This window comes from Pinus tabuliformis, chromosome J (genome assembly GCF_031772625.1).
Source record: "Pinus tabuliformis cultivar Carrire ecotype Pingquan chromosome J, CPIR1, whole genome shotgun sequence".
Taxonomy (NCBI): domain Eukaryota; kingdom Viridiplantae; phylum Streptophyta; class Pinopsida; order Pinales; family Pinaceae; genus Pinus; species Pinus tabuliformis.
In genome coordinates, this window is record NC_142295.1 from 476,333,150 (window position 1) to 476,477,328 (window position 144,179).

Below are 144,179 nucleotides of genomic sequence, written 5' to 3' on the forward strand. Positions count from 1 at the left end.
TCAGAACCCTGTTACTTCTATCAATAAAGTTTTGCATGTTCTCCTATATACTTGTATTGCATTGATGTATTGTATTTACTTGTATATTTGATTCACTCTAATCCATGCATCAGTTATGAGTACATGTATCTTGTAGTTTACTCTCTTGTTTTGTGTAGGATCTGTGTGTAGCTAGACCGGCAAAGAGAGCAAGGAGCTGGGAACAAGAGACAAAGAGAGAGGATAAGGATCGACTAAGCGAAAGACACCAGGTTGGTTAATCTTTTCTTCCTTCTCTCTGTACTTTCATAAAGGAAAACATCAAAGCTTTACTTTCAGTTGTTGCTAAAGACTGTCACCTTTAGAGTAGGGATAGGGTCATCCGCATCAGATACTTTTCCCCACAACAACGCTGTGGATGACAATAAATTTATAGGAGAAGGATGGTAGTTTAGGATTTATCATTATGGGCTTGAGATCCACATAAAATGGGAGGACGGGCTTAATGGATAAGAGGTGAATTATCCAAGGTAGGATCAGATAGGATTCGAGCTCTTATCCATGGTAAATAGTTAAAACAACCCTTGGAGGCTTCTGGAAGAGGAAACTTCAAAATATTTTTTAATTTTCTTGAATTTATAGAATCAGTGCACTTGTAGAAAGAAGCAACAATTGCTGACTAATGATGGTGGAGAAGGGAGAAACTAGTTCTGAACGCAGGTGGCTAAAGGGACATAGTGCACTAGGGAAAAAAACATTGATTTTGAGCAATTAATCCCAGAAACTTAAGATTTTTTTGTAAGTTCATGCTTAGGGATTTGAGAAGGGATGATTATAATGTGTTCAAAGATGTTGATTGATCTAGTTTGCAGGCTTATTGACCAGATGTTAAAAAATGGCCTATAACACACCTATTATGCCAACTCAAAAGATCAATTAGACTAAGAATCTATTTGGTCAAATGTTTAGGTCAACATTATCCTATTCATTTGAAAGGCTTTCAAGAAATGGTTTCAACATCAAGCTAGCATGGAAAAGATGACATCAAGTGAGTGAGTCTCATGATAACTAATAGATGATGTGTAGAAGAAGATGATCTGCATGATTTTCTATGATAGAGAAAATCATGCCAAATCCATTTTGTAACAACTCCTGGTTAATTTAGCATGTAAACAAAATGAAACCAAGGTCATGGGACACATATTCCAAGCTAAATGGAAGGAAAACATTATAGTGAGAATCGCTTATGGTTTATTAATGGCTATGAGAATTACAAAAGGCATTGGAAAAGACAAAGAGGAAATAAATGATAATTTAATATTAGAAGTAAAGGAAAATAGGAGAAAAGGATGGTGAAGAGACACAAATATGCATGTAAGGGAAATTAGAGAGAAAATGAGGAAAATGGAAGAAAAAGGATACATCAATGATAGAAGTGCATTTGAGAAACAACTCATAGCTTTTTGTCAGTTTTGGATTTGTTGCAATTTCAGAGAGAGCTCTAAGAGAAGAGATCAAGAAAGTAAGAAAAGGAATGAAAAGGGAACACAAATGAAAGCAAGGGAGCGTAAGGAGAAAATTGGATGAATAGGTACACCAGGATTACATTGTAGGTAATAGGTTGCATGTATGATTTCCTTTCTGAGATTTGGATGCATGATACATGCATATGGTTCTCTAGTTATTTATTATCATTGGCATGGAGATTTTCCTAGATGGACAACAGTTTCACCCTTTCCTTTCCATTTTCTCTATAGCCATGATGTAGTGGTTTCCCCATTTGTATTTCTAATTTTTTCTTAGGTTCCCTATGGCTGTGGGTTGGGATAGAATCTTTGGGGCCTTGGAACAACTTGGGTTCCATGGAGGCTATGGGTTGAGATGGGAGATCTCTAAAGCCCTGTATCAACTTGGGTTCCCTAGAGGTTGTGGACTGAGATAGAATCCTTGGAGCCCTAGATGACTTGGGAAGAGACAAATTCGGTTGGTACTAGTGAATTCTAGACTAGTTAGGTGAAATCACTGTGGTTGACGGTTGAGGTGGTTTGGCCTATGGAATCCATGTTTGATTCTATTTTGGTTTAACCCATATGATCCCACATTCATGCTTGGAATATTTCATCGGGGTGATTGGCTGAAAGAGAGATTATGTTTAACCATATGATCCCACATTCATGCTTGTAATATGGCATGGGGGTGATTGGCTGAAAGAGAGATTTGGTTCAACCCGATCTATGGTCAGGTAGTACAATGAAGTCCTTGACCTGGGTGGAGTTTTCATATGTTAATATGAGTTGTTTCTCCATTATGACTTATGAGTGCTTGTACTAATCATTTTTTTTTGTTTTTATGGATGATTTTCATGGACTTCATTCTAGTTATATGCTTGGTTAGATGTTGTTCTCTTACTATGGATTCTATTCATGATTTGATAAGTTATTGAATGATTGATAAATGCATTGGATAACAAGTGTTGTTGTTGCTATCCTAAGAGGGATTGGAGCCTTCTTAATGATTCTCTTATTAAGTTAAGACAATCATGATCAAATTTGCCTTCATGACCTATAACTACTATGTTTACTACATGTTTGATGAAATGTTTATCATGAGACTGACATGTTTTGAGTGAGTTCTAGCATTATAATTCATTGGTTATAATTGTTAGCATCTTAGACTCGATTATGGAGAGTTCTATGCATTTTTGGGCAGTGGCCTATAGGCCATCCCTAAAAAAGTGGCACAAACCTCACAACTGCATTCTCAGAACTGGAATATTTAAGTCGTAACTGCATGCAGGAAGGCTTATGGGTGCAACTGGAGCCTCATAACTACATTTAAAGTGTGTCATAGGTGTGTTTGGGGGTTTCAAGCTTGTGAAAATGAGTTCCAACTCAGATATTAATCACCAAAGTGGTTATCAGTCTATAGAGTGATCTAGTGTCCCTGACGGGTGGTAGTATGTGTTTCGGTTTGTAGGCCCCACTTCCATAACTAGAACTTGGAGGTTGAGTCATGTCATAGTAGAAATAAACTCATGTTTACTCTAGAGAGCTTGTAAAATTGGGTAAATGTGGGAGGAGGTGGTTACAGAGTGGTATTAGTGCAACATTGCAACACTGGACCTCAGGGTAGATGTGATTGTTTTTCATGCATGATAGTTGTCTATGTGTTTTCTATGCATGTGTTTTTATGGTTATGGTTATGATATTCATGCATGATTTTGATAGGTTGATGTCATTACATATTTATATATATCGTACTAATTTTAATTGATTTGTGCAGATGTGATAGCCTTCTTTGAGATACGTCGAGGTATGATTTTGATTATGTCTTGTATTTGGTTCATCTAACATGGTATATATGCAGGAAATAAAGATAAAATATTAAGAGAAAAATGGTGGATTAAAGTTCACATGACTCCCCTTATAGACATGATGTGAATTCTATGGAATGGAAAAGGTAAATTGTGGAAAAAGGAGAAGAGTATTCTCCCGCTCTATCAAATACATTGAGGAGTCTAAGGGAAAATATTCAAAGTTACAAAGAAGATAATAACAGGTTTATTGAGACATACGAAATACTTGCAAGAGCTCAGGAAAATCAAGTAGAGGCCAATATAGTGATTCTTTAAAGCCTTTCAGATTTGCACAAGTAGGGACAAAGGGGGATTAGTCATGGAGATAGGAAAGAGGAGAATACTAATGAGGCATATGATAGTAGGTATCAGATAAGACACATGATTGACATAATTGAAACAATTAGAGGTGGCAAATATTTGGATACACTTGACAGGAGGGCTTGTACTCATAGATTATATTCTAGCTCTGGTTCTAGGAGAAATCATAACCATCACTACCAACATCATTGTAGGAGGTGTGAGAAGGGATATTTTCTAGAGGATTTCAAGAAATGCAAGCCTCTTACATCTGATGGAGAGATGTCAAAATTAGAATATTCAAAAGTGTGGCTTCTTGGAATGACGAAGTTGTTCAAATTGCATGATTACTCAGAGAACATGGAAGCCAAGATAACTACCTTCAGTGTCAAAGGAAAATAAAATTTCGGGTGGGAATATGTGAAGCATGTGAGAGGCATTAGAGAAGAGGAGCTAATTTGGGATGAGTTTGAGAGACTCTTCAACATGAATTACATGCTCGAAAGATACTATGATGAAAGGGCCAATGAATGTATGAGCTGAAAATGGGTTCTATGTTAGATGATGAGTATACTAGCATATTACTAGTGATATTGAGGTATGTTCCTTATCTTAAGGATGAGAAATAAAAGATTCAAAGGTTCATTCATGGGTTTCTAGTAGCATTCAAAGACCACATTGAGTTTGTTGAGCATTGGTCACTAGAGGAAGCCATTAGAAAGCTAAAACATTGTTATGAGAAGTCAAAGTGCAAGTCTGAGCTCAAACATGATTCGAAAGGGAATGGAAAGACTAAATTAAAGTGGCTTTTGAAGTGAGGAAACCTTAGGATGCAAGTGAAAAGGAAAATGTGGCACCTTACAAGAAGTTAAATACAATTGAGAGAAGACATAGGTCTTAGCCTGAGGATAAAAATAAGGGCAGTGGAAGAAATCCTTTGAGGTGTTGGACTTGGGGTGGAGAGCATTTCAGGAGTGGGTTCCCATTACATAAGGGTGGAAGGCCTTATATTTACATTTCCCAGGAGGGATAAATAGTTGGATATATTGGTTAGAGTATTCCTCGGATTTATGCAACAGTGGATAGCAGGAAGGCAGATCATCATGCCTCCATTATCGAGATGGAAGGTAATATTTGTGATCAAGTTGTTTCTATTTTGATTGATCCTGGATCAAATTATAGTTATATCTATTCTAACTTAGTGGATAAGTGTTGCTTGAATAAAGAAGTGCATGCAGAATCTTGGTTGGTGTAGTTGACCACAAGGACCATGAAAAGGGTTCATCCGTGGGTGATATCTTGTGCATTTGAGTTGAATGGTATACCTACCTCAACCCATATAAATGTGCTTCCTTTGTGTTCATATAACATTCTTTTGGGCATGGACTAGATGTTCATTCATAGGACCAAGGTATACTGCTTTGACAAGGCCATTGAGTGCCTGGATGATGATGGGGAAAAGAAAGACTTGGAAAGAAGAAGCCTACATCAGTGAGAATGGTTACAACTATGCAAGAAAAAGGCATTCAGAGGAAAAAATGTTTATCGTTTGCAGTAGATATTTTCAGTGACAAAGGGAAGAATGTTGAGGATGAGGAAGTATTTAAGAGGTACCCTATCTTGCACCAATTTTAGGATGTGTTTCCTATAGAGATTCTAGAGTTGCCTCCTCATAAAGAGGTGGAATTATCCATTGAGTTGATGCTAAGAGCAACACCAACATCTAATGCACCTTAAATGATGAGCATTTCGAAGTTGGTGGAACTGAAGTTGCATCTTAAAGAAATGATTGATAAAGGATACATAAAGCCGAGTGCGTTAGCTTGTGGTGCATCGGTATTGTTTATAAGGAAGGCTAATGGTACTCTCAGGTTGTGCATTGATTATAGGCAGTTGAACAAAGTGACCATCAAGAACAAGTATCCATTATCATAGATTGATGACTTGTCTCATTAGCTAAATGGAGTAGTAGTGTTTTCAAAGATTGATTTGAGATAAGGATATCACCATGTGCACATCAAATAAGAAGACATATACAAGGCTTTTGTTGGGACAGGGTCCCCTAGGGTCAATTTTGGGGCAAAAGCCCAATTTTTGTTGTAAAGAATGTAAAGTCTCCGCAAGTTGTGTTCATGGAGCGCGTAGATAGTAAAGTGTCATAAAGGGCTTTACCCTTCTTTTATGTAAGTTGTGTTGGATTTAGTAGATCTACCCATGGTCCGCGGACCATGGGATTGTATAAAAAGGAGAGTCTTAGAGAGTCTAAGGCATGATAGATATCAATGAAGATGAATGTAATGGGTTAGTAGAAGTAAGAGCGAAGAAGTCTTAGAGTAGAAGAGAGGCTTTGCAGCTGTGTGCGCAGAGGCCTAGAGTAGAGTCCATAGCTGAGTGTGTGGACCCCTATAGTTGAGTGTGCAAGGAAGTGTTCAGTTTGTAAGAAGAATTGAAGTATTAATTAAGAGATTAGTCCATAAATTCCCATGTTTATCTATTTCCTTATGTTATGAATGAATGCGCTATTATGTTATGATGAATGATGGGTTTATGAATTAATACTATATTGATGCACGATTTTACATGATTTACATTGATATATGCACATAAGTAATAATAAATATTTACGAGAAGAATATATTATTGCATGTTAAAGTTATCGAACACTTAAGCAAATCTGGGTAAATACATAATCAAGGGTAATCACAAAGACACGTAAGTGGTGGATTCACCTGTTTTGAGTCCGCGAAAGACAGTTGTGAATGTTCGCAGAGGTATAAAATATCATTACGAGAAGTTATATTGATAAGCTGTAAGGGCTTATCGATCTATGCGAAGGCAGGTTTAGGGCATAAATGACATCACGCTCATCTCTTGGTGCGGAAACCTAGTTCCAGCATCCCCCCATACGGCTTCGGGTGATACTTCAATCGGTGCTTCCCGGGTTAATGCTGAAAGGGCCAGTATTGAAGGGATTTGTTTGGAAAACTTAAATCTAAACCTAGGTCAAGACCCACTAAGCCAACAAATGGCTCTGTTTCCAGGACCGAGATCTGCATAAAGAGATGTGTGATGTCACATCATTGGAATCCAACAAAGAAGGAAATTGAGGAGTGTATGGATAGAAAGATCCACGAATTCATGGCACAAGAAAGCAGAAATCCGCACCTGACAAAAGAACAGTGGTTGGATAGGTATCTGTATATAAAGATACACAAAACCTTCTTCTGTTCCTTCTCGGTCGAACTATACGAGTGGATCACTAAATTGGTAGATGGCTAGGGAAGGTGGAGGCTTGACGGTCCAATAGTGTGGACCTCAAAGTTGGTATGGATATTGGAAGTCGTTGAAGATAAGATCGCTTGCATTGTTAATCACTGGATTGATCATGTCATAGGAGGATTTGTGATAGAATTCACGGTCGATACTTTAGTCAACTACAATGAAGTAGAGCGATGCTTCTTCAAGGGATTGCTAGGTAAGTATTTAAGATCTTTGAATAGTTGGATTAAAATGCTCTTGTGTGAAAAGCAAGTTATGCAATTTTCTTGATGTTTGGAGCTATGAGAAGTGGAAAGATCTTTAGGGATAGAGGAATAATAGGCCCTGAATATAGCCCATTGATTGAGCCTCCTCTAAGTAACAACGAAGGAGTAGCAACGACTTCACCGCAGCTCGCTGTCCAGTTAATAAGGAAAGGGTTCCCACGAATACCCCATCTACCCACACCGCCTCCATCTTCACCTCCAAAACATACACTTCGCCCACATCATCACCACCTCCGCCACCATTCAATATTGTGAATGTAGTGAAATTTCCCGTTTTCAAGGGCTTGGGAAATGAGGACCCGGACCAGTTCTGGTTCGTTGCAAAGGCCATGTGGACAATCCAACATATTATAGACAATCAGATAAAGAAAGCAACATTGATTACTGCTTTGAAATATCACACACTAACGTGGTACATTAAGTACTGCATCGATAACCTGTTGGGAATGGGATCCCCCAAGGAAAATTTTGGGGCTAAAAGGCCATGTTCTGGGTCAAGTTTTGTAATAAAGTTGTAAAGTCTCTGCATTTTGTGGTCGTAGAGCACGAAGGTGTTATGAGTCATAAATGGTTGTCCGCCCTTATTTTGTAAAGTGGAAAGTCGACTATAAATATCTACCCATGGTCCACAGACCATGGGATTGTATAAAAAAGAGCTAAGTAAGTAAGCTCTAAGTAGCAATAAGTTTGGGAGAAGTCTTTAGTGATAAGGAGAGAAGTCTAAGTTTCGGGTCTTAGTGTAGGTAGAGGCTCTGCAGTTGAGTGCGAAAAGTGTTATTGGGAAAACTAGTGTCCATTCAGAGTTGCTAGTCCCATTAAGACGGGTAGCTATCTTAGAAACAAACAAACTAAAGTTGTGTTTTCCTTTATGAGAGATAGATGAGAGAGAAGCAGAGAGTACCAACCTTAGTCTTTTGCTAGTCTCCTTTCTTGTTTCCTCTCTCCCTTGATAGAGCTTTCGCCACTCCTTTCTTACTTGTCCCACTTCAAAGAACACCTGTAGAGTCAAAGCAACAAAATACCATCAAAGCATAGAGATCTATAACCATAAACAATGTAGGATCAAATGTACATTAACCATATAAATGCATATACAAATACAAGATTTAGAGATATACAAGCATATGGAGGGAAACTCAAATAGCTTTATTGATAGAAGCAGTAGAAGAGAGGATTACAAACAAGCTGTCTGATCCAGCATCATCCTCCCAGCATGAAATCCCTCTTCACCTCATACAAAGAAAGATCACCCAATGATACAATGTCTTCAAAGAGAAACCAACAGCACTTCCTTACAAATTACAAAATTCTAGCCTTTGGATCTCTAGGATGAGGGATCCATACATAGATGTTTGCAGGAGAGTGAGTTAGCTTCTGGGATTTTGATTAGTGTCATTTCATTGATAGTTCTTGGTTCGACTTGGAGATTTCATGATCTCTTACTCATCCCTGGGCGAATTCAGAGAGGCAAGTGTCATATGAGCAGTTTCTAGAAGATTCTTTGAATTTCCACCTAGGAAACTGCTTCTGCCATTTGTCTGCTCTCACTCATCACACCCTACAAAAGGGCTTTCCAGTATGCATCACACCCCTTATGTGTAACAAGTGAGATAAATCACACCCTCAACATGGAGCAGTCTGTATGGTCTAGTTTTGACCAGTTCTGAGTAGTTTTTTAGGGAGAACTTCTGGGAAATGATGTAATCAGCTGACATTGTTGCTTTAGGGTATGAAACAACACTTTTATGGGTTTAGAAGCCCTTGTTTTATGGAAATATGTGATTGGGGTTGTAGTGCCCAAATATGTCTATAACAGTTGCCCCCTAAAGCATGAGGTCATAGATCTTCTGATGTTGGGTGAAATACTTTATTATGAGGATCCGAGGTTTTTTGAACTGGAAGGTGACTTGTAATAAGATACAATACAATACATTATCTTCATAATATTTTCGTGATCTAGCTGAGGCGGGCATTCCCATGCTCAACATTATAAATTCATTTTCATGTACATAGGACAGACAATCGTTTGTGTGGAAGACTGATTATTCTGGTAGATCCATCATCCCGTAGTTTGGATGATTATCTATGTAGCTATGATGTACATTTGATGTCTTTATTTTCCTAAATATATCGTAGCCTAGATGGATGAAACTAGATCTGGGGTCTTGAAACTTGTTCAATCTTCACCCAAAGTACAAGTCAATCCATGTGAAAAGATGTTCTGATGTCGAACATGGAAAGACATCACTTGATTACTAGCCAATGATGTAAGCTATTAATAGGCATGAAAGGAATCACCGATAATGATAATGACCCTCAAGGTACTGCAGTACAATTCACATGGTGTGAATACATGAGTTGATGTCGAACACCACGCAAAATCTTTCAGTCGAAGGCCATTGATGTAAACCTGTTGCCGGAAGTGAGAAACTTGCCATTGAGGCATGCAAGCTTCAAAGTACTGAAAGGGTTGTTCCTAAGTCAACTTCTTGGATAATGAGCTGATGTCGACAAGAAGTGACCCATCGTAGGAGGGCCTTAATGAATCCCACATCTACGACACGGAATGGAGCAAATGATTTTGTGGAGGTGAAAACGATCTGATGATACAAGGTTCAGGGTGGTGGTCATGAAAAATGGAGAGTGAAGGTATTGCAGTGGATGAGGCATTAGCTGGGTTGGTGAATTCTCTGAGTGACTTCTCTTGAACATATCAGCGACACTGAAATGGATTGGTAGTGTTAACCCCAAAATGGATGGTACGGTGGACCAATGGTGATATGACCAGTGAACAGAATAACCCAACCCGACTTAATCATGGTGATGGAGTGAAAGTGTCATGTTCAAGAGTGACCTGCTACAAATGGAGCTATTCAAGTTTTCTTCCCTTTTTCCCCAGTCATTGTTGACCAGTACCTCTTTATTTTTGTCAATCTTGAGGAGGATAACATATGCTTGTTCTATAATTTTCCCTTCGGGCAAATCTATCACTATGTTTTAACGAGCTTAGCGACAGTGAAACTCGCTCTTGTCTGCATGGACAAGTTTGTGGCTATTGTTTTAATGAGTTTAATAACAAAGATAACTCGGTCCTTTTCAATTTTAGAGAGTCTAAAAATAGACGTAAAGGCAACTCCAGTAGTCCCTTTTCGTAATATAATCCCTTAAGTCTGAAAAAGTATAAAATAATACAAAAGGGATGAATTTTCGATAGTTTTAACGAACCGAACATGACAAGCGCTCGATCTTTTTGTGTAATTATCCCTCAGGTCCAAAAAGATTAAAATATAGAGGGATGGCACTTCTGATCGCTTTAACGAGCTGGATAGGCCAATTTCTCGGCAATCTTTTCATATTTTACAAGTCAAATGAAAAGAGCTTAAAAGAGACTCATTTTTTGAGGAACGAGTGATGTTTTCAGGTAGCAGCTGGTTCCAGGTAAGGTTTGGAACTTTTCAATCATGGCAATGTAAAGAAGGTGGCTAATAAAATCACTCGTCGCAGCTGTTCCTCAAAAGAGGTAAACAGTCAAATGGCGGGGTATGATTGGCTAAAAAAGAGTGGAGGTGATGGTAAGAACACGACCAAGGTTCAAAAGCTAATAATTATGCGATCGCAATGGTTATTTATCGAAGCTGGGTTCATTTTTTAATGAGCTTGAACTCTGGGGGAACATTTTCTCATTGCTAGGTTTATTTTTTAACGAGCTTGAACTTCGCATAAAACTGCTTGTGCTAGTCGTATAATAAGGATGTCTCATTGATATGTTCATTTTTTAGGGAGCTTGCCCCATTCAAAACTTTTCTCCGAAGCCTTTTGTATGCAAGCTAGGAATGACCAACTACTGTCCTAAGGGTTAAAGAACTATTAAGGCTAGGTAGGATAGTCTCTCGGTGGGAAACAGTCTCCTTTGCTTTGCCATTTCCATTGGTCCTGGCAAAGGTGGATGGTGGATCAGACCAATCACCTAGCTTAAGCAGTTGAAGTTAGTAAAACTATGGGGTTAGAGTTACGCTGGTCTCTTTTCACTTGCATACAAAAAGGTTTGCATGCCCCCAGGTATAAAGAAGAGTAAAGTTTCCAGGTTACCATATGTGTTGGCATTATGAGACAAGTGTTTTCCTTGATGGCAAATCACACAGATGACAGATCATAGTGCAGTAGGTCAGCAACAAGGATTTGATGATCAAACTACAAGAATGAAGAGAAAATATATATACGTAGGTTCATTGTGACCAAGACGCATATACACACGGGTTAGACGTTACAAAGGCACGTATGCATATACATGCACTTTCATGCAAGGAAAAGCGCGTATATGTTGGAGAACTTACTTTTGGTCCATGGTAGTTAGTCCTTAGTATTTGAACCTATGGTTTCGGACCATAGTATCTCGTCAGATGTGTTGACCTCAAGTATTGGGTCCATGGTATTGGTTTGTTATGGTTTTGGACCATGGTATTGAGCAAGGCCTAAGACTATAAAAGGAGAAGAAGATCATTTGGAAAAGGATGATCGAAATTATTGAATATCTGATAAAGTGCTAGATCTAGAATATTGTGATTGGGTTATGGTGCAGATATGGATCTGAGCTAAAGAGGGATCTCACCGGTTGATGGAGAACAAGATCTAAGGATAGATCGGGATCAAATGGTTTGAAATGAATTATCTATATATAGTTGATTATGCTTATTCTAGATCTGTATATTGACGCTTGTAATGATTTGAACTGGGTATATCTTAAGTTTGAAATCACTGCAAGTCATGTTTGAATATTTATAGATCTGTACGTGTGTTGGCTTTGGTGTAAGTGCGTATGTACGCAGGTTTGGTTGATTGTAGTAGCGTATACAATTTGAGCTATGATATTTGAAGTTACAGGTGGTTCTGGTTGTTGAAGGGTTCTGATGACAGTTTAAAGGTGTTAGTATTCTGCATATCTTGTTTGGTTGATTATGTTTAGCTTCAGTATTGATGGATGAGAACTAATATTGGATCAGGATCATAATGACTCATATTTATGTGATCTGATGGACTAGATCTGGGTGCTAACACATATATTATCCTTGTATATGTAATGATCTGTTTATGTCTGAAGTCAGGAAGTGCAGGGAAGTTATGAAGAAGTAATTAATGACATATACGCTGGTTCACCTTGATGAAGTTGCGTATACACGCAGGTTCAGCTCTTCCAAGTAGCGTATGCACTCTGATGCATGACTTTGATGGTACAGTTGGTTCTGATTGTTGTTGCAGAGTTCTGTTGTCTGCTCTGTGTTTTGGTGACTGTGTTGTTGACAGGGTTTCAGTGTTTCAACGATTCAGAGATTGGTGATGCTAGTATTGATTGTTTTGTGCTTCAATGATATTTATGGGTCCAGTATGAAAATTTGATGAAACGTGGCCTTCAGATTATAATGTTGTGCTTCAGGAGTATCCAGTCTGAAAATGTATGAAATGTGGTCCCTGGAGGGTGAAAGGAGATTGTAGGCCGACGCCTACGTACTAGTACATCAACTAGTACAAGAGCTAAGGGGGTTGTAGCTCCCATCCAGGAGAGTCTGGAAAACAAGAGAGGGTTGTAGCCCTCTGCAGGTAGAAGCCTGCGTACTGGTAAAGGACTGCACCAGTACAAAATATTGTAAAATAAATTATCTTGTTGAAAGAAGATAGAGACGACTTGCAGCAGGTGGTTTTCACCCACATTGGATTTCCACCTTATATCATGGTGTTCATGTGTGCTTCTTGATCTGTTCTGTTTTACTTCTCCTGCTTAGTATTCATATGGTTAATTAAGTTTTGATGCAGTAACTAGAGATCAACATTTAATGGATTAACTGAATCATAAGTATTTTGGATATACGCTAGTTTCTTTAGACACAGTTGCGTATACACACGGGTTCCCTTGAATGAAGTAGCGTATATGTATCTAAGTATGGAAATGAAAAAGTTTTATTGATTTGATAATACTGATTCACCCCCCCTCTCAGTATTATTTCCAACAATTGGTATCAGAGCAGGTCCTTTTGTAGAAGCTTGATCACTTGGAGGAGATCCGTGGAACTAGGGGAAAGAAGCTTAAGAAGAAAGCACCTAAGAAGAAGAAGACATCTCAGAAGAACTATGACAGTGGGAGAATCGATTGGGGATTAGGTGTAAGAAGCTCTTCAGATTCAGAATCGGATTCAAAATCATTTCAGAATGAAGATGAACTATCAGGTATGAATTTGCTATCCTCTGATGTTCCAACTATCTATCCATTTGGAAAAGATGAAAGTGATAGCGAAACAACTAAATTTTCTCTTATGGGTGAACAAGAAAGATATCAAATAGAGGCAGAATTTAAAAGGCTTTCAGATAAAATCAGAGATCAACAAGATCTATTGAACAAAAGGGAATGTGAATTCAAAGAAGATGCTACCAAAATAAAGGCCCAACTGGAGGAAGGAAACAAGGTAAGGAAGTTATTCAAGGACAAATGTCAAAAGTTGCAGGATGAAGTAACATCACTAAGAGATGAAGTCAATAAGAGAAGCACAACCATCAAGAAACTCAGAGATAGATCCAGTTACTATGAAAGTCTTGAAGCCACGATCCACTCGCTAAAGGAAGATCTTGAAAAATCAAAGAAGCAGAATAAAGATCTACTCCAAGCTATTGAAAAACAGGTAAACGAAGTTATCAGCTTAAAATATCAGCTGGAATGTGCCTTCAAAATTCGCTTAAATGCAGTAGGATCTGAATGAAGAACAAGAAAAGGAGATTCTCAAACTAAGGCAACAAATGGAAGAAGGAAGAAAGTCTGAAGAAATATTGAAGAAGCAATGTCTGGAAAAGGAGGAACAACTTCAGATTGAAGTAAATATCTTAAAAGGTAAATTAGAAGAAAAGGATAAACTGTTGCGATTTCAAGATAGTACTAAAGCCTTAGATGATATTCTTAGTAGTCAAAGGTCTCCTGCTATCAATACTGGTCTTGGTTTTCATGAATCTGTTGAAGATGAATCTAGTTCACAAGGTGAGGCAAGGAACTCTAAAGAGAAATCTAAAATGATCAACAAGGAGATGAAAGGTCAACCCCATCAACAAGTGAGGAAAGAGATTCTTCAAAGAAAATCTTTTGCTCCTAACTATGGAAGTAATAATCGGCCGTTTACTTAGATGAATAATATTGAATGTTATGAATGTCATAATCTTGGACATGTTGCAGCTAGATGTAGAAGAAGAATGGTTCAAGATCATCACATTCCAGATACATTAATGGATATTGCTTTGCTTGCAATATGTTTGGTCACAAAGTTACTGATTGCTATAGAAGGAATATGAAACATGTAAGATGATTTGCATGTAACAAGCTTGGACATAGAGCCAAGGAATGCAGGAACAAAGTGTGGGTACCATACCAAAAGGAGAAATCGTCATCATCACGCTTGAAGATATGGAAGGAAAAGGAAGTACAATTAGGAAGATGCGACACAACACAAAATACAGACATAACAGAATCAGAAGGAGCTGAAAATGTAAAATTTCAGTGTCCTGAATCTCATACACTAGTTTCTTAAAGGGAAGTCGCATACATACGCGAGTTGAATACTGCACAGTTGCGTATATGTTGGTCTGAAGAAATGCAGTAGGGACAGGTTCAAGAAAAGGATTTGTTATGTTTCGGTCAATTATTTGCTCTGTTTGATAATGGTTACAATCGGCTGAGGATGTGTGGAAATGTCTTGATATTTAAGTAGGGGGGTTTACGCAGTGCATTATATTAGATATAATTTTGGGATTCAACTGCGTTAAGTAAGTCATTCACATATGACCATTTCCATGAGAGGTAGTCGTAACTGACTAATTTCTCATGATTTTTTGAATAGTTCACTTAGCACTCATTGCATCGGGTGATTCTCACAGGGGTGAAGAAGTGGGATTGAAACTAGTGAAAGGAATCACATAGCATCAATCATCACTTCCGGGGCTTGCACCCGATAACCAGGACTTCCCAGGAGGTCACCCATCCCAGAACTCCTGGCTCAAGCGCGCTTAACTGTGGAGTTTTCCCCACAATCAAGCCCACTTAGCTTGCTATCCCATTTGCAAAACCTTAGCAAGTATTGTGCCTCATGAACCATTCAAGTAGAGATCCCTTGACTCTTTTTGAATTTAAGTAGGGGGGTTTACGCAGTGCATTATATTAGATATCATTTTGGGATTCAACTGCGTTAAGTAAGTCATTCACGTATGACCATTTCCATGAGAGGTAGTTGTAACTGACTAATTTCTCATGATTTTTTGAATAGTTCACTTAGTACTCATTGCATCGGGTGATGCTCACAGAGGTGAAGAAGTGGGATTGAAGCTAGTGAAATGAATCACATAGCATCAATCATCACTTCTGGGGCTTGCACCCGGTAAGTCCTGGTTACCGGGGGTGACCTCCTGGGAAGTCCTGGTTACCGGGTGCAAGCCCCAGAAGTGATGATTGATGCTATGTGATTCATTTCACTAGTTTCAATACCACTTCTTCACCCCTGTGAGCATCACCCGATGCAATGAGTGCTAAGTGAACTATTCAAAAAATCATGAGAAATTAGTCAGTTACGACTACCTCTCATGGAAATGGTCATACGTGAATGACTTACTTAACGCAGTTGAATCCCAAAATGATATCTAATGTCTTGATACTTGTAAGGTGTTTAGAAGTGTTTGGATCCTAATGATGTCTTAATGCTTATTGCTGATTTATGCATGATCAGATCTAACAGTAAATAGATGGCAGAGGTTGAGGGGGAGAAGATGCCTTTAATAATCCATTGTTGGCATTATGGTTAATAAGTCCTTGGTGATGATGATTATATGGCTAAATGATATATCTTGCTATGATGTGGTTATGAGTTGTCCATGATAAAATCTCATATGATTCTTGGGGTTACATAGTTGATGTTCAGATCATATTTATGGATTGATTCTTAGATGGTGCATATATGATGCTTACATGGTGATCTTCATAAGGATAAGGAGAAGTACAAAGCTTGAATACACATCTTCATTACTTGATGATGAGTCACTCATATGCTGTTGTCGTCATATGCATAAAGATCAACTATGATGTAGGATTCCTATAAGTTCTTGGTGCTCATATGGATGAGGATTGTTGATGTTAATGATATAAAGAAGCCTTGACAAAAGATCTTGGAACTCAAGATACATAATGCTAGATACATGAATGATTTATCAAGGTGGCATTGTTGGAGACATGATGATGATGAGTTCTTACCTATATGTTGATAGGTTGATACTTACATATGATTGATGCAAATGTTCCCATGTGATGATATTTGGATCTTGCAGATCTTGATGAGATGGCTATGGTATGATATAATGTGAATGATTATGATTTGATATCTATATGCAAACATACCTTGTTATAGGACATTTACAGGTTGCTGATCTGGAAGTGGTTGTACGCGAGTTTCATGAGGAGGATCCGTGTATATACGCTTGTTTCTGTGGATACAGTCGCATATATGTCAATATGAAGGAAATCAGTAGGCAAAACTCAGGATGAGAAGAGTCTGACAGAGACCATCTGGCACAGATGGAACTGGTATAGAGGGAGAACATGATTGCTGGTCTAGATGTTGTTGACAGATGCTTATGGAGCAGATCATGCATTGTGTATGACTATCATGGTCTTATTTAGATATTTGGTCTCATGTAAAGGTCATATCAAGACTCATGATGTAATAGTGTGTCTCTATCTATTGTATTCATTTGATGAAATCTCTTCTGGTCACATGATGTAATTTGTAACCCCTCTATGCATAAGAAGGATGATGAAATATTTCAGTCATGTATTTCTTTTATCAGGGTCATGTAACGGCCTATGTTGGTTTCCCCACTATGCCTGGGATGAATGATGTTATACTCTTGTGTAAACTTTTGGTATATCCCCATTTGGTTGGGAGATGGATGCATGTATGAGTCCTTAGTGCCAAGAAGGTCACTTATGATGTATAGAGTCATGTTCTTTATTGTAGAACATCTTTTTGCAGACCTTGCTTACAGTTAGGGGGAGCATGAACAACACACTTCAGCAGAGCAGAAACTTCAGCATGTACTCAGAGGGAGCATGGTTAGATTGGTACACCTTGGCATATACAAAGGGGGAGCTCATTCAGAGATTTTAGCAGGTACTCAGGGGGAGTATGGACATCGGAATGTTTATCTAGGGAAGAGAATATCTTGATTCGCCGTTTGCCCTTGATCTCAAAGGGGGAGAGTGATTTGGTGTTGTTGCCATCAAGTACAAAGGGGGAGGTTGTTGGCATTATGATGCATGTGTTGTACTTGATGGCAACCCAGTCATAGAAGAACATCTCACTTATTTATAACTAGTTGAATCTTCAGAAGAGATATCATATGTGACTGAATGCATGCGATGCAAGACAGCTCAAAGGAATCAGATGATAGTTCTAAGTGTGACAAGATAGATTTGCCCTCAAGTCCAAAGGGGGAGATTGTTGGAATTACGAGACAAGTGTTGTCCTTGATGGCAAATCACACAGATGACAGATCATAGTGCAGCAGGTTAGCAGCAAGGATTTGATGATCAGACTACAAGAATGAAGAGAAAATATATATACGCAGGTTCATCGTGACCAAGACGCGTATACACGTGGGTTAGATGTTACAAAGGCACGTATGCATATACACGCACTTTCATGCAAGGAAAAGCATGTATATGTTGGAGAACTTACTTTTGGTCCGTGGTAGTTAGTCCTTGGTATTTGAACCTATGGTTTTGGACCATAGTATCTCGTCAGATGTGTTGACCTCAAGTATTGGGTCCATGGTATTGGTTTGTTATGGTTTTGGACCATGATATTGAGCAAGGCCTAAGACTATAAAAGGAGAAGAAGATCATTTGGCAAAGGATGATCGGAATTATTGAATATCTGATAAAGTGCTAGATCTAGAATACTATGATTGGGTTATGGTGCAGATCTGGATCTGAGCTAAAGAGGGATCTCGCCGGTTGATGGAGAACAAGATCTAAGGATAGATCGGGATCAAATGGTTTGAAATGAACTATCTCTATATAGTTGATTATGCTTATTCTAGATCTGTATACTGACGCTTGTAATGATCTGAACTGGGTATATCTTAAGTTTGAAATCACTGCAAGTCATGTTTGAATATTTATAGATCTGTAAGCGGGTTGGATTTGTTGTAAGCGCATATGTACGCAGGTTTGGTTCATTGTAGTAGCATATACAATTTGAGCTATGATATTTGAAGTTACAGGTGGTTCTGGTTGTTGAAGGGTTCTGATGATAGTTTCAAGGTGTCAGTATTCTGCATATCTTGTTTGGTTGATTGTGTTTAGCTTCAGTATTGATGGATGAGAACTAATATTTGATCAGGATCATAATGACTGATATTTATGTGATCTGATGGACTAGATCTAGGTGCTAACACATATATTATCCTTGTATATGTAATGATCTGGTTATGTCTGAAGTCAGGAAGTGCAGGGAAGTTATGAAGAAGTAATTAATGACATATATGCTGGTTCACCTTGATGAAGTTGCGTATACATGCAGGTTTGGCTCTTCCAAGTAGCGTATGCAGTCTGATGCATGATTTTGATGGTATAGTTGGTTCTGATTGTTGTTACACAGTTCGGTTGTCTGCTCTGTGTTCTGGTGACTGTGTTGTTGACAGGGCTTCAGTGTTTCAATGATTCAGAGATTGGTGATGCTAGTATTGATTTTTTTGTGCTTCAATGATATTTATGGGTCCAGTATGAAAATTTGATGAAACGTGGCCTTCAGATTATAGTGTTGTGCTTTAGGAGTATCCAGTCTGAAAATGTATGAAATGTGGTCCCTGGAGGGTGAAAGGAGATTGTAGGCCGGTACCTACGTACTAGTACATAAGCTAGTACAAGAGCTAAGGGGGTTGTAGCTCCCATCCAGGAGAGTCTGGAAAACGAGAGAGGGTTGTATCCCTCTGCAGGTAGAAGCCTGTGTACTGGTAAAGGATTGCACCAGTACAAAATATTGTAAAATAAATTATCTTGTTGAAAGAAGATAGAGACGACTTGCAGCAGGTGGTTTTCACCCACATTGGGTTTCCACCTTATATCATGGTGTTCATGTGTGCTTCTTGATCTGTTCTATTTTACTGCTCCTGCTTACTACTCATATGGTTAATGAAGTTCTAATGCACTAACTAGAGATCAACATTTAATGGATTAACTGAATCATAAGTATTTTGGATATACGCTAGTTTCTTTAGACACAGTTGCGTATACACGTGGGTTCCCTTGAATGAAGTAGCCTATATGTATCTAAGTATGGAAATGAAAAAGTTTTATTGATTTGATAATACTGATTCACCCCCCCTCTCAGTATTATTTCCAACAATATGGAAGTTCTCGCATTAGCAAGATTGTTCCATCCGAATAGCAGGCAAAACAGTTCCTCGGCTTTGTCCATCGAAATGGACAAAGGTGAATGTTGTTAGTTCCAATCACATAACCTTTGATGAGGAAATGATATTTATAGAATGATCCCATTTTCCTAAATGGACGGGTGTGTCAGATTGGTCATATATCCTACAAGGAAACACATCTTATATCCGGGGTTTTTCCTGCCGAAGCAGGCCAGGGTGCATGCCCCCTGGGTTTAGTCACATTCACCGAATCACTAGCGATCATCAGGTGTGTTATCACAAAATCAAGCACTGAAAGGCTGCTGATCAGTTAGACTCTGTGTAACTATTTCAAACCAGACTTTTGACTAAGGCTTAGCCTCCTTAGCCTGAGAGGGCTCTCTCAAAGGGTTATTGATTTTAAATATTGATGAGATGGCTAACTCTTGCAAAGTAAATTTAACACATATGTTGGCTGGACAGACATTACAAAGACTTCCATTGGGCTCATGGAGTTAATCATCATTTCAGCAAACTATAAAACTACTCATTCATAGAAGTCAGGGCATGTAATGTTTAAACACTCAAAATACCTCTCATAGAAACCTCAACTTACAGATACACACAGGAAATCAGAGCAGCAAAGTGAATTCTGAGTGATTCTGTATCTATACAGTTGCAAAACATAAAGGATAAAACAAAACCACATATATCTTGAGCATTTGAAACACTGTGTGAATCCTGAGAAGAAAAGCAGTCATTTGTATTACTGAAAATAAGTTTTTACACAAGCCAAAATAAACTTTGTTTTCTCAAATATCCAACCCTCCTTACATCCAAGTTTGATCTATATATAGAAACATATCCTTAACTACTTTGAGCTTCCTCCTCCAGCATGAGGGGAGCTCGATGACTGCTACTAATTACCCCTATCTACTAATTAACTGACTCATTAAATACAATAAGTGTTGAACTGGAATTACAAAGAGTCCTAATTAAACTAAATCTCTAATTCTATCTTCCTCGTAGAATGACTCTTATTTGCTCTTTGACACCTGTCTCCTTTCATTTTGGCCGAGATAGCTGAGAAGAGGATGCAATGTTCCAATCTAGCTTTGGATACTGGATGCGTTAATGGTTCAATAGTATTCGGATAAAACCCCTGTTTTTCCGGTCCTTGTCTTCCACCACTCTTCGAAAATGTAGCAGCATGTCTCCAGCTCTTTAATACCCCAAAAATGATGAGCATCACTATATTCCAGATGTGTTGGAGGTTTCGTTGATGGACAGGTGTACAAGCCAGAACAATACTCCTCGTATGCACCTCCTTCCAAACCCTAATAACTGAAAATAAAGTGCCTTTATAATGAAAACTTTAACTTGAGACAAAAACACTTCACTTTACAAAAAAGGCACACCTGTCATCATTTGAATGGCTATGCTAGCTTCATGTGGTCTCCTTAATGTTCCTTAGGTGTTTCCTTTGACAATTTTCTGATCCTCCCATCAAACTGTTTGTCTTCGTTCAAAAAACAACACCTACAGCAGTTTCGTAGCGCGCTACGAAACTGCTGTGTATTTTCAAAAACACAGTCTTCAGTAAAGGTCTCAATATTCTCTGTGGATTTTCGTTCATTTTGCAGGTGTCTCTGATCTTCTACCAAAAAGTGTTTTTGGAGTTAAAGGAGAGTAACTCATGCTGCAAATTTGATATGAATTATTTCCACTTGTACAGAACAGTGGACTATTCATATTTTGCTCAACAAGAATCTCGCCTGTTTGCACATTCTCAAAACTTGATTGAATGCTCGCCTTGTGTATTTCATCTTTTCCACTTCGTCCAATGTCAGATGGATGATTACTTACAACACCAATATCCACACCACACCCCTTTTCAATATTTCCACTTGCAGTTCAAAACTAGTGACTGAGATTGAATTATTTAGCTTCAGCTGCTACGAAACTGCTGTTCTGGCTGAAAAATATGTCTTGGGACAGAGTTCATAATGTCTCACAGAAAACGTATTTAGAAAAACTGCAGGAGGTTTTTGTGAACCAATCCGTGTTTAACAAAAACCTCGTTTGGTTTTTTGAAAAACTACTCCAGCTTCCCAGAATCGATCCTTGAAGAAGATGTGTAAAACAGGAAATTAAAAACTGCATCTACAGCAGTTTCGTAGTGCAACGTTTAGTCACTCGTTTCTCCTAGATCATAATCAATTTGAAGAAACTGAAAGAGGTTTTTCTAGTCCGGTATGTTAGGAATAAAAACCTCTTTCAATTTTCGAAAATATTCTTTCAGCTGCGCTAAATACCTCCTGGAAGTTGACTGCTTAAAACAGAGAAATATGCCTGTAACAAACATCACCTTTAGCAGTTTCGTAGCACGCTACGAAACTGCTGTGTAATTTCAAAAACACAGTCTTCATCAAAAACATGTTCTTCAGATAAAAATGATTAATGGCTTCAATCGGAGAATTTCACCAGCAATGCAAGCCCATCCATCAACCATGATATAAGTGATGAAAGGTATTGAAACTCCAATAGTCTTTGGTATCTTGGTAGAAATCCTTGAAGAAATGACTTGATAATTTTCACCTCCATTATTGGTTTCAGGAAGGGAGCAACCTTCTCAATTCCATCAAGGTTGGCCAATGACTTCATTACTGTAGCTACTTGAAGTACATTCTGTGCTAACATTTGTTGGCCTTTCCGGAATAGCATTGCCATGACTGCTGGAACACCTGTTTACAAATTTCACAAGATTCTTCCCACTGCTCGAAAGAGATGCGGCCGCACCTGAACAGCAACAGGGTTTTTGCCTTGTAGAATGTGTGACATTACTCTCTTCAACATCCATGTCACCTTTATTCCATGTGATTTCTTCAAAATCTTCACTGGCAATAGGATGAGTTTTAAGAAGATAACTAAAACCACCTTGAACTAACAGCTGCTTGGAAGAGCTCCCTGTATGAATATTATTTTGCCGATGACCAGTTTATGCATATGCTTCTTGTTGCAAAGAATTAGTTTGTGAAACAGAACATGAATCAGAGATATTTGCAACACTGGGATAACCTATGCTTCCATTAGAATAATCCTTCAAGGTTGTGCTCTCCATCGGAGAATGCATAGGGGAATCCTCATACAGGAGGTTTTCTTATTGTGTCTGCCCATTCCCTATCAATATATGTTCTTTGAGCGGGGCTAATGATACTTGCTTCATCAAAATCACTAAAAAATTCTCTCTCCAACTCTTGCAGCCATTTCCCCAATTTCGTAGCGCAGCCAGTGCAAAATATGAATTATGCGCTACGAAACTACCTAAACATGTTGCGCTGCGAAACTACAAAAAGGCTTTATGCGCATCAAACTAACATGAGCAGTTTTGAAATTTTGGCATTGGAATTTTCAGTGATAACAAGGTGGATGTTCTGGATATTGATGAGACATTCCTTGTGCAAAAAGACCGGTTAGGGATGGCATTTTACTAATAGTTGGCTTTGAACCAGGGAATGAAAGCTGGTTAACTAGGTGGACCACTCTGGCTTCATGCGGAAAACACATCACTCGAAAGAGTGAGGAAACAATAGCTCCCATGCTATAAATGTAGTCATGTCCAAGGATTAGATTGTAATCTCAAGGCCCTTGGACTACCATCATGTTTAGATGAACAATTTTCCTTCTCAAAGTTATACGCAAATTTGGCAGGATCCCTAACAGTCGATTAGTTCCTTTGTTGAAGCCTGTTAGATTTCAAATCTCAGGCAGAAGCGATGGCGAACCAAGTGCTTTCCAAGCAGTTGAGGAAAGGATACTGACAGAAGCCCCTTCATCTATGATAGTACCAACCATGATCATTCTATAAGCTTGTACTATGATTCAGAATGGTACATTAGATGGTAGGCAGGGTCTCCATAGTAGATTCCAATAAAAGGAAACGACTAGATTGCTTGGAGGTGGGACCGAATAAACGGTCGAATAAATATCTGATGAAATTCCTTCCTGTGGTAAAGGAATGAGTAGATTGCACCCATGTTCATAGAATTTTGTGTTAACGAAAAGAGATTGAATGGTGTCCTTCTCATTCTCTTTGGTGACAGTATCATCTGAAGGTGGACCTTCTAAAGATAAGATTGGGTTGACTGGTGTCTTGACCTGTTGACTTTGGTCCAGTTTGGACTCAGAGGGGCTATCTTCAATGATAGGTGCTTCGACCGACAACAATAGTGTGTCAGTTGTATTTTCAACTAGCGATGGACTCGGCAAGAGTTTCTTGTATCCAGGAGGAAGTTGCTGCAGTGAAGCAGGATAGTTATCCAAGACTCTTTTAGCTTTGTCCAGAAAAGGACAATGGTGGAGGGCATGATCGCCTTCACATAGCTTACAAGGAAATCTAGATCTTCCTTTCTATCCATTGACTCCATTTTCACTAGTCGATGGTGTGATCTCAACGTGATCGTTAGAGGTTGAAGACACCAGATTGTGCAAGCGGGGAGACCAGTCCCTCAGGATCCGTGGGATGTAGGGACAATCTCAATGATAGTGGTCTCCCTTGCAAATGAAACATGGAGATTTAGGTTTGGAAGGTGCAGTGTGTGGAATTTCGCTAGACAATGCATGGTTGCCCCCTTTCCCTGTTGGCTTCTTCTTCTTCTTCTCCTTCCCTTTCTTCTTCTTCTCAGTTACTTGGTTTTTAGTGTTACTAGCTTCACCAAGCTAAGAGGAAGAAGAAGAGGGAGAAACAAATGAAGTAGAAAGTGGGGGAGCAACTTCAATATCATCTAGTTGTTGATTTGATTGTTGAGTAATTGTGGTGTTTTGAACGACAGAGGTCGAGAAAAGCCATACTGGCAGGCCAATTGTGAGTCATGGAAGGGACAATGTAGCCATGTGTGGAGCACCAACATCTCCACAAGAGGAGAGGGGACTAGTATTTCCCCCAAGGGGAAATCCTTGATTGGTAGACTCCATTTTCTCAACCTAAGACCAACTAGGGAACAGTGACGTTATTTCGATTAAAATAAGTTTTATGCCTCTTTGACACAACTGGCTTTTTCAATTTTTAAGAGTCGAGAAAAAGCTAAAAATGACTCTAGTCGCCTTCAATTTTTAATGAGCCTAAAGTGACAAGTTCTTAGATGGACCTTTTCTTTTAAGGAGTCTGAAAAGGAACGAAAGTGACTACTCTGGAAATCTAGAAAGAGGGATTACCAAACCAATCGCAAAACTGTAGAATACTTTTTATGGTATGACAGTCAAGCTTCCCGAATGCTGTGTTCAATGCATTGCAATCGATAGGGTGGCAGACATGGCTTCCTAAGGATAAAGGATGTAGCCTATTATGGTCTCCAATATATACTCAACGGTACGTGGGAGCACAAGTCCATACTGGCACTTGTCATCTCAAAGAGTAGGAATCACCCAACCTACGATGAAAGCGATAGTTACCAGGCTTTACGATGTCGGAATACGTCTCTAGCCTAGACTTCTAAATGTTGTGCATTAGGTTCCAAAGCATTTTTATGTTCATTGAGGTTTATTTTACAGTTGATCTTTCTTAAGAAGTTTGCCTTTAAGGTTCACCACATGATGTAGATATACAATTCCTAAATGTGCAATCTAAGATGATAAACAATTGTTTACTTTCTTTTTGCAATGGAAATCCTAGCTACTAAGGAAAGAGAAATGAAATTCTTTCAACATAGAGCAGAGAGAACACACTAGATGCACTTTTCCTAAATCAATTTCAACATGCAGTCTAAATGCAAATGCACATGCATGTATTGCTTTTCAGTTTCCTTAATGTGAGAATGACAAAAAGAAAACTAAGTACAGATCTGAATTATCTTCTTTCAAAGCGACAGTACCAACAATTTTCTCTTCAAAAAACGAAAGGAAGGCTAAGACAACACTTTGCGATTTCGAATTTAAAACTGTTTTCGACACTTGAAATACTATTAATTCAAATCAAATACAATGGAAAAAGTGTAATCAACTATCTAGAAGAGGAATTCTTTACGACACTCTTTTTCTTGACTGAAAACGACACTTGTGACACTTTCAAATCAAAAGACGACAGTTCGATTAAGCTACTATTTGAAAAGGAGAAATGTAAATGATGAAAAATACATAAAAGACATTCACAATTCCTTATCAGTGGAGGCTGAAATAATGCAAAGAAGATGGTTTCAATAGTGATGTACTGATCATAGACAACAAAACTACTTAATAAAGCTGCGGACAATGAAGAAAAAACCAAAATATGGAGGCAGAAACAGTCCTAGTCAATCATCGCACTTGTAACACAGGGAAACAGAGATGCATCTCACCTACAACACACGGGAGGTGAGATGCATCTAGATTGCCAATGAGAGATAGTGCGATGGTCCAGGGACGAGACTGAGCTTGGTTTTCACTCACAGTTTACTGCTAAGTTTAGGGGTTTAGGCTTAGCTAATGATAGTCAGCAAACAAAAAGTATAGGGGCTGATCTAATGAGGTTATTTGAGCTACCACCAGGGCACTTATGATGTTTGCAAGCTAGATGTTTAGTTCATAAACCAACCGAGAGATTGATTGAAGCAGCATTGATCTACTTTGCAGTTGCATAGCAAAAGAAGTTTGAAGGCTAGTTGGCTTAACTTCAGGCTCCGTCTGTGGTTTATAAAGAAAACAACAGTAACAAAACAAACAAACTATTCGGTCCCCAATGGAGTCACCATTTTGTTATCAGGAAAACTAGTGTCCATTCAGAGCTGCTAGTCCCACTAAGATGGGTAGCTATCTTAGAAACAAACAAACTAAAGTTACTTGTATTTTCCTTTATGAGAGATAGATGAGAGAGAAGAAGAGAATACCAACCTCAATCTTTCGCTAGTCTCCTTGCTTGTTTCCTCTCTCCCTTGATAGAGCTTTCACCACTCCTTTCTTACTTGTCCCACTTCAAAGAACACCTATAGAGTCAAAGCAACAAAATGCCATCATAGCATAGAGATCCATAACCATAAACAATGTAGGATCAGATGTAAATTAACCATATAAATGCATATACAAATACAAGATTCAGAGATATACAAGCATATAGAGGAAAAATCAAATAGCTTTATTGATTGAAGTAGTAGAAGAGATGATTACAACCAAGTTTTCTGATCCAGCATCATCCTCCCAGCATGAAAGCCCTCTTCACCTCATACAAACCAAGATCACCGAACAATATAATGTCTTCAAGGAGAAACCAACAACACTTCCTTACAAATTACAAAATTCCATCCTTTGGATCTCTAGGATGAGGGATCCATATATAGATGTTTGGAGGAGAGTGAGTCAGCTTCTGGGATTTTGATTAGTGTCATTTCACTGATAGTTCTTGGTTCCAGTTGGAGATTTCACGATCTCTTACTCATCCCTAGGCGAATTCAGAGAGGCAAGTTTCATATGAGCAGTTTCTAGAAGATTCTTTGAGTTTCCACCTAGCAAACTGCTTCTGCCATTTGTCTGCTCTCGTTCATCGCACCCTATAGAAGGGCTTTCCAGTATGCATCGCACCCCTCGTGTGTAACAGGTGAGATGCATCACACCCTCAGCATGGAGCAGTCTATATGGTCCAGTTTTGACTAGTTCTGAGTAATTTTTTAGGGAGAACTTCTAGGAAAAGATGTAATCAGCTGACCTTGTTCCTTTAGGGTATGAAACAACAATTTTAGGGGTTTAGAAGCCCTTGGTTTATGGACATATGTGATTGGGGTTGCAGTGCCCAAATATGTCTATAACACAAAGGCCTGGGGTGGAAGTCCGCAGCTGAGTGCGCGGACCCCTGCAGTTGTGTGCGCAGGGAGGATAGAGTTTGTAATCATCTGAAGATATCAATAAAGAGAAGAATTTTGTAAATTCTGTGTCTTTGTTTTTGGTTAATGCATCTTTTCATATTATGTATGAATTTCATTTACAATGCTTATGTGATGTGTGAATGTATGTAATTACGTTGTTTAATTGAACACAAGTAAGAATATATGTTTACGCGGTGCTAACTGTGGTTGTTTAATAAGATAAGTAAGATGCTTAAGATAATTTGGGAATCTGCACAATACACTTCCCTAGGAGTGCGAAAGTACCTGAACCACAGGTTAAGGCTGTGTGAAGGTCAAGCATACCCTTTCGTGGAGGTACTGAAGGGCGGAACAAAGGGCTAGATAGATAGAGCACTAGGACTTAACGACCTACGCGAAAGCAGGAACAAAAGGGATAAACCAACATCACAACCATCCTGGGGTGTGGAAACATGGTTCCAGCATCCCCCCATACTGCTTCAAGTGAGACTTCAGTCTGCACTCTGTGGGATGATGCCGAAAGGGCTAGTAGTGTAGGGATTTATTTGGCTAACTAACACTGAACTTGGGTCAAGCCCCATAAAGCCAACAAATGGTTCTATTGCTGGGACTAGAATTTGCATAAGAGATGTGTGATGTCGTATCACTGGAATCCAACTAAGAAAGAGATCAGAGACTGGTTGGATAGGAAGATCCATGAATTCGCGACGCAGGAAAACATAAACCCACAATTAACAAAGGAACAGTGGCTGGAAAGGTACCTATATACAAAAATCCACGAGATCTTTTTCAGTTCCTTTCCGGTTGAGCTATAAGAGTGGATCGTGAAGGTAGTGGATAGCCAAGGAAAGTGGAGACTTAACGGTCCTAATGTATGGACCCTGGAATTAGTACAGAGATTGGGAGCACCTGAGGATAATATCACCCATGTTGTCGATCATTGGCTCGATTGAATCATGCGAGGATTTGTGACTGAATTCATGATCGATACCTCAGTCAGCTACAGCCAGGTGGAGTGACACTTTTTCAAAGGTCCACCAGGTAAGTACTTGAAGTCTTTGAATACTCAGATTAATATGTTATTGTGTGAAACACGAGTTATGCAGCTACCTTGATGTTCGGAGCTACGCGAAGCAGAAAAACTTACAGGAACAAAGGAATAAAGGGTCTTGAATATAGTTCATTGATTTCACCTCCATTGGGTGAGGAAGAGGGAGTAGCACAGGCTTCTCCATGAACTATTATTCAGTTAATAAGAAAAGGATTCCCACGACTTCCACCTCCACCCACACCACCTCCAACTTCACCACCATCACCTATAACTTCATCCCGTACTACTTCCACCTCCACCACAGTTCAGCATGGCAAATTCAGTGAAGCTACATTTTCTTCAAAGGCTTGGGAAATGAGGACCTGGACAGTTTTGGTTTGTCATGAAAGTTGTATGGGAAGATCAAGGCGTCACAGATGATCGCATGAAGAAGGAAACACTGGTTAGTGCTCTGCAACATCGCGCGCTAACATGGTACATTAAATACTCTAATGATAACCCAAACGCTGGAGTGGCAAACATCCAAACCAGGCTGAATAAAGAATTCAGTAGGCCTAAATCTGAGGCACAGTCGATTGTGGGGTTCAAGGAAGTCGCGATGAAACTAGGTGAGACACCTTGGAAATTAGATCAGAGATTGAAGTATAAAATGCATGAAGCTAATATGAACTTAACAGATGGACACCACAATGAGTGCTTCGTGGATTTTCTCCTGCCATACCTAAGAGTTGTGCTGTCACAACAGAAGATAATGACTCAGGTAGAGGCCTTGGAGATTTTAATGAGACTGCATGAAACACCGATGTAATAGCCCAATCTGGGGGTTTATCAGATCCATGCGCAGTTGCAAAATCTTTGCCTTGAGATGTAAAGTTTGAAGTAGGACAGAATAGTTCAACCAGAGGTGCGCGAATAGGTACGGTGCCTGAAATGCAAGGGTCAGGGGCATGACAAAGACCATTTCCTAGTCTTTGCGAACTACATTGCAGGAGGGGGACCAATGCCTTTGAGGTCAAAATCTCAAGCAAGACCAAGCGCGGGGCCTGTGTTGTGGTGCGCTATATGTTAGGTAGCAGGAAAACATACGACAAATAACTATCATTTGGTGCAGAAGTTTGTATAAACACCACAATAACTATTCTGCAACTTCTGTAGGTCGGTAGGGCATGATGAGTGTAACTGCAGAAGCTATGAATTGATGATGGATAGAACACCCGCCTATAGGGTTCAGGCAGACATGCGGCCCCCTGACAAGAGTGAGGGGATGGCATGAACATGCTTTCAAGGGCGTTGATGAGGCCGAGGTGGAGGAGGACCTGGCAAAGGTCAGGGATAGCTAATCTGCTACAATTGCAAAGGACCAGGACACTATGCTTGCCATTGCACTAACCCACATGTCCGTCGTGAAAATATTGCACTCTGTTTGATCATGAAATGGAGGACTGTCCTACACTGATAGAGAGGATACACGACAAAGGGGTGCTACCACCTCAGCTGACATAGAACCTATAGATGATGAGGTCTGAGCCTCACGAAGAGGATCTGAATGTGAATATATTTCTCTGAAGTGGAATTGCAATAGGGGATGATAAAGGGAAATAGTATGAAGATAGCACATGGGTTCACAAAGCTCTGACGAAGGAGGCTAAATTTTATTTGGAGTGCGCCCACAAAACATTCATGGAACCAAAGAAGAGCTTCGCTGATACCTCCACCTTAGGGAGCAAGGATAATCCTGATTAGGAAATGGACCCTTCTATGCTTACAACCTTCCTATAGACCTACATGAAGTTACTACGTGATAGCAAGGTTGTGAAGGGATTACAGGAGCTTATAAATAGATGTGTAGGAAACACTCCCGGTGAACCGCACGTGGTACGGTAGATTGGTAAGCATAAAACAAGGACATGATGGGAGATGAGATTGACCGCCTAGATAGGAGAGTATGAAGTGAATTAGGTTATTTTGGATCTGGGGTCAGACGGGAACTTCATACCAAAGTAGACTTGGGAACGGATGGGAAGACCCACGCTGCAGTGGTCTTCGATTCAGTTAAGGATGGAAAATCAACAAAAGATCATCCCCATGGGGTGGCAGCAAGGGGTGATTGTAGATGTTGAAGGTGCAAGCGCATTGGCTAACTTTGAAGTAATAGAAATTATGGATGACAGCAACCCCTACCCTGTGCTCCTTGGCATTGATTGGGCTACTGATATGAATAGGGTAATCAACCTAAAGAAGCTAAAGAGGATATTTGAGAAGAAATTGCTTCGCATAATAGTACCCCTCAATCTTTCTGAAGGATCGTGCTAGACTGAACCAGTCCGTGATTATGAGAGTGACAAAGATTTGGACTGTATATATAAGATAACAGTGCGAGACCAAGATTGGGTGAATCCAACAACAGATGGAAGAATTACATGGGATCACGAGAGTTCCTACACCTTGGACTCTAATGAAGAATTAGAGCACTGGAAGAATAGGTTACACGAAGTAACCACACTAAGCAATATCATGATGACCTGGTCGATGCAATGTGTGTCATCAGAGGTAAGAAATCTACCCACTTATGATGGCTTGAATGATGTAGATATAGTTTTGAATGCATTTGAGAGGGAGGTACTAGAATAGTAGCACTTCCAGGCTTTGGACTGGGCACTGTGCACTACACCTACAAGATGGTTGGGTATGCACAAGGGTAGCTTTGATGATTGGCACAAATGTAGGAGGATGATGAGAACATGCTTTGGGAAGCTGAAGGTATGAATGACAGACAAATATGATGGGAAGGATGATCTGTGTGCACACTTGGCCAAATGGGTCGAGGCTTATGGAGCGAAGCCCCAACCTAAATGGGTGCACTTGTTCTGTCACACCTTGGATGTTGTTGTACCTCTGATATAGTAGTTGGTCAGTCTACCAATTCTAGAGCATCTAAAATAATTGTTTTGGGGGTTTTTGGTTTTAATTTTGGAAGACCAATGAAAGAAGACAAATGTAGAATTAATGTAATTAATCCTTTGGGATATATTAATATCTCAGCAGAGGGCTGCTATAAGACTTTACACAGTGATATAGGTCAAAATAGTGGTGAGTAGAAGACAACAAAAATATGATTATCACAGTTTCCATACTGTAAAACATAACAATCATAAGTAGGAAAACCTTCTGAACTACGTTCAAAAGATTCAAGGTAGTATACTTAAGCTTACACAAGATGCCGAGGATTTATGATTAGAGGGGATTAGCTACATAGATAGTTGCATTAATCCAATCTCTTAATAGATGATCACTTCAGGAGCTTATATGAATCAATTTAAACTCTAATTGTTCCTACCTAGATGTCTCTACAAGTCATAAGCATATGAAGAAATAACACAATGATTGATAACTGGAAAAACTTACAGGATAACACAAAATTGTGTAAAACTAGATTCAGAATCCTCTGTTTTGTATTAAAGCCCCAGAACGACTGAGTACGTCAAGTGTGTACAAAAGATTCCTTCAAAGGTGACTTCCAGGCTCAAAGTAGTATAAATAGTCACAACTTTACAGGCAATGCTCTATGAATCTTCAACTCCGAACCAATAACATCTCAAAAAGAGAGTTATTTATACAATAATAAAACTACAAATATAGTAAAATTGTTTAGGATTTATTCAAGGAATGGAGATGATATTCATGGCAACAAGATAGGGGTAGCTATTTTAACTGCTTCTTGTTGTCTCCTTTATTCAGACTGTGCTGGCTTTTTTCTTGATATTTTGCCCCTTTAGCTATTGTGTCCTCTACACTGGTAAATTTATTCATTTTGATCTTTTTACTGATATTCTTTAAACCCTGTTAATATCCTTTAATCTGGCTGAGTGACCTTTTGACTATAGATTTTAGGTTTTACTGTTGTTTTCAACAGTAAAACTTCATATTGTATTCAAACTATTACGCAGGATTTTGTTTCTTTGTAAGCCTCAAATAACAGTCTTCCCTCCAAAAAACAGAACCTATTAAGAAAAATATGATGATAGAGGAGGTCATGATGGCTCTACTGAGCTTTCAAAGGCTATCAAAGGAGTTTGGGGTGTATCGAAGCGAATAATTATGGCTTAAATGGCCGCAAAGACAAAGTGGAGGTTGCACTGTGTAAAACAGGTAGAATAGGGAAAAAAATGGCCTTTTATGTGTTAAATGGAAAAAGCAGTCTTCCTTTTAACCATCGGGTGAAAAATGAACAGTGTCAGAGAGAGTACGGAGGGATTAATAAAGGAAAGAATGGCATAATCATGGTTAAAACCCAGATTATGGGTGAAATGGAGGCTTTGGGTCATTTCCGCGTTTAAATCGAAAAACGATTTAACATAGGAAACCTTCACAAAATAAAATTATACAGAATTGAAATTTCAATGGAATATGGCTGATATTGATATCAGGTTCGGGTCCATATCGGCTATCGCAATCGGAGTAGGCAAGGGGTAGGCCCATTACAAAGGACCGTGATAGGGGCCAGACGCGATATAGCTTTTAACTATAATATATATTTCGTTAGGTCTGTATCCCCATCGCAATCGAAGATTGCAGTGGGCAAAGGGTTATGGTATAACAAGAATTTGAATAACAGCGAATGCGATATGAGTGGATTTGATATAAGAGGATGCGATATAACAATGAACTATGGTATATGTATGATTCGAGTTCGGGCTTCCGTATTGTAGTCGGGAATCGCAAGAGGCAGAGGTTTATCGCTTTAGCAGGACTACAAAGGAGAGGCGGACGTGATATTACAATATATTATGATATATATATGCGTCCGATCGGGTTCTGCCATCGCATATCGCAATGCGGGGGTGTATAAATGTTAAAAGGGTTCAATGATCCTGCCGATGTGATATATATATGAAATAAATAGTTTTTAAAATAAAACTATAATATATGGATATTTTAAAGGCCCATGGCTCCGCCGATTTGTACTGCGATATTTTTATATAATGCATAGTTTCTAATGAAACTAAAGGGTTTTCAGATATTATATGAAAGGAACTATATAATATGGGAAAAGGGGAATTCTAAGGATTCAATACATAAATTAATGTTAATATGAAAATATGAGGGGAAGGGAAAATGAATAAGTATAATGATTTTTAATGAATCTTTTGACTTTTCATATAACATCAATACTTAGGGAAAATTCTTTTTTTATGGGTTTTTACTCTTCCTAGGTAAAAGGGATTTTTACCATAGGAAAAGGGATTTTTATGGAAAATGAATGAATATGGATATATGAAGGGGAAATTAGTAAATATATGAATAAATGGAGATGAATGGGAAGTTAATTAATTGATCTGTAGACCTTCATTTTCCTTGTATAATTGCCTTATGAGCATAGAAACATTTCAAATATTCTATTTAATCAAAACCAAAAAATGCTACAACATTGGCTCCATCTGGGGACTGCTTTCTCCTGTAGAATGCAGAGAACTAGTAGACTAGTTGCCTTTAGTATTGGGCATGGAGTCATACCATAAAACCACCAACCACTGGTTTGTCATATTATGTAAAAATATAACCAATCCCCATGGATCAATGTTGTCATTTCAATACTCTACTACTGCATACTGCAACCTACAACTGTAAAATGCAACCATATGCTTTCACTAATTCGGATACTCTTTCACACTGAAATCTGAAACTTGAAAACTGCTGAAGTGAAACAATTGACAATGTAAGCGGAAATAAGCACAAGAGTGCCTAATTCACGGGCTATGGAGTTAATCAGTTAATCCCTTGGAAGTCATTGCACTCAACCAAACCAAACTTGATACTGCAATCTTGAAATATAACTGAAACAATTGTAGATCTACTGCACCCTGAAACTGAAAGTAGCTAATCACTCCCACACCTCTATCTAGCTGAACTAAAAAACTTTACATTGTTAGGTGTAATATTCTTTCCAATGTAACCAAGTGCGAAGTAGATTTATTGACAAACCAAGTTGCCAACAGCTGAAAATCTCAAGAATATATGCAATATGAACATGAAATCCCATGGAAAACTTATACTCACAAGTGTACGTTAAAAGTTGCATCCTCTATAGACATTTTGGATTTCTGACCATGGCTGAGAGGAAAAGACATATACTGTTGATTTCAAGTATCCATGAACCTTGTATAGCAGTAAAGGCAACTGAAATTTCAAAACAAGAGTGAGATCAGTAATCCAGTGGAATCACCATACGACAAAGTGAAGTCGCCAGGTGAAAATAATGCAACCAATACAAATCCCTATTCCTTGTTCACTAGAAAGAAATAGATCTAAACTTTATCGTTCCCCGGAGAAAGATCTTTGTTACTCCGCTCCCTGGCAACGACACCATTCTGATGTTGTACCTCTGAGATAGTAGTTGGTCAGGCTACCAATTCCAAAGCATCTAAAATAATTGTTTTGGGGATTTTTGGTTGTAATTCTCGAAGACCAATGAAAGAAGACAGATGTAGAATTAATGTAATTAATCCTTTGGGATATATTAATATCTCAGCAGAGGGCTACTATAAGACTTTACACAGTGATATAGCCCAAAATAGTGGTGAGTAGAAGACAACAAAAATATGATTATCATAGTTTCCATACTGTAAAACAGAACAATCATAAGCAGGAAAACCTTTTGAACTACGTTCAAAAGATTCAAGGCAGTATACTTAAGCTTACACAAGATGCTGAGGATTTATGATTAGAGGGGATTAGCTACACAGACAGTTGCATTAATCCAATCTCTTAATAGATGAGCACTTCAGGAGCTTATAGGAATCAATTGAAACTCTAATTGTTCCTACCTAGATATCTCTGCAAGTCATAAGCATATGAAGAAATAACACAATGATTGATAATTGGAGGAAATTACAGGATAACACAAAACTGTGTAAAACCAGATTCAGAATCCTCTGTTTTGTATTAAGGCCCTAGAAAGACTGAGTACATATAGTGTGTACAAAAACTTCCTTCAAAGGTGACTTCCAAGTTCAAAGTATTATAAACAGTCACAACTTTACAAGTAATGCTCTATGAATCTTCAACTCTGAACCAATAACATCTCAAAAAAGAGAGTTATTTATACAATAATAAAACTACAAATATCTTAAAACTATTTAAGATTTATTCAAGGAATGGAGATGATCTTCATGGCAAGAAGATAGAGGCAACTGTTTGAACTGCTTCTTGTTGTCCCCTTTATTCAGGTTGTGCTGGCTTTTTGTTTGATATTTTGCCCCTTTAGCTGGTGTGTCCTCTACACTGGTAGGTTTCTTCATTTTTATCTTTTTACTGATATTCTTTAAACTCTGTTAATATCCTCTAATCTGGCTGAGTGACCTTTTGACTGCACATTTCAGGTTTTAGTGTTGTTTTCAACAATAAATCTTCACATTAAGGAGAGAGTCCATACAGGTTGGTAGAGTTTTAAAGAATCTGTGGAAAAACCTGTTATCAGTTTTTTGGAAAATCAATGTTTCAGACTAGTTTAGTGAGTCCATCATCAGGGAAATGTGATCTGCATTTTGAGAAGAGAAAGCGTGAAAGTATGGAGCAATTAATAGTTAACTAAGATAAATATCTAGTGTCGGCTTAATTAGTTAATATAAATTTATTAATTATTTTTTATTTTTTATTTACAGATGTTAGATATTATGATTGAAGATTAAAGATAATGCTTATGGTTTATCTATTTAGATTAGATTAATTTTATTTAAATGAGGGAGTTTTTGATAATGATATTAACTAATTTCATGTTATATTTACATTTGTTGTTAAATTGTATATGTAATATATGTTTAAATAAATTTTAATTATATTTATTAATTTGAAATTATATTTCCTATTTACTTATATATTTAAGTTTCTTGTTATTTATATATTTAAATACCATGTTAATTATAATTTTTATTTTTTTTTTGGGTTGAATGCTATGTTAATTCTATATTTAATTAATTAATTTTGTTTTAAATGAGAAAGTTAGATAGGGTACTAATTATGATTAGGTTTAGTATTAATTAATTTTTTGAGTGTTAGTTAATTATATCTTTAAGTTGCTTGTTTAATTATATATTTAAATGTCATGTTAATTATATATTCAAATTTATAACTAATTAAATATCTAAATATCATGTTACTTAGTTATATATCATGTTAATTAGTTATATTTAGATATATATTAAGCATATGCCTTAAGTCTTCATACTTTAGTTTCAAAGGTAAAATCTATGAGCAAACTCATGGTGTTACCATGGGTTCTCCTTTATCACCTATAATTGCCAACTTATACATGGAACACTTTGAACAAATGGCCCTCAGGTCTTTCCCATTTACCCCTGAAGAATGGAAAAGATATGTAGATGACATATTCACTAAATGGAGCCATGGATTAGATAAAATTAATGAATTTTTATCACACATAAACAACCTCTCTGAATACATAAAACCTACAATAGAAATTGAAAAGGACAACCAACTCCCTTTCCTAGATCTCCTCCTCACCAAAGAAAAAGGTAAACTAAGACACCAGGTCTTCAAAAAACAAACTCATACTGACAAATATCTTCATTCAAATTCCCACCACCATCCAAAACAAAAAGTGGGCATCATCAAAACCCTAGCTACTAGAGCTTCGAGAATCTCTGACCACCAACATTTAGATGAAGAACTTAACTATCTCCACAAATTCTTTATAAACAATGGTTATAAAAAAAACACTATCCAAAAGATAATTAAGGAAGCCACAACCAAAACTCAAAAAATGAAATCTCTTGAAAACCCCAAAATCTCCTTACCCTATATAAAAGAAACCACAGACAAAATTGCTAGAATTATCTCCAAACATAACATCAGGGTTGCCTTCACTCCCCAAAACACCATAAAAAACATGCTTGATTCTGCCAAAGACTTAATAGACCCAAAAATCAGAAAGAAGTATACTCTATTCCCTGTTCATGTGGAAAGGTATACATAGGTGAAACAGGGAGATCAATGGGCATAAGGTTAAAAGAACACATTAATGATATTACAAGAAATAGGTTAGAAAAATCAGCCCTAGCAGAGCGTGCATGTTCTTCCTCTCACTTTATTGGCATGGAACAGGCAAACTTAACTCACAAAGAAGACCATTATTTAAAAATAAGGGTGAAAGAGGCCATTGAAATTGAGAAATCTTCCAACAACATGAATAGATATGATGGGCTAAGACTAAGCAATACCTGGAAACCCTTATTAAATAAAATAAAAAATATATATATATATATATATATATATATAACATAATGAATTGTTAACAAACACTCATAAATTAATTAATATCAAACCTAATTCATAACCTAATCATAATAAGCATTAACTTTAAATTTGAAGGTATATTGAACAAAACACTTAATATATGATGATAAGAACTTAATATATATCTAAATATAACTAATTAACATGATATATAACTAAGAAACATGATATTTAGATAATTAATTAGTTAGAAATTTGAATATATAATTAACATGACATTTAAATATATAATTAAACAAGCAACTTAAAGATATAATTAACTAACACTCAAAGAATTAGTTAATACTAAACCTAATCATAATTAATACCCTATTTAACTTTCTCATTTAAAACAAAATTAATTAATTAAATATAGAATTAACATAGCATTCAAAAAAAATAAAAATTAAATTTATAATTAACATGGTGTTTAAATATATAGACAACAAGAAACTTAAATATATAAGTAAATAGGAAATATAATTAAAATGCATTTAAACATATATTACATATACAATTTAACAAGAAATGTAAATATAACATGAAATTAATTAATATCATTATCAAAAACTCCCTCATTAAAATAAAATTAATCTAATCTGAATAGATAAACCATAAGCATTATCTTTAATCTTCAATCATAATATCTAAAAAAATAATAATAATAAACTAATAATAAATTTATATTAATTAATTAAGCCGACACTAGATATTTATCTCAATTAACTATTAATTGCTCCATACTTTCATGCTCTCCCTTCTCAAAATGCAGATCACATTGCCTTGATGATGGACTCACTAAGCTAGTCTGAAACATTGGTTTTCCAAAAAACTGATAACAAGTTTTTCCACAGATTCTTTAAAAATCTTCATATTGTCTTCAAACTATTATGCAGGCCTTTGTTTCTTTGTAAGCCTGAATAACAATATTCATTGCAAAACATATAACTTATTAAGAAAAATATGATGACTGAGGAGGTCGTGATGGCTTTGCTGAGCTTTCAAAGGCCATCGGAGAAGTCTGGGGCGTATTGGAGGGAATAATGATGGTTTAAATGGCTGCAGAGGAAAAGTGGAGGTTGCGCTGTGTAAAACAGGTAGAACAAGGCAAAAATGGCCTTTTATGTGTTAAATGGAAAAAATAGTCTTCTTTTTAACCATTGAGCGAAAAATGAATAGTGGCAGAGAGAGTATAGAGGGATTAATAAAGGCGGGAATGGCATAATCATGGTTAAAACCCAGATTAGGGGTGAAATGGAGGCTTTGGGTCATTTTCGCATTTAAATCGAAAAATGATTTAACACAGGAAACCTTCACAAAACACAATTATACGGACTTGAAATTTTAATGGAATTTAGTGGATAATGATATCGGGTCCAGGTCCATATCGGCTATCACAATCGGAGTAGGTGGTGGGTAGGCCCATTACAAAGGACCGTGATAGGGGCTGGATACGATATAAATTTGAGCTGCAATATATATTCGTCGGGTCCATATCCCCATCGCAATCGGAGATCGTAGTGGGAAAAGGGTTATGGTATAGCGGGAATTTGAATAAGAGCGAATGTGATATGAGCGGATGCGATATAAGAGGATGCGATATAACAATGAACTATGGTATACATATGATTTAGGTCTGGGCTTCCATATCACAGTCAGGAATAGCAAGAGGCGGAGGTTTATCACTTTATCGAGACTGCAAAGGAGGGGCATACATGCTATTACAATAGATTGTGATATATATATGCATCGGGTCTAGGTCTGCCATTACATATCGCAATGCGGGCGTGTATACATGTTCAAAGGGTTCATTGATCCTGCCGATGCGATATATATGAAATACATAGTTTTTTAAATAAAACTATGATATATGCATATTTTAAAGGTCCGCGGCTCCGCTGATTTGCAATGCGTTATTTTTATATAATGCATAGTTTCTAATGAAACTAAAGGGTTTTTGGATATTATATTAAAGGAACTATATAATACGGGAAAAGGGGAATTTTAAGGATTTAATACATAAATTAATGTTAATATGAAAATATGAGTGGAAGGGAAAATGACTAATTATAATGCTTTTTAATGAATCATTTGACTTTTCATATAACTTCAATACTTAGGGAAAAAATATTTTTATGGGTTTTTACTTTTCCTAGGTAAAAAGTGTTTTTCCCATAGGAAAAGGGATTTTTATGGAAAATGAATGAATATGGATATATGAAGGGGAAATTAGTAAATATGTGAATAAATGGAGATGAATGGGAAGTTAATTAATCGATCTGTAGACCTTCATTTGCCTTGTATAATTTCCTTATGAGCATAGAAACATTTCAAATATTATATTTAATCAGAACCAAAAAATGCTACAATAGATGTCATCCTGATGAAATGGTACTTAGAAACAGATCTCTGCCATGGTACAAGTGAATGGGATATTTCGCGCGAAGGATTCATAATGATGTTCAGCTTTGAAGATGGGTTTGACTGTATTGAAGAAGCACTACAAGAAGTGAAAGAAACAATCTTTATGATACCGCAAGATCCTTTGGACCTGATTCAACTCGATTGGTCTACTTCGCTGAGCCACACGTTGGAAAGCTATAACATAATCGTTGAAGAGGAAGATGAGGATTCACAAAAGATTAACATCCCTGAAATAGAAGGCCATCTCGAGGTTGAAGAACTGCAGATTGAGAATCCTAATATAACCGCGCCACTGAAAATGAAATAGGTAAATATTGGTATGGAGGTAGATCCCAAATTGGCAAATATTGGAGATTATTGGGATGATGCGATGGTGGATAAGGTCTTTGAATTGCTCCGTGAATACCAAGATTTGTTCGCTACCAAGTTTACAGATCTAAAAGGGATAATAGGAGACCTGGGTGTTATGAAGATCACATTGAAGCCCGATGTGAAGCCGGTTAAGAAAAGACCTTACTGTCTCAATCCAAAGTATAAGGAGAAGGTCCCCTTGGAGCTAGACAAGATGCTCACAGCAGGCATCATTAAGCCCGTAGAAGAATTTGATTGGGTAAGCCCAATGGTGGTGTAGGAAAAGAAGAAGAAGGATGAAATAAGGATATGTGTATATCTTAGGAAGTTGAATGACACTTGTGTACATGATCCCTTCTCGACTTCGTTCACTAATGAAGTGTTGGACAATGTAGATGGCCAAGAAGAATATTCCTTCACTGATGGGTTATCTGGGTACCATCAGATCAAAATCGCACCAGAGGATAGGAGCAGCACGACCTTCATGACTGAGTGGGGGTGTTTTTAGTACACTGTAATGCCTTCTAGATTGAAGAATGCACCTGCGATTTTCTCGCGCATAGTCGTTGCGGCATTCAAAAAGTTTATTCATAAGGTCCTAGAAGTGTACTTTGATAACTGGACTATGTTTGGCCTGGAGAATGAACTGACCAAGGTTTTCAATGCTCAATGAAGTGATTGGGACCTATGCATACCCGTAGTACTATGGGCCTATCTGACGATGTGCAAGAAGTTGACTGGACAAACACCCTTTAGGCTTGTCTATGGAGTTGATGTAGTGATGCCCATGGAATACATTGTGCCTAGTCTATGCATAATGATACTCATGAGTATGACAGATCATGGAGCCCTGGAATAAAGGCTCATGCAACTGGCTGAGCTTGAGGAAGAGAGATTTCTAGTTGGATTTCACCAAAAAGTCCAAAATCAACGCGAAAAAACATGGCATGATTGGCATATTAAGCTGTGCACCTTTAAGGTAAATGACCCGGTTTTGTTATATGACAACAATTTTGATAAATTTCTAGGGAAATTCTGAATGCGCTGGTTAGGGCCCTATGTCATTAAGGAGATTACTAATGTAGGAGTGGTTCAGTTGTTAAATTGAATAGAGATCCCTTCCCAGGAAAGATGAATGGTAGTCGATTGAAGCCATACACTAGTGGTCTAGCAATGTGACTATATGAAGGTAGCATAGTCTTAACACTCCAGGCAGTTGAAAGGAGGCACGAGACTATAAGCTACACTGCCTGGGTTGGGGAGTTGCGTGATTGGAGGATTGTACGAAGCAAGAAAGTGTCACAGGGTTCGCGGCAGCACAAAGGGAGCTGCACTACCTAGGGAGAAATCACACAGGTTGGCTAGCATTTAAGATGAAATTTAGGGGTCATATCCTTGAAAATATTCTGCCAATCCGAAATTAATGAACTAAATGTGGGGGGAATAGCTAGATTTGAATTCAAAATGCCCTATAAATTATAGATGGTTGTCCAGCGAAAAACACTTGGCATTTTGAGAATTGAATTGTTGAGCTCTCAGGCGCACATGAACCGTGAGAACTTCGAAGCTCTGATAGCCAGTTCAGTATTTGAGACATTGCCAAAGGTGACACAAGAGTTATTGCAGAACATTATGTTAGCGCCCACAAAAGCTATAGATATCGAAGCAGAGCAGTCGGTACTAGAAATTGTTATGGAGGCTGAAGAAGTTGCTCCAGAGTTTGCCGAAGTATTAGCGGAAGTCCCCAAATCACAAAGGACACCGAGGCCAAAGCCCACCCAAACCAAGGAGAGCGCAAAGGATAAGAAGGGCAAGTAGCCTACAATACCGATGCGCATCGCCGAGAAGAAAACCACCAAAGGACAAGGCCACTGCACAAGAAAAGGGCAAAGCCATCAATCTAGAGCTGGAGGAGGAAGAAATCGAAGACATCCCAATGGATGATGAGGATGTGAGAATGGACGTGGAGGAATTTTAAGCCCAAGTTGCGGACCCTATCACTCGGTTGCATGAATACATCCCTCCACGCAAGGGCAAGACCAAGGTGCCAAAAGATATTGACTATAGCAAGGTCCCCTTGCAAATCCCTCTACTGTCGGATGAAATTGTTTTTGAAGGACTGCGCTTGGGGCAGGTTCCTCTGTTAAAACTTGAAGACTGGGACTTGGTTGACCATGAGAAGTTCCCACACTTGGCAACCGAGCAACTAATGTGTCGCATTATCGATACAACCATTTGAATGACCACATTGGAGCCATGGAAGTGGCTCAGAGAAGTAGACAAGGCAGGTCTGCTCAACCTGCTATGGGTGCCGCACTACAACCACATCCCAATTACAATCTTGGTCATCAAGCAACTGCTATGCTTGGTGCATGATGGGTGTCTGTGGTTGGAGGACCCAATACCCATCACTAATAGATTGAACCATAGGATCACGTGGTTTCCCTACATAAGAGAAAATCTGGACATGATTTTTAGCAGAAAATTTGGTGAGCAGGCCCTTTCAGAGGCCATGAAGGAGAAATTTATGCTGGTGAAGAAGCTGTGTGAATATGCCATATCCAGTATCAGTGACTCTGCTGTAAAGGTGGTCACACAAATTTTGGCAGGTAAAGTGATGAGGAAGTGTCACACCAATGAGGTGCCGACACTTGTCGTCGTGCTCACAGCCTAGTGTGCTAAAGGAGTCTAGTTCAATTGGGAAGACTATCTCTGCGGTGAGTTCCTTGTGAATTTCCGTGAGGCACAGAAGCTCAAAAATATGTTCCACTACGCGTGGCTCTTTCTGTCTATTGGTCTAGTAGCACGGGAGCTTGCAGAGAACAGTCAATTCCCTTCGGTCATGCTAGAAATACCAAAGGAAATGAAGTATGCTTTGTTGTGGGCGACCAAGGATGCGTAGTGCATCAAGGACAACAAGAGCTTCTGGATCTTGATGGAGATGAAAATCCACATGGCCATCAATCACAAACTATGATTATCACCCATGGTGTTTACCAACCTATAGGGTTACACAGAGTTTAAAACAGATTTTCACGATGTGTTCATCAGGGCATGGAAGGACCCTACACAGACATGGTATGACTTGCCTTACCTGGAAACAGATGATGCCATTCAGTACTTGATCATTGGCCAGTAGACTGGCGCACTATATCAGACTTGGCGGTGGGAGGGAGAAAGTCCACAGCGCAGCACAAGAAGGAGGAGGCCAAGGTTAAGATGACGCAGTTGGACAAAAAGAGAAAGAAGGAGGCCGCTGATAAGGCCCAGGCATAGCACGATGCCACTCAACAGATGGAGAATCAAATAGGTGGAATAGAGTGGGGCTGTGACAAAGGCACGGGGTCAGCTTCACTTGAGACAGAGGAAGAGATGGACAAGTAGATAGAGCAGAATAGTGTGGACCCATAGGCGACATTGGCCTGCATTAAACATCCAAGGGAGCAAGAGAAAGGAGGGTCCAGGAAGAAGTCGAGGTGTTGGCTTGATGGGGCCTGACCCAGGTTCAAAAGTGTTTTAGCCAAACAAATCCCGCACTACCGGTCCTTTCAGCAACAGTCCACGGAGCACGGATTGAAGTCTCACCCAAGGTAGTATGGGAGGGTGCTGGAACCAGGTTTTTGCACCCTAGGGATGTCTTGATGAGGACTGGAAGGGTCGCGAATGGATCTGTGTACTCACGCTCCTCTGCAAAACGATCTAGCCTTGGCCAAGCTCGGCAATGTGGTGCTTCTTGGATTTTTATTATTAATGAGGTTATTATAGATCTGATCTAATTCTTAAGGTCTTAATCAAGCATTCAATAGTAAAAAGCAGTGCGCACAACCATAAATATGCATCAACTTAGAACATAAGTGAAACAGATAGATCTGCGACTGAATGCACAATATTTCAAAAGCACTTATCTTTATATTAATCTTCAGTTCAGTACAATACACTTCCACACTCAGCTGCAAGGGTCTGTGCACGCAGCTACAAACTCTACCAGTCCTCTGCGCACACAGTTGTAGAGCCTACTCCACTACTATCACCCACAATTTGGACTTACAGACTCAGAGCGAATGCCACATTCGTAAACCCATAAGATTCAATATCCCAAAACCCAAAAACTGACTTCTAACCTTAGAGCCTTGCTCTATTTATACATTCCCATGGTCTGCGGACCATGGGCAAGCTGAGTCATTTTATATTTTCTTACATTATTTTCAGGTGGATAACCCTTTGACTTGACTCATTACAATTCACGCTTCGTGCACTTCACGGAATATTTACCATATTTTTACCCAAAATTGTGGACTTTAAGCCCCAAAACCATTACGTGGGGGATCTGCTACCCAACAGGCCCCCAACACAATTATCGTGACTCGTCTCGAGTCACTCGGCTGGTGTGGTAATCTTCGCATGGAGGTCATCCAACAACTTCTATGCTTCTCTTATGCTCACAACAAATTCTTCTTCCATCTGTTGTACCCGTTGACCACGAGCCACCAATGCATCAGTATCAGTTTCAGTTGCTTGCCTAGGCTCACATACTACCTGCATGTGTGCTAACTTTCCCTCGATGTTGGTGGAGACCATGAATGCCTCATCAAGCCAAGGTTGGATTCATTCTTTAAGCACTACTTCCTTTTTCCGAGCGGCGTCGACTTGTGCCTTGAGAACCTAGGTCTCCCTCATCTTGGCCAATCTCGACGTGATGGCAACCATTTGCACTATCCCCTGGACTTTGTCATAAGCCTAGTGCAACTCCTGTGCTTCTATCTCTACCTGCTGCAGCGTTGGGTCTTCTTAAAGGGATGTGAGTGTAAGGAGGGACTGATCCAACAATCTGGAGCAATCTTGGATAACGCGCTCTATCACTTCCAATCATGCATGAATTTCGCAGCGACGCTACTTTTGAACTTCTGGGGGTTTAGTAGGCTTCGCCTTCATCCTCCGTAATCTGTAAGTTCAACTCCCATTGAGCTTTCGTAGCCTCTGCTTGAGCCTTCCAGAATCCTGCTGCCATGTGATGAATCTTATCAGCTGCATGGAGTTCTGCTGGCACAACTAGTTCTAGTATACTGCTACAGACCTCCTCCACGGCCTGCTCCAATCCTTTGTTGTGTGCAATCAAGTCATCATGCTGTAGAATGATCTATTCCAGATTTCCTTTTTGCTCCATTAATATTTGGAGAGCTCGAACTTCCCTGGCGCAGAGCTCAGCGGTTACCCCATCCTGTAGTTGGTATAGGGTTTCTCTAGGAAGGGTGGCCAAATTCAGCCCCCAACCCCTCATGTCACCTTCAGCTTCTGCTACGATGGCACCTACTGGTAATACTAAAGTGTTCATTGTGGAGGCATGCACCATCTGCTCCACTGTAGTTATACCTTCCACGAGGGTTGGAATCATCCCTCCTAGGGGTTGCACCTGTAATGCCTACAACTGTGCCCTAAGCTCCCCCAACACAGTTGTCTGCTTTGACATCAGCTCCTCCAGAGCACCTTTAGTGACATCACGCACTGGTTCACTACTGTTAAGAAAGTCTTTCTCCAAGGTCTTTGCTGTCTTTGTCTTTTTGCGTGTATGTGGCGGCTCCTGGATGCGCGGCCTCTTGACTTGGGTCGATTTTGTAGTAAGGTCTGTGCATTCCGGTGTCTCCACTTCCCCTTGTATGTCTTGCTCTATGGACATTTCCTGATCATTCCTGATTTCTTCAGTGATTGCGATGGTGGTTGCTATTGTTTCCATAGTCACCTCTGGCTACGAGGCTGCTTTATGTTCCTGGCGCACCCTTTTCGCCATCCTAGTGATTTGCAGTTTGAGTTCCTTCTTTTACTGCTGTGCTGCCATCCTTTATAATTCAGCCAAGTCTGGGGTGTGCCACTCCAGGGGGCCATGCTGTCATTACCTCGTAAATTGCATCGTCCGTTGCAATGAATGGAAGCTTTACCCATGTTTGATTTGGATCCTTCCGTGCCCGGATATATAGATTATGCATGTCTGCTTTGAACTCAGCTGTGCTTTGCAAACTGTTGTATACTGTCAGGGATAACTGCGGTCTGTGAGTGATCCATGTCTAGATACTCGCCTCCATGAATATCCAAAACAACTTGATCTCACGAATCCTCGTGGCATCTTTCATAGCCTGGATCAAGTTATACCGCACGGCTTCAGGGAGGTTCTTCTCAATGTTGGGAAATTGGCTACCCTTCGACAGTTCTCCTACAACTAGTAGGATTGTTAGGAGAAACCATGCGTAATGGAAAGTATTACCTTGCTCCTGGGCTTCCCAACAATTTGTCAAAAATTTGTCACAGAGAAACTGTGCCCAGTTGAACTGAACCCCTTCTGTGCATTTCTCTGCAAGCGCAATGACAAAGACAGGCACCTCATCTACACGACATTTCCTCATGAGTTTACTGACCAATAACTGGGTGGTGACGTGCACCCCTCGGTATTTGATGCTTGCTATTACATACCCTTGCTTCCACTTTTCCAGCTTATATTTAACATTCATGGCTTCTGCGAGGTCGCTACTCATTCCGGCTATATCTACAGGATCATTTCCTTTAATAGGCAGTTGGGAAATTCGGTGTATTAAATCAGCCGTGATGGGAATCGGTTCCTCCAACCAGAGATACCCATCATGTACTAGACATAGTAACTATCGGATAACAAAGATTATGACGACCGTGTGGTGATAGTGGAGTATCCACCTTAGATTGAGTAATCATGCTTTCTCCACACCCTGTAACCACTTCTGCTGCAATAATTTTTCCACGGCCAACTGGGGAAACTTCTCACTATCCTTGAGATCCCAATCTTCAAACTTGATATTTGACATCCGACCTAATGGTAAACTGTCAAACCTTATTTCATCCGGAAGAAGTGGGGTCTAGAGCGAAATCTTCGTGGCCTCCAGGTCCTTCGGTATCTTGGCTATCGCTTTCCATGGAGAGATACATAGTGGTAGCATTATCGCCAAAGGACTTGGGAAACATTTTCCTCTTCCTCATCTTGTGCTTCAATCTAGGTGATCAGGGCTTGTAAATCTTCCTCTTCCTCCTTGAGTTCATTGGTGATCACCTTGCCCTTTTCTACCATTGACAATTTACTGAATCGTGGTGATGCCCAGATGGGCCCCATAGTTTGTTTGTCTTTCTAGGGTCGCAATGTGCGTGGGGACTTTGGAACTTCTGGGTCAGCGGTTTCCTCTCCCAACTCTTTTTGGGTCAAATAAGGCTTTTCTGCAAAACTTACCCTGGTTCTAGACATGGTTTCTATATTGGATTCGCTTCGGTATGTACTCATGGGTGGCTAGGTAGTAGGGGGCTTGCTGCTCTGCACTGGCTAGAGTCAAATATCCAAGGGTTGTTGTGGAGCTACCCCAACAGTTTCTATAGGAACATGTGACTTTGAATTCAACCCTTCCCTCCACTTTTGATTCAATAATATCTTCTTGGCGGCAGATATTTTCGTATCTAGCTTGGAACTCCTGTCTTAATGGCTCGCCACCCGCTCCTCTCTATCGTAACTCAAACTTCTTTTCATGAACAGTGACGTCAACAGTTACCTCCCCACCTTTTGACGTAGCAACACAACCCCTTTTACGCGACTGTGATCTTATTGACCGACTGGGCCTGCACGAAACCTTCTTTCTACGTAGTTCTCCTGCATACTTGTTTATAGTCCAGTGCCTCCTTTCAACTGCTTGGAGCGTTGAGACTATGCTTTCCACAGATAGTCAGGTGGTTGCACCACATGTGCAAGACTTCTGCTTCCCTGCTAGCCTAGGTTGCAAGTGTCCTTCGAGTACCTTTGTATTTGGTAGCACATCACATTCTACACTCCTTTGCTTAGTAAGGTGTGGTCGCAGCCATGATAGCAGGGTCATAGAAGTAGTCGGGCCGAGCAGGCCCGGTTTCCTTATTTTCGCGCGGTCCATTTGTGCGCCTCCGGTGTTTAGTTTGTTGATTTATTCATCCAATATCATGCTTTTTCTCCTCATCCATGCCCATTCTTTATGTATTTCACGAAGTTTCAAGCTCTCACACCGAATGGCTTCCTATAACTGTCAAATTGCTTCACCCCAGTCCTCGTGTCTTGTCCAAGCTGTGGGGGCTACGGTCTGGGGAGATTCTGCTGTACTCCTAATTTCCTCTTGTCTTATCGGTGATGGGATCACCTTCAGTGTCCTCCTTTTTCTTATGGTCCTAGATGGCCATTGTACCTTGGGTATATGTAGATTCTTATTGGTTTGTTTTGCCTGACGAACTCTGTGCTTGTTTCTACCTATTTTTCTAATTGCTCTATCATGGTCGACTGGTGGAACGTGCCGCTTTTCCTGTTGTCACCTTCTACATTCGCGCCAGGTCCCCCTAACCTTCTGACATGTATTCCACACTGGCATAGTTATTACGCACAGCGCCCCTGCTTGTGCATCATGACGATTCTGTTCCAATATCATCTTTTCACAGTGGTCTATGGAGTCCTAAATGTTTGTTGCGCCCTCATCAGTTGGCAGTTCCCTTGCTTTAGTCATCACACATCACAGTGATCTCACCATCATATTACAATTCAATGTTGTCACTTCATGTAATCAGTTCTGCCATCGCTCTATCTCTTCGTCTGAATTTGACGTGCAGGAGGTACCATGTTCCCATGATATTCTTCCATCTATTATTGGGTTCACTTGATCCTGATATTACATCGTTATTTGGTAGATGCAGTCTAGTTCATTGTCACTATCCTCCTCTCACACAGGTTCGGTGTAGTGCACTCCTTCGGCCGGATTTCGTGGGACTATTACTCGGAGGGATTTTTTCTCGAATATCATTTTTCGTTTATTTAGGTTGATGAATCCATTCATGTCCATGGCCCAGTCTATTCCTAACAAGGTGGGGTAAGGGTTACTGTCATCAAAAATTTACATTACATCAAAATCTGTTTGCGTGCTTGCGCCGTCGATGTCCACTATGACTCCTTGTAATCTCCCCATGGGAAAGACCTTATGTTGGTTCGCAATGTGTAATTGAATAGGATAGCATTGTAATACGGGCCTACCCAAGTCTAGAACAACCTGATCCATCTCATAGTCACCAATCTGTGTAGTCAATTGCATTTCTTGCCTAGTGCACAATGCATGCTTGCCTAGTTTCTGGACAATCCGCTGTTCACCTGGCCCTGCGCACCGAGTTATTAGCTCTTGCAATCCCTTAAATACTTTATTGTCCTGTAGTAGCTTCATGCACGTCTCTAAATAAGTAGTCAGCATAGAGGGATCCATTTCTAGCTCAGTTTGATCCTTACTACTCGAAGTATAGGCCTCCGCGAAGCTCTTATTAGCTTCCATAAATGTCTCCTTCTCGTGTTCCAAATCAAACTCAGGTTGCTTTGTAGGGGCCTTGTGAACCCACGTATCCTCTTCAGGTTGTCTCCCCTTACCCTCTCCTGTGGTTGCACTGATTCTGAGCACCATGTTCACATTAGGGTCCTCTTCGCGCGGTTAAGATTTCATCATTTACACGTTATGTGTGGGAGTAGACTGAAGCACCCCCTTTTCACGCATTTGTGCGATTAGTGTGGGGCAATCTACTGCTTAATGATCAAACTGGTAATAGTACGAGCAACATGTTTTGGTTGGGTTCATATAGTCGTGCGTGTAGTGCCTAGGTCCTCCACATTTGTAGCAGATTAACTGTCCACGCCCTCATTTGGGTCCCGTTCCTCCTCATCCCTATTCGCATCCTGGGAATCCACCGAGTGTTATTGCCGCAGCTGGATCCTGACCTCGCACCTCAGTCTGCATCTGATAAGCAGGTGTCTGATCCATCAGAAACTCATAACTTCAGCAATTTCATTCTTCATGGCCCACCGATCTAAAAAAACTGCAAAATAGTTGCTGGGGGGGTTTGTGTAAACTTCTGCAATAGATGACAGTTGTCCATTGTTTGCTTTCCTCCTACCTGACAGATCGTGCACCAGAGCGCAAGTACCATGCCTGGCCCCGCCTGTGCCTCTGGCCTCAACAACATTGGTCCCCCTGCCAAATAGTTCACAGATATCAGACAATGATCCTTATTGTTGCCCTGACCTTTACAATTTATGCACCACACCTCTTCTTGCGCTTCTGGCTAGGGCACCTTATCTTATTTCAAATTTTGCATCTCTAAGCATAGGTTTTGTAGTTGTGCGTGGATTTTTTGAACTCCCAACCCAAGATCCTATATTGGAGTTTCATGCACCCTCATTGCTATCTTTAAAGCTTTAGCCTGGGTTGAGATATTTTGTTGTGATAGCACCGTCCTTAGATGTGGTGTCAAAGATGCCACAAACCATGCGTAGTGTTGCGCATCTGTTAGCGTCATGTTAGCCTCACGGATCGTACTCTTCAGTCTCTGATCCAGATCTCAAGGAGTTTCACTTGGCAGCATCACGATCTCGTTGAACCCGATGATCGACTGTGTCTCTGATTTTGGCTGGCTAAATTCCTTGTTTAATGCATCCCGAATCTCCACTATTCCTGCATTTGGATGATCTCTCGAGTGCTTTATATACTAGGTCAACACGCGATCCTGGAGCATGCTTACCAAAGTATCCTTTTTGATGTTATCATCTGTAACGCCTTGGGCTTCCCACACTACCTTTACACAAACCAAAACTGATCTGGTTACTCATTTCTGACACCTCTAAATATGGGCAACTTGATCGCACTCACCATTCCAACCCTCGATGGTGGCGGTCGTGGGGTAGGTGAAGATGGGGTTTATATAGGCGAGGTGGGTGATGGCGTGGACGATGGTGGTAACAACGAAATGCATTGCTTTATCAACCAGAGCACACTTCTCGGAGAGAACCTTGCGAGCTCCTCCTCACTTTCTTGTGACAATGAAATCAGGGGATTGTTCTCTAGCCCTTTGATCCCTTCGTAGCCTCTTCCACTTCGCGTTACCCCAGACATCAATGGATTCTCATAACCTGTTTTTCACATAACAACATTTTAATCCAGGTATTCAACGATTTGATATACTTACCTCATGGTCCCTTGAGAAAGCGCCTTTCTGCTTCATTGTAGCTCACAGTTGTATCTATCACGAACTCAGTGATAAACCCTCCTATTATCTGATCCAACCAGTGATCTATCGCCCGTGTGATTTTATCTTCAAATTCCTCTAGCTTGCGTACCAACTCTAGAGGCCACTCAATGGGCTGATCAAGTCTGCACCTTCCTTGACTGTTAGCTAGCCTCACGATCCACTCATATAGTTCTATTGAGAAAGATGTGAAGAATATCTCGTGGATTTCAGTGTATAAGTAGCGATCTAGCCACCTCTCTTTGGATATCTGCGGAGTTTTGTTTTCCTTTACTATGAACTCATGGAGCTTCTGATCCAACCAATCTTCAATCTCTTTCTTAGGGTTCCAGTGTTCCGACATCAGACATTCCTTAGGCAGATCCTGGTCTCGGCAACAGAACCATTTGTTGGCTTGATGGGGCTTGACCTAGGTTCGGAAGTGTTTTAGCCAAACAAATCTCGCACTACTAGCCCTTTCGACAACATTCCATGGAGCGCGGACTAAAGTCTCACCTGAGGTAGTATGGGAGGGTGCTGGAACCAGGTTTCCGCACCTTAGGGATGTCTTGATGAGGATTGCAAGGGTCACGAATTGATCTGTGTACTCGCGCTCCTCTGCACAATGATCTGGCCTTCATGAAGCTCGGCAATGTGGTGCTTCTTGGATTCTTATTATTAATGAGGTTATTATAGATCTGATCTAATTCTTAAGGTCTTAATCAAGCATTCAACAGTAACAAATAGTGCGCACAACCATAGATATGCATCAACTTATAACATAAGTGAGACAAATAGATCTACGACTGAATGCAAAATATTTCAAAAGCACTTATCTATATATTAATCTTCAGTTCAGTACAATCCACTTCCGCCCTACGCACTCAGCTGCAAGGGTCCACGCACACAACTACGGACTCTACCCGGCCTCTACACACACAACTACAGAGCCTACTCCACTACTATTACCCATGACTCAGACTTACAGACTCAGAGCGAATGCCACATTCGTAAACCCATAACATTCAAGATCCCAAAACCCAAAAACTGACTTCTAACCTTAGAGCCTTGCTCTATTTATAGGCCAACTCACTTTCTATTTTCTTACATTATTTTTGGGTAGACAACCCTTTGACTTGACTCATTACAATTCGCGCTTCGTGCACTTCACGGAATCTTTACCATACTTTTACCCAAAATCGTGGACTTTAAGCCCCAAAACCATTACGCAGAGGATCCACTACCCAACACTAGGGCAACTAAGACATTACTAGACCTGATCACACTCACAAAGGGTGACTTGTATGACATCGGTGACACGGTGTGAGATGTCACCACGAAGGCCCTATAATATTTTAAGTAGCAGTAGCAACTAGTATTGGGGGATATCTAGACAGGTCTGTAGGAACTGCAGACCCGCGTGTCACAGGTTGGCACGGTGTCTACCAGCCTTGCTATTGACACTTTAGAAGCTACTGAGATGCTACATGCGAGGGTCTCCAGTGTGATTGTGCTTCCAAATGGAGCAGTAAACAAAAAGAATGAAGCTGATAAGCCCAATGTCAGCGTCCTTAAGGGAGTAGGGTTGAATCCGGCTATGCTCCCTAGCAAGGCGCTCCACCTCTTGCAGGATGGAGTGATTGTGGAGTTAAGGACCCGTGAGCACCATGCTCTATAGGTGATTAATGAGTAGTGGATTAAAAATGAGAAGATGACACTATAGCACGACTCTTCCATCACTGCCATGACTGAGGCAATCGACAAAAATAAGCATATACTTCAAGTCGTGGAGAAGGCATGTCGAATGGTCCCAGAGTTGGCCATTCCTGAGAAAGAACCAGTCAAGGTATGCGTTCGCAAGCTGGCTACAGGGGCGCGTGACACTTATATGGAAATGGTGAGGGCTTAGTTGTAGTTGAACCTGTAGATCACTGAGTTACAATTGAAGGCCCAACCTTCAAATCCGCCAGAAGTAAAGGAGTAGTGTGCAACTGCTGTCACAGAGGCAATAGCGGCGGTTGACAGTGCAGTAGTAGACTGCACCCAACTTTTTAAATAGTCGTTCGAGTAATTGACAAGCTTGTAGGAGGACCATAATGTACAATGACAAGAGACAGAAGCACACGAGCTGCAACAACGCTATGATGAGGTCAAAGGCACAACGTGAACCATGATGCTCACACAGAGACTAGCAAAGCTGCAGGAAGCGAAGCAGCTGAAAGAAAAGGTGGATGTAGCATAGAAAAAGGAAGCAACATTGAAAGCGCGACTAAAGCCATAGATGGATGAGGCTTATGCGGTTACAGCCTCTATTGAAGGAAATCTTGTGACTTTGCAAGCAAATCAACAAAATCTTGAGGTCAACAGTTCAGGAGCAGTGACCGAGCATTACATTGCCAAGGTTGTGGTCATACAGGTCAAGCTGGGGGGTCTTCGTGCTAAGATCTCCGCACCTACTAAGTTACTCGAGGGAAAGTCACAATGTTTGTGTTGGGGGACTGTTGGGAACAAGATCCTCGAAGGATAGTTTTGGGGCTAAAAGCCCATGTTTTGGGTCCAGTTTTGTAATAAAGTTGTAAAGTCTCCGCATTTTGTGGTCACAGAGCATGAAGGTGTTATGAGTTATAAAGGGTTGTTCGCCCTTATTTTGTAAAGTGTAAATTTAACTATAAATATCTACCCATGGTCCACAGACCATGAGATTGTACAAAAAAGAGCTAAGTAATTAAGCTCTAAGTAGAAATAAGTTTTGGAGAAGTCTTGAGCGATAATGAGAGAAGTCTAAGTTTTGGGTCTTAGTGTAGGTAGAGGTTCTACAGTTGAGTGCGCAAAGGCCTAGGGTGGAAGTCTGCAGTGGAGTGAACGTACCCCTGCAGCTGTGTGCACAGGGTGGATAGACTCTAGAATCATATGAAGATATCAATAAAGAGAAGAATTCTGTAAATTATGTGTCTTTGTTTCCGGTTAATGAATATTGTCATATTATGTATGAATTTCATTTACAATGCTTATGTGATGCGCGAATGTATGTAATTACGTTGGTTAATTGAACACAAGTAAGAATATCTATTTATGTGGTGCTAACTGTGATTGTTTAATAAGATAAGTAAGACACTTAAGATAATTTGGGAATCTGCACAATACGTTTCCCTAGCAATGCAAAAGTACCTGAACCCTAGGTTAGGGTTGCGCGAAGGTCAAGCGTACCCCTTCACAGAGGTACTAAAGGGTGGAACAAAGGGCTAGATAGTCAGAGCCCTAGGAATTAATGACCTACACAAAATAAGGAATAGAAGGGATAAATGACATCACGACCATCTCAGGGTGCGGAAACTTAGTTCAAGCATCCCCCCATACTACTTTGGGTGAGACTTCGGTCTGTGCTCCGCGGGCTGATGCCGAATGGGCTAGTAGTGTAGGGATTTGTTTGGCTAACTAATGCTGAAACTGGGTCAGGCCCCACAAAGCCAACATAACCCGACGGCTGTGTTGGTAGACATTCATACTGAGCTGAATAAGGAATTAAGCAGGCCCAATTTTGAAGCGTAATATATCATTGTATTCAAGGAAATCACGATGAAGCTTGGCGAAACAACCTGGGAGATGGATCAGAGATTGAAATGCAAGATTTGCAAGGCCAACATGAATCTTATGAATGGATAGCACCATGAATGGTTTGTTGCTTTACTCTTTCCTCACTTAAGGGTTGCTTTATCACAACAAAATATTGGGACCTAGGCGGAAGCCCTGGAGTTTGTGATGAGATTGCATGAGACATCAATCCAAGATGTTGCTTTGGGAGTTTAACAGATTCACATGGAGTTGCAGAATCTTTTCCTAGAGTTCCAAAGTCTGAAGAAATATAGAGTAGTTCAGTGAGAGGTGCGTGAAGAATTTTGGTGTTTGAAATGTAAGATTCAAGGACATGATAAAGATCACTGACCTGTCTTCGCGAATTATGTTACTGGAGGAGGGCCAATGCCTCTGAGGCCAGAAGCTCAAGTCGGGCCAAGTACAGGGTCCATGTTGTGGTGATCCAGGTGGGCATTGGTGGCCACCAGCCAAGTCGACTTGGACCCCCACCACTGTTTCTTTTAGCTTTTCAATTTCCTTAATTGTAGCACACTTTACTATTTTCAGCAGTTTTTCAGGTCCTGAACTCCTGGAGCCTTTTTGAGGCCCTAAATGACATTTTTTGGGAAAACTGGGAGCAAAATGGGTCGAAGGACCAATGTTTCTCTTCCCAAAGTTGTAGTTCTCAGATAGATCTTTCTAACGAGATATTGTACACATCAAATGGAGTTCGTATACCAAAGTTACAACCTCGGGAAGTTGATGTACCAATTTACCCAAACGGGGCCCACAGTTTGGCGTTTCATCTTCTAGGGTTAGGTTTTTGGATGTTTAGGGTTCTCCATTGTTTCTCAACAATTAATAGGCCTTTGAGCCTCATTGTAACACAGTTTAGAGGCATGTAGCCACCACATCTCTTCTCAGAGATAAGCTACCATCGCCCTAGTTGTTTATTTCCATTTTCTGTCTGTAAGTATATGTCAGTATTTTACATTAATGAAGTTAAGTATTATTTCCACTACATATTTGTGTTTATGGTTATCTCTATAATTTTTTATGCTCCTGTTTAAATCTGGATCATGTGGTGTGCTATCTATTAGGTAGCAGGAAAACATGTGACAAAAAATCGTCACTTGCTGTAAAAATTTCTGTTGACACCACACCAACGCTTCTGCAAATTCTGTAAATAGGTGAGTCACGATGAGCGTAATTGCCATAGCTATGAGTTGATGATGGAAAGAATGCCTGTGTATTTAATGTAGACATAAAATTGGCCTCTGGATCAAGGCACCAGGGAGCACGTGGAGGATATCAGGGGTGCACGAAGGATTTCAGGGGCGTGGACGAGGCCGAGGTGGAGTAGGACCTACGAGAGGTTGGGGACAAGTTATTTGCTACAATTGTGGAGTACCAGGACACTATGCATGTGAGTGTATGGGCCCAATGGGCATGTCCTGTTGATGCTGTACTCAGTTTGACGATGTGACAGAAGATTGCCCTTTATTAAGAGCCAAAATACAAGAGAAAAGGGCACAACCTTAGCAGCTTACCCAAAACCTACAGATGATGAGGGCTGAACCCCGTGAAGAGGATCCTAATGTAAATATCATGCTGTGAAGTAGAATGATGGCCGAAAAGGATAAGGGATAGTAACCTAAAGAGAGCATTGGCTTGTATGGGCTTGACCTAGGTTCATAGGTGATTTAGCTAAGAAAATCCCGGTACTACTGGCCCTTTCCGCAATAGTCCATGGAGCGCGGACTGAGGTCTCACCCGAAGTAGTAAGGGAGGGTGATGGAACTAGGTTTCCACACCCTGGGGATGTCTAATGAGCTTCTGGCAGTCTGTGGTTTGACCCTATGTGCATGTTGCTACACGCACCTATTAGTCCCTCACAACCTATGATATTGCCTTCACGCAGCACTACTCAGGGTGCGATCCATATTATACCCAAGTTCCTTGCTATTTAACTTGTTATTACCCAGTTACTTAACTTATCTATGTAAGACTAGTGATAATTAACAGTATATCCAACAATAATATAAGTGCGAAAAAATAGTATAAATATAAAGAATGCAATACTCAAGCAGATGCACTGAATTTGGAATCAACTTCTCTTTATTATTCTTCATTGAAGGTTACAGACTCAACACTACCCTGCGCACTCAGCTGTAGGGGTCCGCGCACTCAGCTGCAGAGCCTCCTACTATTGCGACGCAATACACTTAGACTCTTACTATGTGCTCTATCTTTGCTCCTTCACTTCTTAGCTTCCCTCTACAACTTAGAGCCTCACTCTACTTAGACAATCCCATTGTCCGCGGACCATGGGTAGGCCGACATGATATTAAATTACCTACAATACTTAGAGCGGACAACCCTATGACTCAACCTATACTTCACGCTCCGCACCCACAATTCATGGAGTCTTACAATACATTTGACCAAAACTTGGGCTTTGAGCCCCAAAACATGCTGTGGGGGGGTTCCATGCCCAACAAGCCCCTAACACAATCGTCATGACTCATCCCTGAGTCACTCAATTGGCACAGTGATTTTGGCGCAGAGTCCCTCCAACTGGTCCCGTACTACTCAGAGGTACACGATGTACTGTTTTGTAGTTTGATGGACCTGTTGCATGTGCTCTTCCGATGCTTCCTTGTGAGGATCAAATCCCTACCTTAGTGCATAGAGCCCCTATATCTGTGTGAGCTTGCCCTCGATATCTGCCATAATGGTGAAGGCCTCATCAATCCATGGTTGGACATGCACTTTAAGAAGTCCCTATTTCTATCTTGTGGCATCCACCTACACTTTTAGTGCCCTTGCTTGCTGCATCTTTGCCAACTATTGAGTGAGGATGACTATCTACACAGTTCCCCTTATATTATCGTATTGGTCCCGAAGGTCACGCACCTCTATTTCCAGGCGCTATATGTTGGGGTCCTATTGTAAGGATGTGAGGACTCTAAAGGCTTGGTCCAACATACCGGTATAGTCCTGCACTGCCTGTCCAGTTTCTTCCAATCCTGTTTGGATAGCGCTAGCACGCTTATCTCTAACTTCTGGAGGAGTGGAAGGCTGCGACTTTCGTCGTAGCTCGACAATCTGGAGATTCATCTCCAGCTATAGTTACGTTGTTTCCTCACGCGTGTTTCGGACTCCACTTGCCAAAAAGTGGATCCACATTTCTTTTCAGAGGTCCACGACGATGGACAACTCTGGGACACATGGCATGCTTCATCCACTGCCTATAATAACTACTAGTTTTGTGACACCAGTTTGTCATGCTGCAGGCTGATCTGTTCAATGTTGATCTTTTGCTCACTCATCACCTGAATCACGCAGCCCTTCCTAGCGCAGAGCTCTGTTGTTATGCCATCCTGCAGTTGGTATAGTGTGTCTTGCAGAAGGGCAGCCAAATTAAGGCCAAGCCCCTTGATCTTTCCAACTGTCAATCTCATTCTCTACAACTAGTGCCCCTTCTAGTAGCATTATGGTGTTGGCCATATTTGTGTGTAGCATTTGCTCCACTGCTGATGTGCTTGCTGCACCGTAGGTGGCTACGGTTCCTTCCTATGCGGGCCGTACCTGTAGTTCATGTAGCTACACCCTTAGGGTCCCCAACACAGTCTGCTGCTCCCACATGGCTTCTTGGAGTGCTTCCTTGGTGACCTCATGAACTGTGTCACTGATGTCGTAGAGGTCACCTTCCGTTAATGTGATCAGGTCGATGGCCAATTTGGAGGCCTTGACCTTTTTCCGTGGACCCGAACTCTCTGTGACGTGCTTGTTATAGAAATTTTTGGGCACTACAACCCCAAGCATAAAATGTCCATAAACCAAGGGCTCCTCAGTCCCTAAAAGTGTTGTTCTAACCCCTAAAGGAACAAGGTCAACTGATTACAGCTTCTCCCAGAAGTTCTCCATGAAAAACTGCTCAAAACTGGTCAAAACAGGATCATTTCAGCTGCTCCATAGGCAAAGTGCGTTGCATCTCACCTAAATACATTGTTTGGGTGCGTTGCATTTCAAAAATCCCTTCTATGGGGTGCGATGGGTGAGAAGTGACAAATGACAGTGTCATTCTGTGAGGTGGAGAGGCATGGAATCTTCCAGAAACTTCTCCTGTGACACTTGCCTCTCTGAATTCGACCAACGATGAGTAAGAGATCATCAATCTCCAAGTGGAAGTAAGGACTATCAGAGGGAAGACACTAATCAAATCACAAGCTAACTCATCTCCCTTACATATATCTATATATGGATCCCTCATCCCAAAGGTCCAGAGGCTGGAATTTTGCATATTGTAAGGAATTGTTGTTGATTTCTTGAGACAACATCATAAGTGTTGGGTGATCTAAGCTTTGTATGAGGTGAAGAAGGGTTTACTGGCTGAGAGGATGATGCTGGGTCAGAACAACTCATTGTAACTCCCTTGGCTCTTTCTTGTTTATCAATAAAAGCTATTCAAGTTTTCCTACATACTCTTGTGTCATTTATGTTTTATGCATTTGTATGGTCAATTTACATCTGATCCTAGATTGTTTATGATTATAGATCCATGTTCTTGTATAGTTTTATGCTACTGTGATCCTACAGGTACTCTGTAAAGCTAGGCGTATAAGAAAGCAAGTAGTGAAAGACTGTCAAGAGAGAGAGGAATCGAACTAGGAGATTAGCGCAAGACAGAGGTTGGTCTTCTTTGTTCTTCTCTCATCTATATTTCATAAAGGAAAAACGAAAGTAGCTTTACTTTGTTTGTTCCTAAGGTAGCTACCACACCTTAGTGGGATAAGCAGTTTTTTGTAGACACTTTTCCCTGTAACAAAATGGCGACTCCACTGGGGACAAATTAGTTTGTTTGTTTATCTTCCTTGATTGTTTATTTTATAAACTTACAGACGGAGCCTGAAGTCGAGCCAGGTAGCTTTCGAACTACATTTTCTATGAAAATGCAAAGTAGATAAATGCCGCTTCAGTAAATCTCTGGGATTTGTTTATGACTTAAACAACTGATTCACAAACTCTTTGATTGCCCCTCATGGTAGCTCTAGTAACCTCCTTAGATCTACCCCTGATTGTTGCATTACTGATTACCATTTGCTCGGCCAAAACCCATGAACTGAACTGCAAACTGTGACCCGGAACCCAAGCAAAGTCTCGTCTCTGGTCCAGCGTAGGTACTGTTCTGTGAATCTGAAATGCAGCACACTTCCCGAGTGTAGTAGGTGCGCTGCATTTCAAATTCCCTGTGTTACAGGTGCGCTGCATTTCAAATTCCCTGTGTTACAGGTGCGCTGATCAGACTAGGCATTGTTCAGTTTTGGTTTCTGTGATTCATTCTTTCCAGTTCTATTCATGAATGTTGCTGCCTGTAATCAGTATATCTCTGTTTGAAACCCCTTTTCCTTGATGTTATTCCGCCTCCGTTGTGCAAAAGAACTGTAAATGTTTTTGTGTATTTGTTGAGTCATTTTCAGTTCTCCTTTGCAAAAAATAACGTAATCGTACTGTTGTCCTTTGATTTGAAAGTGTCGAAAGTGTCGTTTTCAGTCATAGGAAAGAGTTTGGTTTCTATTGATGGTCGATTACCCTATTGCTATTGTATTTGGTCTGCATTTGTAGTCTTTATAGTGTCGAAAGCAAGTATTCATTTCCGAATCGTAAAGTGTTGTGATTGTCTCCATTTTTTATTTTGAAAAAGAACTTGTTAGTAATTGTCACTTGAAAAGTAATTTAGATTTGTGCATTAGCTTTCCTTTTATCATTCACATATTAAGAAAGCCGAAAAAAAATACATGCATCTGCATTTGCATTTAGATTGTTTGATTTAGGACAGTGCATTTAGTGTGTGCTCTTTGCTCTTTGTGAAAGAATATTGTCTCTCTTTCCTTAGTAGCTAGGATTTTCATTGCACAAAGAAGATAAAAGATTGTTTATCATCTTAGATTGCATTTTAGGAATTATACATCTACATCTCGCGGTGAACCTGAAAGGCAAATTTCTTAAGCAAGATCAACTATAAAATAAATTTAATGAATCTAACAATGCTTTGGAACTTAACGCACAACATCTAGAATTATAGGCTAGAGATGTATTCCGATGTCGTAAAGCCTGATAACTGTTGTTCTCACTGACGGTTGGGTGATTCCTCCGCTTTAAGATGATAAGTGCCAGTACGGACTTGTGCTCCCACGTACAGTCGAGTATATTTTGGGAGACCACAATAGGCTTAATCCTTTATCCATAGGAAGCCGTGTCTGCCATCCTATCGATCGCAATGCACTGAACACGGCATTTGGGAAGATTGACTGCCGTACTGTAAAAAGTATTCTACAGTTTTGCGATTGGTTTGGTAATCCCTCTACCTAGATTTCCATAGCAGTCCCTTTCGTTCCTTTTCAAACTCCTTAACGGAAAAGGTCCATCTGAGCACTTGTCACTTCAGGCTCATTAAAAATCAAAGGCGACTAGAGTCATATTTTGTTTTCTCTCGACTCTTAAAAATTGAAAAAACAAGTTGTGTCAAAGCGTCTAAAATTTATTTTAATCGGAATAACATCATTGTTCCCTCATTGGTCTTAGAAGTTAGTCACCTTCATCGCAAGTTCTTGTAGAATCGCTAGGAAATCATTTGGATAGACTAGATATGTCTGAACAACTGTCAACATACAAGACTGTGTCATCTGACGCAGCAGCGGCAAAGCCTCCTGCTGCTACTTCAACGATGTTCGTCGGTATACCATCTATCCCGGCAAGTTATCAACAAGAAGCCGAAGTCCAATCAGGGACTGTTTCGACGACATGGTCAGTTCCTATTTCTTCATCTGGATTATCATCTGGTATTTCTTATGTTGAAACTCAACAAATTGATCCAATGTGTCTTCAAAGGCCAATCTACCCTTTAAGTACTAGATTACCACCATATGGAGGGCAGTATGCCTTTTCATTGTTCCCTCCCAGAGAACAACCATATGGGAGTTTACAACAAAGTTCAGGTCAAACTGGAATTACATCCAGTGGTTGGGTACCAATACTGCCTCAGCAACCAAGGGTTGTATATTCAATGCAACCAGTCCACCCTGTGTCAAATATTCCCACTATACCTGCTATGGTGACTGCGTCGCAAGTACAAGCGCTACCTGTTGTATGTCAACCCCAAGTTTTTCAGGTTGCAATACAACAACCTCTTGTCTCGAAAACTCAATCACAACCTCAGGTTAGTGCCTCCTTATCTGGAGCGACTCAGGCTCAAACAAGTACTATGACTCCTCATCTTGGTCAATCATCCAGTATCAGGCAACAGCAAATGGTCCAACAACCATGGTTGATTCAATCTCAACAACCGCCATTCCAGCAATCATATCAAGGACTTGAGCAACAAGTCTTTGTAAATAATGGGCAACCGCATATCCAAAGCAGTTATCAACAACCATATTATAATGGTTATGCCCATCAACCTTATCAAAGTTACCAGCATCAAATACATTATGCTAGTATACAAAGACCCACTGCTCAGGAGATTCCATCTTATCCTGGATATGCTTCGCCTAACCTGAATCAACAGTTGCCCTTTGTAGCAACTCTAGAATTACCAGATCTAAACCGGCTGATGAATGATCCAATTGCTTATGCCCCTTGGTGGTCAGTGATTCCGCATAAACTTTCGTCAGATATTCCTAAATTTAATGGAAATCCGGGTGAAAACCCGTCGAATCATGTGATGACCTTTCATCTGTGGTGTTCATCAAACACCCTAAACGATGATTCGATTAGGCTTCGCCTTTTTCAGAGAACGTTAACTAGTTCGGCAACAAAATGGTATATCGAATTACCTAGAGCTTCATTTGATAACTTCAGTACCCTAGCCACAACCTTTTTAACCCATTTTCAATTACCGATAAGGTACGAAATGGGAACGGAACTTCTTACCAATTTCAAGCAAACGACGACCACTCACATATCCGATCATAAACATGAGTGGCGACGTCATCGCAAAATGGTAAAAACATATGTTCCTGATTAGCTGCTAGCTGAATGGTTTATTAAGTCATTATTACCTTCTATCACAGAAGATGTGGCAAAGGGAGGAGTCGTCACTGAAGAGCAAGTTATTGCTCGTGCACAATATCTAGACTTGATCTATACTCAGTCTGGCACGCTCTACGATAAAATACCTAATGCTCCTAGACCAGAATTTTCCATTCCTCCCCCTCCTAAATCAAACAAAGATTCTCATGCCGACGATGGTGTGATAGGTACTACAAACATGAAATCAACAAAGGCTACATCTAAAAAGGCTCGTAAGATTTCTAGTCAAAATGCAAATGGGGAACTTCTTGCCTCGGAAGTAAATGTTGTGTCGATCGACAAGGGCAAACAACTAAAGCAACCAGGGGGAAAGAAGAAAAAGAAAGGGAGAAAAAAGAAGTAGGATGAGTCATCTCCTGAAAATGCTTCTACAAACCCTTCTAGGCAAAGGAAACCCCCTGCGGGGTGTCATATATGTGATGAGGATCATCGGACGAGAGATTGTCCACATAAAGCTAAAGTTAAGAAACTCTTTAAGAGTTCAAAAACCTCAGCAGTATTGACTGATCCGTTTCCAAACCCGGGAACCAAACTGGTTGCTAATCAAAATGCTTCCCGATCCCAAGTGCTTATGTTGTCTATCTCAAAGCAACAAAATGATGCTTTGACAAGGAATAAAGATTACGGGAATCCACAGCTGTCGAATAACAAGGCTAATGAACAACCTAGTAGTTCAACAACAACTTTGACCGAATTTGTTCCACCCATCATTCCTGAGCCAATGATAAAGTCGCCAAAGGGAGTAGTACACAAATCGACATTTAATCCTCGTGCAAAAGTAGCACAAAATTATAATATAATAGAGGACCTAGCCTAATCGCCGTCTGCTATGTCGACACTTGAGGTACCGCAAAATTGCCCCTCCCAAAAGCAAGCTTTATTATCAACAATAGGTGGGATTGACCCAATGGATTCCAATCCTGTGGCCTTTGATCATAAAGGATATGACCCTCAGTTACCAGCTCAACTAGCTTTCCTTATTCAAGTGAAAGCCCTCCACAAAACTGTTCATTGAACAATTATTGATGAGGGGGCATCTACATGTATTATGTCGATAAGTTGCTGGAAAAATTTAGGCTCACCACCCTTGTCGAGATCGTCAACGATGTTAAAATAATTTGATGGATGATCATACACTCCATACGGTATTTTAAGTAACTTGCAAGTTAAACTAGGGGGCAAAATAGTAGAAATTGATGTTGAAGTAATCGACAGAAACCTCGATTACAACATCCTATTGGGAAGGCCTTGGATATATGCGATGGCCGCAGTTGTGACTACCTACTTCAGGAAGATTGCATTTCCCTTTCAAGGAGGAATTACAATCGTCGACCAACAAACATTTCTCCCCAAGAGTTCATAGGTTACGGGAAGCATTCCAATGATCCATGGAAGCAATCATTTGCTTCAAAATATCGGAGTAGGTCTCCTAAAAGACCCTGCCTTGATGGGTACTTTTTCCCTGCTGCCTCCGAGTAATCTGGCGGAAGTGGCCAGAGTGGAAACCTGCAATAGGAAATCTTCTATATCTAATGGATTCAGAAGATTCCTAAACATTTTGTCAGCATGGATCACGCCATTTTAGAAATATTGTAGCAATCAATTTTCTTGGTCTGGGGGGCAAACCGAAATCAATGCTCATCGAGTGTTTGGATAGATAGGTCTAAGGAATATGGTACCTCTTCAGAACCTTGGTCGCATGTACATTCTACAGACAAAGGAATCATTCAGTCAATGATGTTAAGAGAGGCACCATGGGAAGATCACCACCATTGTTCCCATCTCTCGGATTACAATGAAGATTATTCCAATAACCTTAATCATCCTTCAGTTTTTGATTTTCTATCAAATACCGTAAATACGATGGAGTCATGAGGATAGTTATTTTACTGTGTCAACCTCATTAAAAAATGAAACAAATCCCCTTTCCAAATCTCAAAGGTAAACCTTCATTCCAACCATCGAGTTGAATGCAATGAAGCTTGGGGGGCATGCACCTCGATTTGCGTTATTATGCTAGGGGCATGCAAACTTATCATGAGCAGTGTTACTGTAGGGTTCAAGCTCGTTAAAAAATAAACCCGCCACGAGCAGTGTTACTGCAGGGTTCAAGCTCGTTAAAAAATAAACCCACATCGAGCAGTTTTAGCACATAGTTCAAGCTCGTTAAAAAATAAACATATGTCATGAGCAAATGTTTCCCCCAGTGTTTAAGCTCAATAAAAAAAAATGAACCGATTCCCGGTAAATAACCATCGTGAATGTAGTACTTTAGCCTATAAAGCCCTGGTCATGTTCACATCATCACCTCCACTCTGTATTGGCTGATCATTCACTTCCATTTGAGTGTTTACCCCTTTTGAGGAACAACTGCGAAGAGTGATCTCACTAGCCATCCTTGTAACATTGCCGTGATTGGAAAATTCCAAACCTTACCTGGAATCAGTTGCTACCCAATTTTATCACTCATTCCTCAAAAGACGAGTCTCCTTTAAGCTCTTTTCAACTGACTCGTAAAATATGAAAAGATTGTCGAGCCATTGGCCGCTCCAGCTCGTTATAGGGACCGGAAGTGCTATCCCTCCTCTAAATTTTAATCTTTTTGGACCTGAGGGATTATTACACAAAAATATCGTGTGCTTGTTTTGTTCGGCTCATTAAAAGAATCGAAAACTCATCCCTTCTGTATTGTTTTATAGTTTTTCGGACTTAAGGGATTAGATGACGAAAAAGGAATTTTGGAGTTTCCTTTACGTTCCTTTTCAGACTCTCTAAAATTGAAAAGGACCGAGTTATCTTTGTTGTTAAACTCGTTAAAACTTAATAGCGACAAACTTGTCCATAGCAGACAAGAACGAGTTTCACTATCTAGGCTCGTTAAAACATAGCGATGGGTTTGCCCGAAGGGAAAATTATAGAACAAGCATATGTTATCCTCCTCAAGCTTGACAAAAATAAAGAGGTACTGGTCAGCAATGACTGGGGAAAATTGGGAAGAAAACTTGAAGAAACTTTGTTGGTAGCAAGTCGCTCTTGAACATGACACTTTCACTCCGCATCCAAGTCAGGTTGGGTTGTTTCATTCACCGGTCACATCACACCATCCACATTTAGGGTTAATGCTACCAATCCATCACGTCAGTGTCGCCGATATGTTCAAGAGAAGTCATTCAGAGAATTCACCTGTGTCTCACCCGCTACAATACATTTACACTCCATTCTTTCATGACCGCCACCCTGAACCTTATGTCATCAGATCGTTTTCATCTCCATTAAAATCATTTGCTCCATTCCGTGTCATTGATGTGGGATTCATTAAGGCCCTCCTGTGACAGATCGCTTCGTGTCGACATCAGCTCATTATCCAAGAAGCCTATCTAGGAACACCCCATTCAGTACTTTGAAGCTTGCATGCCTCAATGGCAAGTTTATCACTTCTGGCGACAGGTTTACATCAATGGCCTTCGACCAAAAGATTTTGCGTGGTGTTCGACGCCAAGTCCTTTATTCACACCACGTGAATTGTACTGCAGTACCTTGAGGGTCATTATCATTATCGGTGATTCGTCTCGCGCCTGTTAACAACTTACATCGTTGGCTGGTAATCAAGTGATGTCTTTCCATGTTCGACTCCAGAACATCTCTCACGTGGATAGACTTGTACTTCGAGTGAAGATCGAACGAGATTGAAGACCCTGGATCTAGTTTCATCCATCCAGGCTGCGATATATATTTAGGGAAATAAAGACATCAAATGTACATTATTGCTGCACAGATAATCATCTAATCAAAGGGATGATGACTCTACCAAAATCATCAGTCTACACTCAAACGATTGTCTGTCCTATGTAGATGAAAATGAATTTATAAAGCTGAGCATGGGAATGCCTGCCTCAGCTAGATCATGAGAATATTATGAAGATAATGTATTGTATTGTATCTTATTACAGGTCTCCTCTCAGCTTGAAAGAACTTCGGATCCTCATAATAAAGCATTTCACCCGACATCAAAAGATTAACGACCTCATGCTTTATGGGGCAACTGTTATAGACATTTTTGGGCACTACAACCCCAAGCATAAAATGTCCATAAACCAAGGGCTCCTCAGTCCCTAAAAGTGTTGTTCTAACCCCTAAAGGAACAAGGTCAACTGATTACAGCTTCTCCCAGAAGTTCTCCATGAAAAACTGCTCAAAACTGGTCAAAACAGGATCATTTCAGCTGCTCCATAGGCAAAGTGTGTTGCATCTCACCTAAATACACTGTGTGGGTGCATTGCATTTCAAAAAGCCCTTCTATGGGGTGCGATGGGCGAGAAGTGACAAATGGAAGTGTCATTCTGCGAGGTGGAGAGGCATGGAATCTTCCAGAAACTTCTCCTGTGACACTTGCCTCTCTGAATTCGACCAAGGATGAGTAAGAGATCATCAATCTCCAAGTGGAAGCAAGAACTATCAGAGGGAAGACATTAATCAAATCACAAGCTGACTCATCTCCCTTACAGATATCTATATATGGATCCCTCATCCCAGAGATCTAGAGGCTGGAATTTTGCATATTGTAAGGAATTGTTGTTGGTTTCTCGAGACAACATCATAAGTGTTGGGTGATCTAAGCTTTGTATGAGGTGAAGAAGGGTTTACTGGCTGAGAGGATGATGCTGGGTCAGAACAACTAGTTTTAACTCGGCTCTTTCTTGTTTATCAATAAAATCTATTCAAGTTTTCCTCCATACTCTTGTGTCATTTATGTTTTATGCATTTGTATGGTCAATTTACATCTTATCTTAGATTGTTTATGATTATAGATCCATGTTCTTGTATAGTTTTATGCTACTGTGATATTATAGGTACTCTGTAAAGCTGGGCGTACAAGGAAGCAAGTAGCAAAAGACTATCAAGAGAGAGAGGAATCGAACTAGGAGATTAGCGCAAGACAGAGGTTGGTCTTCTTTGTTGTTCTCTCATCTATATTTCATAAAAGAAAAACAAAAGTAGCTTTACTTTGTTTGTTCCTAAGGTAGCTACCACACCTTAGTGGGATAAGTAGTTCTGTGTAGACACTTTTCCCTGTAACAGTGTAGCCCTTTTAGTTGGGTGGAAGTTGTGCCCAGGTCCATGCCTTCTTCTGCACAGTCTTTATCCTCTACCTCCTATCCTGTAGACAATTCTTGGCCCTACCCTTCCTACATTGTTGTGGCCCCTATTGTTTGCACTGTTGTTTCTACTTTGACGGCCTTTGCCTGCTCTGTGGCTGCCTCGTGGACTGCCCTTACCTCTGTTGCCACTTTTTGATTGCACCTCTTCTCAGCCAATTGCATGACGCACAACTTGGACTCATCCTTTCTTTTCTGTGCTGCTGTCCTATCCAACTCTACCAAATTTGGGCTGTGCCACTCGGGAGGCCATGATTCTAACACTGTAAAAATTGCATCATTAGTGGTGATGAAGGGGAGCTTGAACCACTGCTACACTGGATCCTTCCGTGCCTTGATGTAAATATTATGCATGTCCACCTTGAAGTCTACAAAGCTCCACAGACTATTATGCACTGTGGGGGACAGGCACAACCTTCTATTAATCCACATATGGATGCTTGCCTCTATGAGAACCCAAAAGATCTTCATATCCCGAATCTGCTTCGTGTCCTTGGTAGCCCAGAGCAACGCATACTTTGCAGCCTCTCGTAAGTCGTGCTCAATGATTTGGAATTGACTTTCCTCTGGCAGTTCTCTCGTTACCAGCAAATTGGACAAGAGAAACCATGCATAGTGGAAGGTCTTACCCTGCTCCTGGGCTTCCTTGCACTTGGTCAATAATTCCTCACAGAGGAACTCGACCGAGTTGAATTGGACCCCCTCTATGCATTTTGAGCCAACGCAATTACTGGCACTGGTACTTCATCGTCGTGGCATTTTCTCATTACCTTCCTGGCTAGGAGTTTGGTGGCTACGCGCACCCCTTTATCTTTGATACTGCTGATAGCGTAACCCCTCCTTTTCTTCTTGAGCTTGTATTTCTTCTTCATGGCTTCCGTGAGAGCCAAATTGCCATTTTTTCTTGCTATTTTCACGGGGTCTTTTCCCTTATGGGGAAGCTGAGAAATTTTGTGGATTAGATTCGTCATGATGGGAATAGGCTCCTCCAGCCATAAGTACCCATCGTGCACCAGGAAAAGTAGCTACTTGATGATGAAAATAGTGATGGACGCATAGTGAAAGTGTGGAATCCATAGTAGATGAAGCAATCCAACCTTCTCCACACCACACAACCATTTTCGCGGCTCTAATGTTGAGACTAGCCCCTCCGTTTTCTGCTTCATGAGGCTCTCCCTCTCTAAGTGTGGGAACTTCTCACTGTCCGTGGGGTCCCAATATTCAAACTTCATTGTGGGCATGCGGCCCAGGTGTGAGCCCTCAAACACAATTCCATTAGGGAGGAGCGGGGTCTAGAGTGTGCTCTTGGTGGCATCCAGATCCTTTGGTATCTTAGTTTTCCATTTTCGTAGAGGGACATACTCAGGGCGCACTGGTTCGATATCCTCTTCCAGGTCCTCTGCTTCCTCTATCTTAGTAATGAGAGTCTACAGGTCCTCCTCATTTTCATATGTCTTAATGGTGATAGCCTTTCCCTTTTCTTCCATTGAGAGCTTACCAAACTGCAGATTCCTCGGGGACACGCAGACTGCTCCCACTGCCTGGTTATATTTTTTCGGTCTCGGCATCCAACGTGATTTTGGGATTTCCGGCATGACCCCAGTATCTTTGGGAACATCATGTACCATGAGGTTCTACGCAGCCTCGTCAGTGGTTCCTTATGCAAAGCTCAAACCTCTCCTGGTAGCCACCATCTTGCTTGAACTATCTGTCGTCATTCGTGAACTTTGGGGCTTGAATATCGCTCAGATCTCAACACTTTGTGCTCTAATCAAATGCTCAAACCTCAAGTGAACAAGTTTTGTCCCGTGGCTAGCCCCTGGAGTTTTATAGCACCTTTTGAATTCAAATTTGACCGTTCCCCCCAATTCTAGGCCATCAATGCTTTCTTGGCAGCAGATTGTCCCAAATCTTGCCCTTGATTCACGTCTTAAATGCTTGTCGCTTGCTCCCTTTTGCCTTAAATTAGACATCCCGTCATGAATAGTGACACCAATGGTCACTTCCTAGCCTATCCACTTGGCAGCACAGCCCCCCGTGCGCGGGCATGAACCTTGTGACATGTTGATTCTACACGCATCCCCCTTATCGCGCAGCTCCCAAACAAACTCTTTTATAGTCCCGCACTCTCTTTCAAATGCTTGGTGCACTGAGACTATGCTTCCTACAGCTAGTCAGGTGGTCGCACCACCTGTGCGAGGCTTCAACTCACCCTCCAGTATAGTCCATGAAAAACCATCAATTTCCCTCGCGACAGCCAGCGTCGGCCGTTCTATCATATGTAGTGCACTTACCTAGTTACCACATTTGATGAGATGCGGTCGTAGCCATGGTAGCAGAGTCATAAATTCTTAACGATAGTCTTCTAATTTAGTGGTATGATCATCTGCACCTTGCCTTGTCATCCTTGGTTTATCGATGAGACATGCTTGCTTGATCTCATTTTCTAGCCTCTTGACCTCAGCATCCATCCTAATGCTTTTCTTCCTTAATCGTACCTGGTGTTTTTTGAGTTAGCGAAGACTAAGGTTCCCTTGCCGAATGGCTTCCTGAACCCTTATGTGTTCGACCTCACATAACTGTGTGATTTATTTGTCCTGGTCTTTGCACACTGTCACATCTGCAGGAGCTATTACATGTGGATTCCTCTTTGCATTCTCTTCACAATTTATGATCTCTACTTTGTTCCGCACCTTTGGAATCGTTTCCACGGTTAGGGTTTTGTGCATGGTCCTATAGGCCCATCGAACCGCTGGTATATGCAGGTCCCAATCAGTGCATCTCACCTGGTGAACCCTGTTCAATACTTCGTACACCCTATTGAATGCCTCTCCGTGGATAATTGGTAGTACGCATCACCTTTCCTGCTGCTGCAGTTTGTTTTGATTCTCTATTCTGGGAGTGGTGTGTGCTTGTGTGGGATGTACAACATATGTCTGTACTCATCAAGAAAGGTGGGCATGCAAGTTGTTCTGCACCTGCTGACTGGCTCGCATTCTGAGCTGGGGTTTTCCAAAGTGTAGGTGCATCATCCTTCTACATCCACGCTAGTCCTCAAAACTTCCTTGATGTGTACCCCACCATCATTCGGGCATCACGCACAGTGCCCACTTTAGAGAATCGAACTGCTGCTGTTATGGTACTGCGCTTTCAAATTTGTTCAGGAATTCATCCACCACTGTCAACCCATCATATGTAGACAGATCCCTTGCCTCTGTTGTCATGTAGCACAATGATCTAACATCATGTTTCAATTAAGCGTTGTTACTTCATGCAGCCGATTCTGCCAGCGCTATATCTCTTCATCTAAATCTAAAGTGCAGGAGCTTTCGCGCTCCCACGAAATCCTTCCATTTGTAGTTGGATTCACCCAATCCTCTTCTCGTGCGGTTATATTATAAATAAAATTGAGATCATCATCACTATCATCATCGTGCACCGGTTCAGTGTATTGCGCTACTTCGGTTGGATCTAGTGGTACTACTATGCGTGGTGACTTTTTTTCAAAGATCATTTTGTGCTTCTTCAAATTTATGACTCCATTCATATCAGTGGTCTAGTCTATTCCTAGTAGTGCAAGATAGGGATTACTGTCATCAACAATCTCTATCACTTCAAAATCCGCTTGTGTGCTCGCACTTTCAATATCTATTGTTACCACTTGCAATCTTCCCATTGGTAAGATATTCTATTGGCTCACCATTCGTAACTGAATAGGAGACCACTGTAGTACGTGTCTACCCATGTGTTCCCATGTTTGTTTTGATAGTACATTGACATCCAATCTAAGATCCAGGATTACCTGATCCATTTCATATTCGTCGATTTGCGCAGTCAACCTCATTTCCATTCCTTTGTGCAATGCATGCTTTCCAAGTTTCTGGACCATGCGCGGTTCTCTTGACCTCGCGTACCGAGTGATAAGTTCTTGTAGTCCTTTTACTGCCTTGCTATCATGTAGTAGTTTCATGCATGTCTCCAGAAATGTAGTGAGCATTGAAGGATCCATCCCTAGTTCTAATTGATCCTTACTACCTGAAGTGGAGGCCTTCATGAAGCTCTTCTTAGCTTCCATGAATGTCTCCTTCGTGCGTTCTAAATCAAATTTGGGTTCCTTTGTAGGAGCCTTGTGAACCCACACACTTTCTTCTGACTACTTACCTTTATCATCGTGAGTGGTCATACCACTCCTGAGCATCATGTTTACGTTCGGGTCTTCTTTGCATGCTTTAGACCTCATCATTTGTAGATTCTGAGTTGGAGGGGGCTGAAGTACCCCTTTTTCACGCAGTCTCGCTATCAATGTAGGGTATTCTTCTACCTCATGACGAAAATGAGTATAGTACAAGCATGATGTCCTTATCGAGTTTGTACAATCGCGGGCATAATGCCTTGGCCCTCCACAATTATAACAAATTAACTATCTGCGACCCCTTCTTGGTTCCATTCCACTTCAACGTCGACTGCGCCCCTAAAATCCAACACACGCCATTCCTGCAGTTGAGTCGAGGGCTTGCGTTTCAGTCTACACCCTGTAGGCAGGAGTATGATCCATCATTAGTTCGTAGCTTGTGCAAGTGCGCTCATCATGGCCTATCGATTTGTAGAATTTACAAAACAATTGTTGGAACATCTGCATATACTTCTGCAATAGATGACAATTATCCATAGTGTGTTTTCCTCCTATCTGACAGATCGCACACCATAATGCAGGAGCTGTGCTCAGTCCCATATATGCCTCAGGTCTTAACAGCATCGGCCATCCTCCTACCAAGTAATTCACGAACACTAGACAATGTTCCTTATCATGCCCCTGGCCTTTGCCTTTTATGCACCATACCTCTTCGTGCACCTCTGGCCGAGGTGTCCTGTCTTGTTTCAAACTCTGCATTTCCAGACACAAATTTTGCAGTTGCTTGTGGATTTGTTGGACTGCCAGACTAGGGTCTTGTATAGGGGTCTCATGCAATCTCATCACCATCTCTAAAGCTTCGACCTAGGTGGAAATTTTTTGTTGTCATAGCACCGTCCTTAAGTTCAGTGTCAGTGATGCTACAATCCATGCACGATGCTGTCCATCTATCAATGTTATGTTGTCTTCGAAAATCATGCCCTTTAGTATTTGGTCTAGATCCCATGGGGTCTCGCCTGGGAGCATTGCAATCTCCTTAAACTCGATGATTGATTGTGTTTCTGACTTTGGTCTGCTAAATTCCCTATTCAGCACGGTTTGGATTTCTGTGATTCCTGCGTTTGGATGGTCATTAGAATGCTTGATGTACCATGTTAAAGCGTGATCTTGCAACGCACTCACCAGTGTAGCCTTCTTGATATTGTCATCCATGACACCTTGTGCTTCCCATACTGCTTTTACCATGAACCAAAATTGGTTTGGATATTCATTCCCCACTCCTCTGAATATCGGTAGTTTGATCGCATTGGCCATACTGAATTGTGTTGGTGGTGGAGGTGGGGTGGGTGGAGATGGAGGTGAGGAGGGTGAGATGGGTGGCGGTGTAGGTGGAGGTGGTAGGCACAGAATTCGATGCCTTATCAGACTGACCACACTTCTTGGAGAGACTTTCAAAAGCTCTTCCTCACTTTCCCGCGAGGGGGAAATTAAGGGATTGGTTTCCAATTCTTCACTACTTCTGCTTCTATAGATATTCCCACTTCGCATAGTCCCAAACATTAGTTTATTCACATAACTCACTTTTCACACGATAGCATCTTAATCCAAGTGTTCAAATATTTGATATACTTACCTCATGGTCCCTTGAGGAAACGTCGCTCTGCCTCAATGTAGCTAACAGTCGTATCTACCGTGAAATCAATGATAAATCCTCCTATAATTCGATCAATCCAATGGTCCACAGCTCGCGTGATCTTATCTCCTGACGCTTCTAGTTTGCATACTAATTCTGGAGTCCACCAGATTGGTTTGCCAAGCCTACACCTTCCCTGACTATATGCTAGCTTTGCAATCCACTCATATAGCTTAGAAGGAAAGGATGCAAAGAAAATTTCATGGATTTCCATATACAAGTAGCGCTCCAACCACTGTTCCTTAGATACTCACGGATCTCTATTTTCCTACGCTATGAACTCGTGAGTATTCTTGTCCAACCACTCTTCAATTTCCTTCTTTTTTGGATTCTAGTGACATGACATTAGACATCCCTTATGCAGATCCCGGTCGTGGCAACAGAACTATTTGTTGGCTTGTATGGGCTTAACCCAAGTTCAGAGGTGATTTAGCCAAGCAAATCCCAGTACTACTGGCCCTTTCGGTAACATTCCGCGGAGCGCAGACTGAGGTCTCACCCGAAGTAGTATGGGAGGGTGATAGAACCAAGATTCTACACCCTGGGGATGTTTGATGAGCTTCTGGCTGTCCACGGTTTGATCCTGCATACACGTCGCTGCGTGCACCTATTAGTCCCTAGCAACTTGTGATGCTTCCTTCAATTAGCCCTACTCGAGGCGCGATCTATATTATACCCAAGTTCCTTTCTATTTAACCTATTATTACCTGGTTACTTAACTTATCTGTGTAAGACTAGTGATAATTGACAGTATATCCAGCAATCATATAAGTGTGTGTGATAAACAAAACATTATAAATATAAAGAATGCAATACTCAAGCAGATGCACCGAATTTGGAATCAACTTCTCTTTATTATTCTTCACTGAAGGTTACAGACTCGACACTGCCTTGCGCACTTAGCTGCAGGGGTCTGCGTGCTTAGCTATGGACTCTACTAGGCCTCTGTGCACTCAACTACAGAGCCTCTTCCTACTACTATGACCTAATACACTTAGACTCTTACTCTATGCTCTATCTTCGCTCCTTAGCTTCTTAGCTGTCCTTTACAACTTAGAGCCTCGCTCTACTAATACAATCCCATGGTCCACAGACCATGGGTAGGCCAACATGACATTACATAATTTACAATACTTAGGGTGGAAAACCCTATAACTCAACCTATACTTCGCGCTCCGCGCCCGCAATTTGTCGAGTCTTACAATACATTTTACCAAAACTTGGGCTTTGAGCCTCAAAACATGTTGTGGGGGGATTCCATGCCGAACAGAGAGTGAATGTGTCCAAAAGGCTCCAGAAAAATAAGTTGGGTTCGATTTGGAGCACGCGAAAGAAATGTTCATGGAAGCAAAGAAAAGCTTCGCTGAGGCCTCTACCTCAGGAAGTCAGGATAAGCAGTCTGAGGAAATGGACCCATCCATGCTTATACCTTTCTGGAAACTTGCATGAAGATGTTGCGCAATAGTAATGCCATGAAAGGGTTACAAGTCCTGATAAATAAGTGCACTGGTAAAGAAAATTCTCCTAACAGACCTTTCTAGTTAGAAAAATTGGTAAGCACAATGCAAGAACATGGCATGAGATGAGGCTCACTGTGCAAATATGAGAGTATGAAATGGATAAAGTTATTCTGGACTTGGGGTAGGATGAAAATGTATTGCCCAAATAGACATGGGAAAGAATGGGGAGACCTGCGCTGCAGTGGTCTCTGATTCAATTGTGGATGGAAAATCAATAGAATACTATCCCCATGGGAAGATTCTAGGGAGTGAGAGTAGATATTGAAGGCGCGAGCGCGTTGGATGATTTTGAAGTGATAGAGATTGTCAATGAAAAAAATCCCTACCTCACTCTCCTTAGGATCGATTGGGCTATTGACATGAATGGGGTAATCAATTTGAAGAAGTAGACAATGCCATTTTTGAGGAAATCGCTCCGCGTAGTAGTACCTTTGGACCTTGCGGAAGGGCCGCGCTACACTAAAACAGTCCGCGATTATGAAACTGACAATGATTTTGAACATATCTACAAAATAACAATGTAAGACCAAGGTTGGATGAATCTGATAGCCAATGGATGCATTGTATGGGACCACGAAAGTTCTTGTACATCGAATTTAGATGAAGAGTTGGAGCACTGGCAGAATAGGTTGCATGAAGTATCTACACTGTGTTGTAACATGATGACTAAATCCTTGTGCTGTGTATCATTAGAGGCAAGGAATTTACCTTATTATGATGTTCTAACTGATGTAGATAAATTTTTGGATGCATTTGAAAGGGAAGTTCTTGAGAAACATCGCTTCCAAGCACTGGATTTTGCATTGCGCGCTACGCCCGCATGATGGTGGGGTAAACATAAAGACAATTTTGATGGATGGCGCAAGTATAGAAAAATGATGTGGTTGCAGTTTGGTCACGTAAAAGTGAAATTGATAGAGAAATGTGATGGGAGGAGTTATCCGCGCGATCACTTGGCGAAATGGACTAATGCTTATGGAGCAGAGCCAGAACCAGAGTGGGTACATTTGTTCTGTCATACTTTGGATGTAATACCAATGAATTGGTACTTGGAAACAGAGCTCCTCCACAGCACTGATGAGTGAGATATTTTGAGATAGGGATTATTAATGACATCAAGATTCAAAGATGGATTAAAATGCATTGATGAAGCGTTGCAGGAGGTCAAGGAAGTGATCTTCAGAATCTCATAAGATCCCTTGGATTTGATTCAGCCAGATTGGACCACCCAGCTGTGCCATGCACTAGAGTGCTACAACGTGACTGCTAAAGAAGAAGAGGAGGATCGAAGGAACATTAATATCCCAGAGGAAATAGGTTACTGCGAAGTTGAGGGGCCACAGATAGAGAATCCATATATCATCATGCCACTAAAAACCAAATAGGTGAACATTAGAATAGTGGTGAAACCAAAGTTTGCAAAGATTGGGGACTATTGGGATGATGCCACAGTAGACAAGGCCACTGAGCTGCTCTACGAATATCAGGATTTGTTACCCATAAAGTTTTTTTACTTAAAAGGCATCATAGGCAATTTGGGAGTGATGAGAATAACTTTGAAACTAGATGCAAAGCCTGTTAAGTAGAGGCCATATTTCCTTAATCCTAAGTAAAAGGAAAAGGTCTGCTTAGAGTTGGACAAGATGCTGGTAGCAGGTATTATTGAACCAGTGGAAGAATCTGATTGGGTGAGTCCAATGGTAGTTCAGGAAAAGAACTAGAATGATGAAATAAGGATTTGTGTAGACCTCAGAAAGATAAATGATGCTTGTGTTCATGATCCTTTCCTAACTACATTCACAAATGAAGTGTTGGATAATGTTGGCGGGCAGGAGGCCTATTCATTCACAGATTGGTTCTCTGGATACCATCAGATAAAGATCATGCCAGATGATAGGAGTAATTCTACCTTCACGACCGAGTGGGGATGCTTTCAGTATATGGTAATTGCTTTTGTACTTAAGAATGTGTGGTAATATTATCGCGTGTAGTCATTACGGCATTCAAAGAGTTCATTCAAAAGATTTTGGAGGTATATTTTGATGATTGGACAGTGTTTGGACTAGTAAAATTCCATGTAGCTAGTTTTCACTTGATGCTGGATACATGCCGAAGGTATCAGATCACACTAAACTTGAAGAAGTGCTTATTTTGTGTCCGTTTCGGAATTGTGATAGGTCATGTAGTGTGCAGACAAGGATTAATGGTGGACTTTGCTAAAATCACGGTCATAATTAATTTGGAGGTTCCAAGGAGTGTTAAACAACTACATGAAACACTGGGTCATAATGGATACTATCGAAAGTTCATCAAGAGTTATGCTCAGATTACCACACCGATGGAAAGGCTACTAAAGAAAGACGCTACATTCTGTTGGGATGAAGAATGTCAGTGGAGTCTGGATGTATTAAAGGAAAATCCTAGTCTTCTCGGATTGGAAGAAGGAATTTCATGTGCATGTGGATGCATCATGCATTGCACTTGGAGTAGACTTGCTGACACAGGCCGATGAAGGAGAATTGGATCACCTGATAGAATTTGCAAGAAGGAAGCTATCTAAGGTTGAAAAGAATTATTCAACAACAGAGTGCGAAGGATTTTCTGTGGTGTACATGCTCCAGAAGTTCAAGCATTATTTGCTAGGTGGACACTTTAAGATGTATAAAAACCATTCATCATTAAAATACTTGGTCAACAAGCCTATGCTAGGGGGGAATATGCAGATGGTTGCTGTTGTTTTAGGAGTATGATTTTGAAGCAATTGTAAAGCTAGGGCAATTGAATGTAGGGCTAGATCATGTGTCATGCATTGAAATACGAGAGGAGCTTACCAATTTGGAGGAAGGGCTTCTTGACATGCAGCTCTTTGCGGTGCGCATAGAAGACAATCATTTTGCAGACATTATCCACTTCTTGACTACGCGATCCAGAAGGATACACTAGCCAAAAAAAGAAGGAATTGGTGATGCACATGGAATATTTTTCTGTTGTTGCAGGTCACTTGTATAAGATGAGGTCGGACAAGATACTGTGATGCTATGTGCCTAATTTTGAACGAAACATATCTTAGCTAAAGCTCATGGAGGAGCTGCGGGAGGCCATTACGTAGGAAAAGAAACAACGCAAAATAGATTACACACTGGGTTGTGGTGGCCAACATTGCATAAGGATTCCAAAGCATATTGTAGGGTGTGCGATGCATGTTAGAGAACCGGCAGGCCATCGCGGAGGGATGAGCTGCCTTTGAATACACAGGTATCATTGCGTCCATTTGAGAAATGGGCAATTGATTTTTAGGACCGATTCAACCTCCAGGGAAGAAGACGGTTGCGTGATATATCATCACCGTGACCGAGTATTTGACCAGATGGGTGGAGGAACAGTCGTGAAGGACTGTATAGGGGCAACAATAACAAAATTTCTGTTTGAATATGTGTCGACCAAGTTTGGTTTCCAGAAGATTTTAATGAGTGATCGCGGTCCGCACTTCCTCAATGAGAGAATCAACACAATGACAGAGGAGTTCCAAGTTTATCATCAAAAGAGTACACCATACCATCCTTAGGCCAATGGCATGGTTGAATCATTTAATAAGATATCGGAGAAAACATTGGCAAAGGTTTTCAATGCATAGAGGACTGATTGGGATGTGCACCTACAATCTATGTTGCGGGCTTACAAAACTACTTGTAAGAAGCTTACTGGTTATACACCTTTTAGGTTGGTTTATGGCATAGAGGCTGTGATGCCTATGGAGTACATTGTGCCTAGTCTACGCATAGCAGCATTCACAGGGATGGCAGACTGCAGAGCCTTAGGAGAGTGGATCACCCAGCTGATAGAGCTTGAAGAAGATAGATTCTTGGTTGGATTCCATTATTAGGTTCAGAAGGAACGCGAAAAATATTGGCACAATCGGCACATCAAACTGTGCACCTTCAAGGTAAATGATTTAGTTTTACTATATGATGGTAAGTTTGATAAATTTCTAGGAAAATTTCAGATGCACTGGCTTGGGCCATATGTTATCAAAGAGATTACCTATGGTGGAGCATTTCAGCTTGTGAAATTGAATGGAGATCCATTTCTGGAAAAGGTAAATGGAAGTTGATTGAAGCCACACACTAAGGATATGGTCCGATGACTACATGATAATAGCATAGTCTTAGTACTCCAGGTAGCTACAAGAAGGCACAGGACTATAAAATACACTTCTCAGATTGTAGAGCTGCGCAATGAGAGGTCTGTGCAAAACAGGAGGATGTCACAGTACGAAAATAAGCGTGAAGGGAGCTATGCTATAGGAATGGAGACCGAGAAGCACGACAAAAAAGTGATCATTACCATCACTGTTCATGATTTGACTGCCATAAGATGGTTAAGATGAACGGGTGGCCAGAATTTAAGGCATTTAAGGTTGAAATCAAGAGTGAAATCTTGCGAAATTTGCCACCAATCTCGCATTTATGGACAGATTTTGGGGGGAATGGTGGAATTTGAATTTGAATTCACCTATAAAATACACATGACCATCCAGGGAGAAATACTTTGCATTCCGAGAATTTTCGAGTTGTGTTGTCTGTTGTGCATGAACCATGAGTTCTTTGAGGATTTTCTTGCAAGTCCCTTGTTCGATCAGTATTCAAAGGCCAAAAAAAGGCTTATTCGTGATGTTAGGATGAGGTCCCGCTGAAACTACGAGCACTGGAGAGATTGTTGCCTCTGAGGGAGCTACCCTTAAGGTTGTCAATATGGAGGTTCTAGCAACAATTCCTACGGCACCGATGTTGCCTAGGCCGAAGTCTATGCCAACGAGAGAGGTCCCCAAGCCGAAGATCTCCATGCTAGCAGAATGAATCGGGGGTGAGTCACGATATTTTTGTTGCGAGCCTATTGGGATAGGGTCCCCTAGGGTCAATTTTGGGGAAAAAAGCCCAAGTTTTGTTGTAAAGAATGTAAAGTCTTCGCAATTTGTGGTCGTGGAGTGCGTAGATAGTAAAGTGTCATAAAGGGTTTTACCCTTATTTTATGTAAGCTGTGTCGGATTTAGTAGATCTACCCATGATTCACGGACCATGGGATTGTATAAAAAGGAGATTCTTAGAGAGTCTAAGGCATGATAGATATCAATAAAGATGAATGTAATTTGTCAGTAGAAGAGAGAAGAAGCCTTACAGTAGAAGAGAGGCTTTGCAACTGTGTGTGCAGAGGACTAGAGTAGAGTCTGCAGCTGAGTGCGTGGACCCCTGTAGCTAGGTTCACAGGGAAGTCTTGAGTCTGTAAGAAGAACTGAAGTATTAATAAAGATGTTATTCTAGAAATTCCCATGTTTATTTATTTCCTTCTGTTATGAATGAATGCGCTATTATGTTATGATGCATGATGGGTTTATTAATTAATACTATATTGATGCGTGATTTTACATGATTTACATTGATTTATGCACACAAGTAATAATAATTGTTTATGCAAAGAATATCTTATTGCATGTTAAAGTTATCGAACACTTAAGCCGATCTGGGTAAATACAGAATTAAGGGTAATCACAGAGGCACATAAGTGGTGGATTCACATGTTTAGGTTCCACAAAAGACAGTCGTGAACACTCATGGAGGTATAAAATCTTATTAAGGGTAGGGCTTATCGATTTGCGCAAAGGCAGGTTTAGGGCATAAACAACATCACGCTCATCTCTGGGTGCAAAAAAATGGTTCTACCATCCCCCCATACTACCTCGGGTGAGACTTCAGTCCGCGATTTGTGAGTTGATGCCAAAAGGGCCAGTAGTGTAGGGATTTGTTTGGAAAATTTAACTCTGAACCTGGGTTAGGACCCACTAAGCCAACATCTTCATTCTGTATGAGGTATGGGAATTATGAGTTTGTGGTAGTTCCTTTTGGTCTAATTAATGCTCCATACATCGTCATGTGTTTGATGGATATTGTGTTGCATCCTTATTTGGACAACTTTGTGATATTCTTTGTTGATAATATATTGGTATATTCGAACAATGAGGAAGACCATGTAGATAACATATCAGGAGTTTTGATATTGTTGAGAGAGCACCAGTTGTATGTGAAGCTTATCAAGTGTAGTTTCTTTCAGTCTTAGATTCATTACTTGGGACATGTTGTCTCTAAGGAAAAGATAATAGTGGACCCATAAAATATTAAAGCTATCATGGAGTGGCCAAATCCTAAGAATGTGGATGAATTCATATCAGTCATAGGAATAGTAGGTTATTACAATAGGTTCATCAAGAACTTATTGAATATTGGCTATCCTATTACATCTTTGCAGAGGAAAGGAAAGAAGTTTGAATGTACTAAGGAGAGTGCAACTAGTTTTGATAATTTGAACCATTTGCTTACAAATGATTCAGTTTTGAAGATTGCAGATCTTGATAAGGAGTTTGTGGTTTGTATAGATGCTTGTAAGGAAGAACTTGGTGGAGTCCTGATGAAAGAAGGAAAGGTGGTTTTCTATGAATCAATGAAGTTGAATGAGCATGAGAAAAACTATGTGACCCATTCATGCATTCAAGATGTGGAGACATTGTCTCCTTTGTAGAAGGTTCATCTTGATGAGTGATCACAATTGACTGAGGTAATTTTTTGATCAATCCAATCTAAATGAAAGGAAATGTACATGGTTTGATACTCTCAATGAGTTTTATTTTGAGATCAAGTACATCAAGGGAAAACAGAATAGGGTTGCAGATGCTCTCAGTAGGAGAGTGCATGTGATTCATATTTCAGCTGTGAGCTCTTATGGGATAGATTTGTAGGAGCAGATATTGTATGTAGGGAAACATGATGATAGGTATCAATATTTAAAGCAGAGATTGCATCAACAGGGTGAAGGTGATAGGGGTGAGGAGTATCACCTCATAGTAGATAGCTTAGTCAGATTCAACAGTAAGATTTATGTACCAAATAGAAGTGAGCTCAAGAAACTTATATTGAGGGACTTTTATGTCAAGCCATATTTAGGCTACCCAGGATACCAGAAGACTTTAACATATGTTAATAAGTTCTATCATTGGTCAAAATTGAAAAATGAGGTGGCTGAATTTGTTACAAGATGTTTGGACTGTTAGCAAGTGAAAGAAAAGTGTAAGCATCCATTTGGTCTATTGTAGGCTTTTCCAATTCTAGAATGAAAATATGAGGTCCTTTCCAAGGACTTCATTATAGGACCGTCAAGGACATCAACGCAACATGATTCCATCATGGTTATGGTTGATAGGTTGAGTAACATATCTCATTTCATTGTAGTGAAATATACTAATTCAACTAGTGAGATAGCTCAAATCTTCATTGGGGAGATAGTGAGTTTAAATGGTGTTCCCAAAAAGATTATACCAGACAGAGATGCCAATTTTACTTCTAGGTTTTTGAAGGAGTTGTTTGTAGGCTTGGGGACAAAGTTAGATTTCAATACAACTTATCATATTAAGAGAGATGTAAAAACAGAGAGGGTTAACAAGATTCTTGAGGATATGTTAAGGATGTAAGTCATGCATTAGCAGAGGAAGTGGGAGGAGTACCTTCCAATGGTAGAGTTTTCATATAAAAATGGGTATTAGGAGTCCTTGAAGATGAGTCCATTTGAGGATCTTTATGACCGAATTTTTAATACTCCTATCAGCTAGAGTGATCCAGTGAGAAAGTTGCTAATTGGACCAGACATGTTGGCTGAGATGGAGTAGAACATGAAAGTTATTAGAAGGAATTTAAAGGAAGCATGGGATAAGTGATGAGTTATGTATATCAGCATAGAGAATCCAAGGCATTTCAGTTTGCAGAGCATGTGTACTTGTGCATCAAGCCCAAGAGGAGCTCCTTGAGGATTGGTTCATGTGCTAATTTGGCACCTCAATATTGTGGGCCTTTTGAGATCTTTGAGAGGATTGGACTAGTGTCCTACTAACATGAACTGTTGCCAAGAGTGAAAGTCCATGATGTTTTCCATGTTTCATTGCTTAAGAGATATGTATAAGATGTGGATAATGTGATTGATTGGTCTGTATTGTAGGTGGAACTTGAGGGAGAGTTTTATCCAAATCCACAATGCATATTGCAGCAGAAACAATGCATGCTCTAGAATATAGCAATAAAATAAGTTAAAGTGTAGTGAAAACACTTTGGGCCTGATGAAGCTACATGGGAAATGACTGAACAGATGCACGCTTTGTATCCTTCCTTATATTTTGGTTGGGAAGATGTATTGGGTTTATGTGTTTTGGTTTATATATATGCATATGTGTGTTTTAAATACTGCATTGAGCTATGTTATAAAGTTTCAATAACCATTATGTTGTAAATATTGCAATGAGTTGTGTTATAAAGCTCCAATAAGCAATGGGGTGATCATGCTTTCAACAATTTGATTTTTTGTAAATATTGCATCCAACTATGTTATATATGTCAATATGTAATATGTTTTGCAGGTTATAAGTGTCATAGAACACTGAGGATAATGTTCCCCCAAGGGGAGGGTTTTTTAATAGCCCTTGGTTGATTATCCATGTAAATAAAATAAAACCAAGGTTATGGGACATGTACTCCAAGCTAAATGGTTGGCAAACATTATAGTGGGAATCACTTGTGGTTTGTTAATGACTATGGAATTTGGAAGAGGCAAAGAGGAAATAAATGATCATTTAATATAAGAAAAAACAGAAAATAGGAGAAAAGGAAGGTGAAGAGACACAAATATGCATGCAAGGGAAATTAGAGAGAAAATGAGGAAAATGAAAGAAAAAGGAGACATCAATGATAAAAAGGCATCAGAGAAACAATTCACATCTTTTTGTCATTTTTGGCTTTGGATCAATTTCAGAGAGAGAGCTCCAAGAGAAGAGAGTAAGAAAGTAAGCAAATGAAAGAAAGGGAGCACAAGGAGAAAGTTGTATCAATAACTACAATAGGATTACATTGCAGGTAACAGGTTTCTTGTGTGATTTCCTTGCTATGATTTGGATTCATGATAGATGCATGTGGGTCTCTAGTTATTTAGTCTCATTGGCATGGAGATTTTCCTAGATTGATAATGGTCTCATCCTTTCCTTTCCATTTTTTGGATATTCATGATGCAGTGGGTTCCCCATTTACATTTCCGATTGGTTCTTAGGTACCCTATGGTTGTAGGTTGGAATAGAATATTTAGAGCCCTAGAGTAGCTTGGGTTCCCTAGAGGTTGTGGGTTGGGATGGAGATATCTATAGCCCTATAATGACTTTGGTTCCCTAGAGGTTGTGGGTTGAGATGGGAGATATTTGTAGCCCTATAACGACTTTGGTTCCCTAGAGGTTGTGGGTTGAGACAAAATCCCTGGAGCCTTGGAAAACTTGGGAAGATACCAATTTGGTTGGTATTAGTGATTTTTGGACCGGTTAGGTGAAATCATTGTGGTTGAGGGTTGAGGTGGTTTTTCCTTTGGAATTCCTAGTTGGTTCTATTTTGGTTTAACCCATATGATCCCACATTCATGATTGGAATATGGTGAGGGGGTGATTGGTTGAAAGAGAGATTTGTTTCAACCCAATCTATGGTCAGGTATTACATGGAAGTCCCTGACTTGGTTTGTTTTTTCATATGTTAATATGAGTTATTTTTCCAATATGACCTATGATCAATTGTACCGATCATTGTGTTGATTTTATGTCTCATTTTCATGGACTCTATTCTAGTTGTATGCTTGGATAGATGATGTACTTTTACTATGGATTATGTTAATGATTTGATAAGTTATTGAATGATTGATGAACGTATGGGCCAACAAGTGTTCTTACAACTATCTTGAGAGGCCATTGAGCCTTCTTGATGATTCTATGATGAATTTTATACTATTATGATTAAATATGCATTCATGAACTATAACTACTATGTTTACTACATTTTTGACAAAATGTTTACCATGATACTCGCATGTTTTGAGTGAGTTATAGCCTTAGAATTCATTGTTTAACTTGTTAGCATCTTAGACCTGATTCTGGAGAGTTCTAGGCATTTTGGGGCAGTTTCTTGTAGGCCATCCTTGAAAATGAGGCACATATCTCACAACCACATGCCTAGAAATGGAAAAACTTGGTCATAATCGCATGCAGGAAGGCTTAAGGGTGTGGATTGAGCCTCATAACTGGATGCATAGTGTGTCATGCATGTGGTTGGGGCTATCATGTTTATGAAAATAAGTTCTAGCTTGGGGATTGAACACCAGGGGTGGTTTTCAGCTTGTTGAGTGATTTAGCATCCCTAAGGGGTGGTAATATGTGTTCCGGTTTATAGGCCTCACTTCCATAACTAGAACTTGGAGGCCAGGTCAAGTCATAGTATCACACAACTCATGTTTTCCCTAGAGAGCTTGTAAAACTAGGTAAATGTAGGAGGTTGTTAGACATTTCTTATTTAAATTAAAAGACTGTGTTGTCGATCCACAAACTTTCCTCTCATGATTTCTTTCTTTAATTTGTTAAATTAACTAGTGTATAAATATCTCATTGATATGAAAGAGGAGATAAGGAATAATATATCATACATACTCTATTTAGAATTTTTGAAGACTCTCTATTTTTATTAATACAAGTACTCTATTCCTTAATTGAAAATGCATCCTTAGTCAATTTTATTTAAATTATTAGCGCTTTACACTCAATGGGAGCACCCCTGGAGATATGTAAGATAGTTTAGATGTTTTTCCTTTTTTTCATTTCAATTAGTTATAGTTGGATTTGCAGTTCACATATTTTCATCATTTACTCACTGTTGATTTCATTGCACAATATTGGTCGATCTTTAAAATTGAAAACAACCAAATAAATTTAGTTGTTAGTTATTTTCATTAAGATTTTCCACTCAGTCTCAGATTTATATTTTTTGATTGATTCATATCTCCATTGTGCACATTAGTAATCTATCATAATTTGAAGTTTTATTCTTGCTCTTTAGTTCATTTGATTTCAAATAGTTTGGTTTTGGAGACAGGGGCTTCACTAGGGGATCAATACCATATCACATGCATTCATATTGGGAGGTATATATTTAGGAAAATATGACATAATATATTGGGGGTATATAGTGGGTAAAGGGTTTTCATATTAGAAGTTATAAAAAAATGGAGCTCAAAGTTAATGAAAAATTATAAAGGGGTATAAAAAATGCTAATAAAAAATTGGATATCTACAATATCTGGTGAAAGTAGGGGTTTTTTAAATTAGTAAGGTGTATTGGGTTCATATTAGTAGGGGGTTAAATAATGTGCCTTATTGAAGGTATATTCCAATATGTAGTGAAATTAGGGGTATTGTTTAGTATGTCATGAATGCATGTGATATGTCAGATGTTCATTAAGTGAATCCTCCGTGTTTTAGAATTAGTTTCAATTCTATTTAATATAATATTTTTATAATTTTTTGCAGTAGGACATGATTGGATTTAAACAAGTAGGTTAGCCTTTCAATTTAATGCAACTCGAATATTCATTTTCATTTAATGAAAATAAAGTAGTTATTTCCATTTGATGCAAGTAGAATAATTATTTCAATTTGATGCAATTAGAATAACCAATTCTATTCAATTCAATTATTGTCATTTGATATTGTCCTTTTCAAGTTTGATAGAAAGAACATGTGCGTAGATTTGACATGCGTTGATATTGATTTAGTTCTATTCCACAATTTCCTTTAATAGATTAATCATTGCTTTGATAAAAAATAAAACTCCTAGCATATATAGTGCACATATGCTTCGCAAGTACATGAAACTTGTTTTGGAAATTTAATGACGAAATTTAACTATCAATTAAATTTTCCAACATTTTTGGCACCATTACTACGGAAGTGTATATAGGACTTTATTTTTTATTTTCATATCATACTATATGCATTCATTCTTTAGAAGCACAATTAAAATCAGATTAAAATAATTTAGGATGCATGTATAGAGAACACAACTCTAGGGGTATCTTTATAAGTAGAGGTATAGGACGTATTTCAATACCAACATCACGAACCACCCACGCCAGACCATGTAGTGCCACACCATCCACCAACACTCACATTCCATCCATAGTAGGTAGACATAGACTCCATGAGGTACATAGGTCTGAAATTCAACCTAGGGCTCACCAACTTTATCCAAAAAAGTTGTAGTTGAATAACCTACATCCTCTACCGAAGGAGCTGTATTTATTTCTTCAATAGTTGAACAACTACTAGGACAAGAGTTAGAAGTGCTTAGTGAGAAAGGGGAAGAAACATTTTCTGATATAACATTAGTATAAGAACCAGAGGAAGAAGTATATAATCCTCTTGTTGAATCTTGTCTTAGATCTAAAGGATCTACAATGGCAGGAGAAGGACAAGGATATGTACATAATGGAAAGGGTGAACTTAAGATTGGTAGAGGAAAAGTTAGAGGAGGAAATAAAGGAGGGGGTAAAGGTGGTAGAGGTGGAAGGGGAGATGATAGAGAACAATACCCTTATGGATTCCCTATCTTCGATGAAGATACGACAACTACCTGAAACATATATCACCTTCTATTCAACCTAATTTTCATGTCTTGAGAACTGAGGATCCTGAAAAATTTCTTTTGAAGTATTGTGTAGATCATATGATTATTTACTTGATACTCAAATGTTAAAATTTTTTCTAGCCACTCTAAAATATCAATTCCTTAAATGGTTCATGGGTCTTGGAACACACTCTATTAGAACATTAGACAAAATTAAGAGAGTATTCCTATAAAAATACAAATATTATTATATGCAACATAACATTAAGGATGAAATCTTTAAAATGGTTTAAAAAGAAGATGTAAATCTTGAAAATATGGTGGAAAGATTTTCCTACAATATCAAAAGAAGTAAAATGCACAATATAGATGAAGAGACACTAAAAACACTTTTGCTAAAAACCATTAGAGATGAGTGGATTGATCTTCTCATTTTAATTGGAAATTCAGATGTCTCTCAATTGTCATTTGAGGAAATTTGTGGCTTTTGTAAACACATTTCAAGAGGCAAAGAAAAATACAGAAAATATCCAAGAGACCCAATCATATCAAGAGTAAGTAAAAATTTGAAGCTAGAACAATAAGCATAGAAGAATTAGGAAATTTTCTTGATAATTTAAAAACAAATATCCTTGGAAACCTTAGTGAAAAATTGGATACTCTAAGGATTTAAAACAAGAAAAAAGCTAAAAATGCTGCAACATCTATTTTATGTCCTAGGTGTAGGAAAAATAATGTTTTACAACAATTCCCTCTTGGTAGTGTTGAGATATGTGTTATATATGCAAAAAATCATGATATAAAAGAGTGTCCCCCAATACATAGACTTAAGGTTGTCTTTTAGGATGAAGTTGGAACAAGTCAAGTTGAATCGCATTGCTTTATTGCTAAACTACCATGGCAGCCTCAATAAACAGTTATGGTGTAAGGTTCCAATGCTCAATATTAATCATATTCACAACCACATATCAATTGGAATACACCTATTCCTTGGAAACCTTGGCCACCCAACCTCAAAACCGATCTTAGGCATAAGGTTAGAAAAAATCTTAAGGTAGAATTCCTTAGTATCCTCAACTCTAACAACCATATCCTCAATACCAACCCCAGTACTACCCTCCTCAACCTACTCAACCAAAATTCCAACCCGAAACATCAAATCAACCACTACTCTTCCCATCCACTCCATTTCCTCAGAAATCCAATCAACTATCTCCTCAATTGATTTTAAATCCAAATAATAAAAATCTTCAACATCCCATTTATAATGTTGATGGACCAAAATTTCAATATTGTATGATAACCCCCAAGGTATAAATGATGTCCAACTTAGATCTGTTATTGTTTTGCTAAAGAACTCACCAACAATTGTCATCCAATAATTTAAGGAGGATAAAATTCCTAAAAAAAGAGGCATCTCTTGACCAAGAAAAGATTCCTCCAAAGGAAGATGTTCTTACACAATTAGGTGATAACCAAATAAATACAACTCCTACAATTCCCCTAGTAGAGCAATCTTCTATTTCCCTATGAAAGCCCCCTTTTCCTGAAAGGCTTAAAATTGATCACGGAATAGAAAGGAAAATTGTTTAGCTGGATATCATATGCTAGATGAATTGAGAATATTTGCATCAAAATTAATTTACTTTAGGATATAAAGGAAATACTATATTTGCAAAGATAATAAAGGAGTTGTGCATTCAAACACTAGGAATAAAAATAAAATATATCAAAAAGATTCAATTCGTATGAAAAATTGCAGATATTATGATGGGGAAACCAATAGTTCAAAAATATCTAGATCCTAGTAGCCCTATTTTAAAAATTCACATCAATGGTATTGAGATTCCAAACACTCTAATTGAATTAGGATCAACCATTAATATCTTGAGTAATCATACTATGGATCAATTGAATATTCTGAATTTTCAATATACCCAAACTCTACTACAATTAGCAAATTGATCTGTTATCAAAACAGATGGATTATTAGAACATGTGTTTGTGTATTTAGATTCATGGGAGTATCCCATTTATTTGATTATTTTAACTCCCAAGAATAATTTAGGAGGCCATCCATTGATCCTTGGTAGACCTTGGCTAGCTACAACTGATGCATTCATAAGTTGTAGATCTAGTGATATGTACATTTTTTATGGTAACTCTACTAAGAGATTCACATTGTATCCACCTGCAAAAACAATAACTGAAGTAGAAAGTGAAGTTTGGATTGATGATGATAATGAAGACTTTTAGGACATTCAACCAATATTTACTCTTTCACAAATAGATGAGGAGGATCAATTGATAAATTTGATGAATAATAATGATTCTTCTTCATATTGTGAATAAGATCAAAGTTTTCAAGAGCAATATAATATTGAATTTTTATCATCTCATCAATATAAAGTAGATTTTCATTCTATGGAAAAGTTTGGCAATTCTTTGATAGAAATTTTTCCAGGTAAAACATTGAACATTAATAATAAATTGGAAGAATTTCAAAAGAGACAATTGATAAAATTTCTACAAAAACATTCCTCTTCATATGCATGGGAATATATTAATATGAAAGGAATTGATGCGTACACATTTATGCATCACATTTACATTCATGAAAATTCCAAAACTATTACACAACCTTAGAGAAGAATGGATCCCAATTTGAGAGAAATTGTTGAGGAACTACAAAAACTACTCAATGTGAATTTCATTTATCCAACATCAAATAGTTAATGTGTCTCACCTTTAGTGATTGCTCCTAATAATAATGGAAAGTGGAGAGTGTGCATTGGCTATAGAAAACTGAATAAGTCTACTTTAAAAGATCATTTTCCACTACCTTTCATTGATCAAGTACTATATACCTTAGTAGGGAAGAAATAATTTTCATTTATTAATGGTTTCACTCGATATAACCAAATACAATTGGCACTAGAATATCAAGATAAAACAACCTTTACATATCCATGGGGTACATATTCTTACAAGGTACTTCCTTTTTGGTTATGTAATGCACCTACAACATTCCAAAGAGTATTTTTAGGTATCTTCTCTGATCTCAGTCATGATTTTGTAGAAGTTTACATGGATGGTTACACTGTCTATGGAAATAATTTTGTATAAGCCCTTGAAAAATTAGAAAAAGTTCTCATTAGATGTTAAGGAATAAAATCTCTCATTAAGTCAAGAGAAATGTTTTATGACGTTTAATGAGGGAATTGTTTTAGGCCACCATATTTCAGGTGATAGAATTAAGGTGGATGCATCTAAGGTAAAGGTAATTTATAAAATTTCAATTCCTACTTGTCAAAGAAATGTTAGAATTTTTCTTGGTTTTATAGGATATTACAAAATATTTGTAGAAAACTTCACAAAAATAGCCTCTCCACTCTTTAAACTTGTTACAAAAGATTGTGTTTTTTTCTAGAATTTTGATTGCGAGAAAGCATTGGAATCATTGAAGAAAAAAATTATTGAAGCAATAATCATAAGAGGGCCTAATTGGTCTCTCCCTTTTCACATTTCAATTGATTCTTCAAATACAACTTTAGGATCTGTGTCGGGACAAAAATATCTAACTCATGCTATTTATAACACAAGTAAAAATTACACATTAGTAGAAAATGAGTTTTTAGTTGTTGTTCATGCCATTAATAAGTTTCAACACTATATCACTAGATATGAAACATTCATTCATACATAGGATTCTACTATGAGATATTTAATGAATTTAACTCTTATAGAGTTAAATTACACATTAGTAGAAAGTGAGATTTTAGTTGTTGTTCATGCCATTAATAAGTTTCGACATTATATCACTGGATATGAAACATTCATTCATACATAAGAGTCTACTATTAGATATTTAATGAATAAACCAATTACTAATGGAAATATTACTAGATGGTTTCTATTATTAGAGGAATTGAATATTACTATTCTACATAGGCCAGGAAAGGAAAACACAATGGTTGATTTAATTTCTAGGATTCATAATGATAATAATGATACCCCTATGAAGGATAATTTTCCTAATGAATATATTTTTGCATTGTCTACTAAAACTCCTTGGTTGGTAGATTTTGCTAACTATTTGGATGCATGAAAGTTTCCCCCACAATTATTGTTGGAAATAATACTGAGAGGGGGGGGGGGGTGAATCAGTATTATCATATCAATAAAACTTTTCAAATTTCATGCTCAGAAACATATACGCTACTTCAGTTAAGTGAACTAGCGTGTACATGCCACTGTGTCTAAAGCAACTAGCGTATATCCAGAAATCTTATGATTCAGTTAGCTTATCTTCAGTAAATGCATCAGAACATTATTAACCACATTGACAGTAAACAGGTGCAGTATAATAGAACAGATCATCACATAAAAGCCACACACATGAACACCATGATATAAGGTGGAAACCCAATGTGGGTGAAAACCACCTGCTGCAAGTCGTCTCTTTCTTTCTTTAATAAGAAACTTCAGTTTACAATCTTTTGTACTGGTGCAGCCTTATACCAGTACGCAGGCTACAACCTACAGAGGGCTACAACCCTCTCTCGTTTTCCAACTACTTCTGGAAGGGAGCTACAACCCCCTCAGCTCTTGTACTAGCCGATCCATTTACTAGTACGTAGGTGCTGACCCTACAGAAGGCTACAACCTTCTTTCCTACAGGGACCACATTTCATCAATTTTCAGACTAGATCCATGAGTATAAAACAAACACTGCTGCAATACAATCATCAACTTATACTTGCATCATAATTCTCTAGATCACCCAATACTGAATCACTGAAACCCTGTCATCAACAACACAGAACACAAACCAGAGCCCAGAACTCTGCAACAACCACCAGAATCAACAACAACCTAAAATATCAAATCTTATTATGCATACGCTACTTCGCTATACCAAAACCACGTGTATACGCGCTTTCTCCAAAGGCAACCCGCGTGCAGATCTAGAAATAATTACTTATACCTTCGCTGTCAGATCCGACCCTTGCCGAGCGTCCCGAACAGATAACCAGCAATACCAGATCTTTTCACTTCATCAGACACACCTTACTTACACCTTTTGCCTAATGATCTTCTCCTTATATAGCCTTAGACACTCCACAATACCACGGACCAAAACCATAGTAACACAATACCATCAACTTCAAAAACTAGGGATCGACACGCCCGTCGAGACACCATGGTCCAAAACCATAGGCACAACTTCCAAGGACTAACCGCCACGGACCAAAGGTACTTTTCACATGTACGCGCTTTTACTGAAGCCAACCTGCGTGTACACGCTGGTTTTCCTTAATGAACCTGCGTATATCTCTTTCTTGTCCTGCTGTATTGAGATCTGTCCTCTAATTGAGTTGCCATCACTTGTACCTGTCTCTGAGTGAGTTGCCATCAAGGACAACACTTGTATCATAATGCCAACAATCTCCCCCTTTGGACTTGATGGCAACCACCACACCAAGTCACTCTCCCCCTTTGACATCAAGGGCAAAGGGCGGACCAAGATATTCTCTTCTTTGGTATACCTTCTGCTGTCCATACTCCCCCTGAGTACCTGCTGAAATCTCCAAATGTGCTCCCCCTTTGTGTATGCCAAAGTGTACCAATCTATCCATGCTCCCCCTGAGCAGATGCAGGTTCTAAGACCAGCAATAACATATGATCTGTACCATACGCATAAACCTGCAATACCATTCCTTTTATCAAACAACAAGATGTATCATTTAGTTTCATCAGCAACTTCCAACCATAATGCCAACAATGAATAATTTGAAGTATATGCTCCCCTTGAGCATGAGCCAACCATGACTGAACCATTTCCTGAGTCTGTTCTGCTGCCCTTTATGCTCCCCCTGAGCCTGAGCCAACCATGACTGAACCATTTCCTGGGTCTGTTCTGCTGCCCTTTCTACATATACGCGACTTTGTAGCCTGTAACTCGTGTATATACGCGACTTGTCTTCATTATATCAGCGTATGCAAGATGGAATACTGAAATTCATCACTTTCAGATTCCCCTGTGTCTATTGTGTCAGCTGTCTGAGTTATGCCACACCTTTCTGTCTCTGTCTTCTTCCTTTCCTGGAACTGTGATGATGTATGGTCCTCTTATTTTGAATTTTGAAATCTGCTCCTGCATTCCCTTGCTTTATGCCCATAGTTGTTGCATGTATAACATCTTACATATTTCATGTTCCTTCTATCGCAATCAATTGCTTTGTGTCCATATGCATTGCAGGCAAAGCAATATCCTCTGAAATACCTGGGATGCGATGATCTTTTGTGATGGTCTTGAACCATTCTACTTCTACATCTGGCTGCAAGATGTCCAAGATTATGACATACATAACATTCAACATTATTCAGTGGAGGAAATAATCGTCTATCACGTCCACAGTTAGGAGTAAAGGATCTTCCTTGAGAATTTCTTTCCTTGGTTGTTCCTTGTTGAGCATTTCAGATTTCTCATTAGAGTTTCTTGCCTCACCTTGTGAACTAGATTCACCTTCAACATATTCATGAAAACCAAGACCAGTTTTGATAGCAGGAGACCTTTGACTATTAAGAATATCGTCCAAGACTTTAGTACTATCTTGAAATCGTAAAAGCTTATCCTTTTCTTCTAATTTACCTTTCAAGATATTTACCCCAACTTGATGTTGTTCTTCCTTTGACGCTTCGAATGCGGCTTCTGATGGTACCTCTTGTCGCATTTCAAAAGCAGTTAAGATCTCGTGAAGCTGTGACATGGTGATTTTCTGCACATTCTCCTTTTCTTCTATGGCAGATACTTTAGAATCAAATTTAGTAGACAAAGATCTCAAAACCTTTTCAACTAAGACAACTTCCTCAAATTCTTCACCCAGATCCCTCATACAATTTACAATCTCATCCATACGCAGGAAATAATTAGCTATGCTTTCATTACTATGCATCTTAAGAGTTTCATACCAGATTCTGAGAGTTTGAAGCTTTGCTCTTTTTACCTGATCATCTCCTTTGTAGCTTGTAACGATTTTGTCCCATATTTCCTTAGCTGATTTGAAATGCATGATCTTCATAAATTCTGATTGTGTCAAACTACTCAATAGAACAGTAACAGCTTTGGCATTAAGCTCATATTGATTTTTCTCTGTTGGATCTGTAGGAGTTGCTGATGGGAATTTGTATCCTCCTTCTACGATTCCCCAAACTTCTGCTCCAAGTGATTGTAGATATGCAGTGGTTCTTATCTTCTAGTGGGTAAAATTGTTCTTGTCAAAGACTGGTGGCCTGATGTGTGCCTCTCTTTCTGGATTAGCCATTCTGATGGATCTTTTCCTTCAAGCGATCAAGCTTCCTCTGAAGAACCTGCTCTGATACCAATTGTTGGAAATAATACTGAGAGGGGGGGGGGTGAATCAGTATTATCAGATCAATAAAACTTTTCAAATTTCATGCTCATGAACATATACGCTACTTTAGTTAAGTGAACCAATGTGTACACGCCACTGTGTCTAAAGCAACTAGCGTATATCCATATATCTTATGATTCAGTTAGCTTATCTTCAGTAAATGCATCAGAACATTATTAACCACATTGACAGTAAACAGGTGCAGTATAATAGAACAGATCATCACATAAAAGCCACACACATGAACACCATGATATAAGGTGGAAACCCAATGTGGGTGAAAACCACCTGCTGCAATTCATCTCTTTCTTTCTTTAATAAGAAACTTCAGTTTATAATCTTTTGTACTGGTGCAGCCTTATACCAGTACGCATGCTACAACCTACAGAGGGCTACAACCCTCTCTCGTTTTCCAACTACTTCTGGAAGGGAGCTACAACCCCCTCAGCTCTTGTACTAGCCGATCCATTTACTAGTACGTAGGTGCTGACCCTACAGAAGGCTACAACCTTCTTTCCTACAGGGACCACGTTCCATCAATTTTCAGACTGGATCCATGAGTATAAAACAAACACTGCTGCAATACAATCATCAACTTATACTTGCATCATAATTCTCTAGATCACCCAATACTGAATCACTGAAACCCTGTCATCAAGAACACAGAACACAAACCAGAGCCCAGAACTCTGCAACAACCACCAGAATCAACAGCAACCTAAAATATCAAATCTTATTATGCATACGCTACTTCGCTATACCAAAACCGCATGTATACGCGCTTTCTCCAAAGGCAACCCGCGTGCAGATCTAGAAATAATTACTTATACCTTCGCTGTCAGATCCGACCCTTCCCGAGCGTCCCGAACAGATAACCAGCAATACCAGATCTTCTCACTTCATCAGAAACACCTTACTTACACCTTTTGCCTAATGATCTTCTCCTTATATAGCCTTAGGCACTCCACAATACCACGGACCAAAACCATAGTAACACAATACCATCAACTTCAAAAACTAGGGATCGACACGCCCGTCGAGACACCATGGTCCAAAACCATAGGCACAAGTTCCAAGGACTAACCGCCACGGACCAAAGGTACTTTTCACATGTACGTGCTTTTACTGAAGCCAACCTGCGTGTACACGCTGGTTTTCCTTAATGAACATGCGTATATCTCTTTCTTGTCCTGCTGTACTGAGACCTGTCCTCTGATTGAGTTGCCATCACTTGTACCTGTCTCTGAGTGAGTTGCCATCAAGGACAACACTTGTATCATAATGCCAACAATTATCAACCAATGAAAAGCAAAAAGTCATAAAAAACAGTGCACCTTATTCATGGATAGAGGAAGAATTTTACCTAACTAGACATGCTCTGATCATACAGATATGTGTTTGATAGCATGAAGTACCATAGATATTAAAATATTTCCTCAATGAACCATGTTGAAGACACTTTGTTGACAGAAGAACTGCTTACATAGTCCCTCTTTTGGGATATTATGGACCTTCTCTTTTTAGAGATACCAAGTAATATGTCAAAAGATGTGATAACTACCAAAGAATGGGAAAAATCGTTCAATCAGATGAGATGGCTCTACAACCTCAGATACTTGTAGATCCTTTTGAAAAATGGGCCCTAGATTTTTTTGGTCCAATCAATCCTCCATCTAAATAGAAAAGGTATATACTTGTTTGTACAAATTATGTCACGAAATGGGTAGAAGCTAAACCATTTCCTTTTGCAACTAAAAAATTTTGTCTTTACATTTATTTTTGAGGATATTTTTACTCGTTTCAATGTCCCAAGGGAGATTGTGGCAGATCAAGGCACCCAATTCACATGCAAGTTGGTGCAAAAAATTATGGAAAAATATGATATGAAACATCGAAAGTCTACTCTATATCATCCATAGGCCAATGGGAAAGTGGAATCTACCAATAAGGTACTTGAAGCAATCTTATCCAAGACTATATACTTGAAAATAAGAGATTGAGTAGAAAGTATTCCAAAGGCACTTTGGGCATATCATACCACCTGGAGAAATACTACTAGATACAATCCTTATGAGCTTGTCTATGGGAGGAAAGTTTTTCTTCGAATTGAGTTCCAAGTGAAAAATTTTAGAACAACAAGATCTTTTGGGGTTGATCTATCTAATGCTCAAAAGCAAACGTCAACATATTTGAACAAGCTAGATGAGACATGACAAGATGTTATCCAAAGAACCAACATAGTCCAACAAAAAAGATCGGAATGGCATGAAAAATTCAGCAAAGTTAAGAAGTTCAAGGAAGGTGACTGAGCTCTTCTTTTTTACTCTAAATTCCAAGATTTTCAAGGAAAATTTCAGACTCGTTAGATTGTTCCCTATTAGATAGATACTACCAATGAATCAATACTATTAATGAAGAAAATATCACCTTCGTTATTAATGGTCACAGATTAAAGCTATATGATAAGACCTTGATAGGAGAAGAATTTATCAAATATTTGCAAAGTAATTATGATTTCAATTCAGTTGAAAAAGGAGATCCTTCTCCTCTTCTTCCAACTAAATTGTAATTTCTTTCCACACACACACACACACACATATATAAACCAACATTTTTGGCATGTCGATATAGAAAATATTACCTTAAAACCAAGAATTCTTCACAACTTGTATTTTCATAATTCCTTGTCTTGTCCCATTTCATTTTTATCCCTCCTCCTTATAATATTTTTTTTAGATCTTAAGTATTTTTGGAGACCTAGTTTTCTTAAATATTTTTTAGAGGTTAGAAACACCAATGAAAATCAGCCACAAAAGAAACAACATATTTTTTTAAAAAGCTATAAATTTCATAAAGCAACTACAAAATTTGACAATTTCTGTAGCTTAGTTCAAAATTGGCAGCTAATGACAAACCTACAAGAATAAATCAATAAGTAAACATCTGAAAGGAGTCTTAAATATTAAAATTAATAAATGGCTACATTGAAATGCATGTACAAAGGATATTAAGTCATTTTCCATTAAGGAAAATATAGATTTATGGGCTTGCACAAAAACTTTCATACACCTTCTTTGAAAATTATGAGCATGTATTATAACCCTGACTATACTTATCATCTAATTTTTCTTATCAAAACCCATTCCATCATGATAAAATCCTCCCACCACACTCAAATGATTTTAAATATCCCAACAATCCTATAAAAACAAATCAAATGAATTCGTGGGAAATCACTAGTAAAATAGGAGTTCCAATTGTACTCAATCACTTGCCTAATTTACCCATACCCTACCTCAATCATCCATCAATCCCATTATACACCACTATATCAATATTAAACCATCCCTATAAAGAAAGAACAAATTTGTGGGTGCAACTTCCTTTTTGTCATGGGTGCTACTGTCAAATTTGAGCCATGTGGAGCAAATATTTTTAATGCTTACCCTTGAGTTAGAGATCAATTGTAGTGAGTAAGATGGCTTCAATTATTTGAGAAATTCATTGGCTATGAAGAGGAGGTCACGAGATAATTTTCTAAAGAATTTGATGGCATCAAAGTAAAAATATGAGATATTAGGCTTAATATTTCCGAGTCATTCATAGCATAAGAAACAAAACTGCCTCAAATTAGAGAACATTGGTTCAAAATTCAGAGGCTCGAGGATGAATATTGGAGGAATTTATTTCATAACCCACACATAGACACCTCAACATTTAAAAAATGGACACCAGTCACTACATTGAATACCAAATGGAGAAATCTACTATTATCCCTCCAAAATTTTCTAACTTCTAAAGGCAGGGTTGGTACTATGCTCTTTTACCATGCTAGGCCACTCATGCATTTTGCTGAGGGAAAAGAAATGAATTTTCCTTACAATTTAATGTGGAGTTTAAATAAAATGGCCTTCAATATTCAAATATATTCTCAGAATATCAATAAAGGCCTATATCATCATGGTATGCCAAAAATTCTCATGTGAGCTCATCTAAATTCTATTGATGATAACTCGAAATATTTTCTAGTTAGAAATCATTTTGTAGAAGCTTCAGAAGAGGAATAATTACAGAAAACCAAGAGAAATCGATGAATAAAATCTCAAAACCATAACCCTAAAGTTTTAATAGAGAAATAAGAGGGTATTCCAACCAATTAAATAGAACCAACGGAAATTCTACTAGAGGAGGATACAAAACTTAGTTAGTGCTTGGAGAAGATCAAATAAAAAATAAGAAATATGAGATTAGAAGAGAGAAAGTCAGTAAAAGAACACAAGAACTAGAGGCCACCAAGACGACATAAGAATTTGAAGATAAGATGCAAGGAAATGGAATCATGAGAAATATTACATAATAAATAATAAATCCAGAGTAGAAATTGAGGAGTAAACAACTTTTGAAGCATTCAATAGAGCCAACACACCAAAACCCGCTAAAAAATTTTAATATTGAAGAGGACTATTATTTTTACATTAGAAAAAAGTCATAATTTTCATTCAATCAGATTCTAATGTGAAAAAATCCCGTAACTAACCCAACTCAACAATGAGTTTATGAATATTTGGAGAATTTGGAGCAAAGAGTGTAGAAGAAGGTAGAGTCCCTTGAAGAAACTCAATTTCATGATTTTTTTTTATATGATGATGATACTATAGTTGATTTATAGGTACATACAACTACTTCTCAAGAGAAACAAGAAACTATTCACACTCTCAAGCAAGATATTTCTTAGTTAGAAGTACTAAACAAGTATATCAGAGAAGAAAATGAAATGGTAAATGCACAAAATTAACTTTTAAAAGCACAAAATGACACTATGTTGTTAAGCATGTGTTTTTGCTATAAGAAAAACAAAAAGCCTAAAACAAACAACAAGGTGCTCAGAAATAAAGCTAGAGGGATGGAAGCAAAACTTCTCTTGAGAAAACCCAGATGGTATATTAATGTGAGAAACAAGGGAATGCCAAGAAATTTGGATGTGTTGATCCAAGCCTCAAAGCAACACAAAACCAATGATATTTCCTTAGTTTTGAGTTTTTGCATGACGGCATGCAACATCCTCAACATGGTGGAATGTTGGATCCTCGAATTGTCCTCAATCTTGATATTATTTTTCAAATTTTCCCTTATTTTCATCCATCCTACACCTTTTTTGATATATTTATAGGTCATAATGTCATTTGGGTCATCTCCAAGAATATAAAAATATATCAAATAATTTTATCCGAGGATCTAAATTTTCTTTGTGAAAATTCACTAAAATATCTCTGGCTACTGAATTGTAATGTTTTCGTAGCTGACTAAAGTTTTCGTAGGATAATCCACGGTTATACATGATGTAGATAATTTCAAAGAGAAAACAATACATGAGACGATGCCAAATGTCAAGGACATGCTCATCCACCTATTATGCCAACTCAAAAGATCCATCAGACTAAGAATATGTTTGGTTAAATGTCTAGGTCAACATTGCTCTGTTTGTGTGCAAGGGTTTCAGGGAGTAGTTTTGACATCAAGCGAGAGAGTCTCATGATAACTAATAATTGATGTGTAAAAGACCATAATCTGTATGATTTTCTATGACAAAGAAAATCATGCCAGATCCATTTCTTATTTAAATTCAAAGATTGTTTTGTTGATCGAGGAACTTTCCTCTCGACATTTCTTGCTTTAAGTTGTTAAATTAACTAGTGTATAAATATATCCTTGATATGAAAGATAAGATAAGGAAGAATAAATCAAATATACTATGTTTGGAATTTTTAAGACTATCTATTTTTATTGATGATGATGATGATGATAGTGGTTACCATCCACTGAGACCAAATTGGTCTATCGGACCTATAATATTTTTAATTTTTAATTGTCTGGCTCCTCGTCTTTCTTGGCGAGATTGGTGTTGTAGCTCTCTTTTTTTTCTCTACGGTCTTCCAACTTCCTTTATCTTGCATCTCCTTCATCTCTTCTGGTTCTTGAGACAATGGTGTCTTAGCTTCGCGATCAATTGTGTTCTTCCTGTTACGCGGTAATTTGTCACTGTCTCCTTGTCAGTCTCCCTATCATGCCATGAAATCAAATCCACCATGTTCATGCTCTCCAAACTGGCCAAATGACCCACTTTGCCTAAGTTTATTTCATTAGCGCGTCTGTCATTAAAATAACCGCGCTGACGGGCGACTTATAGTGTTACTGGTGCGCTGCCAGCGCGGAAGCACACGGGTTTCCCGCGCTGGTCAAATTTTATGCGCCAGCGCAGCCTATGAAAGTATCAAGCCGCGCTGACACAACCTCTACTGTTATTGTGATGCGTTGTCAGCGCGTCAGTTCAATGTTGCACCCGCGTTGATCCAGTTTGGGCGAATTTGTTCCAACAGCCAGCCTTCCAGATGGTTCCAGGCCTGGTTGTTAGCCTTGTGAGTATCGCCCTCCCTTCTATGGCATGTCTATTCGTCATTTGGAACCACCTTCCTTGAAGATAAGCTTGTCCTCCCACCATTCATGGAGACTCCTTCTCTACTTAAACCTCCACCATTACCATGAGCAGCTAGTTTTGGATAGAGTGGAATTCATAGTGCTTGGTTTGCTGCTGCTAGTAGGTAGTTGGTGTGACAAATGTGGTTTTGCTAGAAGAAGCTTAAGGAAGGTTGTGAGTATTGCTTGTGTGAGAGAGAGCTTTTTGTGTTGGGAGAACTTACCTCCAAGGGTGAACGCTTAAGAGACTTGCTGGCTGGACCCTCAAGAGAAGGACTCAGCGTCAGAACATTGGTTGTACCTTTCTCTGTTATTGATTTAATAATAGATGACTACTGTTATGGTTCCATTCTCATTTGTCTTGCAATGGTTAATGTGAATTACATCCTTTCTAACTGATGTATAATTGCTTTTATTAGATTTCAGGCTTGTGTTTGTCTTTCTCTTCGTGTGTGCTGGTATCTATTCGCGAAGATCGCGGAAGATTGTGACCGGCCAAGGCGAAGGAGCGAGAGAGACATCTCTTCATCAAACAATAGCGTTGGAATCGAAGTAGGTGTTCTTTGCCTCTCTTTTAATTGCAATTAGGAACTTGCACAGTAGCATTGATTGATTGTTGCTAGTCCCATTCTGGGCTAGTAGGGATCGCCTCTATCCGTAGAGGGGATTTGCCTCTCCAACAATTTGGCGACTCCGCTGGGGAGCTGGCCTTTTTGTCTCTTTTGTCCATCTTTGTGTTTGAATTTGATTGTTCTCTCTTTTCGAAGTTGGGGATTAGTTCTCTGCTTTTAGCCCTCCTGGTTCAATCCGGGAAATGTCTTAATTTTTTAAAGAGTTCTGGCCTTGGTTTGGGAGTTTTTGGGCTTGATTTTGCCTCTTTTTTAACCTCAGCGCGGTTTATATCAAAACAGTTGCGCTGACAGCGCATAGCTGTTTCTTTAAACCTGTTGTCATCGCGCTTGTACGTAAAACAGACGCGACGGTTCTGAAATCGAACCAACGCGCGTAATCCGTGTCCTTCCGCGCTGACAGCGCCAAGTTGCTACGCGTGACCTCTTGTCAGCGCACAGTTGCTGAGCGCTACCCGCGCTGATCCTGTAAAATTGAATTTGTTTCAATTTTGCCTCCTGAGCCTGTTGGTTTCACTATCTCCAGCTTTCTTACTTGGTTTATGATTTGATATTCATTGCTTGAGCTGTTACACACTTGCTTGCGAAGTCTTGTTGGACGGATTTAATTTTTGTGTCCCGTGACCTAGTGCCATCATCCTGTTTTCACTGGATTGACCTTGTTTTGCTCACTTGTTCACTTGTTCACAAAAGTTCGTTGTTGCTTGCCTTTGTCATTGCGGAAACCTTCCTCTTTTTGCTTTCTTTGCTTGTTTGCTTGAGGTGATTGTTGTTGAACCAGTCCTCGGATTGTTTCACTACCCAGGCACAGATCACAGTTGCTAGGGTTCAATCGACTCTTTTCGCGCTTGTTGTGCTTTGCATTGAGTGATTTTGCTTCTCGTTGCTCGGTGTTGTTGTCTCTCAAAATTCATTTTAAAGTGCATAGTGCCATTGAAAGAGAAATCAAACTCGCATCTTTTGCATTTAATAGTTAATGAAAAGAAGAGCATTCCATTGATTTGTGTTCTTAAAAAGAAAAATTTCATTTCTTTGTCATTAGCTGCATTAGGTTGTTTGATTGTTTAAGTTCATTTTGTTTGATTGAAAGCTCTTAACCTTCTCATAGTTAGAATTCATCTAACAAAATGGTATTCTTTGGCATGTAGTTTGCATCTAGGAAATTGTGAGAGATCATATGATAAGGCCTGAAACCGAAACTTAATTCAAGATCAACCATAAAATAAACTGAATAAATCTAAAAACGCATTGGAACTTAACGCTCACATTGTAGAGGTCTAGGCTAGAGACGTGTTCCGGCGTCTTTAAACATAGTCACTATTGTTTCACATTATGGTTGGGTGATTCCTCCTTCCGTGACTCGATAGTGGTCTAACACAGACTGTGCTCCCACGTACCGTCGCGTATATAGGGAGACCCCACTAGGCTTTTAACCTTGATCCATAGGAAGCCGAGTCTGCCGCCCTACGAACCGTAACGCACCGAACACAGCATTCGGGAAGATTGACTGCAGTACGGAAAGTCCTTGGTTCTCATACGATTTCCAAGGTGTATAAGCAGTTTTACGGATTGCTTGGTAAACCCTTTGCCTAGAATCTCCAGAGCAGTCACTTTTGATCCTTTTCGGACTCCCTAAATGAAAAGGTGCCAGTGAGCTTCTTGTCACTTCGTGCTCATTAAACATTCGAAGGAGACTAGAGTCATCTTTTCGTCCTTTTCTCGACTCTTGAAACATGAAAAGGTCAAGTTCAGTTCCTGTGTCTTAAAAATTTATTCGGCCACGATAACATCACCTGGTTCGATTTCGTTCGCGTTATCTTGAGTAGGTTTCTTTTCGTTTGCAATGGCAACCTTCCCAGGATTCACTAACCCAGGTTCCCCTCCTGATGGGAATCCAGGTCATTTCCCTCCTCTCGAGAATGTTGGTGCTCCGTATATGGCAACGTTGTCCCTACCAGGGTTAACTGTTGGGTTGCCTGTTTGGTTGTTTTCAACCTCTCTGGTCCCTACCGTATCGGTTGTTGGTCCATCAGTCCCTCCACCTGAACAACGTCATGTTGATCCTAAGGTGGATCTCTCCCCTTCGACGCCTTCTTCTATGTCTTCCTTTCGTTCTTCGCCTGGTGAAAGCCTCGAATCAAGTAACCGGGTGGCTAAGAAGAAGAAGAATAAGACGAAGAAGAAGAAGGCTCATAAGGGAGAAGTCACGAGTCCCAAAACCCCCGCTAGTACAACTGAAGTCGGGCCACCTTCTGCCCCTCCGCGGAAGGTCAAGTTTCCTAGTCGGTTATGCAAGGAAGACCATCTTCTTCGTGATTGTCCTGGCATTCTCCAGGTGTTAGAAGTCTGGTCTCACGATCCGGCCCGCCCTTCGTCGTCCGCTGAAGATCATGGTGATGCTACCTCATCAGTTGGGAATAGTAAGGGAAAAGGGAAAATTTGAGTCCCTTGTAGACTTTGTGAAGGAAATCATCCCCTTCACCTTTGTCCATTCATGGATAAAGCCTCCAGTGTCTTGGAAAGTCTCTCAGCTCCCTCGCCCCAGCTTCCCATTGGGTATCAACGTCTTTCTGCATTTGCAGATCATCCGCTTCCTGACAAAGAGATTGGTTCCCATTCTTCTCTTGTCCAAGCCCCTCTTCCCAAACCCGGCCATGTCTAGCCTGTTCCAGACCAACCATTGGTCGGAAAGAGTGACGACTCGAGTCCGCCGCTCGCTCACTCTGTTTCGGAAGAGAATCATGCTCACGTTCTTCTCCTCTCTTCAGATTCTACGGAGTCCCGAAATGACTCTCCTGACCCAGCTGCTCCCGAAGGTTCTCCTTCGTTCCCTTTAGCACCTGGGGGCAATCATACGATTCCCCCACCAAGTAGTCTGGTCACTTCCTTTGATTGGAATCGGCTGATCGTCGGTCGCCTTCCATTCCATGTGCCCTTCCAGGTTACGGTACTTGCTTGTGATAAGGCAGTACCTGGCACTCTTTTGGATGAAGGTGCGTCGGTCAATCTTATGCTGTACACTACTTGGCAAGCTTTAGGTTCTCCACAGCTCGGGCCAGTCACACAGAATCTGTTGGCCTTCAACGGAGGAGCCTGTCCATCTCTAGGAGTTCTCCTGAAGTTCCCCATTACTTTGGGAGGAAAAACCGTCTATATAGACGTCTTGGTTACCCAAGGTGTCTTACACTTTAGTCTTCTCCTTGGTCGCGACTATGTTTACGCCATGGGGGCACTTATTTCTTCACTTTTCCATGTGGTTTGCTTTCCACACGATGGAAGAATTGTGACTATCGATCAATTGTCGTTCGCTAGCCCCCCGATGCCTCCTGCGCAGTCATCGCCCCCTCCTAGTTTTTATCCACCCGTTGTATCTGCCCCATCGCAGATCAACTACGTGGCCAACTACCATGTGCCTATATCCAGTGATGACACCGTTGTGCATAGTGTCCTGGGGGCATTAGGTCCTGATTTCCAAGATGTGGTCCTTCCATCCGGAATCACGCTCTTGGAAGCACCGACTTCCTATTCATTATGAAGCAGTCTGTCTGGAGCACAGTTCCCTGCCCTGTGTCAAGCTCGCTAAAAAATGAAACAAGGCGTCTCGAGGATAGTTGTGCTAATGTATCAACCTCGTTAAAACAATGAAACAACTTTATATCCGAGGATAGTTCTTTTATCAGTGTCAACCTCGTTAAAACAATGAAACATGAGCTCATGCAATTCGAGCGAAATAATCTCTTATGTCAACCTTCAACCCATTTTCAATGGACTGAAGCTTGGGGGGCATGTACCTCGAATTGAGACACGATGCTGGGGAGCATGCCCGTTTCCTTTTCCATCAAGCATAGTTTGCATGTATATACGTGCCTTTAAGCTTGCATCAAAAATAAAATCCATTTTTCAAATCATAGTTTGCATACGTGATTATCATGTGTGTTTTTCAAGCTTTTGTAAAAATAAAATATATGCGTGTGCGTAAATACATTCCACAATGGGTCGTTTTTTATGCAAGTAGATACATCAGATCACACGTGTGTCGAACAGTCGCATAGCATATAAAACACATCATCATATGTAAAAGATCCATCTAGGATAAGCATATGTAGATAATTTCCTTTCCAAGCATAGTTTACATGTGTGCCTGCATATGTGTTTTTTAAGCTTGAATAAAAATTAAAATACATGGGTCGTGTGTTGTGCAACTGATACATAGATCACATTTGTATTAGACATAACATATTAAAAAACATCATCACATGTGAAACGATCCATCCAAAAACATATATATATATATATATATATATATATACATATCGTGTGGCGCACTGAGGCGCTAAAAAATAAGTGTATATGTCCAAAAAATAAAGCCGGTGTTCTCAGTACATCCGAGACATATGTCTCTCAAAACATCAGTGGAAGTAAAACCTAGGCGACTACTAATCTGGGTTATGCTCTCTATAGCATACTGCTGCCCGTGCCACTCGCCTCAAAAGGCGGTGCATCCTGGGTGCCACCCCCACTGTGTGGATCTGATGCTCTATAGGGACCTCCTCGACCCCCTGGTAATCTGGCACTCCCTCCAGCAAACCCTCGAGGTTGCGAGCTACAGTCTCCGACGTATCAACTCCTGGAGGAACTAAGGCCAGGGCTCCAGCTCCTTGCCCCTCTCTCCGTGCTGTTGGGGCTAGGCCAATGGGTCTCACGGGTCCCACATCTGCACACCGTGACATTTATTAAGACATGTATATTAAAAATCAAAAACATTAAAAAACATTAAAAAAGAGATCAAGTGTCATACCTCCATCATCCCAGTGCTCGCCCGCGGGCAGTAGCATGTCAGGATCATTGCGGAAGTCCATGCCAGCATATGGCCAGTCCTCCACGATGACAACTTGTCGATCCAACCACTCTCGGAATACACTCCCCAAGATACTGGGCAGCCTCCACCTCCACGTGGCATAACGCGGGCCCATCGACTGGCCCTCGTCTCCTGAGGACCTCTAGGTGGATCCACAGCCATGGTCTGTAGCTGTAGGGCCGGCACCCGCTCCAGCATGAGCGGAAGTAGAAGCAACCCATATGAAAACTGCTTCGACTCTCCGCGTCGGCAGTTGTTCAGTTGCCTCTTCATGCTAGTGGTCACAGCTACTGCCCAGTTGAAGATGGTGGGTTGTAAGCACTCCAGAGCTAGTAACAGTTAGGTCTTTGAGGCCTCATGATTGGCCAAAGAGCCCGCTGCCCGTGTCACTAGAAAGAGTATGGTACGAAGAGGCATGTCTGCCACTGTCGGGATACCAACTTTCCCGCTCCGTGTTTTCAAAGCCCATGGGCACACTCGAGCCATGAGCTCATCAAGAGTCTCACCGCTGGGTCGTTGCCCCTCCAGGATGGGCATTCGACCCCGGCACGATAATCCAGTTGAAAAATAAATGTCCGTGGAATCAAACTCAATGTCCTGGCCACGGATCGTGAATTTTCCGTCCACTGGGTTCCAAGCTCTGATTAAGAGCTCAAGCAAGTCAGGTTGCGCCCTCAGGCGCGGAGTCAGGAAGAATTTCAAGAATCCGCATGCTCGCACTGCATTTCGGCATTCGGCAAGTGCATAGGCGGCTATATCCTCATCATCGTGAGATCTCTCTTGCCACACAAAAGACATTTTTCCCTGCAAGACCATGAAAAAATATTAGGTTGCTAACCGTTGAGATTTGTACGTCCAATTTTTTAAAAAATAAATCTTTACGGCGCTAGCGCGACTGTTTCTAAAACAGTCGCGCTGAAAATGGCGCACCGTTGTTTTTTCACTGGGTCAGCGCGGAAGCACACGTGTTTTCCGCACTGACCCATGTGTTGGTACATGTAAATATAAATCGATCAGCACGGACCCGAGCGGGAAACCCGCGCTGACCGAGAGCGCACCAACGCTCAAAAAACTCGCCCAAAGGGCCACATCCCACCATGGAATTGCTCAAAAAGGGGCTTAAAATGAAAAGTAGGGAGAGGAGAACCTACCTGGAACAAGCTGCCGGATGAATGGTGTCTGTACGGGCTGGAAATCGCTCCGTCAACCTTGCAGCTCCTCAACGTTCTTCACAACTCAAAATGGTAACAATGGTAAAAAATGACTTTTACCCCCTATTTATGGTAAAAAATTCATAATTCACTATAATTTCTTATCAATGTGGGTTTTTGTCGTATTTTCACCATGGATTTAGCACTAATGTCACTGAATTATGCCTTTATGCATGTTTTACTATGTTTTTATGCATATCGAACGGATTTATGCGGGTGGTGTTCTTGTGCAGGTACTAGTAACCGGCGTGGTCATAACAATTTTTCGCACACTTGGTCCCAAAAAATGTCGTCTTTAAGCTCTTTTCCGACATGAATCAAGAAAAGATGGCCGAGCTTCCTTTCGGCTCGTTAAAGGGAATGAGAGGCGGTCGTTTTAAGCTCTTTTTCCGACCGTGTAACTTAAAAAGATCGCCGGGTGTTTGTCGTTTCGCGCTCGTTATTGGCCCTAAAACGACGTGCTTCCGACCGCTTTTTTACTTTTTCAGGTCGAAGTCACTATTCACGAAAAGTACTCCTCGATCGTAATGGTCGGGCGGTTCTTTCGGGCATTGTTTTATACTTTTTCGGGCTCGAGAGACACAACTTTACGAAAAAGGACCCCCCTGGAGTCTCCTTTTCCGCTGTCTTTTCAGACTCTCTAAACAAGAAAAGACGCCGAGCTTCTCCTTTGTCAGGCTCGTTAAAACTTAATGACATCGGACATCGTCGAAATGACACTCTCCAAGCATATGCTATCCCCGTCAAGCTTGTCATCCAAAAATAACCGGGGTACCTGCCAGAAATGGTGGGGAAAATGAAACTGTAATAATGGTCGTGTCGGCAGTTTGTCACTCTTGAACATGGCACTCCTCTGCATTCGTGTCTAGGTGGGGATTTCTCATCTTGTTTTACACTAGCCTCCGTGGGTTTGGGATATCCTGTTTGACCTATCATCTGCTCATTGCCTTGTCACCATGACCTCTGCTCATTTTATGTCAGATACTGCCAAATCCGTTTTTGTGCTGCCAATATGTTCAAGAGAAGTTGGCCTCTGCAAGATTACCACCTCCTTCTGATGTATCACACAAAATCTTTATCCTTCTCTATCTCGTGTCGATGATGTGGGAAACATCACGGCCCACCTTCGATCAAGGTTACTTCCTGTCGAATCCAGCTCATTATCCAGGAAAGTGACCTAGAGACTCCCTTCAGGTGCCTTAGAGCCTGCATGCCTCAATGGCAGGTTCTTCGTGTTCGACGTGAGGTTTTCATCATTGGCCTCCGATTGGATGATTCTGCGGGTGTTCGAAACCAGCACATTGATTCACACGCCGCGGATTGTACCTCTAAGTACCTTGAGGACCATTGTCATTATTGGTGGTACCTCTCGTGTCTGTTAACGGTTTTCATCATTGACTGGTAATCAGACGATGTTCATGCATGTTCGACTTCAGCTTGTGTATTCACATGCTTGAACTTGTACTTTGTTCGGGTTGGGATGGAGCGCAAGACCCTGGTTTTTGTCTGTTATGAACCAGGCTGTGATTTTGTGGATTGTTATTGCATGACTCATTGATGGATGGCTGCGCCCATACCTGAGTCTTCGGGATGGCTGCGACCATACCCTCTTATATTTATGGTCTTTTCAGCTGGGTGGCTGCGTCCATACCATAGACCTTCTTCGTATGTCTTTTGGATGGCTGCACCCATGCCTAGACTACATGTGATCGAGATATCAGTTGTACATTCATGCAGGTCCTTCCTGGTGGTGTTCCAGTTTAGCAGTTTTGTAAAGCATTTCACCCCTCCCACTCTCTCGGGCTTCATGCTTTAGGGGGCATCTGTTACGCAGTAATTTGTCACTATCTCCTTGTCAGTCTCCCTATCATGCCATGAAATCAAATCCACCATGTTCATGCTCTCCAAACTGGCCAAATGACCCACTTTGCCTAAGTTTATTTCATCAGCGCGTCTGTCATTAAAATAACCACGCTGACGGGCGGCTTATAGTGTTACTGGTGCGCTGCCAGCGCGGAAGCACACGAGTTTCCCGCTCTGGTCGAATTTTATGCGCCAGCGCAGCCTATGAAAGTATCAAGCCGTGCTGACACAGCCTCTACTGTTATTGTGATGCGCTGTCAGTGCGTCAGTTCAATGTTGCACCCGCGCTGATCCAGTTTGGGCAAATTTGTTCCAACAGCCAGCCTTCCAGATGGTTCCATGCCTGGTTGTTAGCCTTGTGAGTATCGCCCTCCCTTCTATGGCATGTCTGTTCGTCATTTGGAACCACCTTCCTTGAAGATAAGCTTGTCCTCCCACCATTCATGGAGACTCCTTCTCTACTTAAACCTCCACCATTACCATGAGCAGCTAGTTTTGGATAGTGTGGAATTCATAGTGCTTGGTTTGCTGCTGCTAGTAGGTAGTTGGTGTGACAAGTGTGGTTTTGCTAGAAGAAGCTTAAGGAAGGTTGTGAGTATTGCTTGTGTGAGAGAGAGCTTTTTGTGTTGGGAGAACTTACCTCCAAGGGTGAATGCTTAAGAGACTTGCTGGCTGGACCCTCAAGAGAAGGACTCAGCGTCAGAACATTGGTTGTACCTTTCTCTGTTATTGATTTAATAATAGATGACTACTGTTATGGTTCCATTCTCATTTTTCTTGCAATGGTTAATGTGAATTACATCCTTTCTGACTGATGTATAATTGCTTTTATTAGATTTCACGCTTGTGTTTGTCTCTCTCTTCGTCTATGCATGTATCTATTCGCGGAGATCGCGGAAGATTGTGACCAGCCAAGGCGAAGGAGCGAGAGCGGCATCTCTTCATCAAACAATAGCGCTGGAATCCAAGTAGGTGTTCTTTGCCTCTCTTTTAATTGCAATTAGGAACTTGCACAGTAGCATTGATTGATTGTTGCTAGTCCCATTCTGGGCTAGTAGGGATCGCCTCTATCCGTAGAGGGGATTTGCCTCTCCAACACTTCCTTTTGAAGATAGTCGGAGAAGAGGTTTGGTCTAGGAGATCTGCTTTGTTGTTAAATGAAGATTTATTTTGCACGATATTCGAATCCTCATAACTGTTGACACTTGAGGGGTTGTCGAGTGCACTTTTTTGTTGTTGGGCAGGGCTTTCTCCATGCTTGTCTTGAGAGTTGTTTCTGTCTTGCCCAATTTCTTGTGATTCAGAGTTTTCTCTAAAGTATTCTTCTTTGATGATAGTGTAGTGTTCCTTTTGTGCTCCTTCCCACCAAGTAGATCTGTGGTGGCTTTTTTTACCAGGATTTTTCTGGGAGGCTTTTGGGAAATTTTTGGCTAGATGGCCTGTCTCAAAGCAAGATCGACATCGGAAGAGGACACTTTCATAATCGAGTTTCTGGTTCCACACATAATCTTTACTTGTTAGGTTTATTTCCACTGGGAATCCGACACTGAAGTCCATTTCCACACAAATACAAGTACTCTATTCCTGAAGTGCGAATGCGTCCTTAGTTAATTTGTTTTTGAATTCATAGCGCCTTACACTCAACGAGATCCCCCCATCGAGAGTTGTAAGATAATTTAGATGTTTTTTTATTATTTCAATTAGTTACAATTGGATTTTTTGTCCACGTCTTTGTTCATTTACTCACTACTGATTTCATCGCACAAGATTGAGCGTTCTTCAAATTAGAAACAACCAAAAGCATTTTAATTGTTAGTTCTTTTAATTAAGATTTTCCAATTAGTCTTAGATTTAGATGTTTAGATTGATTTATATCTCCATTGTGAACATTACTAATCCATCATAATTTGAAGTTTTAATCTTTCTCTTTAGTTCATTTGATTTCAAATAGTTTGTTTTCAGAATCAATTTCAATTCTATTTAATAGAATAGTGTTTCAATTTATTGTAGTAGAAAACGATTGCATTTTGACAAGTGGAGTATCCTTTCAATTTAATGCAAATAGAATAGTCATTTCAATTTAGTGCAAAAGAATAGTTATTTCGAATTTGATCAAAGTAGAATAGTTATTTAAATTTGATGCAATTAGAATAGCCAATTTAATTCAATTTAGTTATTTCCATTTGATCTTTGTCCTTTTCATGTTTGATAGAAAGAATATGCGTGTAGATTTGAGATGAGTTGGACTTCAGTTAGTTCTATTCCAAAATTTTATTTAATAGATTAAACAATGCTTTGATAAAAAATATAAATCCTAGCATATATAGTGCACATATGCTTCATAAGTACACAAAACATGGTTTGAAAATTGAATGACGTAATTTAACTATTAATTAAATCACCCAACAGGTTCTTATATGTACATGTTGGATTTCATATTCATGCTCACAACCAACCAATACTTCCTCATCAAATATGGAAAATGCTTCACTATCAAGACACACAAGGGAAAGTCCAAAATGTTTTTGGTAAGTGTCAACCAAGCTAAGAAACTGATAAGTTCTAGAAAGAAGTATGTTATACTATTTTTAAGAGAAAACTAGTGTGTAAAAGAGTCAATGACAAATAATTCATCCTGGTATAATTGTACTATGAAACAAAAGAAACAACTAGAAGAGTTTCTATAGGAATACAAAGAATTTTTCTAAGAGCCTAAAGGACTACCAACCAAGAGGGAAGTGGAGCATGAGATTGAGCTATTGCGAGAATCCTTATTGTCGAACATTGGGCTATACAGGGAGTTTGTTATGGAAGTGAGGTGAAAAAGGATGGGATTACAAGGTGTTAAACAAAATCATACTCAAGAGTAAGTATCCCCTACCCAGGATACATGATTTTTTGGATAAGTTGTAGGAAGCCAAATACTTTGTGAAATTGGACTTGAATTTAGAATATCAATGGGTTTGAGTTAGAGAGGAAGATACCTAAAATATTGCCTTCAAAATAGGAAATGTTTGTATGATTGGTTAGTCATGCCATTTGGCCTGTGTAATGCACCATGTTTATGAGGTTAATGAATGATATATTTTTCCCTTTTATAGATTCATTTGTTGTTGTCTATTTGGATGATATGCTGGTATATAGTGATACCTACAAGGAGAACATCTCACATTTGACATAGGTGTTAGAAACATAAAAGAAGCACCAATTGTTGGAAAATTTAATAAAATGTGAGCTTGCATAGTAGTCTTTGGTGTATATGGGGTATGTGATAGCTAGAGGAGAGCTAAAGATAGATCTTTCCAAGATGGAGGCCATCATGAAGTGGTTAATGTATACTAAATTTTCTAAGGTTAGGAGTTTCATTATGGTAGCAGAATACCTAATGAAATCCATAGCCTCATTTTCAACAGTAGAAACACAACTACATGCAATTACAATGAGTGGAAATATTTTTTACTGGGGAAAGGGTCAAGAGAGGGAATTTCAGGAGTTAAAGAAGAAGATCAGTTAAGCACCAATTATGTAATTACCAAACTTTTAACATCTATTTTAAGTAAAGACATATGCAAGTGGGTATGCTATGGGAGTGGTCTTGATGTAAGGAGGAAATCTTGTATGCTACCATTCTGAATTATTTCATGAGGTAGTTCTTAACTACTCTACCCATGACAAGGAACTCTATGCCCTAGTGAAATTTTTGAAGAAGTGGAAATATTATCAAATGGGAAAGGAGACACCAATCTACATAGATCAACAACCATTACAATATCCACATGACCAAAGTAAGCTACAAAAATCCAGTCATTACAAGTTGATGGGGTTTTTAGAATGATTTCATTTGGTGGTCAAGTACAAGAAGGGAAGAGAAAATACATTAGCCGACATGTTTTCAAGGCCACCTATATCAAAGAACATATCTTTGGAAATTTTGATGCACATGGAGTCCTCCACCCATGATACATAAAGGGTGGCATATTTAGAGGATAAGGAATTCAATGAGGTTTTTTAGTAGTTGTAAAGCCAAATTCATGTGCATGTTGGTGACATCAAAGTTAACTATTGTTGGCTTGATGGGGCTTGGACCCACGTTCAGAGTTAGCTGCACTAACCAACAAAATATTACACTACCATCCCTTTCGGAAACAATCCATGTAGCGCAGACTATAGTCTCACTCGAGGCAGTATTAGAGGATGCTAAAACGAGAATTTTGCTTCCAAAGGATTATGTGATGTGCTTCTGTTGGATTTAGGGCTTTATTCCTATCTTCGTGAACCCTAACCCTTAAAACCTAGAAATTACAGTAACTAATAGTTAACAGATTCAAACCATGCGCTGATCGCACTAAAAATTCATAAAATCATGTAAAATAATAGATCTACCTCTTTCGTGCATCTATCAAGTACTTTTCATGATAAATTGCAGTAAATAGAACAAACATATAGTAATTTCAGCACTAAACAATTAGATACACAAATAATGCTCCAAAACAACCTTTATTATGCTTAGATCTTCAATTACAAACTCTTCCAACCCTATGCACACAGATGTAGGGGCACGAGCACTCAGCTGCAGACTTATCAAGGTCTCTGTGCACACATCTGTAGCAACCTTCCCCTTCGCCTAAGTACAGAAACAAACGTCTACCTCCTACTTATATGATTCCCTAATAGATTGATAGATATCTCTTATGACTCTCTTTGAATCCTTTTTATATCATTATCTATTACAATACTGTGGTCCACGAACCATGGGAGGGTCAAAAAAAAACTTATTCTTAACAAACTAAGGGGATTTAACCTTCCTAAATCCCTTTTGACTCTTATCGACCTACGCGCTTTGCTCCTCAAAATGTAGAGACTTTACAATATTATCAAAACTTTTACAAAATTCAACCCCAAGGGACCCTATCTCAACAGGACCCCAACACAAAGTCGTGACTCACCCCAAGTCACTATGCTGGTGTTGCCTCAATATTCACCTACAGACCGCTGAATTCTATCTCCAATGCTTGAAGATCTATTGCTTCCTGCATAGTGGCCTGATGAACCTCTTCAACTAGTTTCTCGGTAATTCGACCTTCAACTACAAGGTGCATGGTTCTTTGTGTCTGTTGCATAGCCTTCAACTTTCTCTGCACCATCTATATTAACTATATTTCCTCATCAGCCCATCTGCAGGACCATTTTTTGGCTTGAGGGGGCATGGACCCATGTTCAAAGTTAATTATGCTAACTAACAAAACCTTATACTACCAGCCCTTTTGGCAACAGCCCGTGTAGCACAGGCTGCAGCGTCACCTGAGGCAGTATTGGTGGATGCTAGAACTAGGCTTCTGCATCCAAAGGACTATGTGATGTTCTTCTATTAGATTTAGGGCTTTATTCCGATCTTCGCGAACCCTAACCCTTAAAACCCAGAAATTACAGTGACTAATAGTTAACAGATTCAAACGATGCACCAATTGCGCTAAACATTCATAACATCATGTAAAATAATAGATCTATCTTTTTCATGCATTTATTAATTAATTTTCATGATAAATTGCAATAAACAGAGCGAACATACAATAATATTAGTAGTAAACAATAACACACAGATACATAGATAATTCTCCAAAATAACTTTTATTATGCTTAGATCTTCAATTACAGACTCTTCCAACCCTGCGCACACAGATGCAGGGGCCCAAGCCCTTAGCTACAGAATTACCAAGGTCTATTTGCACACAACTGCAGGAGCCTTCCCCTTTGCCTAAGTACAGAAAACAAACTTATATGTCTTACTTTGATCGTTCCCTAATAGATTGATAGATATCTCTTATGACTCTCTATCACTCCTTTTTATATTATTATAATACCATGGTCGGCGAACCATGGGCAGGTCACAAATCAACTTATTCTTAACAAACTAAGGGGATTTGACCTTCCTAAAGCCCCTTTGACTCCTATTGACCTACGTGCTCCGCTCCTCAAAATGTTGAGACTTTACAATATTATCAAAACTTTTACAAAATTTAACACCAGGGGACCCTATCCCAACAACTACCATCTCCAATATGGGTTACTCCACATGATATATAAGTTATTTTTTTGTAAAAGTTAGTGACTATAGTTGGTTAGAGAGGCTCACACCTCCAAGGTTTCAAGGAATTTTGATGTAGGGAATGATAATGTCCAACTTGCGGAAGTATGTGTATTGATCCAAGATGTAAGAACGTTTAGCGAGGTTCATAAGAGGATGCATGCTTTGTTGTACTAGCAATTCTAGTAAAAAGAAATAGGGTTAATATAATCCCTTTCCTATAGCCACTCATCCTTAGGAAATAATTTCCATGGATTTTGTGGGAGGTTTACCAACAAATAGGAAGGGACATGCCTACCTGTTCATGGTAGTTGACAGGTTCAAAAATATGTGTGTTATGCCATGTTAAAATACCATTAGTGGGTGTTATAACATCTTTCAGTTTATAGACAAAATTATTTTATATTGTCTAAGCAACTCCCTTCCCCTTGTAGACCTATACCTCATTTCAAGAAAAGTATTTTTCAAAAACTATATGCAAATTTTCCCATTATTAAAATAAATGCATACACATTCCTTATGAATAATAACCATGTACACTTTTTTAAAATTTGAAAAACATATAAAAAGTAAATTTTCGAGGTTTATGTGTTTTACCAAAATCCCACCTATAGGAGTCCATGGCATAAATGAATTAACTGGTTTTAGGTGGTATATATATACCCCTTCGGTAAGACTAATCGATTCCTAATGAGAGGTATCATCATTATGAAATTTTTTTCCAAAATCAGGTTTGCAATTTTCCTATGCCTCCTACACTCCCAGTCTTTAGGAAAACCTTGTTCCCTTGCAGAGATGCTCAACCTCCTTATCCAACATATTATTGCAGATATTGGAGAGGAAGTATTTGATGGATCGGGCTTGATGGATCTAGAGGAAGGTTTCCTAAGTACCTTTGCTTAGTATCAGGTTGTAGCTTCACCTATTCTTGTTGCTTTCAGTTAATAAAGAGATTCATGTCTTATTTCCAAATTACATTGTTATTCTATGGATGTTAATTTGTGATGATACACACACACACACAAACACACGCGCGCGCACACACACACACACACAAACACACGCGCGCACACACACACACACACACACATGTTCTTGTACTTTGAATTTGGTTATCTACAAATGTCTCTATGATATATTTGTAGGTCTACAAATTTTGGAAGATTATAGAGGGTTTGGACCCTACGGGATCTACTTCAAATGTAGGAACTCCAACTACACTTATAATCCTTAATCTTATGAATTCAAGTGCTTTGAATGATTGTATGATTTCTCTTGGTTATCTTTTTATTCCACTCTATTCTAGCTCTCAACCCTAGCCCTTGGAAACTTTTCCCTTCAATAGAATTGGTGAATCCACCAGGGAAATACTTGTAAATTATTTCCTAAAGGGTTGTTCAGATTGATGTGGGTGTTTGGTATGTTGTTTTATTTATTTCTCAGTCTCTTGGCATCTTGTGTTACCATATCCTTTAGCCTAATCTTTTAGATTCAAGCTTGCATTTTCTTTTTTCCTTATTTTACCTTGTAGACGCATTTGTTATTCGAAATAGTTTCATATATACATAGTTGTAGTGTTTTCAACTCATGCATATGCATTTTGTTTGAGAAAATAGTGCATACATACACAAAATTTGTTATATATAGTCACATATGTTTATGGAAAAAGTGAAATTTTCACTTGGATGAGTCCTATGAAACCATGAATGTGTTTGTTTATGGTCTTATATCCGTGTTGAAGGTTCAAAATCTTGGTGTCAATAGTTTTTTCTTGATATCTTTCATTTGGGTGAGAAAAGCCTTGTGTTAACCAAGGGTTTTTAATTTGTGGAGCCTGTGTAGCATGTTAGGGTCCTATAATTTATAGGACCAACTGATGATTGGATGTTTTCTTTCAGTATTTCAAATTGTAAATAATATTTCATATTGCAAACGATTTCCAAAAAAAAGATATATAAATGAAAATAAAAAATGAAAAGAGGGTATATATATTAAAAAATAGAAAAGGAAAAAGAAAACATAAATGATAAAAGGACCCCACAGAAAAGAAAAAATGTGAAAGTGATGCCAGTTGAAGTGCCACTAATAGTACAATAAATTTTGGAGAATAAAATTATGAAATTGTGTGTAGCTTGTTCAAAATGCCACAATACTTCCTCTTGCTTGAACATACTGTTTAATCATGTTCAACCAATTTTCAATTTCTGTCAATTAGATTAGAATGAATAAATTATCCAAACAATGTAATCTTGGCTAAGATTAGATTAGGTAGATTAGGTGAATAAATTAATTCAATTGTGTAATATGGATTAATGTAATGTTTAGATTAGTTTTGAATAGGTGTTTATTCCTTTAAATGGAAAAATAAATGAGGGTTTGCGCTCCTAAATGAGCCCTAATTACTTTTAATTAAGTCAATTTAGGGGAAAATTAAACTCATTATGAAACATGTTAACACTTGGTGTTATTTGTCCAAAGTTTGGAACTTATTGTAAAAATATGTGCGTGATGGGAAAATTTGTCTTTAATGTTTAAATCGCACTCATCTCTCCCATTCTCAATCATATCCCCATCTCATCGAACAACTCATAGGCCATTTTGGCCCCCCCTACCATGTTTCCCTTTACTGGCGGGGGGGGTCCCCAAAAGCGATTTCCTCCCCCCCAGTCCCACTCTTATGTGTTATAACCATGGAATTTTTCACCCCTGCTCTAAATACCATATAACACTCCTACCCCCCTCTGAAAGTAATTTTTCGCAGCTCCCACCATAATCCACATTCCTAGTTACGTCACCCTCCACTTTCGCTCCACCTCCACTCCCCTACTGCCACGTATCTCCTTCCCGCCAATGGTCCCATGCCTCCTTTTGCTTACTGTTGGTCGCCCTTTCACTTAACCATTGTGCCCTCCCATTCGCCACTTCCTCCTGTTGCGATTTTCCATTGCAGAGTAAATGGTCCTCCCAAATAGTCGTTTCAGAAAACGGTCCCACTCCATTCCAAACCTATAAAACTTCTCTCTTGCCTCCTATCATCCTCTTTCCTCACGCTCATACTCTCACCCTTTTATCAATTTGATCCCTATTTTCCCTCATCACCTATCCATTGCTAATAGAGCAATTCCCTGCAGGTTCTTCTTCCTTGCACAATTAACTGTCATCCCCTGCACAATCCATAGTTATCCTATGCAATTTCGTCCTATTATCATGATGGCCCCAAAAACCAAAATTGATGCCATTGTGGTGAATATGATTCTCTCTCCCTCTATGGATATAGACCACATTCCCTTAGCTAAAAGAGACTTCATAATCGTCGAAACATAGTGTGAATTCGACGTCTTCGAATTACATTGTTGGTTTCGTCACACCTATCTTGACTAGTCCAACAATACCGATACGACCAATATGAATTCGAATTCTTCCTGAAGTACCATGCCTATTATCTCTCGAGTAAGTGATATATCATCTCCCCTAATTTTGAAATCCTTTTCACCAATACCCTTGAGAATATAAATCTGATGTTGCAGTTCCCACAGAGTGAGTCCCTGACTCCCTTTTCCATTGATTCTCCTAAAGAAATTTACCAAAATCTCACTTTTCCCTAGAGAGCCAAGATTTTTTAAGTCTTCCTGACCGAATATTCTCAATTTCCAAAGAAAAACCCCTTATCTCTCTTCTATTTTCCCCAAAGAACTAGATAGATCATCTATGTCTTATCTTGCCTACTTGGGTACTTCTTAGATGAATGGGTAGATGAGCCTATTTTAGGCTTTCTATCCACCCTTTTCATAGAAGAACGACTATCAGTCATCTTTGACTATGGTCAATTTCTTGCATATGTAATGCATGAACAGTTCCTTCAGTTTTTAACTCAAGGAATGTTAAGATATTCTTCCATTATTATGCATATGCTTATTTTCTTCCAGACAGACAAGTTTCATTTTGCAGTATAGAAACTCAATCAACAAGGAGAGCCTTAGTCCATAATCTGTTGGACTTCAATTATTAGAAAAAAATCATAGGAGTACAGGTTCAAATATTTTATAGATCAGTTTGTATATCCAACAACTTCTTTACTGAGTGGCCAGCAAATTCTTAGGATTAGTGAGGACATTCAAAAGGTGTTGCATCTAAGTGAGTAGGTGAAGACATGAGATTGGTATTTATACCATTCGTTTATAGAAATCAGGGTTTATGGCTTCGATATACCACCCTATAAACTACCGAAGTACCTTCCTATGGGGATATTTGCCTTGCAGTACACCAGGCAAATAATCCAATTAGACAATAGTCACATTGTGTCTGCTAAGAAGAAGTCTCAATTCAGAATTAAAACATAGATAGGGCCATTTATCTATAATAGTAGAGAAGTAGGAGAGGAAGCAGACCTCCTTTTAAAATAGATGAATTTTCCCCTTAGCTTAACATGGTCTTATGACCCTTTTGTGATAATTTTTTAGCTGAGGGTGGAACATAAGACAACCCCCTACGTACATACCTAGAGACTAGAAACTGAGAAATACATGAATCAACAGGAATGGATAGAGAACACATTTCAGGAAGCTGAAGAGTGTGTGTTTTCTAGAATTGCTTCAGAGACTCCTACCCCTAGAGAGAAAACTGATAAAATACCAAGAGAGGAGGACTCCCCTTCAGTCATAGAATTCTAATCCAAGGAATTCAAGATTCATTCAAAGAAGACAAAGACAAGCTCCAAGGTAGATTTACCATCATTGGAGGAAACACAGGGTACTATTGTGCTCTCTGGCCTTCACAGTTTAAAGTTTGGTAGCATCGCCACTGATTCTCCATCATCTTCAACCACCAAAGAGAATCTAGCTACAACACGTCATACACCAGAGTCATTTATAGAACATAGGAATCTAGATATATTTCAAATATACATAGAAATTAAACAGAGGAATGAAGCCCTCAATGATAAAATTTATGCTCAATTCAGGAAGCAGTCTTCCTTGATTCAACACAAGCTCATTTCGGCCTATGACATAGAGAAAGGAGGAATGCATATGGCATTCTTACAAGAACATGTTCCTCAACCTAAATCAACATCTGATTTCAAGAAGACTACATTTGAGCTTGAGGCAATGGATGTCCACCCTTTGGATCAGATGGAAATGCACAAGAAAATAGGAGAAATGGTTTATTCAACCTTCACATAGACTTCCCTTACTGCTTCTAAACTGCAACTATTTTTGAACAATGTTCAATCACAACTCAAATTGGAGAAAGTTTCTTCTCTGGACAAAGATAACAAAATTAAATATTTAGAGGAAATGGTGATCAGAGAAGGTTTTGATCTTGGTAATTCAAAGGCTATGGAAGAGATTATTGAGAAGAAGAAGAATGATGACATAGCATCCCTGAAGAAGAAATTGAAACTGCTTGCACTGAATATCCCCATGCAAAGGATTTACGAGAAACATAAATACAAAAATGTTGAAGCTCCTAGTGGAACAAAGTGCACATATTAAGGAAATCGAGGCAGAGATGGATAGGTTAATCAAAGAGAAAGAAAAAAGTTCTCAACTAGCTATGGTTCCTCTTGATGTAGTTCCTATTGCATCACTACTTCAAACATGCATTCGTATAGCAGCTACAACAACAGGAACATCCTCCTATACAACAACTCTTTCTTCTTCAACTGCATATGATTTAATTAAATTGGATCAATCAATGGAAAACATGTTGATACAGGGAGAAGAAATTAAAAAACTTGGAGAAGATGTAAAATTCCTACAGGAGTAGAGAAATAGATATGAGAATTCTCTCATGACAGACATGTATAAATCCTAGACTCTTTCGCAGAGATTGCAACAGATGGAAAAGGAGACTGTCATGGTGATGAGCACCAGTATTGCAACAAGAATGCTGCAACTCTTGGGGCTACCAACTTTACTTCATCAACTCGGGGTTCGTACAAACTTGGAGGTGACAGTGTTTTATACACAAAATAGATGCAATGGGTCCATTCTTTTGTCACTTCTAAGCTGGGCGATAGACCACTACGGTTTCTCAAAACTACCCTCTATTGCTTTAGAAGAAGTTTGATTACCAATTGAGAAAGGAGAATTTTACCCTAATTGAGAGAATTAAATTGCTACCTACTGTAGTAAAGAAATATTGAAATAGATGCTTAAAATACCACTCATCTAGCTATTTGTTAAGACACCTTTCTTCAGAAGAATTCTAAGTTAACACATGTGAAACCCTAACTAACCTAAACATGCAATTTGATCTAATCAAACACTTGACTGTTGTGCATATCAATAACCATAACAACCTTTTCCTTTTTGTCTTTGTAAAAACATGAATGCCAATTCTTCTTGAATGTATGGCAGGTGGGTTAGGTGTGGAGACAGATGGTTGTGATGGGTTAGATGGCTTGGGAGGAAAGAAGGGGTCTTCTCCTATCTTTCATGATGCATTTCTGAAAAATTGGCCTGAAAATAGGCTACTACAGTTCGTCCTACAGGATGTCTATAGGATGTCCTAATTCACCTACAAGATCCCCTGTATTCCTACAGGAATAGGCCGAAAGCATGAGGAGTTATTTGGCAATGGTATAAGGCTTAGGGAATCTGAGTGATGGAAGGAATAAGGCAAGTAAGTGCTTAGGACTCCCTCAGAACTAAAAGTAAAGTTTGTATGATGGTTGGATTTTCTAAACAAGCATGGCAAGTTTTCCTTATGAAACGATAACTTAGACTATGGACTTAGTGGATTTCGGCGATCATGGATGGTTGAGGTTAGGCTAAGGTTGCTTATATGAGGTCTTCCTACACTACTGAAACTCCTGCAATATACATATCATTATTGGAATTTACCCATAAATCATGTCAAAACAAGGAAGGTTCCCAACAACATAAGACAACAAAATTTCATCATTCATTTACCTAGTTCATACAAGGAAATACTTGCAACCCATTGAGAACACACCATGTAATCTAATAAAAAGCATAAGATATAAGAAATGACAACTACAATTTGTCTTTTAAAACTAAAATATGCTGAACTAATTAATAGAAAAACCCTAAATTTCATAAGAAACCAAAATTCTGTCTTTTTGGGCTGAATGAGAGTTTTCCCTCAAACCATGGTCCCTGAAGGGAGGAATGAGGCAAGATCCACCTATTATCAGCCTTTTTGGTATTTCTTTATCTCTCTAAAGCTACTGTTAAAGCTATGCACAAATGGAAGCAAACTAATCAAATTCACCAATACTTGTAATGTAACATTGCCAAAACCAATTCAACAAGTAACATATGAAGTAACATAAGCACACAAGTATAGTAAGAGGAACCTATACTACTAGGGTTTGGCCCTAACCCAAGAGCTTCAGCCCTATGAGCCAAATTAGTGCTGGGTCAAGGGAATGCTCATCTTCATTAACATATCAAAAAATAAATAACAATGTTTTGTCAAAATCCTTCAACTCGAAAGTGCTTAGTTATCTTGCATAAAATATCTGAATCCTAATGAGACTCTAGGCCTCCTTTTTTATAAAACTAAAGTTTCCAACAAATTCCTTAAATCTAGGTAGGCTTGGCTCCCAATATCAAGATAAAATGGTTCTTAACTGTCGCTGGCTTAACTGCCAATGATCCTCTTGACTCGACTGCCTGCAACTCTAAGCTAGTGTGATTTGATTGAGGGATCTTTGCATGAGTGAGGATTTAATGAGGAAGATCCATCTCCTATAATCTCTCATCCTTGTCTCATTCAAGTTCCTACACCTTAATTTTCCACAATTTTCTCCCAAAAACCTGCAATCAATGCACATTAGACCACTAGACATAACATTTTACTTTTACTCATCTCATTAAGAAAAATATAATTAAAACATGTAAGGAATTATGAGAAGAGTTGATTTTAATAAGCTTTAAGGTGTATTAAGGTCCATATATTTACCCAATGATGAGCCTCATCATCACCCCCCTATTGAAAATGTTTCTCATCCTTTGAGCAACTCAATCTATGTCCATGCCTTTCATTGCTTTGGTGGCTTCTCTGACATCCCATGCTTTTGATGTAGTCTCTTCTTCTTGTAAATATAATCCTGCCTTCCTCTCTATCTCTTCCCACTTCTTTATTTCTTCTTCTTCTTTCCTTCCTTCCAATATTCCCAAAAGCAGTGGTGGACTGAGCCTCAAGCCAGTCCAATTGACTTTGAGTCTTTGTGGAGCCTGCTTATACATGGGGGTTCTATTTACTGCCTCTCTCATTCTGTCAGGAGAATGCTATTCTCTGATTTTTAGGCTGTAAGGCATGGTGTTCCATCTCCTTTGGCAAGATTGCATGATGTAATCTCATAGCAATATCAACATGTCTTCAAAGTGCGTGACTGCCTACTCTTGTACATCAAGGTACCTTGGTGCAAGCTTGGGATCTTTTGCAATGAGGTTGGGGGTGCTGATGACAACCATTGGGTTAGATTGTTCTGCTTTGATCATAAGGGGTTCTTTCTCTTCTTTTGCCATTACCTTTTTCATCTCTGTAGCTCTTACCTCCTCATGATTCATCCATGATTCTAAGGCCATCAATTGCAAGTCCCATAGCTTTGGATTTGGGTCCCACACATTTAAATTTTTCAAGGCTAAATTGTGTAGGTAAAAATAATATGTTTTTGTTCTATCTTCCAAGGTGCTTTGATCATAGAGATCAATGAATTGTCTATAGTCTTGGAAGGGCATAGTTCCTCTTTGTGCTAGGGTGTTTATTTGGAATTGTAGCCATTTCTCATTGAAGTACAAGGCATAAGACTTTGCTGGCATCCTGCACTAGATTTCCTCGATGGACAAACTAGCCATAGTTGCCAATTGGCTTTCCCTTTCTTGTAGCTATCTTCTTATCCATGTGTTATCAGCCTCCAACTAAGATTTCATCATTGCTTCTCTGTCCCTTATGTTGCTCAGTTCTCCACTGATATCTTGCAATTTATCCTCCAAGTGGCCTATATCCTCTACCCTTTTTGATTTAGTGGTTTACATCCACCTCTATGTCCTTGCCCTTTCTTTTTAAAGTTCAAAGAATAGGGGAATGGAAAACTGCTATGGTATCACCCTCCCTCCTTCAATGAAGTTGTAGTAGGAGCTAAGGTTTGGCTGTGGGCTAGGTTCTTCCAGTTCTTGGCCTTCTCCCTTTTTATCTTGTGAAGTCATCCTTCCTAGTCTCTTTTTTGTGTTTCCTATAGGTTTAACAGACTTTCCTATAGGATGGCTTCTGCTTCCTATAGGTCTATCTGTGTCTCTTGTAGGAGACCCTTTCCTTTTGATGAGGTTGACCTTGTGACAAGTCTCCTAACATAGGTAACTGGAGACTTGGGAGAGGCTTGTTTCAATGATCCTTCTCCTTCATTTTTCTTTAGAGGGGTTGCCTTCTCTTGTTGCTTTGGTGAATCCTCAATGAAAATTGGAGATTTGGTGGGGGTTTTAGGTATTCCTTGTCTAATCCTAGTGTTCTTTCTTGTCCTGAAGTAAAGTTGGGTTTGTCTTTGCATTTTCCCCTTTGATTTGACATGCGTACTTAGGGTAGTAAGAGAAACCACTTCCTCTTTCTTTGTAGGCTCTGGGGATACCCTTGGTGATCCTTCTTCCTCTCTATTTTTAGTTGTAGACCTTTGTCCTATTTCCTCTTTTCCATTTTCTTTCTCATCCCCTTCTTTGTACCGCCTTCCTCCTCTTCTTCTTCTTCTATTTATTCACTTTGTTCATCTGTTTATTCTTTTGTTTCCTCCTCTATATCTTCATCATTTTCCTCTATTTCTTATTCAATATCCTCCTTTATTTCTTCTTATTTCTCCTCTTCTATTTCTTCTTCTCCCTCACTAGCAGTAGGGATTTTCTCATATTCAATATATTGAATTGCCCCTTCTTCCTGCATATATGTAAAGGTTTTCCATATGATAAGGAGTCTTAAGTTTTGTAGAGAATATTCAAGGATGAGTTTGATCAACCCATGATGGGCTAGTTATTTATATTTTCCCTCCTGCACTTTGATGATGATGTTTATCATTGATTGTAGAAGAAAATAGGGTATACACAATCTATTCTAAGGAGGTGTGTTCTCTCCAAATCTCAGTTCTTGGAGGAGTTTGAAGTGGTATCCATACACTACTCTATATCTCCCTTCACATGAAATGTATTTAATGAGGTGGTATCTGACTTCATTCCAAGGGTATGAAATTCTCTCCCTCCTAACCCCATTTTTGTCCTCCATTGGATCTTCTCATTCTAAAAAGAAGTTTTTCTTTGCAAGGGTGCTATTACCCTTGTCTTCTTTTCTCCACGGTAACCCTAAAGGGAGTGTAGTGATACTTTCAAGGGTGATTACTACTGATAAACCTTTCACCACAGGAGTGGCATTGGTCCTAGTGAGGGGTATGAGTGAGAGGGAAAATTCTCTGGCCACATCATCATCGTATCCTCTCATCCTCTCAAAGAACCCCATCCATTGGTGCCTTGTGAAAATTTCCACCACAGGAGGATGTTGGTGGATCCGTGTTGTGTTTGTGGGTTCTCTCTTGTTGAAACCTCCTGTCATCTCTCCCTGGTAACTGTAGAGGCTTGTGTGGATACAATTCAAGGATTTTATTAGGTGAGGGAGTTTTTAATGATAATTTTTAGTGACATACAATTAACCTATTTTGAGATGCACTGCAATTTCCTACCCAAATTTAGGATTTTCTTTTTATTTTCAAATGGAAAACATGGAGGGTATATCTCCTACCTCAATTTTCCACATTCTTATGAAGATAACTCTGATTTGACCTCCCTTAGTGCCCAGTGACAGCCTTGTAGGTTGATTCCTTTGTATCTTGTAGGCTTCCTATAGGTTTCTTGCATTGTAGATGTTGATTATTTCCTGCAGGTGCTTCTTCAAGAAGGATAAGAGAAACCTCTTTTTTTGATGAATTATCGAAGTTTATTTTGTTTCTTTGTATGGGAATCAGTGTTTTATTTCCATATATGGATTATTGTGTGGGGTGGTGTTCTGGTTGTCCAAGTACGAGCACCCCCTTTTGGACTCTTGGTCCCACTATCAGTTCATATTTATACCTTACCTCATAATCATCTCCCACTCCTTTCCTCCATAACTTAACCATTTTTGGATTTATTCCCTTTTCGTCTTGATTTGAATTTTTCCATGTGTGGAGTGGTCTAACTATTTTCTTCTCGTAGACTGGCCAAAGGTGGCCAAGTTAACTGACCACCTTTACTTATAAAATAAACTTCTCACATAATCCTACAATTTTGATCATATCGTACTAACAAGATAGCATGAGTAAGATGACATACATGTGGGTAAGGTGCTTCGTTGATGATGCATGCTGGAGAGTGATGCCTCCTTGCTATGTTTTCGCTGCATATTTTCTGTGTATTTGCCTCTTTTGATGCTTGTTTCTTTTGATGTGCAGGTGCTGGAGAGTGATGTTGGTGATCTTCTTATTGCTGCTAAGCTCTGGAGGAGCTTCTTCATCCTTGGAGTCCTTGTTCTAAAGATGGTTGCAAACTATGTGGTTTTCTTTGTGGGATAGGCTGCTACAGGATTTCCTATAGGATTCCTACAGGATGTCCTGTAGCTGCCTCTCCCCTAACTTTCATACTTTTTCTCAACTCGAAAGCATAAGGGATGTTGAAATGAGTGGATAAGGGTTATAGAGAATGGTAGATGAGATATTTTTCCTCTAAGTATTGTTCCTATTTCCTTGCTTTCTCTCTCTTCTGTTTTTTTCTTTTTTCTTTTTCTTTTTGTAATCTGTGTTTTTTTGAATTGATTTCTTTGATGGATGCATGGGTGACATGGTGATGAAAGGAATGGTTATGATGTGGTGGAGTAAATGGTTTTTCATCCAGACATAGGCTTGTGTCATCCCCTTGCTTTCAGACTATCTTTCTTTTGATTTTCAAGGTCACTGTAATTCCTACAGGAAACTCCTGTAGGATTATAGGGAATCCTAAAGAAAACACAATTTGCGTAGGATGAGCTAGAGGGGTTATAAGTGTAAGAATAGGTGAATAATGGAAGATATGAGATGGGTGGATTAAAACATGGTTCTTGCAGGTCTTGCTATCCTTCTTATGATGTTATCATCCTCCTCTTGTTGACCTGCAAAACAAAATTTCAATCTTTTGTATCATTTCTCTTTTTTCTTTTGTAAAACAACTAGTCTGCCCCCAAGGAGGTTTTCATCCTAGTTGGCTACCCTAGCGGCCTCAAAATAGGTTTCCACTCTGAGATATTCTTTATTTTTCCTCTTTTTTTTTCTTTTAAACACCCTTGGGCCGCCTCAAGATCTTTTCAACCCAACTGTGGGACTCAGGTTCCTCATGGAGGTTTTCACCCGAGTCTCTTTATTTTTTTCTACTTCAGGGACTTGGTCGGGTGAAGATGAGACTTGATCCACCACCATCACTGTCTTGCTGATGCTATTGATGAATTCTTTCTTTGACAAGGGCTTCTTGTAGATCTTTAATCTATACCCATTGACAAGCAAAGGGATAACCTCTGCATCAATGGTTCTTATCTACACAACACCATTATCATGACACTTTTCTATTACATAAGGCCCTAACCATCTAGTCGTTAACTTACCTTTAAAATCATTGTATCGAGAATCATACAACAAAGCCCAATCACCTTCTTGAAACTGTTTATCTTTTATATTCTTGTCATGCCAAATTTTCCTTTGAACTTGAGTCACCTCTGTGTGCAGGAGGGCATGCATCCTAAATTCATCCAACCCATTCAATTGAAGCAATATTTCTTGTTGTGCCCTACTGATATCTAGATCTAGTTGTGCTACCATCCTTAAGGTGTTGTATTCAAATTCAATGGACGACATGGCTTTCTTCCCATAGACCAGCTCATAAGGGGAAAATCCAGTGGTGGTCTTCCAGGTGGTATTGTAGGCCCAGGTGGCCTCAACTAATCTGTCTACTCAATCCTTTCTACTACTGCTAATTACCTTGGTCAGAATGCCTTCTAGTGCTCTGTTGGTTACCTCCACTTGCCCATTAGCCCATGGGTGGTAAGGAGTGGATGTTCTGTGCTTGATCCTGTGCTTGCTTAACAAATTCTCAATCTTGTGAGATGTAAATTGACTGCCTTGATCAGTGAACAATTATCTAGGGTACCCAAACTTATAAAACATATTTTCCTTTAAGAATTCAACCACCTTTTATTTTGTTGTTGCTTTGATGGCTTTGTCTTCAACCTACTTGGTTAAGTACTCAGTGAACACAATGATGTACTGCTTTTGTTTGGATGGAGGGTCAATGGGCCTAATAAAATCCATGCCTTGAGGTTGCAGAGGCATCTCATCCCTTGGGGTAGGTTTCCCCATCCTTTGGCACCGATCACACTGATTGGTATACCTCCTCACATCTTGGTGAAGAGTGGGCTAGTAATAACCAACTTGCAATACCTTGAATTATATTCTTTTGGCTACAAAGTGACCTCCACAATGTCCATCATGACAGGCTAGGAGGATGTCAAAGACTTCCTCCTCCCTGACACATCTTCTTAGAATCTGATCCGAACCCATCTTGAAGAGATTTCCCCCAATCCAAGTGAATGGGGCACTCTTTCTTATGATCCTTCTCTTTTCTTTGGAGGACAAGTTTGGTGGAAACTGTGTAGATACCAAGTAGTTTGATATGTTAGAAAACCATGGAGACAAAAATGAAATGGCGAATAAATGTTCATCTAGTATTTGATCATCAACCATTCCTTCCTCCGTTGCAGGTAAATTTAATCTGGATAAAAAATATGCAACAACATTCTCCTTGCCAAGCTTATTAGTAATAGTTAAATCAAATTGTTGCAATAAAAGTAGCCATCTATTAATCTGGGTATTTACATCAGGTTTATTCATCAAGTATTTAATTGCAGCATGGTCATTATGTACAAATGTTTGGTAATCGTCAATGTAATTCCAAAATTTATTCAATGAATGTAGAACAAATAGGAGCTCTTTTTCAGTCACTGTGTAGTTCAGCTCGGCTTTCGACATATTATTACTAATGAATTAGATTGCATAAGGTAGCTTGTCATCTATATAGCCTTGAGCTACTCCTATAGCTTTGTGAGAGGCATCAACATGTTTATGAAAAGGAAGAGCCCAATTTGGGCCTCAGAGAATAGGTGCAGTAGTCAACTTGTCCCTAGTGTGTCCAAGGCTTCTTGACAACTTTCCAACCATAAACATTTTGAGTCTTTGGCCAATAACCCAAATAAAGGAGAAGATAACTTGTTGAAATATTTTATAAATATCCTATAGTATCCTACTAAACCTAAAAAATTTCTAACATCCCTCTATTTTTTTGGATTCGAGACCCTTTTGATGATGGCTATCTTATTTGGGTCTACTTGCAGTCCTTCCTGGGATATTGAGTGACCTAGAATAGTCCCTGCAGTCATCAAGATCTCACATTTTTTCAGCACCTTGCCTAGGTTAGAGAGATCCTCTTGGAAATCACACCCATAGGGTATAAAGTCGTCCATAAATGTTTACTGCATCATAGACTAGCTAGGAGAAGATGCTCACAACTTCCCTCTAGAACGTGGCAGGGACATTGCATAAACCAAAAGGAAGGATCTTATAAGTGAAAGTACCCCAAGGATAGGTGAAGGTGGTTTTATCCTGGTCCTATGGGCTGATATGGATTTGATTGTACTCACTGAACCCATCTAAGAAAGAGAAAAATATTTCCCAGCCAAGCCATCTAACACTTGGTCAATGAAAGGGAGAGGGAAATGGTCCTTCTCCGTTTCCTTTTTTAGCTCTCTGTAATCAACACAAATCCTCCACTTTCCATTTTTCTTTGGAACCAACCCAAAAGGAGACATCCATTCACTCTCTGAGAGAGGGTAGATGAATCCTGCGTCCAACAACTTTTGCAGCTCTTCTTTGACTATATCCTTGAGCACTGGATTCATTCTCCTTAGCGGTTGTCTGACTGGTTTGCAACCTTCTTTGATATAAATGTGGTGAGTACACACCGAGGGGTGCACTCCCGTCATCTCTTTGTAATTCCAAGCAAGGGCATCCAAATTCTCTCTTAGCATATTACATAACTCTTCTTCCTATTCTATAGAAAGAGAGGGGTTGATTTTCAATGTTCTTTCAGAGTTGAATTCTATTGTCTTTACATTAGTTGGGTTTGAATCAGCTAACCATAGATCAATTTGATAATTGTTCTTGGTTTCCTTCACTATTTCCTCTAGAGACAAGGTGTTAGGAGTTGGATTTCGGAGGATGTGTTCAATCAAATCATCTTCACCAGGTTGTCCTCCTCCCATGGAAGTTTCTAGGGTATAGATTTGGGAAGAGTAGACTTCATCTTCTTCTTCCTCTTCTAGCCATAAAGGTAAATCATGTTCTAAAGATGCCTAAGTAGGAGGGTATAGGATCAACTTCTTGGATAGATGCCCATTTTGTTTCCAGCTCTGCAGCTGATGTAGGCATCAACACGGGCTAACTAAGGCCTCCCAAGTATGAGAGGATAGCCATTAAATTTGGTCTTAAGTTGGAGAACTAAGAAGTCTACAAGGTATTCCCAGGAGTCATTGGAGACCATCACATCATCAACAATCCCCCCGGGGGCTACTGTGGATCAGTTTGCAAGCTCTAAGACTGTTGTGGTCTTTCTTAATGAACCCTAGAGATTCAAATTGACCATGGTGTCCTTGGTCGTTACATTAATGGTAGCCCTAAGATCAATCAAGGTATATGGGACAATGGTGCCATTGATGTTTACATCTAGTATAGGGCTTCCAGGTTCTAAATAATTTGGGCAAATTACTTACCCCAGCATTAAGTTGGATAGCTACCCAATGACATTAATGGTAGGGGTGTCTCCTTTTCACCTCCCTGGATGTTTGAACCACTTATCTTTAATCAGTTTTTTGTAAATAGGTACATCCTTAATGGCTTGGAGAAGTGGGATTTTGACACATAGATTTTTCAATTCACCCATAAGTTCATTCTCTTCTAGGGTAGGCTAGACTGGATGAGTTAATATTTCATGAAAGGGTGGCAGACTCACTCTAGGCACACTTTACTCTCTTTCTTCCTCACTCTCCTTAAGTGGAGATGGAGGTTGGTTATCTAGGATCACTCTCCTAGATCTAAGTTTGATCTCCTGAATTTCCACAAAATAGGCAGGGCAGGATGTCTCTCCACTATAGACCTATTGTGCCTATATATTGTTTGGCTTTGGGTTTGGTTGGGTAAGCATCTGAGGTTGTTTAGGTGGAGTAGGGTGTAAAAGTTGTGGTTGAGTAGGAGGTGAAGGGAATAAAGATGGAGCATTGTTGTATGGGGGCCTCCACCCTGTTGTTGGGAAAAGTATCCAATTCGGAATGCCCCTATCCCACTCTAAGAGGTGATAGTGCCTTAGCAACAAACAAGGTAAACTAATTGAGTATTCTTCTTTATGAAATGTAAATGAGGAGAAAGGATCTAACTAACCTGTGTCTCTCACTAGTTTGTTGATCCAATTGCTCCTCTCTTTAGTAGCTCCCAGCTCTCTCACCGGCCCAGCTTCACTGAATTCCTGCAAGATCACAAGAGAGAGAAACTACAAGAAGATACAGATATACATTCATAAAAAGCTCAAGATCAGATTAAGCTAAACATGTAAGCATAACAAAACATCATTGGTACACAACATGTAGGAGAAACTCAATTAGTTTATTGATAGAGTAATAAAGTCCAAGAGGAGATACAACCAAGTGAGGCTCGATCCAGCATCTACCTCCCAGCAAAGGAATCCCTTCCTCTCCTCCAAAAAAGCATAAATCACCCAATGTACTAATCTCAATCTCAAACCAACAGCAATTCTCTGCAAAGTACAAAATTCCAGCCTCCTGAACCTCTGGGTGAGAGATCCATATATAGATGTAAGCAGAGAGGATGAGTCAGCTTATGTTTTGACTTGTGGCTTCTCTCTGTCAGTTCTTGCTTCCACTTGGAGGTTGAGAACCTCTTACTCATCACTAGTCAAATTCATTGAGGCAAGTGTCATTCGAGAAGATTCTGGAAGCTTCCAGGGTCTTTCCACCTCGTTGAATGAGCTTGCCATTTGTCATTTCCCGCTCAGCGCACCCTGGTAGTGCTTCTACCTGCGTTGCAATGCACCTAGCCAGTGTAGACTCTGCATTTCAACGCAGGAAGCTAGTGGAGCCTCTGAATTGATCTTGAATTGACTGTTTCTGAGTGGTTTTTGGTGGAGAACTTCTTGGAGAAGCTGTCATTGGTTGACCTTGTTCCTTTAGGAGCTGTAACAACATCTTTAGGGACTTTGTATCCCTTGAATTATGGACATTTCATGCTTATAGCTGTAAGGCACAAAAATGTCTATAACAGTTGCCCCCTAAAGTATGAGGCCGTTTATCAGGTGAAATGCTTTATTAGGAGGATCCGAAGTTCATTCAATGCTGGGAGGAGACCTGTAATAAGATACAATACAATACATTATTTTTCATACTGTTTTCATGATCTAGCTGAGGCAGGCATTCCCATGCTCAGCTTTATAAATTCATTTTTATGTACATAGGACAGACAATTGTCTGATGATAGACTGATGATCCTGCTGAAATCATCATCCTTTGGTAGGATGATTGTCTGTGTTGCAATGCTGTACATGTCAATGTCTTTATTTTTCCTGAATATATATTGCAGCTCGGATGGATGAAACTAGATCTGTGGTCTTCAAACTCATTCGATCTTCACTCTAAGTACAAGTCGATCCATGTGGGAAATGTTCTGAAGTCGAACATGGAAAGACATCGCTTGATTACCAGTCAATGAGGTAAACCGTTAACAAGCGCGATAGGAATCACCGATAATGATAATGACCCTTAAGGTACTGCAGTACAATTCACGTGGTGTGAATAAAGGACTTGGCGTCGAACACCACACAAAATATTTTGGTTGAAGGTCATTGATGTATACCTGTCGCCGGAAGTGAGAAACTTGCCATTGAGGCATGCAAGCTTCAAAGTACTGAAAGGGTTGTTCCTAGATCAACTTCTTGGATAATAAGCTGATGTCGGCAAGAAGCGATCCGTCAAAGGAGGGCCTTGATGTATCCCACATCAGTGACATGGAACGGAGCAAATGATTTTGATGGAGGTGAAAACGATTTGATGATATATAGTTCAGGGTGGCGGTCATGAAAGAATGAAGGATAATGTATGGTAGTGGATGGGACACGGTTGACTTCTCTGGATGACTTCTCTTGAACATATCGGCGACACTTGTGTGATGGATTGGTAGCATTTACCCCAAAGATGGATGGTATGGCGAGACCATGGCGATGTGACCGGTGAATGAAACAACCCAACCCGACTCAGGCACGGAGTGGAAGTGTCATGTTCAAGAGCGACTTGCTACCAATAAAGTTCTTTGAGTTTCTTCCCAATTTTTCCCCAGTCATTGCTGACCAGTACCTCTTTATTTTTTTCAAGCTTGAGGAGGATAACATATGCTTGTTCTATAATTTTCCCTTCGGGCAAACCCATCTCTATGTTTTAATGAGCCTAGCGATAGTGAAACTCGTTCTCGTCTAAAGACAAGTTTGTCGCTATTTAATGTTTTTAACGAGTCTAACGACAAAGATAACTCGGTCCTTTTAATTTTTAGAGAGTCTGAAAAGGTACGTAAAGTCAACTCTAAAAGTCCCTTTTCGTCATCTAATCCCTTGAGTCCGAAAAAGTATAAAACAATACAGAAGGTATGAATTTTCGATAGTTTTAACGAGCCGAAAAAAACAAGCGCTCGATCTTTTTGTGCAATAATCCCTCAGGTCCAAAAAGATTAAAATCTAGAGGAGGGATAGCTCTTCCGGTCGCTTTAACGAGTTGGAAGGCCAAAACTCAGCAATCTTTTCATATTTTACGAGTCAGATGAAAAGAGCTTAAAGGAGACTCGTCTTTTGAGGAACGAGTGATAAAACGGGTTAGCAGCTGATTCCAGGTAAGGGTTGGAATTTTCCAATCACGGCAGTGTCGCAAGGATGGCTAGTGAAATCACTCTTCGCAGTTGTTCCTCAAAATGGGTAAACAATCAATATGGAGGTGAATGATTGGCCAATGGAAAAGTGGAGGTGACGGTGCAAACACGACCAAGGCTTTAATGGCTGATAATGTTACATTCACGGTGGTTATTTACCGGAGGGTAGTTCATTTTTTAACGAGCTTAAACACGAAAAACATTGCTCGGTCTTATGTTTATTTTTTAACGAGCATGAACTATGTGCTAAAACTGCTCGATAATCCAGTCATATGATAAGAATGTCTCATGCAAGATTCCATTTTTTATGGAGCTTGCGCCTTACAAAGCCTTGCCCTGGAATCCTTTCTTTATGCAAGTTAGGAAACGACTAACCCAAAAAACAGATAAATAATCACTCTTTGCTTGCACTCCAAAAGGTTTTCATGCCCCCAGGTATAAAGTATGACTTCAAGGTTACCCCTCAATTTGCAGATAAAACATTTGTTCTACCAGGAAAGGCCTACCTCTTTCAGGTTACCCAAAGATTGTTCCATTAATCTTTCAAACAAAACACTTCTTCGGCAATGTCTACCGAAATAGACAAGGGTGAGAGACTCCGTCTGTCAACTCACATAACTTTGACAAAAGAATCTTATTCTAGAATAACCCTCTTCCAGCATGGGCAGGGTACAGACTAGTCATATTCTCCCGCGGAAACCTACCTTATACCCAAAGTTTTCCTGCCGAAGCAGACCAGGATGCATGCCCCCTGGGTTACACTCATATCCTTCTGAATTACTCACGCTCATCTGGAGGACGGACCGTGGGTTGAGACATTTCTTGCATGAAGAGACCATTTAGGGATGGTATATGACTATTTGCGATGCGTGATCCGAGAAATGAAAGCTGGTCCACGAGCTTGACCACTCTTCCTTCGTGCGGAAAACACATTACTCTAAAGAGTGAGAAGACGATGGCTCCCATGCAATATATATAGTCTCGTCCAAGGAGTAGGTTATAATCCAAGGGTCCTTGAACGACCATCATGTTCATTTGAACGGTCTTCCCTTTCAATGTGATAGGCACATTGGGGAGGATCCCTAAAGGTCGACTGGTTCCTTTATCGAAGCCTGTCAGATTTCTCATTTCAGGCAAAAGTGTTGACGAACCAAGCGCTTTCCAAGCAATAGAGGAAAGGATACTCAAAGATGCCCCCTCATCAATGATGGTGCCAGCCATGATCATTCTGTATATTTGGACGATAATTCTGAATGGTATGCTTGCTGGAAAATGGGGTCTGCCTAGTTGGTTCCAGTCGAAGGAGACAACTAGGTTGCTTGGTGGTGAGACCGAGTAGACAACCGGGTATCGCTCTGACGAACTTCCCTCTTGCGATAAAGGAATGGGGAGAGTGCCCCAGTGCTCGTCGGAGTCTGTGTTGATGAAGAGAATTTGGATGGTGTTATCCTCTTCAGTGACTATATCATTCGAAGATAAAACCTCTGAAGGCAAGACCGGGTCAACTGCCGCCTCGACCTTTTGACTTTCATCGGGTATGGATTCAGCTGGTTCATCTTCAATGACCGACGCTTCAGCTGACCACTTGAGCGGGCTGGCTGGATTTTCAACTAACGAAGGACTCGGCAAGATTTTTTTATATCCAGGAGGAAGTCGTAACGGTGAAACCAGACGATCATCCAAAACTCTTTTCGCTTCGTCTAAGAAAGGACAACGGTGGATGGCGTGGTTGCCTTTGCACAGTCTACAGGGAGATCTAGCTCTCCCTTTTTGTCCAAGGATTTCACTTTCGCTAGTTGATGGTGTGCACTCAACATGGCTATCAGAGGTTGATGCCACCGGATTGTGCAAACGAGGAGGCCAGTCCCTTAGTATCCGAGGGATGCAGGGACAATCTCTGTGGAAGTGGTCTCCCTTGCATATGACACATGGCGATTTAGGCCTAGTCAGTGCTGTGTGTGGATTTTTGTCAGACGACACTTGTTTGCCCCCAGTCGTTTTTGGCTCCTTCTTCTTCTTCTCTTTCTTCTTCTTTTCCTTCTTCTCCTTAGGAACTTGGTTTTTTGTTTTACCAGTTCCGTCAAGCGAAGAGGAAGGAGGAGAGGAAGAATTAGAGGAAGTAGAAGGCTGGTGGGCAACTCTGGACTGGTCTAACTGTTGATTTGACTGTTCAGGAATAGTGGTGTTCTGAACGACAATGGTTGAGAAGAGCCAGACCGGCAAGCCAATTGTCAGTCCTAGAAGTGACAATGTGGCCATATGGGGCACACCAACATCTCCCCAAGAGGAGAAGGGACTAGGATTTCCACCAAGGGGAATTCCTTGGTTGGTGGGCTCCATTTTCTCAACCTAAAGATCAATGCAGGAAAAAGGGGTGATTGTTCCGTTTAAAATAAATTTTAACGACGCTTTAGACACAACTTGATTTTTCAGTTTTAAAGAGTCGAGAAAAAGCTAAAGATGACTTTAGTCTCCTTCGATGTTTTAACGAGCCCGAAGTGACAAATGCTCGGATGGACTTTTTCCGTTATAGAGTCTGAAAAAGGCCAAAAGGAACTGCTCTGGAGTTCTAGGTAGAGGGTGTGCCAAACTTTTCGCAAAACCACAGAATACTTTTTAAGGTACGGGCGGTCAATCTTCCCGAATGCTGTGTTCAGTGCATTGCGATCAGTAGGGTGGCCGACACGGCTTCCTAAGGATAAAGGTTTTATGCCTATAGGGGTCTCCCAATATATACTCGACGGTACGTGGGAGCACAATCCGTACTGGCGCTATCGTCCCTCAGGAGGAATCACCCAACCATCAGTGAGACCGACAGTCACCAGGTTTTACGACGCCGGAACACGTCTCTAGCCTAGACCTCTATGTTGTGCATTAAGTTACAAAGCATTGTTAAGTTCATTCAATTTATTTTAGGTTGATCTTTCTTAGAAGTTTGCCTTTTTTGGATCACCACGAGATGTATGATACAATTCCTAAATGCAGTCTAAAGATGATAAGCAAGCTTTTATATCTTTTCAACAATGAAAATCCTAGCTATAAGGGGAAAAGGAAGACACAAACTTTTCTCAAAGAGCATAGAGCACACTGTAAATGCACTTTTCCTAAATCAACATACAAACTATCAATATGCAAATGCACAAATGCATGTATTTGTTTTCGCTTTCTTAATATTGATGCCTAAAAAGAAAGCTGTTGTACAAATTTGAATTCGATTTCAAGTGAAAACATAAACAAGTTCCTTTTTCGAAATCAAAAAGACGATTACGACACTTTATGATTTACTTGTTTCGACACTAGAAATGCATAAATTCAAACCAAACGACAAAAGTAAAAGTTCAATCAACTGTGAACAGCAAACAAACTCACTCCTAAGATCAAAACGACACTTACGACAGGTCTAGATCTAAGGGCGACAGTATGACTAGTTTACTTTTGTAATGGGAAACTACAAATGATGTAACGAATACACAAAGAACAAATACAGTTTCTTTATACAACTGAGGCGGAATTGAGGCAAAGAAAAAGGGTTTCAGATAGGTACACTGACTGATAACAGGCTGCAAAAAACAGAGATAAAACTGAGCAAAAAGAAGCAGGGAACCACAGCTGCACAAGGCAAGGGCTGATCAGCGCACCCTCAGCACAGAGAAACTGAACTTCAGCGCAGGTATCCTTCATGGGACCTACGTTGAAATGCAAAACCTCTTCACAGAGTCTGCGCTGAAGCAGAAACGAGAGTTGTTTCTGGGTTCTGGGTCACGGTTTGTAGTTAAATCTACAGTTTTTGGCCGGATCAAAGCTATCAATTAGGTACAATTAGGAGGATGATTTAAAGGAGGACTAAGATCTATCACAAAGGGCTGTTAGAGCACTTGTGGATCAGTTTGTTCAGATCATAAAAACAGGCCCAGTGAGTGGACTAGAGTGGCAGATCTCTACTTTGCATTTGAAAATGGCAAATGCATTTCGATTCAGCACTCCTGAGTTTATGAGAAGAACAACAATAGAAACACAAATAAACTAACAAGATACTCTCCCCAGCGGAGTCGCCAATTTGTTGTTGGGAAAAGTATCCAATTCGGAATGCCCCTATCCCACTCTAAGAGGTGATAGTGCCTTAGCAACAAACAAGGTAAACTAATTGAGTATTCTTCTTTATGAAATGTAAATGAGGAGAAAGGATCTAACTAACCTGTGTCTCTCGCTAGTTTGTTGATCCAATTGCTCCTCTCTTCAGTAGCTCCCAGCTCCCAGCTCTCTCACTGGCCCAGCTTCATCGAATTCCTGCAAGACCACAAGAGAGAGAAACTACAAGAAGATACAGATATACATTCATAAAAAGCTCAAGATCAGATTAAGCTAAACATGTAAGCATAACAAAACATCATTGGTACACAACATGTAGGAGAAACTCAAATAGTTTATTGATAGAGTAATAAAGTCCAAGAGGAGATACAACCAAGTGAGGCTCGATCCAACATCTATCTCCCAGCAACAGAATCCCTTCCTCTCCTCCAACAAAGCATAAATCACCCAATGTACTAATCTCAATCTCAAACCAACAACAATTCTCTGCAAAGTACAAAATTCCAGCCTCTTGAACCTCTGGGTGAGAGATCCATATATAGATGTAAGCAGAGAGGATGAGTCAGCTTATGTTTTGACTTGTGGCTTCTCTTTGTCAGTTCTTGCTTCCACTTGGAGGTTGAGAACCTCTTACTCATCACTAGTCGAATTCATTGAGGCAAGTGTCATTGGAGAAGATTCTGGAAGCTTCCAGGGTCTTTCCACCTCGTTGAATGAGCTTGCGATTTGTCATTTCCCGCTCAGCGCACCTTGGTAGTGCTTCTACCTGCGTTGCAGTGCACCTAGCCAGTGTAGACTCTGCATTTCAACGCAGGCAGCTAGTGGAGCCTCTGAATTGATCCTGAATTGACTATTTCTGAGTGGTTTTTGGTGGAGAACTTCTGGGAGAAGTTGTCATTTGTTGACCTTATTCCTTTAGGAGCTGTAACAACATCTTTAGGGACTTTGGATCCCTTGAATTATGGACATTTCATGCTTATAGCTGTAAGGCACAAAAATGTCTATAACACACCCCTGGGGTGGTTCATTCCACTAAGATTGTGGAGGTGTATATGGATGAAATGGCTAGTTGGTCGGCTCGGAATGGTACTGGGGTGCAAAATACCAGGGAGAAGGTGTAGACTAGGAGGGATGAGTACGACCCCCCCAATAAGGAATGGATGTGTTCTAGGTAGGGTTGTAATATGCATAGGATGATCCTTACATGCCTTGTTGGTATGGTCGAGGCCCATGAGGCCTTCTTTGATTTATGTAGCAGAGTTGTTCAGTCACCCCTCTAGTTCCTTGATAGACAACTTTTAGTCCAGGTAGAGAAGGTCACTTGTTTGTGGAGTATTTTTCTTCACAGACTGAGAACATTTGTATCATGTTTAATGGACATTCATTCCTAGGGTGCCTCCTTGTGCATCTTGGGCAGAAGATGGCTAACGCTCTATTTGTTTCCTCCTGATTCCTCTCGATTTGAATAGTGTTCATCTGTAGGGCAAGGGTTTGCAACATTTCACTCTTAAAATTTTCCAACATGTTTCCAATTTCACTTTTTATAGATGTGTTGGAAGAGGATGAGTTGGCCACTATTTGACTACCCCTACTCTTTTTCCTAGCTACCCTAGAATGGTTCATAAAGATGGTCTTGATATCCTCATAGGGTAGCTGGTAGATGTCCCCTATTGATAGTAGGTTTAGGGTATCCATGATATCTTCTCTCATCCCCCTTAGTAGGATTAGCTTAAGTGACTGAAGATGAAGTGTGCACCTAGCCCTTTTATATCTAAGTTGGAATCTTTCCTCATAATCCTCTAAGGACTCATCATGCCCCAAGGTCATTCTAAAAATTTCCTCTTTAGTGTCTTTCGACGTAAAATAGTCCCTATACTTGTTGTTGAAAGCTTGTTGCATCTAAGCCCAGGTGGTGATACTATCCCTAGGTAAACCCATGAACCAGCGTAGAGCTACATCCTTGAGAGTCGATGAGAATAATTTCAACTTCTGACCATCAATTATGTAGTCATAGGTTCTGCATATGACAAAAAATTCAAACAAGAAAGTATCTGGATCTTTTAAGGTCAGGTCATGGAAGTGAGCAAGAGTAGAGGGGCTTATGTTCTTCATCTTGTCATCCCCATTGGTTTTTCTGACGGGAAAACCACCCTCAATTATTTCTCTATCTCCCCTTTCATTTCTATTTTCGGCCATTATGTCAGTTGGAATGGGTTCTTCTTCTTCTTCGCCTATAGGCTCTGCAAAAATCTGAGGTTGCCTGGCTACCGGCTCCTCTAATTCACAACCACCAAAGAAGAGGAAAGGTTTTCTATTGGAAGTGGTGGGGGTATTTGGTAGAAATTTGCCTAAGTTATCCCTATTCCTACAAGGAATGAAAGAAGTGTTTTGTTTTGTGTTTTTTTTTTCATGTTTTAAGACTAATTGCAGAATAGAAATGACAAATGAATTGAAACTAACTGCTAAATGAAATCACTTGCAGAATGGAAAGGAAAGAAAACCAACATACAACTATCTTGTAGAAATGAAACTAATAGCAGAATGAAAGATATAAGAAATGGAAGAAATACAAACTTGGAGGTGACAGTGTTGTATACAAACTTGGAGGTGACAGTGTTGTATACACAAATAGATGGAATGGGTCCACTCCATTGTCATTGTTGTGCTTGGCAATAGACCACTAGGGTTTCTCAAACCTGCCTTCTATTGATTTAGAAGAAGTTTGATTACCAATTGAGAAAGGAGAACTTTACCCTAATTGAGAGAAATGAAATTCTACATACTGTATTAAATAAAGAATGAAATATATGCTTAAAACACACCACTCAGCTAGCTATTTGTTAAGATACCTTTCTTCAAAATAATTCTAAGTTAACACATGTGAAACCTTAACTAACCTAAGCATGCAATCTCATCTAATTAAACACTTAACTATTGTGCATATGAATAAGCGTAACAACCTTTTTCTTTTTGTATTTTTGTAAAAACATGAATGCTAATTATTCTTGATTGTATGGTAGGTGGGTTAGGTGTGGAGAGAGATGGTTGTGATGGGTCAGATGGCTTGGGAGGCAAGCAGGGGCCCTCTCCTATATTTCATGATGCATTTCTCACAAATCAGACTCAAAATAGGCCACTACAGGTCATCCTACAACATGTCTATAGGATGTCCTAATTCACTTGCAGGATCCACTATATTCCTACAGGAACATGCCAAAAGCATGAGGAGTGATTTGGTAGTGGTATAAGTCTTAGGGAAGGTGAGTGATGGAAGGAATAAGGTAAGGAAGTGGTTAGGAATCCCTCAGAAATTAAACCAAAGTTTGTATGATGGTTGGATTTGCTCAACAAGCATGGCAAGTTGTCCTTATGAAATGATAACTCGGACTATATACTTAGTGTCTTTTGGTGATCATGGATGGGTGAGGTTAGGAAGAGTTTGTTGATATGAGTTCTTCCTTCACTACTGAAACTCCTGCAATATACACATCATTGTTGGCATTTACCCATAAATCATGAAAAAACAAGAAGGCTGCCAACAACATAAGAAAACATAATTTCATCATTCATTTGCCTAGTTCATGCATGGAAATACTTGTAGCCTATTATGAACACACCATGTAATCTACTACACAGCCTAATATATAAGAAATGGCAACTGCAATATATCTTTGAAAATTGAAAGATGTTTACCTAATTAACAGAAGAACCCTAAATTTCATAAGAAACCATAATTTTGTCTTTTTGGGTTGAATGAGAGTTTTCCCTCAAAGCATGGTCCCTGAAGGGAGGAATGAGGCAAGATCCACTTGTTATCATCCTTTTTGGTATTTCTTTATCTCTCTAAAGCTACTGTTAAATCTATGCACAAATGGAAGCAAACTAATCAAATTCACCAATACTTGTAATGTAACAATGCCAAAATCAATTCAACAAGAAATCTATGAAGTCACATAAGCATAAAAGTACAATAAAAGGAACCTCTACTGCTAGGGTTGGTCCCTAACCCAAGAGCTTTATCTCTCTGAGTCAACTTAGTGTTGGATCAATGGAATGCTCATCTTCATTAACATATCAAAAAATACATAACAATGTTTTGTCACAATCTTTCAACTCAAAAGTGCTTAGTTATCTTGCATAAAAAAATCTAAATCCTAATGAGGCTCTCGACCTCCTTATTTATAAAACTAAAGTTTCCAACAACTTCCTTAAATCTAG